This window comes from Propithecus coquereli, unplaced genomic scaffold (genome assembly GCF_000956105.1).
Source record: "Propithecus coquereli isolate 6110/MARCELLA unplaced genomic scaffold, Pcoq_1.0 Scaffold261, whole genome shotgun sequence".
In the NCBI taxonomy this organism is placed as follows: domain Eukaryota; kingdom Metazoa; phylum Chordata; class Mammalia; order Primates; family Indriidae; genus Propithecus; species Propithecus coquereli.
Genome location: NW_012148186.1, coordinates 2,820,285 through 2,954,621, shown reverse-complemented (window position 1 = coordinate 2,954,621; position 134,337 = coordinate 2,820,285). Strand labels below are relative to the sequence as shown.

The 134,337-nt window shown below is 51.3% G+C and overlaps 12 protein-coding genes across 20 annotated transcripts in view; 5 read left to right on the top strand and 7 right to left on the bottom strand.

Moving 5' to 3' along the window:
- GMPR2 (guanosine monophosphate reductase 2) overlaps positions 1-2,309 on the top strand; it is a 7,424-nt gene extending 5,115 nt beyond the window's left edge. Inside the window, exons 6-10 of the mRNA XM_012647268.1 lie at positions 114-195; positions 286-392; positions 581-623; positions 1,309-1,468; positions 1,671-2,309. Coding sequence (XP_012502722.1) covers positions 114-195; positions 286-392; positions 581-623; positions 1,309-1,468; positions 1,671-1,860 — 582 coding nt within the window. The 3' untranslated portion in view covers positions 1,861-2,309. The remainder of the gene's footprint in view (positions 1-113; positions 196-285; positions 393-580; positions 624-1,308; positions 1,469-1,670) is intronic.
- A 397-nt stretch (positions 2,310-2,706) lies between these two features.
- TINF2 (TERF1 (TRF1)-interacting nuclear factor 2) lies at positions 2,707-5,353 on the bottom strand. 2 transcript variants are annotated; one of them, XM_012647267.1, is made up of 9 exons: positions 4,910-5,353; positions 4,668-4,772; positions 4,473-4,574; positions 4,286-4,393; positions 4,102-4,198; positions 3,497-3,953; positions 3,337-3,404; positions 3,133-3,224; positions 2,707-3,000 (listed from the first exon to the last, which is right to left on the bottom strand). In XM_012647267.1, the coding sequence occupies exons 1-9, from the start codon at positions 5,099-5,101 to the stop codon at positions 2,872-2,874; spliced, it is 1,350 nt and encodes a 449-aa protein (XP_012502721.1). In that variant the 5' UTR covers positions 5,102-5,353; the 3' UTR covers positions 2,707-2,871. The 2 variants fall into 2 exon arrangements, with proteins under 2 accessions (XP_012502721.1, XP_012502720.1); XM_012647266.1 differs by having other exon boundaries at positions 2,707-3,224.
- A 12,351-nt stretch (positions 5,354-17,704) lies between these two features.
- Positions 17,705-29,511, bottom strand: TGM1 (transglutaminase 1). Its single transcript, XM_012647265.1, has 15 exons — positions 29,465-29,511; positions 28,431-28,742; positions 28,092-28,280; positions 26,859-27,107; positions 26,389-26,507; positions 26,140-26,247; positions 25,510-25,684; positions 24,972-25,110; positions 24,732-24,835; positions 22,454-22,542; positions 21,832-21,985; positions 21,437-21,718; positions 21,134-21,294; positions 20,647-20,783; positions 17,705-18,109 (listed from the first exon to the last, which is right to left on the bottom strand). Exons 2-15 carry the CDS (start codon positions 28,738-28,740, stop codon positions 17,881-17,883), a joined length of 2,445 nt encoding a protein of 814 aa, XP_012502719.1. The 5' UTR covers positions 28,741-28,742; positions 29,465-29,511; the 3' UTR covers positions 17,705-17,880.
- A 2,478-nt stretch (positions 29,512-31,989) lies between these two features.
- RABGGTA (Rab geranylgeranyltransferase, alpha subunit) lies at positions 31,990-38,298 on the bottom strand. Of its 2 annotated transcripts, none has more exons than XR_001137626.1 (17): positions 38,172-38,298; positions 37,797-37,853; positions 37,521-37,631; positions 37,024-37,148; positions 36,655-36,842; positions 36,191-36,394; positions 35,809-35,892; positions 35,638-35,720; positions 35,449-35,550; positions 35,239-35,344; positions 35,094-35,145; positions 34,837-34,925; positions 34,599-34,687; positions 34,391-34,507; positions 33,501-33,614; positions 33,179-33,295; positions 31,990-32,215 (listed from the first exon to the last, which is right to left on the bottom strand). XR_001137626.1 is itself a non-coding variant. In XM_012647264.1 (17 exons), the coding sequence occupies exons 2-17, from the start codon at positions 37,797-37,799 to the stop codon at positions 32,067-32,069; spliced, it is 1,704 nt and encodes a 567-aa protein (XP_012502718.1). In that variant the 5' UTR covers positions 37,800-37,853; positions 38,172-38,298; the 3' UTR covers positions 31,990-32,066. The 2 variants fall into 2 exon arrangements, 1 of the variants encoding a protein (XP_012502718.1); XM_012647264.1 differs by having other exon boundaries at positions 33,179-33,266.
- Positions 38,299-54,172: 15,874 nt separating this feature from the next.
- DHRS1 (dehydrogenase/reductase (SDR family) member 1) lies at positions 54,173-60,811 on the bottom strand. The gene is made up of 9 exons (XM_012647263.1): positions 60,663-60,811; positions 60,020-60,193; positions 58,654-58,797; positions 58,426-58,505; positions 56,237-56,369; positions 55,793-55,939; positions 55,152-55,221; positions 54,718-54,798; positions 54,173-54,572 (listed from the first exon to the last, which is right to left on the bottom strand). The coding sequence occupies exons 2-9, from the start codon at positions 60,167-60,169 to the stop codon at positions 54,436-54,438; spliced, it is 942 nt and encodes a 313-aa protein (XP_012502717.1). The 5' UTR covers positions 60,170-60,193; positions 60,663-60,811; the 3' UTR covers positions 54,173-54,435.
- A 136-nt stretch (positions 60,812-60,947) lies between these two features.
- Positions 60,948-72,228, top strand: NOP9 (NOP9 nucleolar protein). Of its 2 annotated transcripts, XM_012647328.1 has the most exons (12): positions 60,948-61,283; positions 61,484-61,927; positions 62,712-62,822; positions 63,063-63,204; positions 63,330-63,522; positions 64,502-64,642; positions 65,048-65,173; positions 65,363-65,599; positions 65,817-65,922; positions 70,409-70,453; positions 71,751-71,798; positions 72,169-72,228. In XM_012647328.1, exons 1-12 carry the CDS (start codon positions 61,046-61,048, stop codon positions 72,219-72,221), a joined length of 1,884 nt encoding a protein of 627 aa, XP_012502782.1. In that variant the 5' UTR covers positions 60,948-61,045; the 3' UTR covers positions 72,222-72,228. The 2 variants fall into 2 exon arrangements, with proteins under 2 accessions (XP_012502782.1, XP_012502781.1); XM_012647327.1 differs by lacking the exons at positions 70,409-70,453; positions 71,751-71,798; positions 72,169-72,228 and adding an exon at positions 66,260-66,534.
- Positions 66,512-69,616, bottom strand: CIDEB (cell death-inducing DFFA-like effector b). Its single transcript, XM_012647330.1, has 5 exons — positions 69,170-69,616; positions 68,711-68,855; positions 67,698-67,847; positions 67,271-67,461; positions 66,512-67,089 (listed from the first exon to the last, which is right to left on the bottom strand). The coding sequence occupies exons 1-5, from the start codon at positions 69,208-69,210 to the stop codon at positions 66,957-66,959; spliced, it is 660 nt and encodes a 219-aa protein (XP_012502784.1). The 5' UTR covers positions 69,211-69,616; the 3' UTR covers positions 66,512-66,956.
- On the top strand, positions 71,566-73,520 carry LTB4R2 (leukotriene B4 receptor 2). Its single transcript, XM_012647329.1, has 2 exons — positions 71,566-71,796; positions 72,108-73,520. The coding sequence occupies exon 2, from the start codon at positions 72,179-72,181 to the stop codon at positions 73,253-73,255; it is 1,077 nt and encodes a 358-aa protein (XP_012502783.1). The 5' UTR covers positions 71,566-71,796; positions 72,108-72,178; the 3' UTR covers positions 73,256-73,520.
- Positions 73,521-76,429: 2,909 nt separating this feature from the next.
- Positions 76,430-78,403, top strand: LTB4R (leukotriene B4 receptor). 2 transcript variants are annotated; one of them, XM_012647326.1, is made up of 2 exons: positions 76,430-76,539; positions 77,157-78,403. In XM_012647326.1, the coding sequence occupies exon 2, from the start codon at positions 77,166-77,168 to the stop codon at positions 78,204-78,206; it is 1,041 nt and encodes a 346-aa protein (XP_012502780.1). In that variant the 5' UTR covers positions 76,430-76,539; positions 77,157-77,165; the 3' UTR covers positions 78,207-78,403. The 2 variants fall into 2 exon arrangements, with proteins under 2 accessions (XP_012502780.1, XP_012502779.1); XM_012647325.1 differs by having other exon boundaries at positions 76,430-76,543.
- Positions 78,404-79,732: 1,329 nt separating this feature from the next.
- On the bottom strand, positions 79,733-94,082 carry ADCY4 (adenylate cyclase 4). The gene is made up of 25 exons (XM_012647321.1): positions 93,924-94,082; positions 92,429-92,626; positions 92,157-92,318; positions 91,394-91,543; positions 90,811-90,959; positions 90,621-90,732; positions 89,782-89,909; positions 89,470-89,628; positions 89,078-89,210; positions 88,715-88,888; positions 86,802-86,845; positions 86,581-86,667; positions 86,360-86,429; positions 85,928-86,025; positions 84,906-84,990; positions 84,661-84,798; positions 83,947-84,057; positions 83,542-83,726; positions 83,256-83,340; positions 82,665-82,823; positions 81,122-81,268; positions 80,713-80,820; positions 80,480-80,594; positions 80,033-80,157; positions 79,733-79,947 (listed from the first exon to the last, which is right to left on the bottom strand). The coding sequence occupies exons 1-25, from the start codon at positions 94,080-94,082 to the stop codon at positions 79,795-79,797; spliced, it is 3,234 nt and encodes a 1,077-aa protein (XP_012502775.1). The 3' UTR covers positions 79,733-79,794.
- Positions 94,083-95,609: 1,527 nt separating this feature from the next.
- On the bottom strand, positions 95,610-104,337 carry RIPK3 (receptor-interacting serine-threonine kinase 3). Of its 3 annotated transcripts, XM_012647322.1 has the most exons (11): positions 104,279-104,337; positions 100,624-100,666; positions 99,008-99,435; positions 98,572-98,875; positions 97,968-98,113; positions 97,795-97,841; positions 97,418-97,585; positions 97,242-97,309; positions 96,634-97,008; positions 96,431-96,491; positions 95,610-95,957 (listed from the first exon to the last, which is right to left on the bottom strand). In XM_012647322.1, exons 3-11 carry the CDS (start codon positions 99,277-99,279, stop codon positions 95,737-95,739), a joined length of 1,662 nt encoding a protein of 553 aa, XP_012502776.1. In that variant the 5' UTR covers positions 99,280-99,435; positions 100,624-100,666; positions 104,279-104,337; the 3' UTR covers positions 95,610-95,736. The 3 variants fall into 3 exon arrangements, with proteins under 3 accessions (XP_012502776.1, XP_012502778.1, XP_012502777.1); XM_012647324.1 differs by lacking the exons at positions 100,624-100,666; positions 104,279-104,337 and having other exon boundaries at positions 99,008-99,148; positions 99,363-99,495; XM_012647323.1 differs by lacking the exons at positions 100,624-100,666; positions 104,279-104,337 and having other exon boundaries at positions 95,610-95,936; positions 99,008-99,495.
- Positions 104,338-121,725: 17,388 nt separating this feature from the next.
- Positions 121,726-131,489, top strand: NFATC4 (nuclear factor of activated T-cells, cytoplasmic, calcineurin-dependent 4). Of its 3 annotated transcripts, none has more exons than XM_012647319.1 (11): positions 121,726-121,863; positions 122,516-122,644; positions 123,707-124,790; positions 126,192-126,354; positions 126,950-127,149; positions 127,474-127,646; positions 128,131-128,271; positions 129,197-129,252; positions 129,528-129,654; positions 129,842-130,102; positions 131,153-131,489. In XM_012647319.1, exons 1-11 carry the CDS (start codon positions 121,797-121,799, stop codon positions 131,218-131,220), a joined length of 2,469 nt encoding a protein of 822 aa, XP_012502773.1. In that variant the 5' UTR covers positions 121,726-121,796; the 3' UTR covers positions 131,221-131,489. The 3 variants fall into 3 exon arrangements, with proteins under 3 accessions (XP_012502773.1, XP_012502771.1, XP_012502772.1); XM_012647317.1 differs by having other exon boundaries at positions 129,842-130,423; XM_012647318.1 differs by lacking the exons at positions 121,726-121,863; positions 122,516-122,644 and adding an exon at positions 123,297-123,357 and having other exon boundaries at positions 129,842-130,423.
- The last annotated feature ends 2,848 nt before the right edge of the window (positions 131,490-134,337 follow it).

The following is a 134,337-nucleotide window of genomic DNA, read 5'->3' as shown; positions in this document are numbered from 1 at the left end:
TCTTTGTAATAAAGTTGGAAAGTCATTGGTCCAGGCATACTCTACATGGGAGCCCGCTATCTCCTCTCTGTTTCTGACCCTGAGAATGCTCTATTTCTATTGCTCTGTCTCAGGCAGGGAATGTGGTAACAGGAGAGATGGTGGAAGAGCTAATCCTCTCTGGGGCTGACATCATCAAGGTGGGAATTGGGCCAGGTAAGTTGATTCATTGAGGCCACTGGCTAGTCCTTTGGTAGCAAACACCTGTGGAACACTTCACTTTCACCCTTGTCATGTTCTTCCTAGGCTCTGTGTGTACCACTCGGAAGAAAACTGGAGTGGGGTATCCACAGCTCAGTGCAGTGATGGAGTGTGCTGATGCTGCTCATGGCCTCAAAGGCCACATCATTTCAGTAAGGCCCAAGGGCAGGGTAGGGTCTGAGGCTGCCAAATAGCTGGGTTTTCTGCAGGGTATGGAGGCTCTGGTAGGTATGGACCAGGACTCCTAGGTTCTTGTCAGCTTTGAGGTGGGCTATTGGGACATCACTGAGAGGGCTTGGAAAATCCATGCTGTTTGTTTGAAATGCTCCTTACTTTGCAGGATGGAGGCTGCAGCTGTCCTGGGGATGTGGCCAAGGCTTTTGGTAAGGAGTTAGGGCATGGAAGGAAGGTCCTGTAAAAAAGATGAATCACCTCTGAGGGTCTTGGGTCAGGCTAGGAGAGGCTCAGAAGCCATTCAGATTCTTTTGTAATATGAACTCGTGACCCTGAAGCCTATGGTATCACCCAAGGCAAGCCAGCAGGGGACATCCTGAGACTCTGATTTGGACTCTCTAAATGTGGCCAGAACCATCTGACTGTCCCCAGGATTGCTGCACAATGTAGATTCCTGAGCTCAACCCCAGACCTACAAAATCAGGCTCTAAGGCATGGGGCTGCAGGTCTGCATTTTGCACAGCTTCCCAGGTGATCCTTACTCATATCAAAGTTGGAGACCTTTGCTCTTGGGACACATGAAATGAGTCTTGTTAAGCTGGATACAGCAAAATGAAATGACCAGAAGATGGTGAAAACAGCAAAAGGAGGGAGCAAAAGCCAGGCAAGGAATCTCCAGAGGCTTTTTTTTAAATCTTGGGGAAATCATACCCCCTGAGGAGTAGAAGCCAAGCAGAGCAAGCCTGTGTGGATGTGAGTCAGCTAGGGAAACAGAAGCAGGAAGGTGGTGGATTCATTGACAGGACTGGGAATTCAGTGTGAGTTGCTTTTGAGGGTGGCCACATAGGCTTCTTGGCCAGATTCATCTCTTTCCCCCCTCCTTGATGCTGGCAGGGGCAGGGGCTGACTTCGTGATGCTGGGTGGCATGCTGGCTGGGCACAGTGAGTCAGGTGGTGAGCTCATCGAGAGGGATGGCAAGAAGTACAAGCTCTTCTACGGAATGAGTTCTGAAATGGCCATGAAGAAGTATGCTGGGGGCGTGGCTGAGTACAGGTATGTGTGGAGTCCCAGGAACTGAGGGTTCTTGGAGAGCATGACTAAGTAGTGTGGAGGCAGAACTCAGGCCTGCTGGGATACGATGGTGCAGTTCTTGGGAGAAGAGTGATGAACCAGGGCTCAATGCTAGGGACTGGGGAAAGTCCTTGGGCTTAAAAAATCCAGAAGGAGAAAGTAATAAAGTGTTTCCTACTCTAAGGGCCTCAGAGGGAAAGACAGTGGAAGTTCCCTTTAAAGGGGATGTGGAGCATACCATCCGAGACATCCTAGGAGGGATTCGCTCTACATGTACCTATGTGGGAGCAGCTAAGCTGAAGGAGTTGAGCCGGAGAACTACCTTTATCCGAGTCACGCAGCAGGTGAATCCAATCTTCAGTGATGAGCGCTAGACCTGAGCAGTACTGCCTTCCCAAGGCTCCAGCACTCTACTACGGGGCCCCTCAAGTGGGCTCCTCACCCATCACAGCTACTGCGGCTATGTATTACTTCTCATTTCCTATCGACTCGCTCCTGAGGGCTCATGCAGTAACTCTATATTTCTCTATCTGCACACACAAAACGCCCAGGGCACTCACTGGGGAGGAAGTAAGGAAGAAGACAGTCTGAGAAAATGACATAAAATAATCAAATGGGAATCTGGGGACCCAACATCCTGGAGAGTATTAAAAGGAAAAGATGCGGATTGACATTATACATAAATGTTTTATATAGCCTTGATCTGGAAGAGGCAGGCTTTTAGAATCATGTCTTATAAATGGGACCTTTGAATATCTAAAAATCTCAGAAGTGTTTACATATTTGAAATACCTCAATAAAGAGAGATCCCACTGACTGTAAAGAGATGCTGGGGCTTTCTGCATAGGCATCTGGGTGCTGCTCCAAGGTGGGTGGGGTTAGGGTTAGCACTGACCCAGTGGGGTCAAGGGCAATGACTATTATTCCCATGAAGTATCTCCATTCTAGTCCCACCACCCCCAGATACTCTGGCAGCATGAGAATTCACAAAGTATATTCTGGCATTAGGACTCATATGTATTTTCAGAATAGCAAAAGGAGATTTCCCTTCCAGGCTCTCAACCCTGGTAACCATCTGGGCACAGCTAAACAATACTTTCCAGGGAAGAAAAAAAGGCAAAGGGATTCACTTCTGAAGAGGCCAGTTCTGTTTCTGAGGAATGACTTTTGCTGACCTTATGGAAGCCTTAATTACCCTCTCTCACATCAAGACAGTGTTCTAACAAATCCAAAGTTTAATTATCAAGCATTACAAAGTATTTTAAGCAATGTAGTCAGGCAACCCAAGCCTGGGTTTCCACTTCATTCCCATTAAACTGCTTGCAGAGCTGAGGAGGCAGGAGACAGGCAGAGTGCAAAGGGCATTTTAGTCCTGTCATAGGAGTCTAGAGCTGTCTGTCTATATGGTCATGGGAAGGGCCAGGCATGGCACTGGGGCCAGAAGGGGGAAGGTATTCACAGAAGGTGGGGATCAGGGTGTCAAACTTTGTCTTCTGATAGTTTTCCAGAGTCTCCTGTAAGGAAGGGAGCAGGGAGATCCTATCATCCCAAACCATTCCCCGAGCCCTCTGTATCCTGAAGCATGTGGATTTCTTAGTCTTGCTCTGCCCATCCCCTTCCCCAGCTTTCTGCTCCTTCCTACTCACCTTTCCATCCCTCTGGCCATTTTCTTCCTCATCAGAGTCTAAAACCAAGTCCCCTATGGTAATGACGGAGCTGCACAGAGATGGAGAATACACTGCAGGAAGGAAAACAGAATCAAACTATTCCTTCTAGGTGAACAGAGGCTCTTAAGAGTCCCCAAGAGAAGAGGCTGTCTGATCCAATCCTGACTCAGACTTCCTACCTACCTGGCTTCCTGGCCCTAGGAGGTGATAATAATAGTCTCAGGGGGTCCGTGGAGCAATCCAAGCAATTCCTGAGGTGGGAGCAAGCAAAGAGGAATAGGGTGAAGGGAAAGCAGGCAAAGAATGTGCTCCTAGTGGGGAGAAGGAATTCTGTTCCACTCACTCCTGCTCTGAGGCAGACAAGTCAACTGGGTTCTCCTTCAGAGCCTTTCCCCCCGGAGTCTGGCATGGATTCTTAGACTTCCCAGCAGAGGCTGCTCGTGTGCACACGGCATCTGCTGGATCTGCTGTGTGCATCCCATGTTCTCTGTTTTCAGGCTTAGATATGACCTGGGTTGGTGAGCCCAGATTCCTGAAGGGGAACAGCATGACTGTGGGGCGCTCCTTATGGCCTCCCCGAGCAGGTGCCCACTGCGACTGGACTCTTCGCTGGCCTAGAGGGGCCAGGTTGAAGTGGTGGCCAGCTAAAGGTTCTGGGTGCTTCCTTGAAGCTAGTCCCTGAGGAAGGTATGGGCCAGGCTTGGCTTTTGGCAGAGGACTGTGGAGTGCTGGTCTTGGTTGCGGAGGAGGAGCCTGTTCCATGGGTTCTGTGAAGTTCACTGAATCGGTAACAGAACACTCTGAAAAAGAAAATGAGGCTCCTTATAAAGGGAAGAGATAGTAGAATAACTCAGTCTGGTTTCTTGTGCCTCAGGCCCATGTAACTATTCCAGTGGGCTCCCTGAAAAGTTCTCATGTTAAACACTATAGCACTAAATTTCCTAGTACCTGGAAGTGGCCACCCCATGTCCACACCATACTGGCTCGTGGCAAGAGAAGAGGTGATAGACACTCCAGGCTGCATCCAACTCAGCACGTCCTGAAGCTGTGGGCATGGAGAGACATATGAAGACAACAGTCCTTGATGCAATCACCCCACACTCTGCCCTTACGTGCTTTGCCCCAACAAAACCTGCTCAGTCTGCGGTGTAGGCAGTGCTTTTTCCAGCTGACACAAATATTCAAAAAACAGCTTTTCCATGGCAGCCAGAAAGTGTTCTCCATATTCTTGTTCAAGTTCCTACAGGGATGAATGAAGCGGGTCAGAAGAGGATCAGAGAAAATGGGAGCCACATAGCCTCCAAACCAGTCAGTCTCACCTGTAGCTTTGAGGCCAAATCCACAGGAGCCTCTGACAGCTCCTTCACCTGCTGACAAAAAGTTTCCTGTGCCTCCAAAATCTTCCTCAGATCTTGCTTTGTCTGTTGAGGATATGGAGGACAAGTTAGGGGCCCCAGGATCCAGTAGCCAGCAGGAGGGACAACAGGTTAAGGCTTGTTCTGGGGATTACTCACAGCTTTGGGGTCCCGTACCACATGTCCAGATTCTGGGAAGTGGTGATTCAGAGCATTCAGGACCTGAGCCCAAGGCTGGCCCTGCAGGATCATCTCCACCACCACCTGTACGGTACTAAACTCAGAATCCCCGCTTCGGGACAAGCTGCCTTTTTCCAACCGGTCTCACCCCCAAGGTGTAGGCCTTGTTAGGTCCGCATCCCACCCCTTTCTCCCGTTCCCGTTCCGACTTGCTCCAATACCTTGGCCTTTAGCCCCATGCACAGGCGTTCATGGTGCCGGTAGCGAACCAAACCAGGAGCGGCAGCGCGCAAGGATTGCAGAAACTCCAGTACTCTCGGGAAATGCTCCACGCAGCGTCCGCGCACGACTTCCCAACTGGCTGCGGCTGCGAAGCGCAGAGCTGCAGGACCGGCCCCCGGGGGGGCGGCCATGGCCAGCGGGCTCCACCTCGGGGAGGTCCCTTCGGGTGCTTTGACTTAGACGAGGCTTCCGGACTCCTGGGGGCGGGGTTCCGGCGGGCTTCGGTGGCTCTGATCGTTAGATCTGCGCGGAATACTTGGTGATCCGACTCAGTTCCCTTCCATAGGCCACCAGAATTCTGGGCGGGGGTCTTCTAGCTCGGGCTGGAGCCTGAATGGATTAGCTGGCCGTCTCCAATGGCAGCCAACGCTCAGCTTCAAACGCCGCCGCTGTCTCGAATCACTTCCGGCTCTGCGACTGGTTTCACTTGCCCCGGAAAAGGGCGGTAAGGGAGAACCAATGGGCGGCCAGACAGGAAAATGTGACGTCGCGCCACAAAGCCTCGCCCTGGCGGGGGCTAGCCTGCGCGGGCCCTGAGCCCGCTTCCCCGCGCCTAGGTTGGCTTCTGAGGGTGCTGTAGCCGCTCTTCTGGATCCTCCCGGCCGCTGCCTTTCTTCGCGGAGCCTACAGAGAAGTCTCGTCGCTCCTCGAAGGCTCGACTTCCTAGTCTGTAAAGCGGCGATCATGTCATCGCCCCTTCCTATTGTCTTCACCCCTTAAAGTACAAGTCCTTAAATGCCAGACCCCGAACCAGCGTCTGTAAAGCCCTCCTCCCCTGGCGGCTCGTCGCTTCTAGTACGAATTCCGTTGTTCCTTTTACAAAACAGGAGAGGGCGCCCACCTTTAGAAAATAAAGTACGAAGTTAGAAAAGCTACATCGAATTGTTAGCCTGGTTTTCTCTGAATAGTGGGATTGTAGGTAATTTTTTGTACTTTTCTGTTACGTGTTTACCGTATCGTGTAGTTTTAAAGTTAAAAAAATAGTTAATTCAAATTTTTGTTGCGCACTGAACCCGACTCAGCCCCCGCAATGTAATTGTCTACTTGGCTGTCTCCTTGTCATCCTTTCTGATGCCTCTCCTTATTTCCGTTACTAAGCGCGGAACCTGACACACAATGTACACTCTTTAATTGTTGGCTGAATTACCGTCTTGACCACCTTACAAGGATTTAGTGAAACTACTTTTTCTTTGGTCCATCTCTTCCATTCCGGAGCTAATGGCTCGCACTTCCTTGTCTCCACCGCAGATCAGTCTTCTGAGCCGATCCACACATTTAATTGCCCCTGAAACACCCAGTCCCGAAGTACCCCAATTGGACATGTGGGAAATTCTAGTTATCTTCCTTTTTACCTTCGTTTATTCCTTCTCTAACATTCTTTTTTCCTTTATGTAGATCTGAGTTTCTGACTTATATTTTCTTTCTTTCTAAAGAATTTCTTTTAGTATGTCTTGCAAGGCAGATCTACAAATTGCCTCACTTTTGATTGTTTGACAAATTATTTCTCCTTCTCTTTTGAAGGATAATTTCACTGGACACAGAATTCTGGGTTGATGGGCTTTTTTTTTTTTCCTTAAATACTTTAAATACTCTGCTCTTTTTAGGTAGGCATCAAATCTGCAGGTGGTGGGTGTAGGCCAGGAGGGTGGTTCCTAGGGCCAGAGAAGCTGTGGGGATTAGTCAGGGGAAGAGACTGCAGGGAAACTCAGAACACCTTATAATCATTTGGTACTATCCCACGCCTCCTGTCATCCCTCCCCAGGACCAGGCCAATAAAAGGAAACTACCTGGGAGTCCTCAATGTCTTTCTCCACTTGTGGAGACTGACCTGTTCCTCTGTCAGGAACGTATTTTTGCTTTGAGTAGCTTCCTTTACTTTCACTTTGTATAGTTTCTTTCTTTTCTGTAATAAACTGTTTGTGTGGGATTGCTTTGTATTTGTGATCACTCCGTCATCGGCTCAACTTGGTACCAGTACTCACTCTTGACACTGGGAATCGGGGACAAGGGAACATCAAGATAGACCTAATATTCTCTTCTTCCTTGCATAGCTTCTGAAGAGAAGTCTGAGGCAATTCTTATACTCGTTCATCTATAGATAAGATTGCGTGCCATATCCCCACTCCCACCTTCTTTCAAGATTTTCTGTCTTTTTTTTTTTTTTGAGAGAGAGAGTCTCACTCCGTTGCCCTGGGTAGAGTGCCATGGCGTCATCCTAGCTCACAGCAACCTCAAACTCCTGGGCTCAAGCGATCCTCCTGCCTCAGCCTCCCAAGTAGCTGGGACTACAGGTGTGCCCCACCATGCCTGGCTAATTTTTTTTTTTTCTATTTTTAGTTGTCCAGCTAGTTTTTTAATGTTTTTAGTAGAGACAGGGTCTCCCTCTTGCTTGGGCTGGTCTTGAGCTCCTGAGCTCAAGCAATCCTCCTGCCTCAGCCTCCCAGAGTGCTAGGATTACAGGCATGAGCCACCACACCCAACCTTCTCAGTCTTTTACTGATTTTTAGTTTACATACCAAAAGCAAAAATAAAATTAAGAAATCTACATCTAGGCATATTGTATTCACTCTGCAGAAAATTAAAAAACTGAGTTCCCAGACATGGCAGGATGGGAGGTCAAACGTACCTTGTTATACTGCCTCCTTTTTGTGGTTTAGACACAACAACTGACCAGAATGATTGTTAAAATAGAAATCAGAAATCGCAGGACTGACAGAATGGACCCTTTGTGGCAATATGACACTAAATTATAAACAGGACCTAAGGCCATGCCAGACAGGAGTTAAGTCTCAAGTCTTGCATCCCTACACTTAAAGAATTAACTGTGTTCTAATTGCCGCAAAGTTTTTCTCTAGAAGCTAAACAAGCTCTGGTCTTTTTTCTTTCTTTTTTTCTTATTTTTTATTTTCATTTGTTTTAAGAATAAGCTTATAACAAGCACTGGTCTTGAGATAAGCAATAATAAGACCATTGTAGCTCATTCACCCCCAGACCCTGACTGACCCCCCTGTTCCAGGAGCCATAATTACAGATTTGATTGGATGAGAGGCTAATTTAAGTAACTTTCTCCTAAGAAGAAGACCACAGACTGGTTGTGGCTGGTTTACAGAGGCTGCATATTTGAGTGCATTCATGTCCCTGCTTCACCTTTTGATGTATAGGGCCTAGTTGTAATAAACTTAAATGTTAAGTCTCCACCCCTAAGTGAAGATGGGTCATATGTGACATGAATGTTTGCTTGTCATGTATTCATGTGACTCCCTTTCATGGATATTCATAGCTCCTCCTATAACCTGTTGAATACTTGGCCAACCCATTCCGCATAAATCCCTGTTCCACCCTCCCCTTCCCGGAAGTGCCTGCCTTTCTGTCTCTGCCAGAGGCTACCCTTCCCAGCTTGTCAGGATGGCCACCTTGCAGCCTGTAACCCTTTATAAGAAGTAATCTCCTTTCTAAATTTATAAATTGTGTGATTTTTAAGTTGACGTGTATTTATCCTGCTTGGTGTTCTCTGAGCTTCCTGGATCTGTGTTTTTTGTCTATTGTTAATTTGGGGAAATTCTGTCATTATTGCTTCATTTTTTTCCATTCCTTTATTTTCTTCTCTATCTGCTATTCTTATTACGTACATGCTACACCTTTTGTACGTGGCCCACAGTTCTTGGATATTCTGTTCTATTTTTTTCATTCTTTTTTCTTTTTGCAATTCAATTTTGGAAATTTCTATTGCAATTTCATCAAGCTCATCAATTATTTATTCAGCCATGTCCAGTCTATTCATGAGCCCATCGAAGGCATTCTTCATTTCTGTTACAGTGTTTTTTAAAAATTATTATTTCTAGCCTTTCTTTTTGGTCTGTTCTTAGAATTTCTGTCTCTCTGTTTACATCATCCACTTGTTCTTTCATATTGTCCACGTTTTCCATGAGAGCCCTTATCACATTGACCATAGTTGTTTTAAATTCCTGGTTGATAATTCCAATATCTCTGACATATCTGGGTTTGGTTCTGATGCTTGCTCTGCCTCTTCAAATTGTGTTTTTTTGTGTTTTAGTGTGCCATGTAATTTTTTGTTGAAAGTCAAATGTATGAATAGAAGGAACTGAGGCAAATAAATGTGAGGTTTTGTGTTTATCTGGCCAGGGATTAGGCTGTTTTTGTTGTTTGCTGTAGCTGTAGGTATCAGAGGCTAAAATTTCCCTGGTGTCCTTGTTATTGTCTCTCCCGTTGGTGTTGGTGTTCCCTAGAGACTTCTTAAATAAGGTCTGAGGTGTGCAGTTCTCTCAATTGTATTCCCGTGTTATTATACAAGAGCTCTATTAGTAAGGTGTGGGGGGAGGGAGGAAGAGTCCTATAGTCCTGCATTTGGCTGGGTATTTCCCTTTTCCAGGTCAGTTAGTCTCTCTCAGTGACCTGAGTTAGTAAGAGCTAGTTTCTCTTGAGGGCAGGCCTCCTTAAGAACTGACTGCTCTGAATGTATTTCAAAGTGGCTACTTTTCCCGTCCCCGTGCCAGAAGCACAAGTTGCAGGGCGGGGGGCAGGGGGGGCTGTTCTCCAGCTTTCACTGTGAGAACCTGGTAAAGCTTCTGGCAGTAAAACTAACAAAAGTGTGGGAACCCCCAAAGAATGGGACCCCTGGAGTATTTAATGCTCAAGTTTGTCCACACCGAGCCTCCAGCTATTTCTCAGTTACAGTTTAAGTTTTCCTACCCTGGTACTGCGTCCCACAGAAGGTTCTACTCCTGGGCTTCTGCTAGTAAGTTGTGATTCTCCGTATCCACCTTTTCGTCTCTCCAATTTTAGGGGCAGTGGTTTGCCTTGTACCCTTAATCCTCTGAGAGATCCAAGAACAGTTGTTGAGTTTCAGTTTGTACAGCTTTTTTCTTGTTGTGAGGACAGGAGTGAGGACTCCCAAACTTCTTACATGCTGGACTAAAAACAGGAAGTCATTATCTTTCCTTTTATAATCTTCTCTTCTTGCTGGGCTCCGTATTTCTGTGCATGGCACTCTTCTTCATCGCACCCACAAGTCAGAAACCCAGGCCACCACCCTTAAATCCCTTCTCTCCAGATCTAGTCCATCACCAAGTCTAATCAGTGCTATTTCCCATATAACCTTCAAATTCACCCCCTTTTTTTCATTCTTACTGCCTCTACCCTATTGCAGTTTCTCCCATCTCTCACCTTGAGAGGATTCTGGTCTCCCCACCTCTAGGCTAACCCTTCTAATTTCTTTTCCACGTTGCTTTTATCATGAATCTTGTGAAATGCAAAACTAATATCATTCCTAACTGAAAGCTGCCCCTTACTTTCAGAAGAAAGTCCAAACTCCTAAATATGGCGTAAGGATTTTTAATGACCTGGCCCAAGCTTACTTCTTCAGGCACATCCCTTGTCACTTGGTACTTATCACGTACCTATGTGCCAGTCCTCATCTAACTGTTTGCATTTTCCAAATATACTGTGTTGTCTCACAGTTCTGTGCTTTGCACGTGCTGGGTGATTCCTCTGTACTTCTGTGCCTCTTCACCTTGATTTTTTTTCTCATCTTTCATGTGTCATCTGGTAATCACCTCCATGAAGCCCTTCTAAATCAGCCCAGGCAGAGTCACAGGTCTCTGGGCTTCTCAGCATCCTCAACATCCCTCTGTCACCATGCGGAACCCATCTCATAAGGTTGTAAGGAACCTATCTCCTTGTTGTAAGGATTAAATGAATTAATAAATATAAAGTGCTTGGAACAGAGTCTGGCTCCTGGTAAGTGGCACATACGCATTTACTATATTTAGAATGTTTCCATGTCTTTCACCTCCCCTGAGCAGGAACACCTTGAGGGAAGGAGTTGTTTCTTTCTTTCTTTTTTTTACCTACCTGCACACATGTGCATGGAAAGATTTGTTTTTTTCTTGTACACGTTACATCGCTGGTGCCTCATGCTGCACCTTGTTTGTGTGTTTATAGCTAGCAGGAACAGTTCCATTTTTGCCCTCTTTTTCCTGCCCTGGGAGCCCTTTGTCTTGCAAGCCACTTTTTTTCTTAAAAGATTATTTTATTTTATTTTATTTTTATTTTTTTTGAGACAGAGTCTGGCTCTGTTGCCCTGACTAGAGTGCCGTGGTGTCAGCCTAGCTCACAGCAACCTCAGACTCCTGGGCTCAAGCGATCCTCCTGCCTCAGCCTCCCGAGTAGCTGGGACTACAGGCATGCGCCACCATGCCCGGCTAATTTTTTCTATATATTTTTAGTTGTCCAATTAATTTCTTTTTAATTTTAGTAGAGATGGGTTCTCGCTCTTGCTCAGGCTGGTTTCGAACTCCTGAGCTCAAGCGATCCGCCCGCCTCGGCCTCCCAGAGTGCTAGGATTACAGGCGTGAGCCACCACGCCTGGCTGTATTTTATATTTTTAATCAAAGATTCATGATAGCAAAAATTTAAATGTCTTGGTTAAAGCTGTATTTCATATACTCTACATCCAAACATCCTAATCACAAGACTCTCATTTTATGTTAATGACACTCTAATGAGAAAACTACATGCAAATGTGTTAAATAGTAATTGGGAACTAATATGCAACCTGTATCTGTTCCCAGAGGACATTTCTGTGTGCTGAAACTGTTTTTATACAGTTTAAGCTTCACCTGAGCAGGTTTCCTTATGGTGGAGGATGAAGCCGGAGACTGGTATGTTTCACAAATGTAATGTTATAAAGGGTAAAATCTATGGTGTGTATAAAAGCTGGCATGCTGGAAAATGAGCTCCCAGGTGCAGATGAACTATTGCTTCTCCTTTTGGCTTGAGTTGTAGGTAATAAATCTATTAGCAAATATTCATGTTGTCTTGGCTATTTTACTCCAACATAAGTCCACACATCTTTTGTTAATAAGATAGCAGAAGGCTTCACGGTTCTGCAGGCTGAACATGAAATACGGCACCAGCATCTGCTCCTGGTGAGGGCTTCAGAGAGCTTCCAGTCATGGCAGAAGGCAAAGTGAAAGCAGGCATGTCACATGGTAAGAGAAGGAGCAAGAGAGGGCTTGCAAGCCTTCTTGAACTCAAAGGTTCTAGAAGACATGTGGTCAGGACTCAGAATATCAGGCACACAATCTCATGGCCACTGCTGGCCCGAGAAGGGGGTAGGCAGGGAGAACACAGAACAAAAGTGCAGCTGAGAAGGAAAATGGAAGGTTGTTGTTCTCAATCCTTGTGTACTTAGGAGGCAGACCCTTAGTTAGCTCACTCTGGGTTTCTGCTGTGGGGATTCTGATACATGAAGTCTACGCTGGGGCCCAGATATTTGGATTATTAAAAAAAAATCACAGATGATTGTAATGGAATTGGTCTAGAGATTACACTTGAAGGAAATAGTTTTATTCAAACCAAAGCCAAAATCCTCCAAAATTCACCCAAAGGAATATTTCCAGATAGAAGAAAGTTATACAAAGAGTGCTGACTCAGTCTCTCTGAGCCTCAACTTCCCCTGTGGTTTTCTCTCTCTGGTGAGGGACACCTGTCCCTATACCAGTGGATGACACCACCAATCAGTCCTGTTCCACAAGCCAGAAGCCTGCTCCTCCCTACCTCCCTGGCCACATGCCATCCTTTCCCGAGCCCTGCCAGTCTGACCTCTTGGGTATTTCTTCGAAGCTGTCTACTTCTGTCCTCAGCACCACCACTCTAGTCCAAACCACCATCTCTAGCATAAACTTCTACAAGTGCCTCCCAGTCTGTCTCTGTATGCAGTCCAGCCTGCTCCAATCCATCCTTGACACTAAGACAGAGTATAGTCTGTTCAACACACACAATCCGGGCAAGTCACCTCCAGTCCTTCAAACCTTTTAAAGGCTTTCCACTGCTCCAGGGCAGACCAAGATCCTAAATGTGGCCAATGAGGCCCCACAAGGCTTGGCCCTGTGTCCCTCAGCTTTACTTCCTTCACTCTGTCCTTTGCTCTCCTTGCCACACTGTTCTTCATTTAGTCTTGTTGAATCTTCCAGGCCCTCTTCCACCCAAGGGTCTTTGCGCAGGCTATTCTGTTTGCCTAGAGTGATCTCCCTTCCCTCTCTGCCTAGAATGCCTTCTTGTCCTCAAGGGTCACCTCTTTAGGTAATGATTTCCTAACCACCACCACCATCCTAGGTCATTTGCCTTCACTGCAAACTTCAGAGTCAAGTATTCTCTTTTGTGTTGTGCAGTTATTCAATTAATCTCTGTCTCTTTCTCAGACTGTAAGCTTCACAGGGCAGGAACCAGGTTTGTCCTGTGTTCCAGCAGTTAGCCCATCGCTTGGCACATGTCACCAAATATTTGTTAAATGGCTGAAGGATGGGATCCCTTAGCTACCTCCATGTCTGGGCCCTGGCCTTCAGGATCTTCTGTAAAACTCTGGTCCAACTGTGGACAAAAATTTCCAGGATGGGCCTTAGAACAACTAAAACTAGCCATTATTTTAAAAGATAACGTTATAAAATCAAATTGCAACCACTGTACTCTAAATTCGAGGAACATTTATAAGTCACATTTTGTAAATTTTTGCTTTTAAATCTGTAATTAGCTCCACCTGGATTACTATCAGGAAGATTAAATCTCTCTCTCTCTCCTTTTTCTTTTTTGTTTTTGGTGTTTCTAACCTTCCCAGAATTTTCCAAGGACTCCAACCAAAAGGGCAGGCCTTTTAGCTTCCATGCTGGCTGGGGAGAGCCCTGCTGTCTATCAGGCTTCTTTCTACTCAATGTCCTCTTAGAAAACTAACCACAGGGGCTGGTGCTGAAGCTCTGAGGGTTCAACACCCAGGTCTAGACATTACTCCCCGGCCCAAGGGGTTTCAGGAGCTTCCAGCATTAACCACAGACTTTGTGAAATCAAACTCACCACCACATAGGGTTCAAGGACCTTTGTACCCAGCCTGTTCCCCAAGCCTAGGCTGGGACCCTTCCCTGATGTTGGGGCTCAGGTGAAGCTACCATAGTCCACACTGATCTTCCCAACTTTAAATCTTGAGGCAGAAGCAATTAAGGAGAATACTGGTTCTTCGCAGTCAGGAAACTCTGGGCATCTGATGCAAGGAATCTATCTCATCTCTAGTGATCAGCTTTGTATACCAGGGTTCTGGGGAGAACAAAAGTAGCTCACCAAGACTCAGAGACAATCAATGCCTAGTCACTGCCTAGTGGCACCAACTAAGTGGGCAACTTAAGTGGATTTCTTAAAACTAAGACTAAGAACACCTTCTCTTGATTGAAAAAAAAATTGCACTGTTATAAAAGGAAAATGATTACATAAATAAATGTAAATTGCATAAAGTAGATTTCCCTAGCACAGGTTTCTGAGGTGCAGTCCCAGTAAGAGTTCTGCTCCGATGGTCACTATTCAGCTCCCTAAGTGCCCATCTCTCTCTTTCCTACAGCTAGTCTAGTCGTCCTTCTCACATTCTTCCCACAAATGCTGCAAAACACACTCCTCCACTGCTTCCCCAAACTGCCAGACTCCCCAGCATTTTCCAGTTTAGTTCATCTTCCACTCAACAAATGTTTCTTGAGCACCTACAATGTGCCATGGACTGTGAGTCAGCCATGAGTAAGAGAGAGAAGGTCCCTGCCCTCACGGGCTTACCTTCTAGTCAGAGGCAAATTCCAGGCCTGAAGTCCTAATAGATTAACCCTGGAAAAATGAGGATTCTAATACCCACCCCCAGAGAATTAAGGGAGATCATCTCCAAATAGTACCTAGTTTGAATTTAACTCAAAGTAGGAGATCAACATATTTTTCTTTCCTTCCAGATGTTTGGAGAATAGCATTGCCTTCAATTTTTTTCTTTTTGAGTGTTGCAAGCAATTTTGAGCTCTAATAAATATGGGGAACCAGAATAAAATGAACAAATGTGAGGCAAGTTACAAAGCTGTTAGAAATTTCAAACTCTCACTAGTTTTCCTCCCAGGTGTTCAATGAAAAGAGATACTGTTGTGTTGCTGTTCAACCTTTCTGGAAACTAATTTAACAAAATGTATCAATGACCTTAAATGTCCTCATTTCCCTTTATCTAATCATTCTAACTTTAGGAGGTTTATCTTAAGAAAATAATGACAAACTAGCACAAAGATATGCTTGTACAAAGACATTTATCACAGCTCTATTTGTAATAGCAAAACATAGAGACCATTGTTATTTTTAACAGCAAAACAGTAAATCTCCAGGAATGAGGGAATAATCAAATCATGTTACATATATGAGATAGAATTTGTTCATTTGTTATTAAAAGTGAAGTGTAACCACTGGAATTTTTCCTATAAATTCAAGGAACAATTATAAGTCACATATTATAAATAGTTGCTTTTAAGTTTGTAAGTAACAAACAAGTATTGTGCACCTAATATGCCAGGCCTTGTTCTAGGTGCTAGGACATGGGTGTGAACAAGACAGATAACGTCTCAGCTCTTTGAAGCTCATGTTTTAGAAAGAGGAGACAGAATCTAATAAATAAACACACTAATGTTAAACAATAAGTGCTATGTAGGACACAAAATAAAATAGGGTGATTTGCTAAAGAGATGGGAGGCAGGAAAACTAATCAGTTTGGATGGTCAGGGGAGACCTCCCCAAGGAGGTGACATTTGAACTGAGACCTGAATAACAGGAGAGGACTGGCCACACACCTTCCTCTAGAAGGAAGAGCAGGGGCCAAGCCTTAGGTCAAAGGTTGGAGAGTTTGAGAAGTAGAAGGACCACCTGGCTGGAGGGGAAGGAGCCAGGAACATGTGGGGCAGATGAGGTTGGAGAGGTCTGTGGGAGCCCAGTAGGACTTTGGATTATTCCAAGGATGATGGGAAGGCATTGGAAGGTTTTAAGCAGGAGCGTACCAGGGTGTAATGTGCAGGTTAGGAAAATCACTGGCTGTGGAGAAATTTGATAATATTCAGGAGCAAGAGTGGAAACCCACCAGGGGCTTTGGCAGTTCTGTAGGTAGAGAGTGTGATGACAGTGTCACTGCAGAGGATGAAGATTGAGATGTATTTTGGAGATAGAGCTTGCTAATAGATTGAATAGTAGAGGGGAGAAAGGGGAGGAATGGAGGGTGACTTGTGGATTTTTGTCTTGAGCAATTGGGTCATTATAGTAATACCAAGATGAGAAAAATGAGGAAAGAAGAGTTTGGGGGTGGAATTAAGAGCTCCTTGGGCCACTTTCAGAAGACAGGCTGTGAAGGCAGACTACCAGAGTTCCAATCATATTCTGGACTGTTAAATGATTTTGGACAAATTATCTAACTCCTTTGCCTCAGTTTCATCTATAGAGGGGGCATAATATACGGCCTACATTACAAGGTTACTGTGAAGATTACAAGAGTTATTATATATAGATTAGCGCCTACTTATTTACCCAGTCAGTATTTAGCAAGCATTTATATACACTGACTTCCAAAGGACTTTGCCTTTGTTTGTGTGAAGCCAGTAGAAGGTTTTGAGCAGAATATTGACATGATGACATTCCTGCTCATTCTGGCTGCTGTGGGATGAACAGAGTCTGAAAGGACAAGAGTGGAAGTGGGAGAATGATTAGGATGGGCTGTGATAATCCAGGTGAGAGATGAAGGCAACTCTAGCGGGTGGTAGCAGTAGAGGCGACGGGAGCAGTCAGATTCTGGACACGTGGGTGGAGAGTAGAACCATCAAGACTTGCCGACAGATTGGATGTGGGATGTGAGAGAAAGAAAGGAATCAAGGATGACTTCAAGGTTTTGAGTCTAAGACACTCGGAAAGATGGAATTACCCTTCACTGAGATGGGGGTGGCAGCAGGAGGATATGCTAGAGGGAGCCAGGAGTTAGATTTTGGGTGTATCGCACTTGGAGTGTCTATTAGATATTTAGTAGAGATGTTGAGAAGGCAGCAGATATACAAGTTTGAGGTTCCAGGAAAGCAGCAGGGATGGAGATACAATTTTGGGAGCCAGTGGTCCTCGAAACCATGAGCCTGGCTGAGGTCACGTAGGCAGAGTGTAGCTGGATAAGAGAGAGCACCCGGGGTGGAGCCCTGAGTCACTCTGCACCCTGAGGCTGAGCAGAGGAGGAGGTGCCACTGAGGAGACCACGAATGGCAGCCACTGAGACTCAGGAGGGTGTTGGCCTGGAAGCCAAGACTGGTGTTCCAGTCTTTAAAAATGGTGTTTTCATAGAATATTTAATACTGTGGGGAAATGCTCAGCACAGGCTATGTGGGGAAGCGGCCTGTGAAACATAACATTAACAGTTATTTTCCTGTGCTTCCGGATTATTATTTCTTTACTGTTTTTGTATTTTCTCAATTTTCGACACTGGACATATATTATTTTTGTACAAATTCTTAGATAAGAATATTCTCAGACAAAATAAATATTGGAAGGTGGGTTTTGCTGCTCAGAGAGTACTCCAGCCTATTTCCAGATTAAACACGTACCTGCAAAAGGGACTTTAAGTTCTTCTCTCCTATAGCGGGTGCTGTGGAGAGGGGACAGTCCTACCCCACCCCAGGGGCTTCAAAAGGCTTTGGTCAGCAGCAGCACCCTGCGCTGGGATGGGGGACTGATTAGGTAAAAACTGGAGGGTGCCCTGACACTACTGCTGAGCAGGCACCGTCACTGACACGCCAGCCGCGCTTCTCAGCACCAGGGCACCGGAAATGCCACGTGCATCCCCCAGACAGACTGTGGCCCCACACTGCTTGGCCTGGCATGCACCGACAGATGGACAAAACAGCAGCTTACATTAAAAAACAGTTTATTACCATCTGCGCCACCCCGCACAAGTGAAGACTGGCTCCCTCTCGAGGAGCCTTGGCCTTCCCACCTGAACTCCTGGGGAGCCACTCTGCAGTGGGCCCCCATCTTGGGGCATTGTCCTTGCTCATATGATTCCAGTTCCAGTGCTCCTGGCCTGGGGCTAAGCTCCACCTCGAGATGCCATAGGGATGGCCTCTCCCGAGTGACTGTCACCTCTAGCGTCTGAGAAGAAGCTCCCGCCCCCGGTGGCTGGGGCCACGTCCACCTGGATGACACCATGCACCTGGGAGAGCTGTGGGCTGTCCAAGCTGGCGATGAGCTGGCGGGGGCCTGGTCGCACAGGCACAAACGTCTGTCGTAGTGTCACTGTCTCATTGCCCCCGATGTCCCTGTGGGCAGAGACAAGGTCATGGGCCTCGAGTAACTGGCGGTGCAGTGGGGAGTAAGGACTGATCCAGGGCAGCCAGGAAGGCAGGAGCAGGAAGTGGAGCCATTCGGGCATTTCTGGACTCAGCTGAACTCTCCACACCCAAGGCCAGGACGAAGCCCAAGCCCCACAGCCACCTCTGCACAGCCATGTCAGCAGCAACCTGCCCAGCCGCCTGAGCTGGAAACCTCCCCGTCCTGCCCTCCCACAGCCACCTGCACATCCCAACTCTAGTACTCAGCTCCAACTTACAAAGGAGTGTGGGGGCAAAGGCCCCGCCTGACACCGAGACCAGAGCAGGGAGAGATCTTGACATTCCCAGCCGGAACATGGAAAGCAGTTTCTCTTGACAATAATGTTAGTTATTGCAATATAAAGGTTACTTTCTGAAATATTACGGTTCAATTATAATGTGCCTGTAACCGAGTATAGGTAATGAAGCCAACTCCCTGACAAGGACACCAGAACTTAGACACCGAGGTGAGCATTGTCCTTCCTTTGTTCAACTATGTTGCCGGGCTTGAAACATTTTACAAAATGTTCAGATCCGTTTAAACCATGCACACACGCACACTCAGGCACACACACACAGAGGGGTCCCCCTGTGCCTCGTTTCTGACTGATGGGGCATTACTACCCACCTTGTTCACTTACCTTTGTAATTAGTCTCAGCTCTAAATGACTTCAGGCTTTTTCCCAAAGTCAAATCCACCCCCTAAGAAGGGAGACTGGCCACGCTAAGGACATTCTAAAGGATATGATTCAGGCTCTGGGGGAAATTCCCAGGAAGGGTTTGGAACAGACTTGCAGCCTCCCTGGTGACTGCTTTGGCGGTGACAACAGTCATCTGGAGGAGTAAGTTCTGGAATGTTTATGAAGTGGCCAGGCACCATGCTGGGGTGGCACACCTTACGGTATAATGGGGTTTCATACCACTGCCTTTGATGTGCAAATGAGAGGCCAAGTACACCCATCTTGGAATCTAATAAATCTGAGCCAACAGCTCAGGGACATCCCCCTCAGGCCCCCCGATTGTCCTGGTGGCCCTGGCCTGGGCTCGCAGGAGCCAAGGATCCACAGAATGTCCAAGAAGGACCTGCCTTGAGAAACCGATCATCCAGCCCTCTCATTTACTGTGGGGAGACTCACACAGCCCACGCCTGAAGAGAGGGGCCAGGTCTCCCGGCACTCAGGGCAGTGGTCCTTCCCTTACTTTTGGGTGGGCCAAGAAGCAAAGATGTGGTGGGGCTGCTGAGGGGTGTCTAGCTCTGGGGGTCCTTCAGGATAGCAGGGACCTCCCTCCATCTTCACATGGGTGGGGGTAAGAGATGCCTGCAGGGCCAGACTGGCAAGGTAGGCTATCCAGGCATCTCAGCTCTACTCCCTGAGCCACCAGAGACCCTTTCAGCATGACATGACAAAAGTGCTCCTTTGTAAGGTAACACAGCATTCCCAGGGGCCCAGGATGGGGCAAAGGCCACCACCAGGAGAGCCGCTGTGCGTGAGGGGGAGGGGTCGGCAGGGCGGGCAGGGTTTCTCTCCCTCAAGAGCCCTGTGTCTAAAGAGAAAAACATCTGCCCCACAGAGCTGGTCTAAAAGGTCAGCCCGAGCCTTCTCTGCTGTCCCTCCATGCTTTTCCTGCAGAGGGATAGGGTAGCACATGGGAGTCTGTGTCAGAGATGACAGCCACAGGCCCAGGAACATGAACACTGTGTGTGCCCTCATGGGGTTCAGAGCCTCACCTGGCCCGGGATCAAGTCCAGGCAGGCTGGGTGAGGGCCTGAAGCATGGGGCTTTCTCCTCTGGAACTGCTACTGGCCCTCATGGCACAAGCCAAGCAGCAAGCTCAAGAGCCTCTGTGTGGAGTGCACCACGGTGGGAAGAGCAGAGTCTGCCCCTTACAAGCTGTGGGACCACCAGCTTCCCCATGTGTAAACGGAGGTGATGATGGCAATAATAAAAATAACAACTATCCACGGAGCACTAACTTTGTTCCAAGCACTGCACTAAACTACCCTCGGTCCAGGTGCTATTGCTATCCTTACTTTATAGGTGAGAACACTGAGGCTTAGAGGAGATAAGTCACTTGCCCAAGAGCACACAGCCAGAGAGTGGTGGAGCTGGGACTTGAACCCAGGTCTTTAGGGTTCCAAAGCTTTGTTCTTAGTCATATGATGATCTCTAATATACTTTAAAGGGTTTTCGTGATCTCCAAAGGAGATGATATACCTGCAAGTGCCTGTGCTGAGCAAATGTTAGCAATGAGTTACTAATGATTCCTGGGTGGCACTCTAGCTCAGGGACACAGAGTGTAGCACTGGGCACCCAGCAGATCCTTAAATACTGGATGGACTGAACTGAGTCAGGAGGTACTGCTGCTTTGTTGGGTCCTGGCAGAACACACCTGTCCAGACTGAGCGAGGAAGCAAAGCTGGGACCCAGGGTGGCCATGGGGAAGGCCAGGGCAGCAGCAGGGGCAGGAGAAGAGGCCAGACTCACCCAACATTGAGGATCTTGGGTCTCTGTAACCCGGAGCCCTCTAGCCGGAAGATGACGTTGGTGAGGGTGACAGGCAGGGGGTTCTTGAAGACGATCTGTACTTCACACTCCTGGCCAACCACTGCTGCTCCCAATAACTGAGAGAAAAAGAGGCCCACCCCCCACATCAGAGACCCTGGAAAATCTATGGGGACCGTACCCTGCACCAGAGAGGGAAAACTCCCCAAGTCCCACATAGGCCCCTGAGAGCACGCTCCCCAAAAGTCAGAGAGGAAACTCGAACCTACTCCCCAATGACAGCTACCACAGAATCAGGGATATGAGATCCCATTCTACAGACAAGGAAACTGAGGCCCCAGAACCCAGAGCCAGTCCTTGACCTTTTTCTCCTAGAAAGACTAATCAGGCCAGCCTGCTCTTGGCTTAGCACCCTCCTCTGCTGGCCACTGCTCCCTGGCCACCCCTCTGCCCAGCAAGCTGCACTTACCGTAAGGGAGAGGTCTGGGGTGCGCAAACGGAAGGTGTGCTGCTTGGCCAGCACCTGCCCATTCTCCTTGACGTGGCCTGAGACATTGAGCAGCATGGCCCCCTGGTCCACCAGGTGGGGCTGGTATTCCTTGTAGGCCACAGGCATGGCCACGTGGTCCGCTGGGGAGAAAAGGCATGGCATCACCAAGGCCTGCTTTCCCACATGCGCCCCCCAGGGTGCTCCTCATTGCTCTGGGGGTCTCCATGTCCACAGCCCTGGGGTGCCTGGCCATCTAGGCAGGGCTGGATGAGGAGCACTTACAGGCCCCTGGTGCCAGCACCACTTCCTTCTTGGTCTCCTTGAAGATGGTCCCAGTGACGCCAGTGTAGAAGGTGACCGAGAGGTAGAGGTGCAGCTTCACAGTGCGGCGGCTGCTGCTGCGATTGGTCAGCAGCACAGAGACCGTCAGATCCTGCCCCATCACTGCGTCCTGCGCCTCCACCTGCATCGCCACATCCTCTGCTGAGTCCCGGGTGGCATACACGTTGGGTTTGCTGCCATGGGCAGCTGCCGTCTCCACTGCCTTCCGCTCTGCTTCTGAGCCTGGGGGTTGAGGGTCAAGGGTGAGGTTCTAGCTCCCGCCGGGGGTCGGGGGTAACTGCTCAGCAGGAATACTTGGTGTGGGGCCCAGAGCTGGCTGGGGTAGGGGATAGTACCTTCTGGGTGCTTATAGGTGTGGGTGACATCCTCCCGCATGTTGGAGCCGATGGCCTTTGTGACGATGAGGGAACCGATGGCCTTCTCCTCCACATATACAATCTTGAAGCTGCCATCGTCCTGCCGCTGCCAGTACACCTTGTCACTATTCACCTGTTAGGGGTGTGGGGGGTGAGCAGGAATGAGTGGGCCAGAGGGCTGCCTTCCCTGACCCCAGGAGCTGTGGGGCAGGGCTAGGTCCCAAGTGTGGGAACTTCCTGGCAGAGCCCAACCTGGAGACGTTCCTGAGCTGAACCAGATGAGGCCAGAGAGCAGGGAAGAAGCTGATCTGGGAGGCTCCTTGCATTTGGGCATTAATAACAGTAATCCCTTATACTTGTTTGCTGGCTTTATGACTTGTGAAGCAGTTTCATACCCATTATCTCTTTTGATCCTGAGTACAGGAAGCAAGGCAGCCATTATTATCCTCTTTTTACAGTTGCGGAAACGAAGACTTGTAGAATGGAATGAGCGACTTGCCCAGGGTCACACAGCTAGTCAGTCAGCAGGGAAGTCAGGACCTGAGCCAGCGCTCTGGTCACTCCAGACAGCCTGAGGAGGCACCTGGAGGCCAGCCCTCACCTCGGCAAAAATGAAGGGCGTGTCGTACTTCATGTAGACCAGGCCATTCTTGACGGACTCCACGGAGCAGGGGCCACAGCAGAAGATGCCTAGGGAGTGAGGCAGGACATAGGTAACAGAATGAGAGATCTGGGCAGGCCGAGAGTGACCCTCAGGCCCTGGGGAGAGGCCCACACAGGGGCCATCCGGGCCCAGTGCCCATTTGGAGTCTCCAACCCCGGGAGGGAAAACAAAGAGGAGAGCAGCTGCATTTGGCTATGTCAGCTGTGCTCAGCCCAGGCTGCTCTGCTGGAGGACAGGGCAGGGAGCAGGGGTGTGGACAAGCCTGACTTGGTGACCAAGTCCTTGGGACACTTATTCTTGGCTGGCTGAAGTTGGATGACCACTGTCTGTGACCCCTAGAGGACAGGCCCCCCACCCTTAATCGGGTCCAAACCGGAGCCCACAGTGGTGGCTGGGATCACAATGACACCACCACCACTATTCCAGAAAGGTACAGAACAACCCCTCAGCTCTGCAGACTGTTGTGTCCTGTCTATTGGGGAGTTGGGGCAGGGGAACTGGTGGGAAATAGATTCTGTCCTTGTCATACTCAGGAGGGTTTCCTAGAGGAGATGAGCTGACGGGAGGGGGACTGGCAGAAGAGGACAGAGCCAGAAGTGAGGGCCATCCAACAGGAAAGAATGTTAGACAACACCTAACACTGTGCACTCCTTCACAGACGGGGAAATGGGCCCAGCGAGGCCAAGCGTATGCCAGGATCTCACAGGACAGTAGGCAGAGACAACCTAGAAGGAGCTAATGTTTACTGAGTACCTATGATGTTCCAGGCATGCTGCTAGTCCTCTCTGATGTATGATTTCTCATTTCATCCTCCCAACCACCCTATATGGTATCTGTTATTCCTGTATTACATATAAAAACACCAAAGCTTAAAGGTTGCAGGTGCTTGCCCAAGATCACACATCTGAGAAGAGATCAAGTTAGAATAGAGCCCTAATCTGGCGCCTCCAGAGCCCCCTGCCTGCCATCCACCCCACCACTTCCCAGAGTAGGGGCCAGAACTCAGATCTCCCAGCATCTGGGCCACACTACTCCAGGATCGCAAGCATGGAGGGTTGCACAACTCAGGGGACACTGTTCACATAGATGAATGGGAGGGAGCGGTGTGAGAAGAGACCAGGAGAGGAATGTAAGCTAGGCAAGGGCTCTGTGACCTGGGACAGGGCTCTCTGACCTGGGGCAAGGAAGAGAGAGGCTGGACAGAGGGCAGCTGCTGGGGCAGGCTGGCAGCCTGGGGCTAGAGTTTCAAGGGGGGAGGGGGGTGCTGTGTGAGAACAGAGTGTATTTTTTCAGAAACACATGCGTGGACACAAAAAAGAGACTGGTAGATTATGTCAACAGTGATTATATCTTAGGGCTGGGTCAGAGGGGCCATTTTCTTCTTTGAACGTATGTGAGCCCTGATTTTTTTCTATACCATACGCATAACTCACAGTGAGCAATGGAACATACAGGAAGGAATGGGTGAAGTGAGAGTGCATGTTAAAAGGGAGGGAGTCAGGCACCAGATTCGCTCAGTTGCTGACCTATTACTGCTCTGTGCCCCAGAGAAAGTCACTCCACCTCTCTGGCCACCGTTTCCCACATCCCATAGGGCTTGGAGCGGGTCCCAAGCCTGGCTGGTCTTCAGAATCACCAGGGAAACCTTCCAAAATATACGTTACTGGAATATATTCTCAGAAAGTCTAATGTATCAGGTTTGGGGTGGGACTTAGGAATTTACTTAAAATCTTTTTTTTGGAAAAAAACCAAAAACCTCCTGAGAGAATGGGGAACATTTACACTTTGTGTTACTCAATTCTATGGTTCTTTTTCCTTCTGTGCATGCATTACTCATAATAATGACTTTTTTAACTTTAAAAATATATAAATAAAAGATAAAAGGGTACTTCAATTAATTATCTCCAGGATATATTAGTGAAAAAAGCAAGTAAGAATAGTGGATTTGGGATGGAGGGAACCTCTCACTGAATACTCTTAAGTCTTTTTACTTTTGAACCTCCTGAGTATATTAACCATTATAAATAAATAAATAAAATTTAGGCAAATAAATAGTTACATAGAAAGGCGAAACTAAACTAACAGCTGCATGGTGGTTCAGTTAATTAATAAGTCTGTTTAAGAAGCTGAGGGGTTATACTGTGGATTTTGTCACCCAGGTGGGGGAGATGGGCAGGGGCCCGGGGGCCCAAGGGCCAGGCAGGGCCCTCCTCACCACTGCTGGTCTCCTGGGGTGTGGCGTCCACAACCTGCCACCCATCGAAGCCTGAGGGCAGGTCCGGCCTCTTCATCCAGCAGTCATTCCACACATGGAAGTTCCTGGATGGGCACCAAGGGAGGGCTGGGTCTGAGCCTCCTGTCCAGGGCCTCCCTAGTCCCCCGCCTGCCTGCCCTCCACACCCAAGCCTTCGGACACTGTTCCTCTGCAGGGATGGGCAGTCCGGCCCCAGCTCACCAAACAGAATCGTGGTTCAGGTGCTCAAGTGGCTTCATGTTCTCATCAAAGTAGATGTCCATGGTGAGGGACGTGTCTGTGTCATGTGCGGAGTTGAAGTTGGTGACCGTGCGGGCGGCCAAACCCAGGCATCGCAGCACTGTGGAGGAGCGGGGGTGGGTTTGAGGGCAAGGCAAGGGGCAGGTGAGGCATCAGATCAGGAATGTCAGGGGGAAGGGCAACTGGGACTGCCCCGCTAGGCATGGGCTACCATGGTCAGGGTCGCCAGGTTCAGGAGGCCTTTGGGCCACAGAGCACTTGGGATTAGGGGAAGCTACGCCACCTGGCTATGTCCCTGCCTGTCCCTTCTCCCTCCTCTCGCTTAGGCCTCTCTCTGTTGTTAACACTAATTAATGATAATTAAGGCCAACCTGTGTCCACCCCCACCTGTACCCTGCACTGTAGCGACAGCTGGGCCTGGCTGGATGAGGGTGGAGCCTGGCTTCCCTCCCTCCTCCTCATAGGGCCCAGACCACTCCTGTCCCAGGTCCTCCTCTACCTGTGGTGGTCACGCCAGCAAAGACCCAGCACTGGCCATAGGGCACAGAATAGCCCGTGCGTAGGTAGCTGAGCAGGATCTCCACGCTGCCCACCCACGCTGATGGGTTGGTGCCTTGGGAGTAATCACCAGACCAGTTCCCAATCAGGACTCCATTGTCATCCAGGGAGTTCACCTGCCCAGGACAGGATGGCGTGAGGACGAGCTGGGGGTCGGGCTCAGGACCTGCCATGTTGTCCCCAGCCCAGCCCCTGACCCTGTAACCACCCCTCACCCCTAAATGCCTCAGGATCTAGACATCAGCCTGAGCCCCACCCACCTCTCCCCTGAGCCATATGCCCTCCCACCCCTGGTCTGACACAGGAATGCGAATCCTGGGTGTGCCAAGTTTTGGGGCTGGCCCTACATTCCACAGGAGCTGGGATAGGAGCCAGGAAGGGTGGGGTGGGGTGGGGTGGGGGGCAGGTGAGGGAGAGAAGAGGAGGAGTGAGACCCCTTCCTGCAATACCCTTTGCAAGGGCAGGGCCAGGGCTGGGGATCCTGGAATCCAGAAAGGGCAGGGCCAGGGGCTGGGGCAGGGAAGGCAGCAGGTGGACACACAGCAGGGCTCAGAGACACGAAGATGCTCACCATGGCAGAGATGACCCGGGAGACATTGACTGGGTCCCCGCGGCCTCCATATGGCATCCCCCGCCGGTCCAGAATGTACAGGCAGGCATCCAGCACTCCGTGGTCAAACTGGAAGGAGGGAGGGGGCGCAGAGGTGACAGTGGGCCACAGTCACCTCTGCCCTCTATGGCTGAGCACTAACCCTAAGCCAGCACCCTGCCCCATCCCTACCCCCTGCTCCCAAATTCATGTGACCCTGGCCAGCCATACCTGGCCATAGTTCCAGGTCCGCTCGCCAATCTGCGCCTCGGTCCCGTAGTAAATTCTCCCCGACTCGTTAAGCACGTACTCCTGCCGCCAATCCTCATGGTCCACATACACGATGTCCTCTGTGTCCCCAGAACACATATCTGGTTCCCTCCAGCCCTCTCCCTGGGCCCCACACGCTCCTCGCCAGTTCTGCAGGACTTGTGTCCGCAGAGGAAAATCAGCGGATGCCTCTAGCCTGATGGGCCTGCTCTTGGGGGAAGGTTGGCCATAGCCAGGGCCCTTCACCAGGAGGGGTGAGACTGGCTGTGTGACCTTGAGCAGGTCACCATTCTGCACTGGGCCTGCACTGCACCTGAACAACGGGAGGCTGGCTTCTCCTAGGCCAACACCTGGGCACCCATTCGGGTCCTAGGGAAGGAAGCCCTGCCCTGCCCTCCTACCCACCCTCTGCTCCTGAGCCCACTGCTCACCTGGGCACCAGGGGTTGAAGAGGATGTAGATCTCATTGCGGGGGTCAAAGGGCAACTGGAACTCCCCAGCGTCTGTGTGTGTGCGGACTGTGAACTGGAACTTGCCGATGATGGCGTTAGGGGAGGTGTGGACCCGCAGATTCAGGTCTTTCCCACTGGCCTTGGTCACCTGGGCCTTCCAGCCCCCGCTGCCTCCCTTGCCCACGGGGATGATCACGTGAGTGCCCTTGCCCACCTCAGGGTTGTTTCCTAGAGATGGGAAGTGGGCAATTAGCTGGTGAGGCCTCCCTGAGGAGAGGGGATGGAGCTTTGCTTTCTCCCAGCCCCACCCAAGGTGTGTGTGAGCCACTGTGTCTGTGTCCCTGAGTTGGACTAACACCTTATTCTGTGACAGTCTCCCTCAGAGCAGGTCTGTCCCCACCCAGTGCTTGCCCACATGCCAGGGCAGGGCCCCAGTCCAACATCCCAAACCTGTTCCCCTGATGCTGAACTCAGAGGTAGGGAGGAGAGACCAGGGCCGTTGTCACACTCTGCCTGCCTGCCTGTCTCAGTGCCTGGTGGGAGGGGCAGAGCTACCCAGGCCAGCTGCAGAGCCCCCAGCCACATACACAAGGGCAGTCCAGATCCTGAAGGCCAACCCTGCCTGCTCCCTATGGCTGCAGCTTCCAGAGCCCAGGGCGTCCCTGGTGGAGGTGGTGGGGATACCTGGGAAATTAGAGGCTGAGGTGGGCAAGGTTAGGTCCTAATCAAAGGGTAAGAAGAGTTGCCTGCCCCCGGCAGTGGCATAATCACCAGCCTGGGAAGTCAACGGCCACTAGGCAACACGGTGAGGGAGCCACCTGCCCTGGGTCATGGGGACAGAGATACAGAGACTGAGAGAGACAGAGTTGGGGGTGGAGGTGGAGGGAGAGAGAGAGAGAGGAGAAATCCAGCTACGACCTGGGGAAGAGCAGACCTGGAAAGGACACAGCTTGAGGAAACAATGCTCAAGGAAACACGGTGGCAGACCCTGAAGAAGGACTCTGAGACAGATGCCCCTGGAGGCTTGAGGAGGGTGAGCTTGGGACTGTCCTGAGACACACCCCTAGGGGCACACACACACCTGCACCTGCCTTATCTGGCAGAGGTGAGGAGTAGGACAGGGAAGGAGCCTAAAGACCTCTCTGACCCTAATGCCAGCTCCTTCCCCCCAAATCTAGGGCCTTTGCCCTTCGCGATCCAGGCCCCACTGACCGATGAGCAGCTCAAGGGTGATACGATCGGAGGACTCGTAGGGCCGGGACAGGAGGATGACTATGTGGAAAGGCTGCCCGCGGCGCACAATCAGCTCGTCGTACTCGAACTCGTCCGTGTGGTGCTCCCGGCGGTTCTGGTCTGAGCGTGAGCTCAGCAAATCCACACCGGTCACCACCAGCATGCCCTCTGCAAGGCCACAGCTCTGGGTCAGTGGAGCCCCCAAGGGGAGCCCAGGCCTCATCATCAGCCTCCCAGCCCCCCAGAGAGGCCAGGATGAGTCTCAGGTCCCCATTAAGGCCTTTCCGCTCTCAGTCGAGGTGGACAGGTTGGCCTCACCTCGAATGGTGCCATCTCCTGCTGCGTTTACACCGCTGCCCCGGGAGACAGGCCGGCGGGAGTCTGAGCCCCCAGAGTCAGTTCTTCGACCCCCAGAGCGGGACCCTCGACCCCTGGAGCCAGAGGGTTCGGGCCCCCAGTCATCATCCGCCACATTTCGGCATGAGCAGCAGCCACAGCAGCGAGCCCAGAAGCCTCTTCTGTGAGAACGTCTGTCTGGCTCTGGCTCCGGCTCTGGAGAAGGCGTGGTAGGGGGCTGCAAGGGGTTCCCGCCCCAGCGGCCCACATCTGAACGAGGCCCGTCCATCATCCCTGTGAGGAAGAGGCAGGGAGGCTCTTTACCCAGAAGGCCCCAGCCAGCCCACTCAGAAACCCTGACCCAGACAATCTGACCTTGACTGGGAGGTTCCGCACCCCCACCCCCTGCATCTAGAGACCCTTTCCAAAGACTCCATTCGGACTCACCCAGAGAAGCTTTCCATACTGGGAGAGGAGCCTTCCCCCCACTCCCATGTAGACATCTCCCAAATCACATCCAAAAAACAGATGCCCAATGGAGAAACCCACTCAAGGATCCATCCCAGGAAATGCACATAGTTCCTTTCATGGACACTTGTCAAAGCCTCAAGATCCAGCTGCACGGACAGACGAAGGGTGCCCCAGCATCTTTCCACCTGCCAGCTCCTCAGTCTAGAGGTCCACGACACTGACCGCCTCTAGGACCCACTTCTTAGCAGAGATCCCCCACTCATGGCTCCCCACAACACAGGCAGGTGGCTGAGGTCTGGGGTCCTTGGCATCCCCATATGGGGGCAAACTCCCTGCAGGGCTGCCGGCAGGGGCGGGGTGCGGCAGGTGCGCGGAGCCCGCGCTCGACTGGGGGAAAGCGGAGTCTCAGCGTGCCTGGGCAGCCCTGCGTGGCTGACAGGTTGGCCGCCCGCACCCCACCTTGCTGGGGTTGGACCTTGGCGCGCGGCCCCCAGACAGCGACGGCCCCAGGGCTCAGCACTGCTGTGCCGGTTGGAGCCCCTCACCTGGCAGCGGTATTGGCGACGGCAGAGCTGAGTGCTGGCGGGACAGATGGGACGGGATGGGGCTGGACGCCGCCGCCTGAGTAGAAGGTGTGGGGCCAGCCGGGTGAGTGATTTATGAGGGGGGAGGGCGGGGCGAGCTGCACGGGTGAAGGGGAAGCCTGGTTGCACCAACCCCTGGAGGAAGAGGCCCGGCCTCCGGGGGCTGTCTCTGGAGGTAGGGGCGGGAAACTGTGGCCGGCCCCACCCGCTTTCCCCTTTCTAGGAACTGAGCTGATGCTGGGCAAGAGGTGGGGTCTGTCAGGGCTGAGGCTGGGGAGAAAATGGAAGGCTTTGGTGGGGTCCACGGCGCTCTCGGCGGATGGACCCCACACCAGGCCGATTCCTGCCAGACCTGGTGTGTGAGGAGCCCCTTTTCCCAGATGAAGAAACTCAAGGACAATGGGGCAGGGGGCCCCGTCCACCCACACCCCCGTCTGGCCCACCCTGTGGCCCCAAGCTCGCTGCATACCTCTGCTCTCACAGGCACCTGCTGCCACCACCCTGCAGCCCAGGCCAGGCTCTCCTGTGAAACTGGCCCACGGGCCTGGGCCTGGAACTTATCCTGCCAGGGAGGTCCCAGGATCCTAGACTGCAGACTGGTGACATCAGCAGCCAGGCCCTCAGACTGGCTCCACCAGCCAGCCCCTGACCTGCCGGCTCTTCCAGATCTGACCCCCACCCCCTTCTATCTCTGCTTCCTCCTGCTGCTCCACAGCCCCCGGCATGAGTGAGCTGCCCCCAGCCCCTCAGTTTGGAATTAGGGGGATCAGAGTGGAGCAATCTCGTTTTCTCCCCCCAGCCTGGACGCATGCGGGAGGCGTAAGTGGGACCCGAGGCTCCCTCCCAAGGCTGCAGAGCATCCCCTTCTCTCAGTGAGAGGAGTGTCTGGTCAGCTGGAGTCGAGGATTCCCCTCTTCTCCAACCTAGAATTTTTCCTGGGAATCCAGACCAACCGGCTACAGGCACCTCCCTAGTGTTCATCCTAACTCCACCCCTGACACTGGGAGAAATGCCAGGGATGCCACTAAGACAACCCCAAGCAGAGAGGCGGTTAGGCATCCTCCAGCAGACGCTCTGTGGCTCCTGCTCTTAGGTCCATCACCAAGGGGCCTCTCCCTTCCATCCCACTGGTGTCCCTGCTCTGCCCATGTGCCACCAAACAGAAGACAGTGAAAACAGGGTTGGCAAGAAGGCACAAGGAAGCAGACTCCAGGAGAGGCTGTTTGGTGACGCAGGCAGGGAAGTGCCTCCCAGAATAGGGACAGAGAGACTCCAGGACCTGGCAGGGAGCCCTCCACACCCACACACTACACTTTTCTGTCCAGCTCCAACCCCCAGAATCTTGGGGCAGTGGGGGGGTCCTGCCCCACCTCCAACACTCTCAACGGACACATCAGCAGGAATCAAATTCCAGCAGGTATGAAGCAGGTCAGCCAAAGGGCTTCATTGAAGGGCTGGGTATGCATCACTTTGGATACGGGAAGGGGCAGGGCCCTGACTGTCCGGATGTGTGTGAGCACACGTGGGCCCAGGCAGATCCCACAGAAGCAGGAAAATGCCTTTGTCACACTCTCTCCCTCTCGTTTTAATCAATCTTTCTCTCTCCCCACCCAGCCAGGTTTGACTCAGTGTCCTAACCCCTGAGCCGCTCCCCTTTCCTCCCTCCAGGAGGCCCGGTGCCTCAGGACTTTCAAAGTCAGGACAAGGTGTTTGTGGTGGGGTGGGGGTGGGGGCACCATGGGAGCAGATACCCAGCTGGTACCTCTGCGAGGAGGCCAGGCTGCTGCCCAACCTTTCCCTGTCAGTACAGAAGCAAGAACATGAGTCTAGAGTCCCTGACCAAGGGGCAGAGATGACTTCCGTTCCAGCACTCAGGAGCTCAGTAACCTTGGGCAAGCCCTAGCAGCAGTTTCCTCGTCAGTACAATGGGCTCTCATCCCTGACAGCTTGCGAGGCCAAATGGGATCAAGTGATTTCAAGGGCTCTTCAACCGCAGAATGCTATTCATGGGCACTGACACTGCTGTTATAACAGGGCGGGGCAGGGGCGCCCTGGCCCATTCTCCCTAGGAACACGGAGCACCTGAGCCTTCTCAGCTGTGGTGGCTGAGGGCCAGGGCAGAAAGGACATCGGAAGGGGCAGAGGTCATGGGAAAAACTTTTATGAGCCTTCCAGCTGGAGAGACTTACAGTGGCTTTGTAGCTCAGCCTGAACCAGAACCTGAGCCCAAACCCTATCCCAACTTGGAACCTGAACCTAGCCCCAAACTAGAAGATGAACTCAACTTCAGCCCTTACCCTGAATTCTGCCCCAAACACTGAGGCTCTGGCTCTCCATGACAGGGAACAGCAGGAAGGAGAGCATTAAACGAAAGCAGAGAGGGTAAGCTGGCACACCCCAAGTCTCTTCCCTTTCTTTTCCCAAAACACGCGGCAGTAATGATGGGGTTAGTGGGACAGTGAAGTAGTGGTGGCGGCGACAACAGCTTGGTGGCCTGAGAGGGCCTCTCCATCCTTTATTCAGTCCCAATAAGTTAAAGGGCAAGGGTGGGAGGCAGGGCCTCTTAGGTGAGGATGCTGCTAACTGAGGGCAGCAGTTCGGCCAGATGCTCCGAGATGCCCACTGCTTGGCACAGTGGGTTGCCCTGCAGGTCAAGGAGGATTAGTCTGGGGCAGGAGGCAAGAGGCTGGAGTGCTGCAGGCTGCTGAAGGCCTTGGGCAAAAGAGTCAAGGAAAGTTTTAAGTTTCCCTCCATCTGTCTCCTCCTGTGCATGCTCAAGATCTAGGGACTGCTGCCTGGAAGTCTGTTTGATGGGCATCTCGTAGGCTTCCCTGGAGGGAGTAGGGCTCCAGGTGGGTACTGCAGACACCTGTCCATGGGGCCAGGCCCGAAGCACATGAAGCAGGCCGTGTGTGCTACAAGAGGAGTGGTGGAGACTGTGGCAAAGCGGAAACCTAGCTTGGTCCAAGGAGGCATTCGCTGTTCAGCGATGATCAAGGGCTGCCGAGTGGAAATACAGGTGAAAGATTGCTCTAACTTCCAATTTTTAAAAGAGGAATCAGAATTCTAGATTTTTTACAAATATGAAACTTCCTGATTTTTAAACTACTACATGGTCACCAAGAACATCTACCATTTGTGAACTCTGGCTTAAAGAAGTCATTTACACTCTGCAAATCTTCACCAGTGCGAGTCAGTGACAGCCCCACACAGCTCCAGGCTATTATTATTATTATTTTTTAGACAGGATCTTGCTCTGTTGCCCCAGGTAGACTGCAGTAGTGTCATCATAGCTCACAGCAACCTCAAACTCCTGGGCTCAAGAGATCCTCCTGCCTCAACCTCCTGAGTAGCTGGGACTATAGACACGTGTCACCATACCTGGATAATTTTTTCTATTTTTAGTAAAGACATAGTCTCACTCTTGCAGAGGCTGGTCTTGAACTCCTGAGCTCGAGTGATCCTCCCGCCTCGGCCTCCCAGAGTGCGAGGATTATAGGTGTGAGCCACCTCGCCTGGCCAGCTCCAGGCTATTGTCTCTCTTCAGCTCACACTGCCAGAGTCCCTCTCTCCGGCCCCGCCTCAGGGTGGTGGGTACCACCCTATTTGCTGTCTCTCCCCAGGGCGAACCCACACCCCACCTGCTGTCTGAAAGGCACCCCAAAGGAAGGATACGGTTGTTGCACAGTAGCAGCTCCTGCAGCCGGGGCAGGTTGGTGACGCCGTCCAGGGACTCTATGGCATTATCGTTGGCCTGCAGCACCTGGGAGGCAGGTGGCTATCAGCCTGGGACTGGGACAGCAACCGAGGAACGCAGCCTGATCAGCTTACAGTGCACAGAAGGGCTGATGAGGTCAGGCTGGGTGACGTTGGGGGGAAGGCAAGCGGTCTGCAGGGGCTGGGAAGTCTTGGGCATCTCTATGTAGGTGGCAGACTTCTCAGGTGGAGGAAGGGAAAAGGACCTCCCAGGACAGCGATGGAGGAATGAGTGCTTTACCTCAAGGCAGCGCAGGGCGGACAAGGCAGGTGGCAGGGCTCGAAGACGATTGTATGACAGGTCAAGATGAGTGACCAAGAGCAGCTGTTCCAGGTGGCAAAGCACTGTCAGATCCTGGAAGGGGGGAAGGGAGGGGACAGGCCACCCAGTGAGACCTGGGAGAAGGTCTCAGCTACCATTTATTAGGTACTTGCCTACTGTGCCTCACACAGGCCCTTGGGACCCGAGCTGAGGAGAGAACAGGAGCAGGCGGGAAGCTTACCTTACAGCTCACAGCAGTAGCTGCTGCACGTCATGGGAAAGACAGTGAGGGCTGGGGGTGGGGTAGCGGGGAGGAGGCGGCCTGGAGTGCGGCAGGTGCAGAGGACAGTGGAGGGTGCTGGGTAAACAAAGACAGTGGGAGCGGACAAACTGAGTCTGGGGATGGGTTTGGTGGGGGCAGAGGTGGGCTGCGGTGATGTCATAAAACTGATGTCTTGGGAAGGACTAGAGACAGAGGAAAAAATGGAGCCTGGACAGCTTATTAGAAATCTCTGGAAACCATTTGGCCTTTAAGTGTTGGTGCCCACTCCAGGGTGAGAAGCACAGGAATGCGTGGGGGGACGTGGGCCAGGGGTCACTCTATAGGAAAAATGCAGCTGTGACTGGCCCAGGGGAAGGGGCAGCATGAGAGGCCCTAGTGACTCAGGATTTGAAACTGAGGGACAAGACAAATGATAGGCTGAGTGACAGAAGCAAGGCCTGGAAGAAGAGCAGGCTGCAAGGAGGGATGGATTCCATCTTGATTGGGAGAGGTCCAGGAAGGCCCGAGACTGAAGGCAACGCCAGAGACGTGGGGAGGCCGGCCAGCGGGGCGAGGGCCTGGGGAAGGCGCGTGCCGCAGCCCGTACCTTGTGAGCCAGGTGCAGCACGCGCACCTCGGCATACTCCATCTTGAGCACACTGTTCTCCAGCAGGAACTTGCTGCGCAGGTCGTCCAGGTAGGCTGCCCGCATGGGGTCTACAGCCTGGAGGGGATGAGGTGGGCCGGGCATGCACGTCAGCTGCCTTCCTCCTGCCCTCTGGCCTCCCCTGCCTGTTCCCGCAGGCCCAGCTTGCCTTGAGGGTCTGGAAGTATTGCAGCGTCTCCTTCTCATACAGCAGGGGGTCCAGCGCCCGCATCAGCAGGATGATGGTGAGCAGGCACCCTGAGGAGAGGGCGGGCAGGAGGCTTTCTCCTGCATCCTCCTCTGCCCTCATCCTCTAGACACCCTTCCTGCTCTCTCCAAGGGGCCACCCTGGAAAGGGGCCTGCTTAGCAGGGCTGTGGGAACAGGCTCTCAGGGAATGGGTCTCACATTTATTTTCAGGCTCCAGTTCCTGCAGCTCCTTACAGGACTCAAGCTCAGACTGTAGCACTGTGGACTTCTCCACCGACAGCTCACACCTGGGGGTGGGCAGGGTGGGGACGCAGTGATGCCCACAGCCCTGGGGGACTGGTTGTCCCCAGGATCTAGACTGGGACCATGCCCCAAAGCCCAGTCTTCCTGCCCCAGTTGATTGATGCCCAGAGTCTAGAGCCCCCGTCCTTGTCTGTGTGCCTCCCCGTCATCACCTGAACAGCTGTTCATCCGTGGTGGAGTCACGGCACCAGCCTTCCTGGCGGCCTGAGGGAAAGAGTCGGTGGTTGGAGGGGACATCGCCAGAGGAAGAGAGGGATGGGGGCTGCTGCAAGGGGTGGAGGCTGCAGGTTACGTCACCTTTAAAAAGAACACACTCTTTCTGGGCATCGCCTGCTGTCCAAATGACACGAAATGTATGTTGGGGCAACTGGTCATTGAGGGAGGCGGCAGGCAGGTCACAGAGCTGGGAGCACTGGGTCAAGGAAATGCCCCAGCCACACCACTTTTCTGACTGTCTCACCCAGCCCTGCCCACGCCCCCACTTCTGTTCCACCAATGCTGGGATACCCAGACATGGCTGGGCCGGCTCCTGCCACCTGGGGTCCTCCACTCCACGATCAGAGGTGACTCATCAACCAAGAGTAGCAAGGTCTCCGTCCTGGAGCCCACCTGGCACAGGGACAAAGAGAGAAGACCTGTCAGCCCCAACAACCCCAAAATCCCACGATGCTCTCCAGCAAAAGCTGCAGCACTCACTAGAAGGGGCCGAGAGAAGGAGACAGTCAGACAGGCCTCGTCCCGGCTCACATGCAGGCAGTGCAGCGCATCCTGGGGGTCAGCTGCAGGGAGACACAGCCTCAGGTCTCCTTAAATCCTCTTCCATTCCTCCTAAGCCCCAAACACTCAGCCTCTTTCCTCTCTGCTTACCTCGGCCCAGAAGCCAGCGGTGATAGAACCAGGCACTCTGATCATTGGGGTCAGTGAAGAAGGCATTCTGCACCAGCTCCAGCTCTGCGGGAGGCATGGGCTGTGGCCATGATGCTGGTGGGCTTCTGGCCGCCCCAACACCGCACCCTCTCCTTTGAGTATCTCCAGCCCTCAGTTTCACTTATATGCTGGCCTTGCACAGGGGCTGCATATGTCAGTTTTATCTTTCCCATCAGACACTTGAGCTCCCTGTAGCCAGGGACTCTGTCTCATGCAAAGTAGGTGCTCAGTAAACCCAAGTGACAGGCTCAGAGCTAGGCCAGGCATCAGGGTAGGAAGGGTGGTGCTGCAGAGTCCTCCCCAACACCCGCGCCGTGCTTACCTTTGAGGAGCACATCCTCAGGGAGGCGCCCCTGTGGTCCAGAGTCTGGCTGAGGGTGTAGCTGGGGCAAGAGGCAGGAGCGGTAATGCCAGGAGGAGTAGTTGGAGAAGTTTCGGGTGATGAGGCTGTCAGTGAATGCTAGCTCTTCTGCAGGGGGCACGGCTGCCTGTGCGGCCACAAATCGCCGATAGTCCCAGCAGTGAACTGAAGGGGAGAGGTGACAGCATGTCTTAGAAGCAGAGCAAGAAGAGCTACCTGGCTGGTATCCCCAGAGTTCCCTTGGGGACCCCCTAGAAACACCTCGATGCACTCAACAGGGGGCGCATTTGGCTCCATAATCCCTTTTGGCACCAGCTCAGTGAGCCCATCCTGGATATCCCTCCCCACTCTGAGCCTTACTGAGGTCCCAGTATCAGGATGTGGGGCAGGTGAGGGCTGTGGGGACAGAATCCACAGGCACATACAGTTCCGCTCATCGACCTCCAGGAAGCGGGCACACAGCTCCAGCTCCCGGGCCCAGTTGGGCTCAGGCAGGCGGCCCAGCAGCCAGCAGCGGTGGTGCCAGGTACCATAGGACTTAGGGTTCACCCGCAGGCAGCTCTCCAGGAAGCTCAGTTCAGCTTTCACCAGAGCGTCCAATTCCTCGGGGGACCTGTACCCACAGGGGAAGGTGAGTCAGGGCCCTCCTACACCCAACCTCAGCTCACCCTTAACTTTCTGCACCCAGCCCTCCACTGCCCCCAGTCTATGCTCCTGGCTGCCCCATTTCTCTTCCACCCCTGGACCCAGGCAGGACAGGGGCAGTCTTCCTGGGACCCCAAACCCCTACACACTTCTGGGCCTCCAGCTCTTGGAGCACCTCTCGTCGGCAGTTCCAGAGGGTGGCAAAATCAGGGTTGGCTCCCAGAATCTGGCTTGTCAGTTCAAGCACTGACTCATCTAGCTCACCAGCCTGGCGCTGAGAAGATAGATACAAAGGTCAGAGATCGTATCATTCTCCCACTGTAAGGCTAAGTAACATAAATTTAGAACCATCCAATATTCTGTCACTCGCATACTACACAGCCCATACTATGAACCGTGCTTTACAGTTTTACAGGTATTCTCTCATTTAATCTTCACAACAGTCTTATGAGGTAGCTGCAATCATTAGCTCCATTTTACAGGTGAGCAAACTGAGGCCCAAAGAGATTCAGTAATTTGCCCAAGGTTACACAGCTAGTAAAAATTAGAATCCAAACTTGGATCCAGGCAGTCTAACTCTAGGGCCCCACTCTTGGCCTCTGTGCTACGGGCCACCTGGGGTGGAGGCTACCTCTGAGGGCCCCACCTTCTGGAAGACGGCCTGGGTGGCTGACTGGTATAGCTTCAGCTTTTGCTCCCGCTCTAGCCTTTTGGCCTCCGCCTGCTCTTCTGATGTCTTCACCTTCAGGCGCCCGTGCTACAAGGATGAGGAGGTTGGAAGGGTGCAGGTTGCCTTGCAGGGGCAGATCTGCAAAGCCTCCCCACTGCGGAGCCCCAGGTTCATATGGGGCAACCAAGGTAGGGCCACTCGGGGTGAGGGCGTTTGCATGCAGAGATGAGGGGCTGGGCTCAGGGTTCTCACCATCGTGCCGGCTCAGGGTTCAGGGCAGGGGAACGGTCCAGTGGCAGCCTGTGAAGTCTGGGGAGAGAGGTGTCAATCACGGAGCCCCGCCCCTACTAGCTCCGCCCAAAGCTGTGCCCAGGAAGCCGCACGTGTTCCCTGGGCAGACACCCCCGCGGGTGTAAAGGGGTCCGGGGACAGGTATTGCAAGTCCAGGAGGAGGCGACCTCCCAGACTGGGACTTCCACCTGCGTGGCCCATCCATAGCCCGATCCGTCGGGGCCGGAGCCCGATCCGGGGACCTAGGCGATGGGGACCCCTCCGCGCCCATGAGGCTGCCGCTACCCGCCCGCCCCACGGCTCCCAGGCACCCCCGCCCCGCTCGGGCGGACCCACCTGCACGGGGAGGAGGCGCGGGGGACGCGGAGCTGCGGCGTCCGCCACCGAGCCCGGGCGCTGGCTAGAGCGGCGCCACGCCCCGGCTCACGGAAGCGCAGCGCCCTCTGCAGGCCTGGGGAGGGGCCCCACGGCCGGGGGGCGGGAGGGGGGGCCGGCTCGGGAGGCGCGTGCGCTGGGCGGAGCTCTGTGCTCGCGGTCCGGAAACGCCAAGAAGCTGTCAGCTCCCTGGCATGTACGAGTGCGCACGCGCAACTATGACTGGTGTGTGAAATGAGTAGGGGTCGTTCTCGTTGGCGACTCAAACTGCAACCTAGTTGAAGAGGTTCCTCCGACGGCTGGAAACCCACACCCTCTCTACTCCACTGACTTCATTCTGGCCTCACCGGGCCCACCACTAGTTGTCCAATCTAACAGAGTTTCCTGTCCTTATCTCCTCTGACTTTTGCAGCATTTGATGCTACTGGCATCCTTATACTTGACATCTCCATCCAGGCTTCTCCTGCACCTCGGCATCTCTCTTCTCATGATATCTCCCCCTCTAAAAGTTGGTGGTCTCCAGGACCCTTTTCTCACCGCCTTTTACTTCACACACTCTTCCTGGGAGAACGTTTAAAAATCTAAGCCTTCGGCCGTGCGCGGTGGCTCACGCCTGTAATCTTAGCACTCTGGGAGGCCGAGGCGGGAGGATCGTTTGAGCTCAGGATTTCGAGACCAGCCTGAGCAAGAGTGAGACCCCGTCTCTACTAAAAATAGAAAGAAATCAGCTGAACAACTAAAAATGTATATAGAAAAATTAGCCGGGCATGGTGGCGCATGCCTGTTGTCCTAACTACTCCGAAGGCTGAGGCAGTAGGATCGCTTGAGCTCAGGAGTTTGAGGTTGCTGTGAGCTAGGCTGACGCCACGGCACTCTAGCTGGGGCAACAGAGTGAGACTCTGTCTCAAAAAAAAAAAAAAAAAAAAAAAAAAAAATCTAAGCCTTCGACTACTTAGAGTTGGAGCTCTTGAGAGCTCTTTGTTTGGGCCCACAAGTCTTCTGGCACCACACTTTCTCTGGGTGACTTCATCTACACTCACGGTTTTAATTACTACCTATAAATTGATGACACCCAAATTTATATCTCCAGCCAAGGTATCTTGTGAGTGTAAATAATGATAAATAATGTACAAGCACACACATATTCAGAAGCCTGTTGGATATCACATGGGTGTCCCAGAGACACCTCAAACTCCAAAAGTCAAAAGGTATCGTTGTCTCCCATCCATCCTGTCTAAATACTGATCTTTATGTTTCCTATTGTAGTGAATGGCATTATTTCCTTCCCACTTCTTAATCTCTCTTAACTGCCATTCCCACTGCCATTAAGAGTTCAAGCTCCTTATTTCTTCCCTGGATTGTTGAAAGTCTTTTCAATGTTCTCCATCTCCAACCTCTCCCCTCTGTTATCAGTTCATCCTCTGTGCTGCTGAATCGATCTTAATAAAATGCAGATTTGATGTCATATCTCTGTGTAAAAGCTCTCAGTGGCTCCTTTTCAAGACAGAATTTGAATTTCTCGGCTTAGCATATTAGGCCTTTTGGCACTTGGGTCCTGCCCACTATCAGGCCATATGCCCTGCCTGACCCTGTTCAAAATTTTTTATCACAGCCTACAGAACTTCTAGCAGTTTCCTAAACATATTAGCCTATTTCTTCTTCTTGACTCTCCTTCCTTCACACTCCTCCTTGCGACAGTAACTCCTGTTCATCTTTAAGATTTAACTCAAGTGTCACCTCCAGGAAGTTCTCCAAAATGCCCCAGTCTGATTGATAGACCTTCACATGTGCTGTCAAAGATAGCTTCTTTCCCTGTACCTACTATAACTCTTGGTTTGTGTGACAGCATCTCTTATCAGATTGAAAGTTCCTGGAGGACAGGAACCATACTTTTCTATCTTGCCTCTCTGATAACTGGTCCTGGCTCTCAGTAGTTATTCGGCAGTAATTTGAATGAATGAATAAAATACCACATAGTGAAGGCTGGCCCGAATGGGCCTAACAGTGAATGATGTTGGCATTCAGGGATGGGAGAGATCCATATGGCCTGGACCAGCTCAGGAAAGTTTCCTGGTGGAGACTTCATGGGGTTCAAGGTGGCCAGTGAAAGTGTGCGTGTGTGTGTGTGTGTGTGTGTGTGTGTGTGTGTGTGAGAGAGAGAGAGAGAGGAGAGAGAGAGAGGTCTTTTTGAATAGTGTGTGTTCCTGTGGCATGTGTGTGTTCATAACTCACACCTGGGTAAGAAGGTAGTGCTTTAAATATTTATATATCTTTTACACCTCTCTTAGCCCCTGGAAATGTGTGTAAAGTACTCAGTATATGCTCTGTCTTTTCCTAGGTTCTATAACAAGTTAAAGTGGAAAAGAGACACTTTTCCTGGTCTTGTGTACCGGTAGTCTCAGTGAGGAAAGAGTTACATTCCTTATTGGCTATGGCTGTATCAGGCACTGTGATGGGAGCTTTGCATATATGAGGTATGTGCACATGTGCAGGATCACATATGGGAGGCAGTAAGTGTAGTTAAAAACATGGACTCTGAGTCTCAGCTGTCTGGATACAAATCCTGGCTTTGCCACTTACTAGCTGTGTGACCTGGGGCAAGTTATTCAATTTCTGTGTTGAGTTTCCTCTGTGTCTCAATTTCATTTCTTTTCTTTCTTTTTTTCTTCCTTTCTTCCTTCCTCCCTCCCCCCTTCCTTCCTCCCTCCCTTTCCTTCCTTCCCCCTTTCCTTTCCTTTCCTTTCCTTTCCTTTCTTTTCTTTTCTTTTCTCTCCTTTTATTTTATTTTATTTTATTTTCTCTGTTGCCAGGGCTACAGTGCCATGGCGTCAGCCTAGCTCACAGCAACCTCAAACTCCTGGGCTCAAGCGATCCTTCTGCCTCAGCCTCCCGAGTAGCTGGGACTACAGGCATGCAACACCAAGTCTGGCTAATTTTTTCTGTTTTTAGTAGAGACAGGGTCTCACTCTTGCTAAAGCTGGTCTCGAACTCCTGACATCAAGTGATCCTCCTGCCTCGGCCTCCCAAAGTGCTAGGATTATAGGCGTGAGCTACCGCACCCAGCCTGTGTCTCAATTTCTTCAACAGTAACATAGGAAAAATAATATTATCTAGCTGCTAAAGTTGAAGTTAAGATTAAGTAAAAGAATCTATGTAAAGTGCTTAGAACGGTGCCTGTACTAAGGGCTCAGTAAATAGTAATCATAGCAATAATAATAATTGTTATTATTTCTAATCTTCATGACAAATATGCAAGGAAACTGAGGCTCAGCAAGATTATGTAACTTGCTGAGGGCCACCCATGTAGTAAGTGACCAAATAGGTCCTGTATCTGATCTGGTCCAGCCCTCCCACCTCACCACAAGCTTGTGTTTTTCTTGGTCACCATCTGCTCTTGTTTCCTGCTCAGTACACACTCATGTGTACAACTGGGTACCTGGGAACACAGATGCCCACAGGTGCAGACTTGCCAGGTACAATCTTACATCATAGTCACTAAGGGAGGAGGAAAGGGGGCGGATGAAGGATAAAACAAGCATGAAACATTTTTTAGTGTTTGGCAATCTTGAAACTGAGAAGGTTGAGTCAAGCAGGCTTAAGAGAGGAAGTGAGTCTCATGAAAAAATCTGCATCTGAAAAGGCAGGGCCTGAGATTTGGAAAGAAGGGGCAGGAAGGGCATTTCAGGCATGTGACTGATGTGAAGGTGGGGGAGAGGAAGCCAACAACCTTAGATGGCTGGCAGAGGGAAGCTGAGCCAGGTGCCTTTGGAGATAAGAGCAGTGGAATTGATGACAAGGCTCTGGCCTGAAGGCAAAAGGAGCTGGCCTCCTATGTGGGATAAGTGGGGACCATGCAGGTGTCTGAGAGCTGCAATTTGAATAATGTTTGAAGAAGGGATTTTACTCTCCGCTATGTAGAGAAAGGAATAAGCAATAATTGAGTATTGGCACAGCCCCAGACATCTTATTTAATGCACTCACTACTTGTGAGAAGTAGGTATTATTGTCCATAGCAATGAAGAAACAACACATGTAGTGGGTTCACAGAGGTTAAGTATCTTGCCGAAAGTCACTGAGCTGGGAGGACACACAGCCCAGAATTCAAATCAAAGCCATGGTGTCTGTCTGCTGCATAGGTGGGAGCAGCCATTGCCAGAGGCCTGAACTTGAGCTTCTTGAGACCTGGAACCCTGGTCTCTTCCCTCTGCCAGTCCATTCTCTACTCCTGCTCCCAACACACACACTCTCACACTCACACTCACACTCACAATGTCTCCAGGACTCTGAGCCAGTCGTAGCCCAGAGGTGGTTTGGAAGGAGGAAAGTGACCAGGAGCCTGGGATCAGGGCTGCAGTCAGAGCCTGGCTGGAAGCCATGTTCTAGAGGCAGGGGCAGAAGTAGGGGGTAGGCACTGGAGCTATCACTGGGTCGTTTGTAGCGTGTGGCAGTGGGTGCATTCATTCAATCACTTGATATTTATTAACAGCATCAGAGCTGGGCCTAAAGTGTGCTGGGAGCCAGGGATCCAAGGCTGGACCAGAAAGACAGGTCTTTGCTTTCCAGACCTTAACCATCTAGCACAGCACTGTTCGATAGCACTTTCTGTGACGATGGGAATATATAGTTGCCGCTAGCCCCATGTGGCTACTGAGCACGTGAAATGTGGCTAGTGTGAAAGGAACTGAAAGTTTAATTTTGTGTTTAATTTTAATTAATTGAAATTTAACAGGCCGGGCGTGGTGGCTCACGTCTGTAATCCTAGCACTCTGGGAGGCCGAGGTGGGAGGATCGCTTGAGGTCAGGAGTTTGAGACCAGCCTCAGCAAGAGTGAGACCCCGTCTCTACTAAAAATAGAAATAAATTAGCTGGACAACTAAAAATATATATAGAAAAAAATTAGCTGGGCATGGTGGCGCATGCCTATAGTCCCAGCTACTTGGGAGGCTGAGGCAGGAGGATCTCTTGAGCCCAGGAGTTTGAGGTTGCTGTGAGCTAGGCTGACGCCATAGCACTCTAGCCCGGACAACAGAGCCAGACTCTGTCTCAAAAAAAAAATAAATAAATTAAATAAATAAATAAGTAAATTGAATAGCCACATGCAGCTAGAGGCTGGTATTGGACAGAACGGGTCTCATGGGTGAGACAGGTAAGCTGGAGTAGGACAGGGGCCCACGGTGGCCCACAGTGGGAGCACCTCACTGAGATGCAAGTTGAGTTAATAGGAAGTTGTTCTAGATCCGGTGATGTGTAATGGCTTACATTTTTTTTTTCCCTTAAACTCATTTTTTTTTTTTTTTTGAGACACAGTCTCGCTCTGTCACCCAGGCTAGAGTGCCGTGCCGTCAGCCTAGCCTACAGCAACCTCAAACTCCTGGGCTCAAGTGATCTTCCTGCCTCAGCCTTCCAAGTAGTTGGGACTACAGGCATGTGCCACCACGCCTGGCTAATTTTTTGTTTCTATTTTTGGTTGCCCAGCTAACTTTTTCTATTTTTAGTAGAGATGGGGTCTGGCTCTTTCTCAGGCTGGTCTTGAACTCCTGACCTCAAGCGATCCTCCCATCTCAGCCTCCCAGAGTGCTAGAATTACAGGTGTGAGCCACTATACCCAGCCTTCCCTTAAACGCTTGATGCTTCTTGTATTCTTCCTGGAAAACTTGTCAATGAAGCATAACATATATGCTAAAAGTGCATAAATCCTAAGCACAGGGTCCCGATCCTTCTATTTCAAAACTCCCCCAGGCACAGCGATGGAGGGAGGTATAGTCAGGGAACTGGAAACGCGATGAGTGAAGGTCAGCGTGGGAAGGGCTGGAGACCCCTCCTCAGGGATGTTTCGGCAGAACCTGGAATCTAGATGCATGTCCCTGTGGCCTGGTGTGGGGTGCGATGAGGGTGGGAATGAGAAGGGCTATTTCTAAGACACATTAGGCAGGATTTGGTAGCAGGTGGGACTGCGATGCTAGGACAGAGGTGACTCTGAGGTAGACTCGCAGGTTGTAAAGCCAAGAGACTTGAGTGTTCGTGGTACCCACAGAGGTCTTGGGACATGGTGGGGGAGGGAGGGTTGCGTGAGAAGAGAAAGGGCTACTTCTAGCATGTTCAGTTTGATGTGGAGATGTCCTGAGGCAGCAAGAAATATTTGCCTGGAGAGAGGCTGAGAGATCACAGCAGAAGAGGTCAGTGTGGGCGTGAGGTATGCACAGGCAGTTGTTACCATACGGCAGAGAGTGGGTGCTCCAGGGAAGTCCGGGCAGAGGGGAGGTGAGGGAATCCACAAACGAGCTTTGGCAGAGCATGGCGAGGGTAGGGCTGAGGGTGCAGGGCAGAGAAACCAGGGCAAAGGAAGAAATGGAAACAGAGAGGAAGAGAACTTCTGTGCTCTTGAAGCCATTATTAACGAGAAATAATAATGACTAAATGCTTTATAGCCATGAGACAAGAAACTGAGACTGCCTAAGCCCACACAGCTCAGAAGTGACAGAGCCTGGCCCCGTGCTCAGGCTGATTCCAGACGACACAGTCTTGCTCACTCTCCCTCCAGCCTCGCCTTGCCCAGCGTGCTCTGCTGGGGCCGGGCAAGGCAGGGAGTGGGGAGCCCTCTAGGAAGCTGGGGTAGGGTGCTGGATGGCTGGCCTCACAGGGAAGGAGCCAGCAAGCACAGGTGACTCAGGCTTGACGGTCTGGGTCTTCTTGGGGCCACAGCTCAGCAGGCTACCAAGTGATCAGTGTGACATCTGGATGGGGAGCACCCCAGGGACACACGGGGAAGTTGAGGCTCAGCATGAGTGTGGTCAAGGAAAGGAAAGGGGAAGAGCAGAGCAGAGTGCCTGCTATGCAGCAATGAGGGCAGAGTTGGAGCTTCCCTGCAGCACAGGGAATTGGAAGTGTCCAATTCTTACCTCTTGCAACAGGGACCCGTCTCTGTCCCCAGCTTCCTGATTCTTTCTAATCTTGACCACTACAGAACAGGACGTCAGAGCAGGAGAGGGCTTGACGGATTCCCAGCAGCCCAGAGTTCCTCAGTGGAGCCAGGGTTGGGATCAGGTTTCCGAATGATTATCTCAGTGCTTTTGCACCCGTCAACCCTATTTCAGGATATTGAGTAACCAAATGGTGAACTGTGAATGGGATGATAGGATAGTAGATACAGTTACAACTGGCAGGACACCCATCCCCAAATAGTAATAATTAATGGGTCTTTGTCAACCTGGTTGGAAGTCCCTAGTGGTGACATTTTTTTCAGTGACATGTCAGATGAGCACATCGGTGCCACTCTCCTAATGAAGCTCGATAACATGTAGTTGGGGGGAATACCGAGTGACGGAATCTGGCCTGATTTTTGGGCCACATCTGACCAGATGGCACTGAATAGGAATAGAGTTAGGGTCTGGTTTTCGGGTCCTCAGATAATCAGCTGCACAAGAGTAAGATGTATGGCAGGTGGAATAACAACGACGTGTGAAGACGGGGAAGCTAGTTGGCACAGGGTTGGTAAGAGTTGATCCTGTGATTTGCTTGCTAAAAGCACTAGCATGACTTTGAGCTGCCCTAAGAGACTTTCGTACTCAGAACAATAGGGCTCATAGGCCCCAGACTCTGTGGTCATCAGCCCCTATTGGGAGTGTGTGGTCCATTTTGAGAGGGACAGAGGCAAAATGTAGAGTCCTGAGGAGAAATCAGGATGGTGAGGAGATCACATGATCAGGGGAGGACAGGTAGATGATGGAATGGGAGAGAAGACTCAGGGGCAGATGATAATGGTCCTCAAACTTCTGAAACAGCGACTGCACTGATTCTTTGTATCTTGAGAGCAAAGAACAAAGACCAGTGAGTTGGCGGTGTGTGGTGGCAAGTGCCTGTAGTCCCAGCTACTCAGGAGGCTGAGACAGGAGAATTGCTTTTTTTTTTTTGAGACAGAGTCTCACTTTGCTGTCCAGGCTAGAGTGTCGTGGCATCGGCCTACCTTACAGCAACCTCAAATTCCTGGGCTCAAGCGATCCTCCTGCCTCAGAATCCTGAGTAGGTGGGACTACAGGCAGGCACCACCACGCCTGGCTAATTTTTTCTGTTTTTAGTAGAGACGGGGGACTCACTCTTGCTTAGGCTGGTCTGGAACTCCTGACCTCAAGCAATCCTCCCTCCTTGGCCTGCCAGAGTGCTAGGATTACAGGTGTGAGCCACCGAGTCTGGCCTGTATTTTGTTTTGAAGGCAATCCTGACTTCATGCCAACAATTGTTAAGAAGATATTTTGGAACCACCGATAGACGTGAAATGTTGTGGCATGATGTAAGAATCATATTTGGTCTCTGGAGAATTGCTTGAGCCCAGGAGTACAAGGTTGCAGTGAGCTATGACGATGCCACTGCATTGTAGCCTGGGTGACAGAGCAAGACTGTCTCAAACTGCCCCCCTCACAAAAAAATTTCAGGAAGTGAGTGAGTGGATGTAGATTCATTTGAAGAAGGACTTTCTTTTTCTTTCTTTCTTTTATATTTTTTACTGACTATACTAGAACAAAAGTGACTTTCTAATAATTAAAGCTGCCCAAAGGTGGAATGGGCCTCAGTGAGAGGTGGTAAGCTTGCCATCATGACAGGCAATCAAGTATGTGTTGGTCAAACACTTTGTGAGAATGTAGTAGAGGACATTCAAGGAACAGAGTCTCTCCACCCTGAAGTTCTGAAAGATTTTGATCCCTGGGATGGACCAAGAAACTAGAGTGACTCAGAGCCCAAGGAGTTCCTCCACCACTGCCTGTTCTTCCAGGGGCTTGGGGGGCCTTGGACACTTGGTCTGCATGCTTGGATTCTTTCTTCCTGGCTCCCCACTTCCTTCTGAATCTGGCTGGGGAAATTCCTCGATGGCTGGTGGGCTACCATGTACCCATAGCACACTTCTAGGCTGGAGAAGAGGAGGAGACAGGCTGGGGCTGGTGAGAGGGGAGGGCAGGGCCCCAGAGGGAAAATCCCCATGATAGAGAATCCAATTTCACCCAGGGTGTGGTAGATGCTGACTCAGGTTGTCATCCCTGGGGGAAGAGTTGAAGGAAAAGCAACCAGGAAATGGGGCTGAAAAGCTGGAAAAACTTCTTGGGCCAGCCAGAACTGGAGCCTCTGTTACAGGAGCCAGGCACTGCATGGTGGTTGGTGATGATGACATGTTGGCTTAAAATTGCCCAGAGCACTGGTGGGGCTGGGAATTTAGCCAAGAAGCTCCTTGCCTGACAGGGCCACTGCACAACTCCAGGGGGCACCATCACATTGCATTTTGGGGATATATAATGTGAGTGGTGCCAGGAGGCAGCAGCCCTGAAGTTCTGCGTCAAGTGGGAAACAGAAGCCATGGAACAAAGTGAGACTGTGGGGTCCTGGGGAAGGATGGGATGCTCTGGCTGGTAGATGAGCACAGCAGACAAAGAACCTGTCCCAGGAAAGAGGCGCTGCTCTTTGGGGGAGGACTCAGCCCTCACCCTTCCCCTGTCCCATGGATGCATTCAACAATAGTGACTGACAGCCTTCTGTGCTGGACACCATGCTAGGAAGGGAGCTGTGGCAGTGAGCCAAAACACAGACACAGTCCCTGTCCTCGTGGAGCTTACAGCCTAGAGCAGGGCTGTCCTACAGAACTTTCTGGATAATAGAGATAATCACATAAGCAAATGCAAAATTACAACTCTGCCAAGTGCTCTGCCCTTATGGAGAGGCGTGTGTGCTGGGTGAGCACCTAACAAGGGAGCTGTCCTGTCTGGGGCTGGGGGCAGGCTTCCTGGAGGACATGAGCCCAGAGCTGGGGCTATAGGTGAGCAGGAGCCCTGGCTTGGGGCTCGGTCACATACCTCCCCTGTGCCTCTCAGCACCAGGTCCTGTGGTGCCTGCATTAGAGGTGATTGTGGGATGCAGCACCCCCACTTCCACTCTTGCTATGCACTACTCAAGGAGACTCATTTGACTGCACTTCCCCTCACCTAGCAAGGTGCCTGCGCCATGGTGGTTGCTCAACAAACACGCAATTCAGCCAGTCAATCATCAACCAACAATTATTGAGCACCAGTACAGCTTAATATACAGCAGTGACCAGGACAGACAAGTCTCCGCTGTCACGGAGCTTACATTCTAGTGTGGGAGACAGACCCTGCAGGAGTATATACACATGAAAGATGACTTCAGGGAATCCTAAGTGCCCTGGGGAATTTAAGCAGGGGAGGGGGCCTGGGAAAGAATGAATGAAAGAATGAAGAAATGGTGAGTGGCAGAGGCCAGAGCAAGACAGGCTGCATCCTGCTGGGCTGGCTGGGAGATTAGGAGAGGAGCTGTGGATCTTAGATCCTAGGGTGGGGAGCATGGGCAGGGCGGGGAGGTAGGTCAGGGGTGGCTGCACTCCAGGCCTCATGGCCAGGCCTCAGGGCACTGGGAGGGAGTGGACAGGGAGTGGATGGGGAGTGGTGCTGAAGCTCAGAATTCAGTGTAAAGAAGGAGAAATCCTGGAATTGCTGATGGGAGCAATGCTATGTCCCCATGTCCTGATCGTGATTCAGGCTTGAGCCTGCGCCTGGCAAAGGACACTGAAGGGAAGCGGGGGAGGGGAGGACCTGGAGTAGCCCCACAGAGGCACCAGGGCTCCCATGGCTGGCAGCCCTGTCGAGAGGTCCTCTCCTACACCCTGGCCCCTGAGCAGGAGGCACTGAGGCTGAGGTGTGCTGAAGGGGCGCTGAGGTGTGCCATGGGGGGCCAAGGCCAAGGACAGATGAATACCAGAGAGCAGCAAATCCTCCAAGGGTCAGTCCTGGGACACATAGGCTGCCACAGCCTGGCCCAGCTCACCTGCCCAGGGAGGGACTCTCACCAATGGGTCCCACTGGGCCTGTGAGCTCAGCCACACTCTGGGTGACTCGGATGCCTCAGGCACTGTTCAGTTCTGTGCTGAAGGTTTAAAAGGTTCTGTGTGTGGGAAAGTGGGGGGTAGGGGATGAAAGGTCCAAGACCCAGCTCCCCGCTTTGCGGGGGATGGGGGGGTGTGTCACCCTCATCCAGTAAGTAGATGATGTCATCTATGAGTCTAATACTAGTTAAGAGCCAAGTGAACGTCATAGGAGGAGGTTCCCTGGAACAGGGCAAGAGCAAGGGCAGAAGAAACCAGGAGAAGCTTCTAGGAGGTTGAGATGGGCCTGGCAAGGAGAAATGGGGTCAGGAGCTGGGTGGGAGAGGAGCACGTGGTAGTCCAAAGATCAGTACAGCTCAAGCAAAGGTGCAGGAAAGGAAGTGTGGTCGAGTTTGGAGAAGGGCAAGACTGAACTTGGCCAGGAGGTCCTTAAGGCTGAGTGAACTTGGAAATGCTTTCGTCATTCTGCCCAGTCCCCAGCCCTCCCTCTGCCAGAAATAAAAGAACTTCAAAGCCAGAAACGAACAAACAAACAAAAAAAGGCAGGAGATGCAGCGTGATGCAGGAGAAAGAACTTGCACTCCAGAGTTGTACAGATTTGGTTGAATCCAGACTTTTTTGCTGTAAAGCCCTGTAATCCTGGACAAGTTACTCGATTTTTCTGAGCCTCAGTTTCCTCAGCTGTAAGAGTGCATTTACCTCATATGGCTATGGAAAGAGTAAGGAAGTCCTAGGCAGTGTTCAGGGCATTGCAGGCGCCCAAGAAACCCAAATTCTCTCAGCCCCTACAGTAACAGGGGAGTCTGGCTGCTAAGCTGCATTAAAGTGGCAGGGAAGGGCCAGAGCCAAGTCACCTTTGCTACTTCTTGCACGAGCTGCTCTAGGGATGCTCAGGTTGTATCTGTTCTGGATTTGCTTGTTGCTTCTGGAGCCGGCTCTCCAACAAGGGGATAGCCAGGACCTCCTCTCCAGTAGGCGCATATGTGTTGGTACTTGCTTATAGAAATTGCACAAAACTGTCCGCACTTCTTCCCTCTTTCTCTTTCCCAGCATTCCTTGTGGGCTCCCGCATTTCCAAGGGCCAAGGATGGATCCCCATCGCCTCCAGATTCCTTGTTGTCAAGTTAAGCACAGGCAGCTTCCACGTCCTCTCCACTCCTGGCATTCAAGTCCAGGCATGCCAGTGATCCCTTCATGAGCCTGTGCCTATGCCCTGGCCGGGAGACTGTTCATCTCCACGGCTGGCCCACTGCTTGGTTTCCCGGCGCCCTGGAGTGGAGGGCCACGGCTAGTGGCATCGCACTGAGCAGTTTAGAACTTTTGGCACGTGACAACTCTGTCCCAACCTCAAAGCTTTGACCAAACTCTAGCACGGCTTCTAGCCGCATAAGGCTATGTCTCTAGGATGACCCCAGCCCCTCTTAAAGTGCCTGCTTGAGAAAGCTCAATGCTGCTAGGAAAACTTATTATTTGTTCTAGCTAACACCCGAAGACAGGCCCCTGACCTCCTTTTTCTAAAGCACTTACTGAAAGGGGCTGACAGTTGTACATATGTTTCTCTTGCAACTCAGTAGTATCTCTCTTGGGACCCGAGAGTTCTCCTTTGAAATGTAGTTATCTATCTCCCAGTCTCTGCGGGAGGGCAGAAACCTAACTTAGACACCTGCCGGAGCACACAGCTGCCTCATCCCGTCTGCTCCGACTCTACTCAGCCCCAGCTCAACTCCCTCCTTCTCTCTTTAAAAGGCCTAATCCCCTCTGCATGAATCAGATGGAGCCCAGCTTTCCCCCTACTGTCAGTAGTAACTGAATAAACTCTGTCCTCACTGCTTTAGCTAACATTTGGCTGTGCATCTTTGACACCAGCCCTGCTCTGACCTGGGCAAATCCTGGCCCTCTGCCGCTCAACATGGGGCTGGGCGGGGCAGCCTTGTCAACCCAGAGGCCACGAAACTCTGGGGATGACCCCTGGCAGGAGCACCTTAGCATGTACGTGTCAGGGGGCTGGCCGAGGGGGTGTCAGGCAGCGAGTCAGTACAGACAGACACGGGCGAGGATGCCCTTGGTTGCCTGAGGCAGGAGCAGAGACAGAGGTGAGATTCGACAGAGAACGGCAGGGATAAGAATGTTGCAACACCCCCAGGAGGGTGAGACCCGAAAGGAACAAGGGTTGTGTCTGGGCTGGGGAGGAGCCTGGCTGTGGTGACCCCTCCCGCTCCTTTGAGTCCCCACCCTGGGTCTCGCCATGGTTGGCTAATTGTTTCAGGATAATAACTAGAAGCACTTGGAGAGCTGGGCCTTTGTCTTCTTAGGCTTGCCTGTGCCCATCTGCCCGCCCTGCCCAGGGCTGGGCACAGAGGAGGCGGCAGCAAACGCCAGCTGGCTGGGAGGTGGAGGCTTAGAAAGAGGATTCGAGTGAAGGGGCCAGTGGGGAAGGGCAGACAAGTGGGCCAAGGGGATGGAGGAGGAGTGGAAGGTTGGGAAGCCCAAGAAGGCGTGGCGCAAGGGCCAGGAGGGAGAGCTTGATGGGAGGATGGACCAACTGAGGAGGCCAGGACTGGGGGCCAGGGCCGCTGCCTAGCTTAGAAACATGGGACACAGGGCCAGAACAGGCCTCAGACATAGAAATTATAAGCCCTCAGCTGGAGAAAAAGAGGCCTAGATTTGCACGCAGTCAAATCTCTTCTCTCTGAACATGCTTACGTGTTTGCTTGTACAGGCATGGGCTCTCTGTGGCTACCCAGCAATATGGTAGCATTGGCTGTCTCTGGGTTGGGGATGGGGCATTAGTGGGCAGTGATGGGAGGGACACTTGTCACTGTACATCCTTCTATACCTTTTGGATTCTGAGCCATATGAATGTGTTACCTCCTAAAGATACAAATTAAAAATGCAAATCAAAAATCTCTTTCCCATCTCTCCCTGAGCTCCTTTGGGGGATTAACCATCTTCCAGGGACCGGCCAAGCACCTTGATTTTTTTCCAGTGGGGGTGGGCTGCATCTCAGCTGGGCTGTCAGTGTCCCACCAGGGCTAACCTTGGGCAAGCTGGCTTCTCTTCCGCTGCTCAGCCACATTTTTTCTTCCCCTGCACCTGCTGCTGGTTTCAGGGTGCCCTGTGCCAGGAGTAACACCGCAGCAGTCCTGCGCTAGCCCCGGGTCCCTAGTCTGTTGACTCTGCCTTTCTCCCTGGCCCATAGCTCCACTGCCATCACATCCCCAGGGACACTAAAGCTGAGCCAGCCTCCTGGCTGCTCCTCTGGTGTCTCCCTCTGGTCCATCCTTCCCACACCTCAGCCCCAGCGAGCTTCCTAAAATACACATCTGATCATTCTACGCCTCTGCTTAATCCTCTGGCAGCTGACAGCAATAGTGCTCTGCCCAGATCCCCCTCAGACCTCCTTTTTCCATTTTTGTGCATGGCACCCTCCTTTGTGCTTTCAAGGCTGACACCTGCAGCACTTTGGGAGGCCTGCCCTTGGCCTCCTGGAGCTGCTTTGCCCTGGGTGGCAGTAACCACTGACAGCTCCATGGTCACTGAGCACCATGCCGTGGTGGTAGCAGTGGTGGCAATGAAAGCCTGGCTCCCTTGCCCCAGGCTGGGACTCTCTGAGGCCTCACACTCCATAGCTGAGAGGGTGCTCTTGCTTGGCTTCACCCCCCTCTCTTACTGGTCTTTCCTGGGAGCACTTAATAAATCACTCAGCGTCTAAGATGAATCCTCCAGGGGAAACCTATTGCCCACAATTTCAATCTCAATCATAAATCTTTACTCCTTTCTCTCTGGAAACCTATCCCATATCAAATGTACATTTAAGTCACACCAAACTTCTACCTATTCTGCCACTTTTGTGTCTTAGTACCTGTTTTTTCTTTTTTTGCCCCAAATTAAACCTCCCCCAGCCCCCCACCCCCTCCTTTAAATCTCTGGTCAATATCCTTTCCTCAGTTCTCCAATGGTGCTACTTCCCTCCTCCTGTATTCTCAGGACACTCATCTCACCAAGTTTAACTGGTTTCCCCTGGTGCCCAGCATGGTGCTGGGCAGATAGTAGGTGTAAAATAAAAATGCTTTTTGAATAATTGATTCCTCAAAGTCTTATGAATCTAGTATTAGCCTTCTCAGATCCTGAATCTCTTCTATATTCAATCAAAAGTGTCCATGTTTCCTTCCCTCGGAGCTCTGTGTTCTGCTGCTTATGTTTCTCAGATTACTGAGACCTTGTCAGAGGGAAGCAGGGTGGTGTGTTGTAAAGGACACTGTTTCTTCTGAACAGCAAGGCAGCCCTAAAGGGCTTGTGCAATGAGTCCCGCAGAAAGCAATTCAGATGGTACCATCGTGAGAGGCAGGATGACAGTGTGTTGGTGCCATAGCTATTCCTCTGTCACTCACTTGGATTCAGGCAGTAGCTTCTCCCCAAATTCCAAAAAATCATAAACAAGGAATCTGCCCTTGCTGGATTGGTCCTCATTCAGAGATGAGGCCCGGCTGGAAGGCAGTAGGCAACCCTGAAGAGATGGTGGAATGAGGGGGTGGGGAAGCAGTGTGAGACTGGGCGTGCCTGCTCCTGGTGGAGAAGCAACACTGCTCCCCAGCTGTGGCCAGAGAAACAGGCCTTGCAGGGAAGAGCAGGAACAGGTCTGGAGGAAAGGGGCCTTATCCTGGGGCAGAGCCCCTTGAGAACCTATACATTTGTACATCTTTGAGTCTTTCTCCAAGTATTTAACACTTTGCTAAGCACAAAATCAGCTCTCAAAAACACTGAAGGCTGGGTGCGGTGGCTCATGCCTGTAATCCTAGCACTTTGGGAGGCCGAGGTGGGAGGATCGCTTGAGGTCAGGAGTTCAAGAGCAGCCTGAGCAAGAGAGAAACCCCATCTCTACAAAAAAAAAAAAAAATTAGTCGGGCATGGCGGCCCATGCCTGTTATCCCAGCTACTGAGGGTGCTGAGGCAGGAGGATTGCTTGAGTCCAGGAGCTGAGGTTGCAGAGAGCTATGATGATGCCACTGCACTCCAGCCTGGGTGACAGAGCAAGACTCTGTCTCAGAAACAAAACAAAACCAAACCCACAAAAAAAACACACTGAAGTAGAAATGAGACCTTTATTAGCTCCCAAAGCATTTTTCAATAGTGAGACAAAAAGTAAAATGTAGGGATGAGGAGAACCAAGGCACAAAGAAGGACATATGAGGGCCCCCAGAACTCACCACGGACACAAGGCAGAGGTCTGCTCTTCATGTCAAGGGTATGGATAGGCGAGAAAGGCTGCTGTATTCCACAGAGATAGGCCCAACCACCACAGCCCAAATGAGGAGAGAAGCATAATTGTGACACCTGCCAGGAAGGTTAGAACTTGCTAGTGTAGAGGGCGATAATCCACTTGGGCACACGGAGGAAGCTGGGTAAGTAGGAGGACAGCCAGCCCAGGCCGGAGACATTCGAGACGATGGAGCTCAAAGACAAATAGTCTTGGACAGGGCGGCCTGGGGACAATAGGAAGAGGAGGATTAGACCCTCATTTTCCATTCCTCGGACACCCCAACATTGGCTAAGAGATGGAGGGAGAAGGAGTGCACAGGGAACAGAAGGAAGAGCAGTCAAGGCTGGCTGTAGGGACAGAACTGTTACCGTCCACATCCCGAAGGCCGTAGCGTCGAGCAAGGTCACAGGATGGCAGCACCTTACCACTCAGGCTCAGGATGTCAGGGTCTGTGGGCACACAGAGCGCTGGAGCTGGCAGGCACGGGAGTGTGTAGTGACACAGTTTGGGCCTAACTGGACAGGGCACCACTGTGACAGACTCAGGAGCCCTGGAGAACTGTTTCTTTCCATTGCTAGGAAGGTTCTTGGCTCTCTGGCTCTTGGCCACACCTCCCAGGAGCCAGTTCCTAAGGCTCCCAAACCTCAAACTGGGAATCCTGACCCTTTGGGCCCCTGAAAGCCAGTGGAAATTAAGGGTGTATTCCTCAACTGCCTCCCGAACCAGACCCCGGCACTGGGGGCCACTGCCCTGTAGGTCCTCTATGCCCTTTCTTGTTACCAGCTGCCCCCACCCTTTTCACCTGTTGCCAAGGCCACCACACATTTGCCACTCATTTCTGTGGTTTCTGCAGATGAGAAGTATGGCTTGAACTGAAACACAGGGCAGAGAAGTGGAGGGTTAATTTCCAAATCCCAAATCCCTGTGCAAATCCCTTCTCCCCCTTTCAACTTCCGTTCCAGGAGAAAGAGAAGCCAAAGACCTCGTGCCAGGCTTGCAGGACCCAATGTTCTGGAAGGCACCAGGGCTGCTCCTCCTCACATCCTGGCAAGCCCTGTACCCTGGCACCAGGACCCGCTGCCTTTCCCGTGGAAGGATCTGGTAGTGCCATGCCAGCTACTGCCTGGACCTTCCAGGCTAGTGCAGTGCAGGGGTCAAGTGTGTGGGATCTGGCGTGTGTGCATGTCCTTTCCACTTATGACATATGTGACCTTGAACAAGTTTCTTAACCTCTCTGGGCTTCAGTTTTGCCATCTGTAAAATGGAGACATTATCTCCCTTGCAGGATTAAAGAAAATAATGTGTGTACCATGCTCAGCCTTGCGTCTGCCACAATGAGCACCTGGTGAGTGGGAGTATTTACTCTTGTTATTGTGTTGTCCTTGAGGACGGAGAGGCAGATTCCCCTGCATTCTCTGCTTTCCTCGCCCTCCCCTTGCCAACCTGCTTAACCAGCGGGTCCTGTGAGGCCTCCTCCTTTGCCATATGCTCCTTCAGCAGTTCTGTCTGCACCAACCCTGGCCACAGAGACACGTAGCTGACCCCATGGCGCCGCAGCTCGTGGGCACAGTCAGCAGCCAGCCTGTCGCACTGTGGAGAGATGGAAGGTAGGGTGAGAGCCAGGGCATGTGGCCCTGTCACCTTCCCTCCCGGCTTCCACCAGGGTTGCCCCATCCCCCTGCCCTTCCCAGGAGCCCTGAGGTCTCAATTGTCCACCTTCCCCAGTGCAATGCCTGTTCTACTGACCAAAGGAGCCTGAGCAAAGGAACTGTCTCTTGATGAGGCAGAGGGGGAGGTGAGAGCAGCCAGGCTTCCCATCCTGACTGCTGGGGAATGGTACCGTCACTGCTTTATACCGCCCCAGCTCCTATGCCACTGGGTCCTTACCGCAGCTTTGCCCACGCCATAGGGGACGTTGAACATATACTGCAGGCCCCCAGGGGAGGAGATGACCACAATGAGCCCCCGGCCAGCTGGTACCATCAGCCGTGCCCCGTACACTGAGCACAAGTAGTGGCCTCTAGAAGGTGGGGCAGAGAAGAAGGAATGAGCTGTGTTAACACTGGCCTGGCAGCCTCTGGCAGCCTCCTCTGCCCTCCTGTGGCTGTGGTCAGCTGGGGCAAGGCTGCCTGGGGCTGACGCAGACCTGGGTAGTCCGAGGGCCTGAGGCCACATTCTGAGAGGAAAACCAGTCCCATTAACACCAACAGATGAGAAACAGTCAACTTCAGAAGACATAATGGAAGAAAATAACTCTGTTAAAATAACAATTACAAACAAAATAATTCAGGGGGAAAAAACTTAAGAAATGTACAGGGTCTACATGGAAAAACTATAAAAGAACAAGTACAGACAAAATTGTTTAAAGAAAAATTGACATATAAAATATCATTTCTGGCCAGGCGCGGTGGCTCACGCTTGTAATCCTAGCACTCTGGGAGGCTGAGGTGGGTGGATCGCTCAAGGTCAGGAGTTCAGGACCAGCCTGAGCAAGAGCGAGACCCCGTCTCTACTAAAAAATAGAAAGAAATGATCTGGACAACAAAAAAAAATAAGGCCGGGCGCGGTGGCTCACACCTGTAATCCTAGCTCTCTGGGAGGCTGAGGTGGGTGGATCGCTCAAGGTCAGGAGTTCAGGACCAGCCTGAGCAAGAGCGAGACCCTGTTTCTACTAAAAAAATAGAAAGAAATTAATTGGACAACTAAAAATATATAGAAAAAATTAGCCAGGCATGGTGGCGCATGCCTGTAGTCCCAGCTACTCAGGAGGCTGAGGCAGAAGGATCACTTGAGACCAGGAGTCTGAGGTTGCTGTGAGCTAGGCTGATGCCATGGCACTCTAGCCCGGGCAACAGAGCTAGACTCTGTCTCAAAAAAAAAAAAAATATATCATTTCTAGGTAAATTTTATTTCATTGACTTATCATCTATCTTTATACCTGTACTGCTTTCTTTTAACTATTATATAATCATACATTTTAATATGGGCAATGTCACATATTGGGGAAGCAAATTCCCCTCACCCACAAGACATTAATCTTCTGTTTTCAGAATTTTCCCAGCTGTTCTCACACATTTATTCTCATTGAGCTTTAGGTTGTCAATTCCTCGAAAGAGTCTTATTGAGCTATAATTCAAATTGACTGAATGTATGGATTAGTTTACATAGAAATAATGTTTTACACGTCAATTTTTCCATTCCCTCTGGAGGGCAATGGCCAATTTCAGCTCTTAGGGTTTTCCTTTCTTGCCATTGGGCTGACCACGCCCCTGTGTCCTCACAATCTTTCTTCCACTTTGGAAATCACAGTTGCAGTCTAATCCTGCTTCCTTGGGATTGCCCCCAGAGTACCAAAATCAGAGTGGTGGGTGTTCTTATGAGCTCTTGTCACAGATTTGCAAATACTCTCTTGGTAGCTTCCACAGGTGACGACTGATCACATCTGTCAAGTGTAGTTTAATTACTTGAGAGGATAATAACATCATTCCAGTGATAATAGAGACATAACTGGTACACATTATGCTGGGCAAATTCTAAGTGCTGTGTTTCATCTCACTCCTGTGCCAGATATGTGTGTGACCCCAAGACATCCCTCCCCTCCAAACTCTGACCTGGCAGTGCCCTTGCCTATGGGTCTGGAGTGAGGATGTGGAGGCCAAGGAAGGCTGGTGCTCACTCTTTCTTATTAAACTTCTCTTGATCCAAAACAGAACAATTTCTCCCTCTAACCATTTCTGAAAATGTAGATGATAGGTCGTGTATATTACTGAGAGGAGGAAGTTCCTTTCTGGGTCTTGCCTTTGGATGGGCAGAGAGTAAGGCAGGAGAGAGGCCAAGGCCTTGTTCAGATAAAAATTACTGACAGAAACAAGGCAGAAGTTGACATTCCCAGGTACAGACTCACCTGGATGGAACTTCTCCAGAGATAAGTGGGACAAATGGAACAGAAGGGAGAAGAAAGAGATGAGGGGGCAGAGGGAGAAAGAGAGGGAACATGGGGAAAGGTCTGGCTGTTGAGCTGGCTAAGTGAGTGATGGGAGTCCTGGCTCTGAGGGTGGGGCAAGAGGAGCACCCACCTGAGTCCAACATTGTTGATATCATCCCACATGGAGGCAGGGGTTTCCCAGAATGCCTTATTCTTGGTGTTCAGGATTGTCTGGAAGCACAGGGAGGGTGATCAATAGGGTGATTTGAAGGCAGGAAGGTGTGAGTGGCTGGTTGATGGAAGGGACGACTGGGGACATGGACTCGGGTCAGAGTGAGAGGTCAGTAGTGTGGAGCTGGGATCAAAGTTCAAAGGGTACCTGGACTCCAGCATAAGCGTTGTTGACCAGCACATCCAGACGACCCTGCTGTTCCCGATCCACTTGCTCAAACAGGCTTCGCACTTCACTCTCCTGGCTTGAATCGCACACCACGGGCACACATCGGCCCCCGAGGGATTGCGCCTGGAGAGGGATAGGGGACAAGAGCTCACACACAATCAATCGTGAGTCATAACACTACTCCCCCAACCAAACTGGATTTGACAACTGAGAAGGCAATCACAGAAAGCTAGCACTGAGGCAACATGGCAGGCAATACTGCCCTCTGGTGTCTGAAGAGTTTCAGGAATGAAAGGCCCTCCTGCCACAGAACAAGGTGGATTGGGATCTCAGGTTTAATAATCTAAAGCATGCCGGGCATGGTGGCTCATGCCTGTAATCCTAGCATCCTGGGAGGCTAAGGTGGGAGGATTGTTTGAGGTCAGGAGTTCGAGACCAGCCTGAGCAAGAGTGAGACCCCCGTCTCCACTAAAAATAGAAATTAGCTGGACAACTAAAAACAGAAAAAATTAGCTGGGTGTGGTGGCACACACTTGTAGTCCCAGCTACTTGGGAGGCTGAGGCAGGAGGACTGCTTGAGCCCAGGAGTTTGAGGTTGCTGTGAGCTACGCTGATCCCACAGCACTCTAGCCAGGGCAACAGAGCAAAACTCTGTCTCAAAAAAAAAGATAAAAATTTGGTTAATATTTAATAATTTAAATATTTACTGAGGCCTATCATGTGGAAGGCATTGCACTCTGAAAGTAGAGGGTAATTTCCTTTACCTAATTCTTACCTTTCAAGACTCAGTTCAATAACTACCTCCTCCAGAATGCTTTCCCAAACCACTCTCCCATTTCATCTCCATGCTCCTAAAGCATTCTGTGCATATCTCCCTCTTATAACTTACCATATTCACATTACATTGAAATGATTGGTTTCTGCACCTGACTTCTTGATGAACTCTATCTTTTCAGAGCAGAAATTATCAGTCTTGGTAACCCCAGTGCTCTACCCAATGCCTAGCAAATCATGGGCAATTATTTAACTGAAATCCAGTAGAGAAGTCAACTGTACAGTTGAATAAAGTCTTACTTAAAATAGAGAAAAGCACAGGTCTACAACTCTTCAGTTGCAATTCCAAAATCCCTGAAGCTCTCAAACACAAAGTCTTTCCATTTGGTGGCAAAATTCAACCTTACCTGAAGTTTGTTATTTATGGGGTTTATTTATCCCACTTTGAGTAAATATTCATGCCTTGTTGAGTATGTTAAAGTTTCAGGTAAAGGATTAGGAGAGGGAGTGGTTAAACCAAAGGGCTCCCTCAGGTGGTGTCTACAGTTGTGGTCCTGGTGGAAGCACTCACCTCCTGAGCAGTGGCCTGAAGGGTGTCCAGATGGCGGCCGGTAATGTAAACTGTGGCACCTGCTTTGCAGAGCTGCAAGGCGATGCCACAGCCAATACCCCTGGAGGCACCAGTCACCACACACACTTGGCCCTTCATGGGAGTTGCCATGACTCATAGACAAAGGCAGAAAGTCTGTGGAAGCAAAGACTTGCTCTGAGGGAATCCTGCAGAGTGTGTGTGGAGGGGGGACCCCACTAGGGCTAAGAGGGGAAGACAGGTCGGAATCCTTTGAAGGGAGAGAAGTTTCAGGGAAGGACAACTGAGTGCGACCCCCAGGGCAAGGCTAACTGTCCCTTCTGCAAGGCCCCAGGGAATGTTAAAGGGGCCGGTGGGGCTGTCCAGTGCTGGAACCTACTGCGACCCTCTGAGTGGGGCTGGGTGGGCAATCTGCCGTTGTAGCCTCAGGGCGCGTCCACACAAAGTCCTGAGTTACCTGGAGCTCTGGCCCCGGCCTGGCCTAGTCCGGCCGAGCCAGGGGCGCGGCTTTCGGTCCCGCAGGAGCGCGAAGCCCGAGACCCTGAGACCTAAGTAGGAGGAGCTCGCCCCCTTACCTGCCACCTGTGCTGCCTCTGGGGTTCTCGTGCTATCTAGCTCGCCATACCTGTAGTTGGAGAACTTTAATTCTGGCCGCAGGGACGGGACGAGGTGATTACGGCTGGGGTGGAAGTCCGGGTTCTGGCGCGGGTTGAACTGAGGATGTGGAAGCAAAGCTCAAGGATCGCATCATAACACCTGGGTCGATTATCTGGGGCGGAGGGGCGGGAGTCCTGGGCCGGGCTTAGGGCCCGCAAATAGGGGCGGAGCGATATGGAGACACACCCACCTCGGCTCAGTAAGGGCCGTCGCGGAACTATGACGTATAGGCTGCGCCAGGAGAGCGCCAGGGTTTCTGAATTTGGTCGGGACCAGGCTCACGCCTGACGGCGTAGAGAGTTGGTCTTTGGCTAAGGAAGGTTTTGCAGCCGGAAAGGTCCCGAAGCACACATGGGGCTGGGTCTGCGCTCTCCCCACAAGGTGCGGCGCCGGTTCCCAGCTGGTGGCAAACGGGGGCGCGGGGCCAAGGGGTCGGGGCGCCCCTCACCAGGCCGCGAGCGACAACCTCCGGATGGGCGCTCGGAGCCGTCTTTAGATTCGCACCCTCACCTGAGTTCCGAAGCTCTGGGGTATTTCCGCCGGGCGCTATCCGCGCTGAAAGAGTCTCCCACGACTGGGGAAGAACGAGGTATGGAGGAACTTCGGGGTTTAGACCAAGAGCATAAAATCCAGGACAGGCAAGGAAACTTTTGGGGTTCGCCAGGGCGTGGGGACTTAGTTTAATTTCCCGGGTCCTCTTCCTCGGCCCCCGCTCCTTAGTTAAATGATGGAATATAACTATATTCTCTACTCAGTCTCTTTAAAATATTTCTTTCCTCACCTTTCCAGAACTGATGGTGCACAATATTTTGAAGGAAGTGGAGGCTCAGGCCTTAGCCTTGTCCACGAATAGAACTGGCAGTGAGATGCTGCAGGAAATGTTGGGGTTCAGTCCCTTGAAACCGTTCTGTCGAGTATGGGCTGCTTTGCGCTCCAACTTGCGCTTTGTGGCCTGTCACCGGTGTGGGGTCCATGTATTACAAAGTGCTTTGCTGCAGCTGCCTCGATTGCTGGGGAGTCCTGCAGAAGAGGAGGAAGTGGAGGATGGGAAGGATGGTCCCATGGAGACCCTGCAGGAGCTTGTCCTGGGACTAGCTGCTGAGGTGTGTGATGATTTTCTTTTCTACTGTGGAGACACACATGGCAGCTTCGTGGTCAGAACTCTGCTGCAGGTGTTAGGAGGGACTATCCTGGAGTCTGAGAGAGCCAGGCCCCATGGCTCCCAATTATCTGGTAAGTATTACAAGAGAGAGAAGTGGACCTAGTGTGAACAAGAGTTTAGGAAGTTTAGGAGACATAAGCTCATGGGGGAGCTTGACCTTGAAGAATTAGCAGAAAGATAAGGACCGGGCTTAGCAGGCCAAAGATTAGTGTGTGCAGAGGCCCAGAGGTAAGGATCTACAGTTGAGGGGACAGCTATTAGGATAGGGGCAGGAAGAGGAGGTGAGTCATAGAGAACAATGGATTTTAAGCTGCTTTTTTTTTTTTTTTTTACCAAAACCCATGGTAAGAAGTTTTTTTTAAAATATGACTCAACCTACACATGTGTAAATGCACATACTGGACTCAAGCAAAAGTTTGGGAAACAATACCTTTACTACATGCAACCCACTCTGATTTTTTTTTTTCCTTTATTCTGCTCTATTTCATTAAAAAAAATGCTGGCTGAGACCACTAATTTGATTTCATGATACAGTCATAGGCTGTGATCTACATTTTGAAAAACTCTGGGAAATAAGTTTAGAGAATTTAAATGAGGCCTGATTTTGGAATGCCTTGAATACCTGGCTGAGGAGTTTGAGCCATCTCCTATGAGCAATGGGGGAGCTGGTTGAAGTTTCTCAGAGAAATTACAACAGAAATATAGTCCAAGTTGAATCATCCAGAAGAGACATTCCGTTGTGTCACATTTGTTCTGCATCTCCAAGCTGAATCCTTGTTCATCTGTGGAATTCTTTTCCCTGATGGGTGGCCGTTTGTGATCTTACCACTGCACATGTTCTTGATCTTTCTTCAGAAGCACAAAGGGCCCCAGCTCGGGAATGTAAACCAACTGATTTTGAGGTCCCTGAAACCTTCTTGAATTGCCTTCAGGACCTGAGCTCCTGCTTTCTGAAGGACATTGCTGGTAAGGAGGGAGGTAGGAGGAGGGTCTAGAGTCTACTTTTCTGGTGGTGATTACCACCAAGCAAGGCCCTTAGGTCAGGTTATTCTTGTTCTTTTCAAACCTGTTGGGTTTGATGTTGCAAAGCGCTATGTATAGACCCTTTGTGTCCATGGTCTCCTATATCTTGTTGCTTCAGGTTTGAGGTTGTGCAGTTTGTCTGGATTTGGGAAAAGCCACTTTATTTTGGCCCTTTCCCCACAGTGTTTATCACCGACAAGATCTCCAGCTTCTGCCTTCAAGTGGCCTTACAGATTTTACACCGCAGATGGCCCCAGTTTTGTGCCCATCTCTGCAATGCTGTGATTGACTATCTGAGTACTCGTAATTCCTCAGCAGATGGCAGGTATGGTCAGGGCCTCAGGATTGACCAAGGTTGGTGGGGTTGTGTGAAATGAATGAGGTGATGTGGTGCAACTGTATTTTGGATGAAGAGACATTAAGACTGCCTGATTCCCTTCTTGTCCTCAGTCCCCTACTGCTATTTCTGCGGGATCAGACGAGCTCCAGACTCCTAGAGCAGGTGCTGCTGGTGTTGGAGCCCCCAAGGCTCCAGAGCCTCTTTGAGGATCACTTCCAGGGCCAGCTGCAGACCCTGGCTGCACATCCCATTGCCAACTTCCCTTTGCAGCGCTTACTAGATGCGATCACTACCCCTGAGCTGGTGAGTTGGAAACCTGGGCTGGGTGTCTTTCTGCTAATTCTTAATCATTGGGCCTTATTTCATTGTATGCGTGTCTCTATGTATCTTTGACAACGTGCTGACCATCGCCCTTGAAAAGTTATTCCTCGAGGTTTTCCAGAGCTTAGGATGAAGGTGCCCTCCTCTCAGAGAGGATTTGTTTTGGCTTCTCTCAGGTATGAGTACAAGTAGGAGACCGGCTTAATTCAAGTTTGCAGCTTGAGGTTCCGTGGCCCACTCAGACTCTGGGTACTTGGCTACAAGTCCACATGACTGCTGGTGCTGTTGCCATAGCTTCTCTTTTCTTTTGCTGCTTAGCACCAAGACAGGCTTCCCTGTAGTCTCGTGGGTTGTGAATTAGAGTGGAAGGGTAGGTTTAATTCTAGTCTGCCCTTACGCTCTAGTTTTCCCTTACAGATAGAGAGGGGCCATTTAAGGTCCCTTTTCCTATGTGAGGCGGTACCTCTAGGACTGCCCCCTTGTCCTCTGCTTTGTCCAGCCAAACAAAAGTCCTGATATTGGTAATGCTTTTTATGATTTTTAAAAAATTTTTATTTATTTTTTATTTTTTTGGAGACAGAGTCTTGCTCTGTTGCCCGGGCTAGAGTGCTGTGGCCTCATCCTAGTTTATTGCAACCTCTAATTCCTGGGCTCAAGTGATCTTCCTGCCTCAGCCTCCTGAGTAGCTGGGACTACAGGCTCTCACCACCATGCCTGGCTAAGTTTTTCTATTTTTAGTAGAGATGGGGTCTCGCTTTTGCCGAGGCTGGTCTCGAACTCCTGACCTCAAGTGATCCTCTCACCTTGGCCTCCCAGAGTGCTAGGATTACAGGCGTGAGCCACTGCGCTTTTTATGTTTTATTTAGCATTTTTAGTTGTTTTCAGTGGGAAGATTTCTCTGAATAACTTAGCCCACCAGTACCAGAATGCCAAAGATTCTTTATCCCATGTTTCCCCTCAGCTGTCCCCTGTGTTTGAGGAGTTGAGCCCCGCCCTGGAAGCTGTCTTGGCGCAGGGCCACCCAGGGGTAGTTGTTGCCCTGGTGGGGGCCTGCCGCAGAGTTGGGGCCCACCAAGCCCAGGTCCTGCAGCTGCTGTTGGAGGTGAGTGGATGTTACCTGTGATCCATGTATGTTGTTGGTCCAAATTCTATCTGTTAGGACTTATCTAATCTTAAGTCATTGTACCTCTGGACCCAAGAGATCTAGTGCCTAGGGAGTTTACAGATACAGGGAAAAATGAGGCCAAACCCATTTCACAGCCCTGGAATGAAAATTATCTCCCAGAACTAAGAGAGAAGTTTGTTTAAGGGATATATGTTTATTCAACCCCTGTTATGTGTATAGAGGCTAGGTATACAATAAGGCAGATGAGATACTGCCCTCATAGAGCTTACATTCCTGTGGAGTTAGGCCTTCTCACCTTTTCTGAATGTTTTCCCTGTCTAGAAAGTTGAGGTTAGGGGTAGGGAAGTTCTCAGGATCATCATGTTTTGTCTTCCCCTCTAGGCATTCCACTGTGCAGAGCCTTCATCCCGGCAAGTGGCCTGTGTACCTCTCTTTGCCACTTTGATGGCTTATGAGGTGTACTATGGACTGATGGAGGAGGAGGGGGCAGTGCCTGCGGAGCACCAGGTGAGGTAGGGGAGAGGCCAAGCCAGTGACTAATAGGGGGCCAGGCCTTGCAGGGCTTAGGAAGCCTCTCCTGAGGTGAGGGTGGTGAGATCTCTGACTTCATCTACGTGGAGGTAGCTTTATCCTGGGGATGGGCTGATCCACCTGGCATGGCGGCTGCCTCCTAATTTCCTATCTCTGTGCTTCTAGGTGGAAGTGGCCACAGCTAGGGCCCTGGAGGAAGTGACAGTCCTCGGGTCTCTACTGCTCCAGCATCTGCTGCACTTCTCCACTCCTGGTCTTGTACTTCGAAGCCTGGGTGCCTTGACAGGACCACAACTTCTGGCTCTGGCCCAAAGCCCTGCTGGCTCCCATGTGCTGGATGCCATCTTGACCAGTCCCTCTGTGACACGAAAACAGCGCCGCCGTGTGCTGCAGACCCTAAAGGTTAGACTTCTGGCTTCTGCCTTGATTTCCCGCCATCATCCATTTGGAGCATATGAGCTTCCCCCAGGACTATACCTTAAAAGAGAAGATACGTAGTTCCTAGATTATTTTGACTTAGCCTCTGAATTCTTCAGAAACTTCACTCCCCCTTCCCCCTTCCCCCCAAACACACTTTCATGGACTCCTAGAGGGACCTACCTTGCTTGTTTCAATGCAGGGACAGTATGTGGCTCTGGCCTGTAGTCGCCATGGCAGCCGAGTGCTAGATGCCATCTGGAATGCAGCAGCCTTGGGGGCCCGGAAGGAAATTGCTACTGAGCTGGGTGAGTACCAGTACCTCTCTTTGATGTTTCCAGAGTTTCTTTTTTCTTACTCCAGGTAGCTGAGTGGCTGGGGAGTGGACTTAAATTTAGCAGAGACTTCAGTTCCAAAAAGTATTCTTGCTTACGGATTCTTAGCAATCTGCTTTCCCTTTCCCCTCTACTGACTGATTATGCAGTACTCTGCTTCCACCCCTCCTCTTGGCTTCTCTTCTTTGGGGAGTGTTCAGTCTATCTGAGTGTCAGGTCCAGGGTCTGAGGAAGATGGAGGGACCTTCACTCCAAGTAGAGTCTGTCTTCAAGCATGGGTGGTACTAAACGTGAGTGGTTTCCTTTGCAGGGGAGCAGAACCAGGAGCTGATAAGAGACCCTTTTGGCCACCATGTGGCTCGAAATGTGGCACTGACTACTTTCCTGAAGCGACGAGAGGCTTGGGAACAGCAGCAGGGTGTGGTGGCTAAGCGGAGGCGGGCATTGAACTCCATACTTGAAGGCTGAGGCCTTTGGATCTGGAATTGGTAGTTGATGGGAGAGGGTGAAAAGAGGAGCATCCCATTTCTTTCCCGGTTTAAATTGGATTCAAAAGTCTTATTGGTAAACATTTTTATATTTTTATTGAAATGTTTTTATTTTGAGGGGGAAGGATATGGAGACAGAGATATAATGGTAAGGTTAGAGAAGATCTGTTCATCAGTGTGCTGGGGCTTAGGGACAGGAGGAATTCGTAAGGGATCTAGATGTAGCAGCAGTCAGGCTGAGATTAAGATGCATGGGGACAGGCTTGTGGCCTTTCCCCAGGTTAAGTGGGAGGCTGGAAATGTGGGTAGGAAGGGACAGCATTCTTCAGGTAAGGGTATAGGTTTGGGGTATAAGGCATTATGGTGACGAATTCTGTCACAATGGGGTCAGAGGACAGTGGGGAAATAGGGTAAGTTATATAGCCTGCACTGTCTGCAGGGCCTGAAACCTGATGCTGTCAAAGTCCTCAGAGTGTGTCTCTTGGAATGAGTCTGGGGGCAGAAGCTCAGAGCCCTTTCTCAGTAGGAATGGAGGCGACCCTGCTGGTGCCACTGCTCAGCTCCCTCCACTACATGGCGAAGGGTGGAGGAAACTCCCAGCAGCATATGGCCCACGCCTTGTAGCAGCATGGAAATCCAACGAAGGAGCTCCCTGAAGGGCAGAGACAAGAGGATATCAGATGATTAGGGAAACCTGGGAGGAGGCCATCGGGCTGAGGGCTGAAGGTTTTCCATAAGCAAGAGCTAACCGAGGGTAGGTGGGTATCAGAGCAGGAATTATGGGGACTGTCCAGCTGTTGGGAATGGGGAAGTATGACATTTTGATTTCTGACCTGAGTACTTTCTTTGGGCCGAGCCCTTGAAAATCACAACTCATGGAGTATAGTCCGTAGAATGTGGCTTTGACGTTCAGGCTGCCAAAGAGGTCTCGAGGGTTTTGCTTGTACACATCAAAGGTGATGCGGGCGATGTCCTTGCTGTGCTTGGGCTTCTCCCGACCCAGGCCATAGGACAGCATTCCACTCTGTAGGGCACCCCCATCAGTGCAATGAACCCTCACGCCCTGCCACCCACCACTAATCCCCATCAGCACTGGATCAGACCCACCCTTCCCTGGACTGTCTGTGCACTATGTGATGTCCTTGACAACTCCACAGCTCTCCCAGCACCTCGGCCCCCAAGATCAGGGTTAGGTTAGAGAAGAAGCTTGGGAGAGCTATAAAGAATTGGTGGTCTAAGCAGCCCTAGCCTGGGCCTCACCCTGGTGGGGCTCCAGCTCTGCCCGTACTCCAGCACCATCAGGCATGTGTCATCCTCCAACAGCTGGAAGAAGTCCTCACTCTCCACTGCAGTCCCATCCTCCTCCAGCACCAGGGTTAGCACTCCACTCAGCAGCAGGGTCTCCAGTGCCTGCACAGTGGCCAGAAGCAGGAAGGAAGGGGCAGATCTTATCCCATGCCCTTCTCCTGTTTAGCTGCCCAGCATCCATTGGTTGGCCCTAGACACTGGTTGACACCCCCAGTCTACTTCCTGGCACTTTGCCATCCCTTCTAAAGGCTGCAGCTCTCATTGTTCTTTAGTTGTTGGGGGACCCTCACTAGGGACTGACTTTTTTCCTCTTTGCTCCTACCATGTCATTGTCATCTCCCCCTGCTCTCCTCCAAGCCACTTGCCACTCCTACTGGTTTGGAATCCAAAAGCTAGCCAGATTCTCTTCCAGTCCATCCTTCTATCTTACTTACAACATCCCACCTCTTTCCCCATCCTCAGAGTTCTGCAGAACTGTTTGGAGTAATAGTGTTTAGCCTTTTTGAGTCGCTATGTGCATGAACACTTATTACATTATCCCTTTTTACTCCTTTCAACAACCCTAGGAGGTGACGTATTATTATTATTTTTTTGTAGATGAAGAAACTGAAGTTTTGATAGGTTGAATAACTTCTCAAGGTATAACAGCTAGGAAGTGGCAGAAACAGGATTTGAACTTGATTTGTCATACAAATCGCCCTTCCATATTGACTTCTGAATTTTATCCCTCCAACCCTTGCTACCACCTACTGCTTCCCCTTTTCCCAAAGAAACGCTCACTATGTGGAAAATAAACCAGTTGACCCAAATTCAGCAGAGGTCATTGGGCTTACCCGCCCTGCTTTTAGCCCTCAGGGGCAGGGGCAACTGTGAGGCCTCAGAGCTTTCTGCTCCTTCATCCCAAGCTGTCACTATTCTCAGCCCCTTGGCTGCTCCTGCTGTAAGAACCCAGGCACTTGGCCCACCTTGTCTAGCAGCTCCTGGCGGGTGGCAGCTGTCAGACCTTTCCGGATGGTCCGCTTGTGATCACAGACACGGAAAGGTCGCTGGGGTGGTGGAGCTGAGGTCCAGACCCTACGTCCAAACTTGGAGCTTATATTAGACACGGACCTGGTAGTTGGGAAGAAAGGTCAAGAAGGGGCGCAGAGGGGCTTGGTGAATACTGTGGGGATAATGGGGGTGGGGTGGCTGGAGGGCTAGGGAGGGAGGGATCTAGGTTTGCAGGTTAGGGTAGCAGATTAGAGGAGGGAGAGAGGGAGAGACCATGGAGTGGGGGTGTACTTCAGCAGCTGGACCAACCCCCTGTGGAGTGGGGGCAGGACAGGATGGGGCACAAGCGAGTGAGTCTCCTAGGGCTGAATGCAATTTTGCTGCCCTGCCCATATCCCTAGAGTTGGAAGGCAGAGAGAAGGGTTAGAAGTCACCTGACGAGGTCGCCTGGGTTGAGGGCTGAGAGGTACTCCATGGTGGAGAGGAGGAGAGTTGCCTCTCCAGTGGCTTCTGGGCTGGGTGGCTCTCTGTTGTCCTGGGGCTGAAGTGGTGTTTTCTGTTACAAAGCTGGGATCTCAGCCCTGGATGAGGTAGAGAATGAGTCAAGCCTGGACTCTGGCCCCCCTGCCTGGCCAGTAAGAAGGCAAAGTCCAAGGGGAGGGAGGGAGGAGGGGCTAGATGGGGTCATGGAGGAAGAACTGCCCAGCAAATGCTACAGGAGCTTGTGCGTGTGTCTCTGGTGAGGGCATGTGTTGTGAGGGTAAATGGATGGATAAATGTAAAAGGATGGAATGTGATGTCTCGTGTTTTTATTTCTGTGGAAGGAATTTCTAGGGACAGTTTCTGGCTCCCAGCCTCTGAGAAGGGGCATTTTATGTGTGCTGCACTGTATGTGCTGCCACCTACTGGAAGAGCCATACACTGCAGCTTTAGGGAAAGGGAGGCAAGGCTGAGGTTGGGGAAATGGATGGGAGCATGGGCGGGGCTTGGGGAAAATGAGAGGTAAGTCAGTGTGTCACACCCTGGAGAGGTGTGAGGAGAGAATGGATCCTGATCTAGGATTACCAGGGTTCTGTCTGGGACCCTGGCCTTCCTGCTTACCTGATCCTACCTCCTTGGTCCAGGGGAGGGGCTGGCACAACATTGCTCTGGCTTCGTTCTCCGGAACTATCTGCTTCAGCCACACTGAAGTCGTGACCTCTGTCACCTTCTTCCTTTGCCAATGGGCATGAAGAAGATGTGAGTGGGGCAGGAGATGTCCTTTGGTGGCATCAGGACTTTAGCTTTGGGTACCCTGTGTCCCATCTCTGATTTCAGTTGCAGCTGTGGTGGACAGTTGCATGGAAGCTCAGACATTGAACCCCTCAAATGAACACAATTTCTGCCTTCCTGCCCAGGACCCTTTCAGGGTCCCCCAGTTTCCTCACTCTCTCTGTGTGTCCTGACTGAGAAACAGAGTGCCTTGATTGCTCTGTGACCCGGCCAGCTGCATTTCTCCTGCAGGCTTGAGCTCAAGCCAAGGCCTTAACCATTCCTTGGCACTGATAAAGGTGTTCAGGGTTTAGGTTGTTGCCCAAAACACAGAAAGAAACTGGCCCTAACGTGAAGCCAAATTCCTTAAACCCTCATATATAAACTCCTTACCTTGACTCCCTTTTTGTGGACATACCTAGGTAGAACATCGCTCACTGTCATGAGGATTTGCTGCAGCCCACTCTGTAAGTTCCCCTAATAAATGCTTTGGACTGATCACATTGTATGTGAGCTTCTTTCTTTGGAATCCCAACCAGCCCCATCTCTGGACAGTTTGGGACACTCCTTGTGGGAATTCCCCTGCCACCACTTTTGGGGCAACTCCAGCTGGGACAGAATAAGCATCCTCAGAGACTCTGGCAGCTCACTCAACTCCCTGACAAGTACAGGCTACAAGTTTAGGGGCATTAATCATTAATGCCCCGGGATAATCCTCAAATAATCTGGCAAGCCCCAGTCTTCTGTCTTGGGCAGAGGTTCCCAATGCCTGCTGAAGGGACTCAATAACATGCTCTTGTTGGCTTTCCTGTTCCCTATCTTACCCTGCTCCCTCACTCTGGCTTCCTGAGCTCACCTTCCAAATACAGCATAACCTGTGCCCATGTCCTTAACTCAGGCTCTGCTGTGGAGGAGCCCAAACTAAGATAATACTCCTGGTGTCCTGGTTCCCAAGGAACCCCAGTTCCGGCTATTGACTGGGCAGAGTTCTTTTCCTTTCTCCAACTCTCGATTTCCTGGCCCCCCTCAATTCTCTTCATCTCCAAGCTTTGCCTGATCTCTCTAAGAAGAGAGGGCTGCTTCTCAGTATGTCTTTACCATTGTACCCTTTCTTGTATCTTAGTGCAGCCTGGTAGTGTGGCCTCTTCAAGGTTGTGTATTATAACTCCCCAACCAGGTTATAAGCCCCTTATACCTCTGTGCATCCCCTACCTCCCCAGCCCCCGAACCTTAGCACCATGCCTCACATGGAAAAGCTGACATTTGAGAGCCCAGTGAGAGCCCTGGGGGTGGAGTGACTGGGACAGGGCCCAAAGCAAGAGATGGGAGGAGGCAGGCCAGGAGCTGAGGAAGCAGGATGGCTCAGCAGGACAAGGAGGCTGGAAACAGGCAGAGATAGAGCAGCTGGGGGAATGAGTTCAGATCACCTCCTCTGCTGCGTCCAGGCCAACAAGGCCAGGGAACATCAGTGCTGCACAAGGTGGGCTGGGAAGATTGGGGCCAGAGCTGGGGAGGGATGAGAACAGAAGGAGGACCAGGGTCAGGATTCAGCAGAGTGCTCCTACTCCCCTCCTGTTTCCTGGGGAGGCAGGCTCTCACACGCCTGGACGTGTTAGTGATGGGAAGGAGGAGGGTGAGGGAGGGGCCCCAGGAAGGCCCAGGATGAGCCCATCTTGTCCCTCCCCATTCACGCCTCACCTTCTGTAAATGTGACAGGCGCAGGACAGGAGTAGACACCTCACCCACTGTTGCTTCGCCTTTCAGCTTTCCTAGGCGCCTTGGAGAACCCTAACCCAGCGTGCTCCCAGCTGTGTAAGTAGATCTGCTCATGCCACTTTACTCCCCACCACCCACTTTTGCCCTGAGGTATAAGGAATGGGGCTGGACAAAGAAGGAGGAGCCAGGCTAGAAGGGTGGAGGTGGAGATAGTGACAGCCTGGAGTGTGGTCCTGGGGTTCTGGGAAGGAGCCTAGAGTGGGGGAGGTCAGCTGACTGGGAGCAGGGGATCTGAGTTCCAAGGAGTACTGTTTGAGTTTAGGAAGTCAAGGCTCCCAGACAGAAGAGAGGCAGGCTGCAGGAAGGGGGTAGGGGGAGGCACAGTTCCTTCCCACCTGGCGTCAGAGGTAACGTGGGCTTCTGCCCAGCCCTGAACGCCTTCTGTGGCCCCTCCACCCCACTGTAGGCCAAGAAGGATGTCGGTCTGCTACCGTCCCCCGGGGAACGAGACGCTGCTGAGCTGGAAGGCCTCGCGGGCCACAGGCACGGCCTTCCTGCTGCTGGCGGCGCTGCTGGGGCTCCCTGGCAACGGCTTCGTAGTGTGGAGCTTGGCGGGCTGGCGGCCTGCACGGGGGCGGCCACTGGCGGCCACGCTCGTGCTGCACTTGGCGCTGGCCGACGGCGCGGTGCTGCTGCTCACGCCGGTCTTCGTGGCCTTCCTGACGGCGCAGGCCTGGCCGCTGGGCCAGGCGGGCTGCAAGGCGGTGTACTACGTGTGCGCGCTCAGCATGTACGCCAGCGTGCTGCTCACCGGCCTGCTCAGCCTGCAGCGCTGCCTCGCCGTCACCCGCCCCTTCCTGGCGCCCCGGCTGCGCAGCCCGGCCCTGGCGCGCCGCCTGCTGCTCGCCGTCTGGCTGGCCGCCCTGTTGCTCGCTGTCCCGGCCGCCGTCTACCGCCACCTGTGGAGGGACCGCGTGTGCCAGCTGTGCCACCCGTCGCCGGCCCACGCCGCCGCCCACCTGAGCCTGGAGACTCTGACCGCCTTCGTGCTTCCTTTTGGGCTGATGCTCGGCTGCTACAGCGTGACGCTGGCGCGGCTGCGGGGCGCCCGCTGGGGCTCCGGGCGGCAAGGGACGCGGGTGGGCCGGCTGGTGAGCGCCATTGTGCTCGCCTTCGGCTTGCTTTGGGCCCCCTACCACGCGGTCAACCTTCTGCAGGCGGCCGCCGCGCTTGCTCCGCCGGAAGGGGCCTTGGCGAGGCTTGGCGGGGCGGGCCAGGCGGCGCGGGCGGGAACTACGGCCTTGGCCTTCTTTAGCTCCAGCGTCAATCCGGTGCTCTATGTCTTCACCGCCGGGGATCTACTGCCCCGAGCAGGTCCCCGTTTCCTCACACGGCTCTTCGAGGGCTCTGGAGAGGCCCGAGGGGGAGGCCGTTCTAGGGAGGGGACCATGGAACTCCGCACTACTCCCCAGCTAAAAGTGGTGGGCCTGGGCAGGGGAAATGGGGACCCTGGTGGAGGGATGGAGAGGGACAGTCAGGAATGGGACCCTTGACAGTAAACCCTACAACCAGGCCTGTTCCTCTCTACGCTTTTTCATTGCCCCTGAGCATTCCGGGACCCTCCTCTGACTACAGTTTGGGTCTGGCTGGCAGGCCAGGTTGCTCCAGGCTGAGGGATTATGAGGGCGGTGATGGTCCATGTTAACTGACTATTGTGTGCTTGCAGGTTGGCATGTACCCATGTGCCAGGGCTGCTTACTTGTTGCCAATAGCTATTATTGTGAAATACACTAGGAAGCCATTAGATGATGGTTAAGTGTGCTCCCTCTGGTGGTTCATCATGCCTGAGTTGTACTGAAGCCATCTAGTTCTCTGCTGGGTCAGACCAGGGCTGGGTGGTGCCAGCCTTCAGTGGCATCTTGCCCTGACCTCCCCAGGCCAGGTGCCCTGATTCTTCCAGGCCAACCCATACAACCACTCTAGAAATGAAGAGAGAAAAAGGAAGGAAAGGTATGGGAGCTTGGATGAGGAGTAGGAATGGGATCCATTCTTAGGTCTACAATAGCCTCCTGGGCGAAGAAACTGTCTCTGGAAGGAGAAAGTAAATCTGTGGGGTTTGAAAGGAAAGTTTTCCTGTCTGTTTTGTGGTTGGTACAGTGGGAGAGAGGCACACAAGGAGTGGACAATGGTGTAGGGGCTCTGGAAGTCTGAGACTTACCTTCCTCTCTGACCATCTGACCCTTCCTCCAAAGGCTACCTGACTTGAAAAGGAACCCAGGAGCAGGTACTCACTAAACCAGGGGAAGTTTGGGGGTTGAGGATGAGGCGGTATGGGGAATGGCAGGAATATGTGGGGGACAGGAAGAATTTTTCAGAAGGTGCCACCTCTCCATTCTCTCTTTTTTCTCTTTGCCAAGTATTGACTCCTCCCAAGACTCTGCTAGCTGTTCTTAATCCCTTCCCCAATACTTCTCAGCCCCCACCTTTTGGATCTACCTCTAAGTCTAAAAACTGTTCCAGATCCTGACATGTTTTATTAAGGGGAGGCAGAATGGAATTCTTTTCAGGAGAGATCCATGTGCACACACATGTGATCACTAAGGTGACCAACTCATTCCACTTAGCCCAGGATTTTCCCAGTTTTTGCACTGAAAATCCATTGTCCCCGCCCCATATAGTCCCCCGGCAAACTGAGATGGTTGGTCACTGGTTACCCTGACCGCATCACCCCGGACTCTGCTTTAGTGACTGTTCACACTCCTCCTAGAAGAGGCCAAGAGAGAGCAAAGGAAATCCGGTCCCCAGGGTCATGCCAAGGCCACCACAACTGGGATTGGAGTATAGCTCTGAGCTAGGACAGCAGGGTATATGCTTAGAGTACCTAGTCCTGGGTGGGGGGAAGAAAGGTCATCAAGGGAGATGGGGGTGGGGAGCAGCTTGAGATAGGAGGCAAAGACAACCCAGTATTTTTTTTTTTTTTTTGAAACAGAGTCTCGCTCTGTCACCCAGGCTACAGTGCCATGGCGTCAGCCTAGCTCACAGCCACCTCAAACTCCTGGGCTAAAGCAATCCTCCTGTCTAAGCCTCCCTAGTAGCTGGGACTACAGGTGTGCGCCACCACACCCGGCTGATTTTTCTATGTTTAGTAGAGATGGGGTCTCGCTCTGGCTCAGGCTGGTCTCGAACTCCTGATCTCAAGTGATCCTCATGCCTCAGCCTCCCAGAGTGTTAGGATTACAGGCGTGAGCCACCGCACCCGGCAGACAACCCAGTCTTTATCTGAAGTGGCCTTTGGTTGACCCCTGGAGCTCTGAGCTGGAAGCTTCTATCTTTAAACACAGACTTTGGGGACTTCTTTCTGACCTTGTGTGCTGGGGCAGAAGTTCCCTAACTTCCTCTGTTACATATTCCTCATCTCACACACCCAATGTGATCAGAAAGCCCTTCCTCAACTCTGCCTTCAGTTCTTGCTGCGGTTTCAGCCCATTTCTTTTCATCATATCCTCTGCTTGACAGCTGCTGGGTTAATGTTGCTCTGGCTTTTCTCAAAAAAGGGGGCTCTGGAAAGGGTGAGGGACCTCAGCAAATGCCATTACACCATTACACCCTGCATCTTTCCCGAGAAGTGACAGAGTTGAAAGGGAAGCAGGAAGGCTCATCATCAGATTGAAAGAAGGAATCTTTAGTTCTTAGCTTCTGCAGGAGACTTCAAGGAAAAGAGATGTCTCTCCATACTGGGAAGGGAAGGGTGACCCTTTTGGGGCTTTTTACCTTTCCACATTCCTGGCTTTCCCTCTTGGCAGGGCAGGCATGAGGCATCACAGCTCCTGACCCCTCACTCCCACTCCTATCATGCTCAGCCCAGCCTATCTCAGCCTTGACCTTCTCTGTGTGTCCAAAGGAGAACTGGACAGTAGGCGTGGGAAGGTAGGAGAGAAGTGGTTCCAATCTCCTTGCCCAGCACCCAGATCTTAAATCCAGACCTGGCAAGGTAACCATATGGACAAGTGCAAGGCAAGTGGCTGGGGGAAAGGGAAGAAATTGGTACTCTGTGTGATACCAAGGAGACCATCTGGATTTTGACTTCTACCAAAGAGACTGGATAATTTTTTGACCTGAATGGAACCAATCCCTTGAAGTAAGGAGTGGGATGGAGGGTGCTGGAAGATGGCCCTCTTCCCGCAACCTACGTCATGGCTTGAACTGAAGCCAAGGGCAGGGTGCTGCCCTCTTCGGCATTCACCAACATGCCGTCTTTAAACCATGATGTTACCAAACCCAGACCCAGACCCAGAACCTACAGCTCTAACCTACACTTCCTATTAACCTAAAAAAAATCTACATTATTCACACAAGATATAAAGATACCAGTATTCTAGCCTCTCAATCTGAACCCATTTCTCCTTTCTGGTTTCCTGCCCTCCTTCTCTTACAGGATACGATTCATTACTTTGTTCAATTCTCCAGTCTAGACCTGCATCTTGAGGCCACACCCCAGCCTACTCACTTCCCCCACCCCTTTTTCCCCTCTCACTGCCCCTTCTCTTCTCATCTTGCCTCACTCCTCAAGAGTCCTCCTCCCCAATGAACTGCCCTGGAACACAAAGACTTTCCCCCCTCCTAGTGAAGGGAGGGGTGGGGGTTTCAGCCCCACCCTCAGGAAGATGCATCTTCTGCCTCCCCTGCTCTGTAGCACTTCCTCTCTGGCTGCCTTGGCTGACAGCACCCAGACCCAGGGCCAGGACCCTGGTATTGGGACAGATCCAGGGATAGGCCACACCACTTTGCCCCGACCCTGGGATTGGCACCAGCTTCCAACCAGTCCCTGGCAAAGCTTGTAAGTAAGTATCCTGGGAGTAGGGGTGGGGGTGGGACAGGTGCAGCCATGAGAGAAAGTGCAAAGGAATCTCCAAAGAAAGCTTGGCCAGTGTAAGAAGAGTTGGGAGGATTTGTCCTTGTCGCCTGTCCTTGAACTCCTCCCTATCACTGTGACTCCTGGTGAACCCTGGGCATCTCTGGGGAGAGTGCGTAGGTGATTGGAGGAAGTCAGTGGGACTGAGGGGCTAAGGGCCTGGGAGGGGACAGAGGAGCTAGCCTTTCAAGGGTGCAGAATTGGCGAGGAAAGCCTCCCAGACTGGTTATGGGCTTCAGGTCTCCTAAGGGAAAAGAGGCTGAAAAGGTCCGGAAATGCTGCTGCTGCTGCCACTGTGCATTTTGCAATTGGGTCTGTGGCCAGGAAGGGGCCCCATGGCCCAGTTAGGAAACTAGTGTTTCTACTCAACTAGATCCCCTTAAGACAGGGGATCAGGCAGGGATGGGGGCAGTATATTTCCGAGGTGCCTCTGATGCCGCTGACCTTGGAGACAGACCAGAGTACTCAGATTAGGCGTGTGCAGGGTGTCAGGAAACCCTTGGTCCCCTACCCTCATACTCGTGTCCGCCCTTGCTCTCCAGGTCCTTCCAATGGCAACAAACAATACCTCTCCTGTAGCGTCCTCCTCACTAAGTGTCATGTTCATCTCTGTGCTGGCTATCATCCTACTGTCGGTGGCGCTGGCTGTGGGGATCCCTGGCAACAGCTTTGTGGTGTGGAGCATCCTGAAAAGGATGCGGAAGCGCTCGGTCACTGCCCTGCTGGTGCTGAACCTGGCCCTGGCCGACTTGGCTGTATTGCTCACTGCTCCCTTTTTCCTCCACTTCCTGGCCCGAGGCACCTGGAGGTTTGGACTGGCTGGCTGCCGCCTGTGCCACTATATCTGCGGAGTCAGCATGTACGCCAGCGTGCTGCTGATCACCGCCATGAGTCTGGACCGCTCGCTGGCGGTGGCCCGTCCCTTCCTATCCCAGAAGCTGCGCACCAAGACGATTGCCAGGCGGGTGCTGGCAGGGATCTGGGTGGTGTCCTTTCTGCTGGCCACGCCCGTCCTCGTGTACCGCACGGTGATCTTGGTACCGAACAACAGGAGCCTGCACTGCTCTTCGAGGTACACCAACGAAGGCCACAGGGCCTTCCATCTGCTCTTCGAGGCCATCACGGGCTTCCTGCTGCCCTTCATGGCCGTGGTGGCTAGCTACTCCGACATCGGGCGGCGGCTGCAGGCCCGGCGCTTCCGCCGCAGCCGCCGCACCGGCCGCCTGGTGGCACTCATCATCCTGGCCTTCGCGGCCTTCTGGCTGCCCTACCATGCGGTGAACTTGGCCCAGGCGGGCCGCGCGCTGGCCGGCCAGCCCGCGGGGTCAGGGCCCGTGGGGCAGCGGCTGAGCCTGGCCCGCAGAGTGCTCATCGCGCTCGCCTTCCTGAGCAGCAGCGTGAACCCCGTGCTGTACGCGTGCGCCGGCGGCGGCCTGCTGCGCTCGGCCGGCGTGGGCTTCCTCGCCAAGCTGCTGGAGGGCACGGGCTCCGAGGGGTCCAGCGCCCGCCGTGGGGGCACCCTGGGCCAGATCGCGAGGGGCGCCCCCGCCTCTCCGGAGCCCGACGCTGCCGAGGGAAGCGAACTGAACTAGGCCTGGCGGAAGGATGCTCGTTTTCCTCCCAACGGAGTACCTCACTCTGGGCTGACCCATGTCTGTACCCGGAGGAGGAGCAGGGGCTAGGGGTGGAGCAGAGGAAGAGGGAGGGATGGGGCGAGCGAGGACAGAGTGAGCGCATGCTCCAGCCTGGCTCCTGTCGGCAGCTTTACCATTAAAACTGAAGTCTGAAATCGGGTCAGCCCTGCAAGTGGGGCATGTGTTACCGGCCATTGGGGTGCTTGCAGGCGTCCTGATGGGGTTCCTCTCAGTAGCTGTGAGTCACATCCTTTAGTTCCCCATGATTTACAATTTTGGAAGGGACGCAAAGACAGACATAGAAACTCCCTCCCTTGATTCTGAAGTAGGTGGTCTGCAGATCATATTTAGAAAAACACAGTTTATGGACTCCTAAAGGAGCTTGTCTAGGAAGACCATGCATGTAGGCTTGTCATTCCAGAACCTGTGACTCAGGGGCCTTCTGAGAAAACACCGCTGTGAACAGTCTTCCCTGAAGCCTGTGATAAGTATCCTTGTTACCATGACTTCAACTTCCTGCCAGCAATCTTCCTCTTTCACTTGGGGACCAAGTCTCCAGATCTTATGCCCTAGAATCCTGCACATCAGCATCTGCCAGTCCCTACAACATGTGGCCATGGGCAGCCCTGGGAAACAAAGATTCCCATAGGAGAGGGATGCATTATTATTTCCTAGGAGTAACTGTTACCTTAGAGAACCTTGGCCCTGCTCTGGTCTGACAAATTTTAGGAAGATGGCAGTAGCAGTGGCAGCAGTGTACTTTTTGTATCTTTCCCATAAAAAAATGAAAGAGCAACTAGGAGAGCAAAACCAAAAATCCATGTGCAACATCTGCAACAAAACCTAGGATGTCAAGATACTTCCCATGGACCCAAAAATATGAGCCCATGAGAGTGAAACATCGATGCTATAAGACCCACTTACTATATCAGCATCTGTGTGGAAGGATGCAAAAGGAAGCGGGGGTGCCTCTGATGGGCTTGAGAACAGGAGAACCCCAAACTATCTACAGGTCCTCGCTGGAAAGCAGGGTGGGCCAATCTGAGAACAGCAGCTGCAACTGGGAGAGACCTGACAGATTATTTTCAGGCTTCTTGCCCATTCTGCACAGTAAGCACATAATATGTGCTTGTTTAGTGTTTGTTGAATGAATAAAGGTCAAATGACATTTCCCTGGATATTCCCTTCCAATATTTGTGGGTGGCGGACAAGAAAGGACAAATCCTTGTTTGAGTCATGTGGCTAAATTCTTTATGCTTCCAAGGTGTACAAAATACTGGAATCAGGTTGGCAGGAAGGCAGGAAAGCTGAGACAGCCCTCTTTTTGAGCATGTGAGAAGAATCACTCCCTTCTAGCGTGCGCGCTTGCGTGCACACACACACACACACACACACACACACTTTCTCTCAGTCTGGCCTGGGAAGAAGCCATCCTGCTGAGGGGCAAGGAGAAGGCGATCCACAGCTGTATCAGTAACTTCTGACAACAGTTGGCTCCAGACATCCCAGAGTCTCTTTATTGAGGATCTTGGAGGGGTTGGGGGTCTCAGCCTAGGGTGGCTGAGGGAGGTCCAGTTCGTGTCAAGTCTGTGTTCAGGAAGTAGGTGCAGAGCTGCCCTTTGCCTTTGACCTTGATGACACCCCGCCTGTAGCAGGTGTAGCCCAGGGACTGCAGGGCCCTTGCTGTCTCCTCAGTCACCTACAATTGGAGGGGTGTGAGGGAGTATGGGGGTGGCCCTATTCTTCTCCCCCCTCCCCCCATGCCTCCAATGTGGCTCCCTCACTTGGATCTTGCCAAGGACTCCTGTACTCTCCATGCGGCTGGCCACGTTCACTGTGTTGCCCCAAATATCATATTGTGGCTTCTGGGCCCCAATCACTCCGGCCACTACTGGTCCGTGGTTCAACCCTGATAAGGGATTTGGTAATGAGGGACCCTGATGAGGGGAACTTTGAGGAGGAAGAGGAAAAGAGGAGGCTCAAGGAATTGGGGAGAAGAGAGAAGGGCCTGGGGGCCTTAGAGGACAGGAGAGGTCTCTAAGGCTGGAGGAGTGTGGCTTAGGGAAGGGGGACCTCACAGCTCCTGGCTCAGCGGCTTCCCCCATCCCAGGGAATGAGTCAGGAAAGGGAGTCCAGGGGTGAGCTGGGAGCAGCTAACAAAGGACTTGGAGTGGGGAGAGCTTGGGAAAGTGAGGAGATGCCAGATCACTTGGGCAGGGCAGGGTCCTCACCCACACGCAGGCGGAAGTTGTTGAATGAGTGCTTGTTGATGATGTCCAGCTTAGACCCCAGGGCCACCGCAAATTCCACCATCGTGCCAAGGTGACTGCAGCTTCGCTCAGCATCCTGGCAATGGGCCTGCCCCCCCAGGATGGGCCAATGAGGGCATAGGAATAAGTCCCACTTGGGGGCCCATCAGTGAGAGCCCAGAGAAGGGTTGGTAGGTAAGGAAGGGTTGCTGTACCTGTTGTGCATCCTGTCCTGAGGTGGCATTTAAGCCTGTGGCTGCCATGTAGGTGCTGCAGATGGTTTTGATCTTCTCCACTCCGCTGAACTTGGGCTTGGAGAGCAGCTGCATAGAGAGGGGGCCTGTCCTAGTTTCTCTTGCGCTCTCCCTCCCCTCTCCTAGCAGCCCAGCCCCAGGCCTTTGGAGGCTACAGGACCAGGCTGTGGGAGTGGGGAAGGGGGCAGGATGGAGGGAGTTGGCAGTGGGCAATGTTGCTGGAGAGGGGAGAGCTGGGGGATGAGGAGGAGACGCGGTGCTAGGGAGGGGAGTATTGGCCTCATGGCCAGGAAAGCAAAGTGGATGGAGGAACTGGTGAGAAATTCCAGAATCCAGGATATAGGGTCTGGGAGACCCTTGGAGTTGTCACCTCATCAAAATCGGCAATTATTTCATTGAGCAGCCGCAAACACTCTAGCCCCTCATGGTTGATGTCGGATTCAGAGTAAAACTCCTTAAAGTCCGGGACTGAGGCGAAGAGGACACAAACACACTCGTAGGACTGGTGGTAGAGGTCCTGGGAGGGCAGGAGACTGGGGTGAGGGGTGCACGTCACATTCCTCCCCTCTGGGGCTGCACAAGCTTCTCCTCCTGTGTCCACACTCCCAGTCCCCCTGTTTAGGAAGGCTGGGGAGGGAGGGAGAGAAATAGGGCCAGAGAACCCCAGGGATGCAACTCAGGAGTCAAGATTGAATCTCATTGTGATTCCGGGAGAGACAGAGACTTGGGGTCAGGATCACCTGACAGCAATGAGAAGGGAGTCACTCCTAGAACTGGGATCATGTCAGTGGGAATTATTTTTATATCCTATCTTATTGCTGAAAGATGTTACGTCACCTTACAAAGATAGCTGCAATATGGAAGATAAACTAAAGCAACAATAGGGAATTTAGGGCAAGGAGAAAATATGGGTAAGAAAATAAAGATAGACTCAGATCAATCAGATCTAAGGCTGGTTCACAGCCCCAGCTCCTCAGTGTTTATTTCCCCCGCTCCACCATGCCTGAAACCACCCCCACCTCCACCTCCAATTTAGAGATAGGCTGAAGGTGCAGCTATCCTCGGAGAGAGACTACCCTTGAAACTAGACTCAGACCAGTTCACAAAATGGGTGCCACGAAATCTTGGTTAGTCCTAGATTATTCTGGCTCTCAGATTTTTAGCAACCAATGCAAAGAGAGAAACAGGATTGGCTACAGATTCCCTGTGTCTATAAGGGGAGAAACCAGAAGTAAGAACAGAGCAGGTGGTGGGGAATAGGCTGTGAAATAGCCCCTGAGCTGTTTCTTTTAATATCTCTCAATATAGGCCAAGAACACTTCCATAGAAGGCCAGGTGCGGTGCCACAAAAAGATGGTGACTTTCTGATGGTCTGACTAGAGCAAGATTTTTGAGGATCAGAGCAGCAGCATCCAATAGAAATTTCTGCCATGATGGCAATGTTCTCTATCCACGCTGTCTAATGTGGTGGCCACTGGCCACCTGTAGCTATTGAGTACTTGAAATGTGGCTAGTCCAACTGAGGAACTGAATTTTTATTTTAACTAATTAAAATTTAAACTTAAATGGTCACATACTGTTAATGGCTACCATATTAAATAGTGCAGGTCTAGAGAGATGGGTGGACTGTATCTTCCAGACAACTCCCCACAACACTTGACTAAGCTTCTGGGAGGTATGGCGTGCTGGTGAGTTAGAGAAGACACTCCTTCCAGGTAAGAATTGGAAACGCAGAAATTCTGTGCTCACCAAAGACAGAGCCTGAGATCTTGTGAAAACGAAGGCACCTGACAGGAACAAGGGCTTGGGCGACCCACTATGGGGGAGTCCAGGGAGGATGGGCCACGGGCCGAGACTTTCATCAATCAGTCCCTATGGCATCGGGAGCTCAGGAGTCAAGGGTCGGGAGTCACCTCGTTGCGCCGGTTCTGGCCAATGAACTGGGGGGCCACGTGTGCAGGGAGCACGTTCTCCAAGAGCAGCCGAGTCAGGTTCTCCATTGTCTCTGTCTCCTCCCGCTCCTGCCTCAGCTTCTTCTTCCACAGGAAGTCCAGGCGGCAATAATACTCATTCTGGGGAGGGTCACCAGGGAGGCATGTGGGGGACACAGTGCAGGGGAAGCCCCAGCTCCTGAATGTTCACTCCCCCTGCTCCACCAGGCCCCCAACAACCCCCACCCCCACCTCCAGTTTAGAGATAGGCTTAAGGTGCAGCTATCCTCCGAGAGAGACTACCCTTGAAACCAGACGCAGACCAGGGGCACGGAATTGGCGGCGGACATTTTCTAAGCACGGGCTTTCCCAGATTGGGGTGGGAGAACTTGAGGGCACTCCCCATGGGGAGTGAAGGAGAAAGAAAGGGAGCAGGAAGCCTCGCTTGGAAGCTCCCAGTGGGCACACCACTTGGGCTCAACCCTGGGGATGAGAGAGACCAAATCACAGATATGGGGACCCCAGCCTCACCACTCATAGGGAGGCCCTAGAGGGCTGAGCTGAGTGACTTACCTGCCGAGCCAGGACAAGGAGGGTGAAGAAGAAGATGAAGAAGGACATAGCTCCCGTCAGTTTGGGCTCCTTCAGCACTCCCGGCCTGAGGGGGCCATGGATCAGGGTTGCCCATCGCTCTGCCCCTTCCTGATGGCCTCCTCCCTGCCCCTAGTACCCATGAAGGCCTCAGCCTCCCTCCCACTTTGTGCTGGTTCAGGTCAGTGAGGTGAGGACAACTCTGCTGTGTCCCATCTCGCCCCCGTCCCAGAGGGCCCGGGCACCTCTGTCCAGCGGCCGTGCACACCTGGAGTCCAAGGGGCCCGGATAGAGGCGGGCGATGAGGCAGTCGGACAGCCAGGCGTGGGAGTGCAGGAAGATGGAGCAGGAGGCCACCAGCCAGAGCAGGAGCAGCAGCAGCTTCAGTTCGAAGCTCATGTGCAGGAAGAGGGAGCAGGAGAGGAAGCCCAGCACGCAGCAATGCATGGAGTACTGCAGGCCAGGCAAGGGGGTCAGGACACCGAGGGTCCTGTCCCTCCCTGGCCCAGGTCCTGTCTAGGGGACAGGGGGGTGTCACACACAAACACACACTGGGCGTGACTTATGTTGTCTGACCTAATCCACAGGATGGAGTGTTCTTCAACCAAGGAGGTAGGTGGGGAGCTGAGGAAGGATCTGGAGAAGGGGTTCGGGGCTGTGTAGGAGCACTCACTGGGACACTGATGAGAGGCAGGGACCCTGGGAGCTCCCAGGAGAGGTTGAAAGTCATGGAGGACACATTGGGAGTCTGGAAAGGGCAGTCCGACGATGCTGGGAAGAAGAACTGCAAGGAGATGTGGAGCTGAGGGGACAGGCAGCTCCTTGGGCACAGTGTGGCTTGTTCTGGGTTTGACTGACCCAGGGATGAGTCAAGGCCAGACTCATCCAAAGGGGTGGATTCCGATATTTCTGGTTGGTGAGGGGCCTCAGCACTGGGGGCCTCGCTGGGGGGAGGGGTTGAGGGAGGCATGTCAAGAGAACTAGTCTGCCAGGGATCCACTGTGTGAGTTCTCACCAGCCACTTAACCTCTCTGGGCCTTAGCTTCCTCTTCTGCAACTTGGCTGAGGGATGATTCCTAGGTGCCTTCTAGGGATGGAATTTTAGAAATGATTCTAAGTTCTGAAAAATCAGCCAAGTGAGCTAAGTAATAAATACCTGCAGCGGGTAGAAAAAAGATGGGAAGGACATCCACAAAAATGTTATTAGATACAATTATGTTTAGACGGTAGATTGTGGATGACTAATTTTTTTTCTTTCTACTTGTACAACATTTCTAGCATCCCCTGGCTTTAGTCCAGCTGCCCTCCCAAATACGGGGGTTTCCTTTCAGTCCCTGGCAGGTCCAGCATGCCCTGATGGCGGTGGATAGGGTCCCCCTGCCCTCACCAGGCTGGTAATGGCCATGGCAAAGACAAGGAGGATGGTGGCAGTGCCCAGGGCTACTCGCAATCCTGGTCGTGTGGCCACCAGGCCAGACAGTGCAGGCAGCCAGTGCAGCATCTTGGGGCCTTTCAGGACACACCTCTGTGGAGGAAGCGTGGGCTTCTTAGCTGTGGGACCGGGGCACCTTCTTCAGGTCAGGTCATAGCCAGGGCTCCAACTTGCCACTCTCACCCCCCAGCCAATCTCACCGTCAGGTGCTCTGAGAAGCAGACGAAGAGGAGGAGGAGGAAGAGGAGGAAGGTGATGCTATAGGTGGTGGCCAGAGCTGGGGGCCTAAAGGGAGACAAGAGTGAGGCCTTGAAGTGCCACATGGTCCCTGTGTACCGTGAAGGTGCTATGTGGTCTTGAGGAGAAGTAGGGAGTGATCCTGGGGGGCAGCCCAGTTGCCCCTGGGGGCTGGGCTGATAAAAGACATATCCTGATATTTGGGCTAGCCGAAGTGTCTAGGGCAGTGCTGGGGTGGCACAGGGCCAAGTAGGTACAGGGTGGGGGCTCACAAAAGGTGGGGGCTCTGACGCGGAGACTGCGTCAGACCACTCTCTGGGACTTCAGGCCCAAGCTCTTTTTTTTTTTTTGACGCAGAATCTTACTCTGTTGCCCAGGCCAGAGTGCCGTGGCATCAGCCTAGCTCACAGCAACCTCAGACTCCTGGGCTCAAGCGATCCTCCTGCCTCAGCCTCCCAAGTAGCTGGGACTACAGGCATTGCACCATCGTGCCGGATAATTTGTCTATTTTTAGTAGAGACAGGGTCTCACTCTTGCTCAGGCTGGTCTTGAACTCCTGACCTCAAGCGATCCTCCCACCTTGGCCTCCCAGAGTGCTAGAATTACAGGTGTGAGCCACCACATCCAGCCTAGGCCCAAGCTCTTTAATCTGGCTGAGTTGTGGACTCCTAGCTGTGGACTAGGAATGAAGACCTACTTTCTAAGCTCACTCGTTTGCTGTGATTTTTGGGTTTCTCAACAGGAACAAAACCTCCTTCATGGGGATGTTGTTAGCACCAAAAGAGACAGGCACGTGAAAATGTTCAGGTTGTGTAGAAATTCCACTATTAAGATGAGGTCTGTGATTATCACTGGCTCCCCAGAACAGCGTCCCCTCTATGCGAAAGTGCCTGAAGCTAAGGGGAAGGAGGTAAAGGAAGAGAGTGTGGGTCCAGGGTCAGGAGGGGCGAGGGGATCAGTGTGTGAGAGCCAGAGCCTCCCTCACCTGTTTGTCACCAGCATCTGGATGATGAAGTTGGAGAGAAAAACCAGGAAGGTGCAGGCTGCATAGTATTTGAAGGCAGGAAGTGCAGACAGTCGATACTGAATGGGAGGAGGTTGGGGTATAGAAAGGCCGCAGCCCTGCCCATCATCTCAAAGGTGGTACTCCCAGGGAAGGGGCAGTGCCACAGCCTCACCACCCCACCCTCCAGGTCGGTTCCATGTAGCCCCTACCAGCTCCCTCCTCTCACCACCACCCAGTAACTCAAGCTATAGGGGGACTTTCCTTTAGGAGAGAGGTACAAACTCCTCACCCCAGGATCACAAACTGAGCAGATCCGGGGAGCAGAGGTGGGGACTGCAAGGGCTGACCCCTCCTCAGGGTCAAGGACTATAGTTGGGAAATCCTTTTGTGCCCCCCACTCCCACCAGCCACCTCTTTCTCCATCTCCTTCTCTCTGAAGTACAGTGTCAGCGGGTTGAAGTCCTTTGACTGCTTCCACTGTCTGGTGGGAAGTGGGGGACGTGAGCACAGAGAGGAGAGGGCAGTGCAGGGCAGGGCAGGAGGGGTGGCCAGGCCCTCAGGGAGCACCCGCCCTCCTCTATTGTGAGCCCAAGGCCCCTCCCGGCCCTCCCCGACCTCTTTGCTCTCCGTACTTCTGAGAATTGAGCTGTTCGATGACCTGGAAGAACTTGGCATCCCCAGTGTCCAGCTCATCGTCCAGTCCCCGGGGACTGCGGCCGCTGCACAGTGAGAGCAAAGCCTGTCACCACAGAGACCCTCAAAGGGGTCTGGGCCGAGCAGGAGCAGCCCCCAGGGCGGATGGAGGTGGGTTATCCAGACAGCCCCACTGTCAAAGACACTCAGGTCTCCTCACCGGTCCAGGCTCCACTGGGGGCTGAAGGAAGCCAGGGCCTTCTCCTGTTGGGAGAGCACAGGGTGGGGGTGGGGTGAGCGCTGCGCCAGGGGGAGGCAGGCTGTGACCTGCACTGTGGGTCCCTGACATGGGCATTCCACAGCTCGGATTCCTCTCTCTCTGTCTCTCTCTCTTCCTCCCTCCCAAATCTCAATTGCCCTTGAAGGGGAAGTTCAAACCCCATTTCCTGCTTCAAGGGTCCTCCTGACTCTTTAGACCTCAAGGTCTTTTTGCCCCTTATTTCCTCATAGTTCGTGTCACTTACTGGGCAACTCTGTCTTCTATAGTGGCCTGCGCATTCTTTGCCCCACCTTCCCTTACGGCTGCACACAGTCCAAAGGCAGGGACTTTCCCATCACCCTTGGACGCCAAAAAAATCCTTGTTAGTTTAAACTGAAGTGACAATGCAGAACATTCTGACTCCTCTCTCATCTCTCCTGAGGTCAACCATGCTGGGCTGGGAGGTAGTGCGGGTGGATGACGAAGAATGGAGAAGAAAGGGGAAGAGGAAGGGAAATAAACTGACTACAGTCATTCTCTTCACCAAAATGAACACGGCGTACGTAGAGAAAGGAAAGGAGCAGGCAGGTAGAGCAACCACTGAGAGAATGAAGCTTTGCGGGCCACTGTCCAGTACAAGAAGCACAGTGACCGTTCCTCCCTGCTCCCCTCGGCTCGTATGAAGGAGGCAGAGTCACAGGTTCACCTCATCCCCCAAACCGAAACCTGGTGCATGGGAGAGGGAGAGAGACATACTGAGAGGGAATGGTATACTCTAGATTTGGACTCATCTACGCCTCTATGTCTGGGACTAATTTTTTCAAACTACCTACCTGCCCCACAACATCTGTAAGTTATTTGAAGACAGGGAAACATCTTATTCATTTCTATAGCCTATTGCCTGCCACAGAGTAGGTATTCAAAAAATGTGGAAGGAAGGAAAGGACGAATGGTACACACCAGCACAAACACTGCCCCACCACTCAAAGTTCCACATTATCTAAGAGTAAGCTGCTGGTGATTCTCAGGATTTCTAGCATTTGACTGAGCCCCTGGAACTTCAGGGGCTGAGAAGTGACTTTCTGGGCTGGTAAGGTCCTGCCTCAGGATATACTCTTGGACAAGGGGTCCCGCTCCTCCATCCTGATACTTCCTAGCCTGCACACCACTGGAGAGTGGCAGGAAGTCTAGCACGGGCCCTGGTGGGCATTCCTACCACGGGAGCTGCACCTGAGGTCATCTCACAGTCCCTGTATACATAGCAAACCCCACATGCCACTCCACCCCTACCCTGGAGGCCTCATCCTGCAACAATCTTCTGGGCCTTGGATCTTTCCTTCTTCTCCTTCCTGCCAGTTGAACCCTTCTGACCTCTTCCCCATCCCATGGTAAGGCTTGGGATTAAGTACTGTCTGGAACCATTGCTGCCAACGTCCCCCCACTCCCCAATGTTGGGGGGATTGAAGAAGAGAACATGTAGTTGTAGGAACTGAGTTGAACAGAGACATTTCCTAGTGGCATGGGAATGCAGCGCTGGAATCAGAGTCAGGAAGACGTGAGGTCTACTGCCTTTGTGGTGTCAGGGGAAGGGGCTCTCCTGAGTGGAGGCTGCAAGCAATGGACATGGTGTCTATGGGGATCCCGCATCTTCTCTGAGGTGAGCTTGGACAGCAGTGATCTCTGCTCTTTCTCTAGAAGGAAGGGCAAGGAAGGGCCTGAACCAGTGACTGGGGTGACCAGACAGTTCGGGACCTTAGGATGTTGCAAATTATTAAGTGACTCACTAATGGTGGGGGTAGAGGAGGCTGGGAGTGTGCCTGAGGATAAGGGCGGGGTTACCTAAGCTCTGGAGCTCACAATGAATGTGCACATACCGGGAGAGGGGTGGAGGTGCACACAGGGCTGTCTACATGGCTCAGGTGGGCAAAAGGCTTGGCGGCACCCCAGGACTCCAGGTAGCGGGTCATCAGTAGTGAAGGGCGCAGCTTGGGGCCCTCAAGAGAGGACAGCAACCCTCCTGCAGTGCCCTTCTCGTCCTCCTCCTCGGCCTGGGGCACATGAAGGCTGAAAGTCAATATCACAGACAATTCCCCATTCTCCTCAAACCCCTTCGAGGCTTGTGTCCTCAACCCCCACTAGGACTCAGGAACTCAATCTCTGGCACAGAAGAGATCAAGCCTGTTGGCTGTGGGGTGGTTTGCATGGGCCAGTCCCTGGGGGCCAGGCTGAGCTTTTACCCGGGGATCGATGACCAGGTAGGTTGGCTCCCCTAGTTCCCGAAGGTATGGGTCCCGGTGTTCCATGCCTGCATCCTCCACAGCATAAGCCCCTGCCAGCAGGGCCAGGGTGGCCCCTGTGATGTGCACTCGTCTGCAAGGAATGGGCAGTGGGAATCAGCAGGGAAGGCCTCCAAACCTCTCATTTCTCTCTAAGATCATTCCTGGAGGTCTGACTTCAAGAAAGGCCTTGTGTTACAGGAGGTGCCTCCCAGCTCCTCTCTCCCTGCATCCCAGAATCTCCCTGAGCCCCACATGGGATCGTGTCCATCTTAAGGAGCTAAGAAAAGGGTGGCGGCATGTGGGCGGCCTGGCTGGCTTCCTACTGTAACCACTTGGGGCCCAGGTCTCACCCTGGTACACCGCCTGCCTCCATGTGATTGGCCAGTGTGACGTCATGGGACCATACATCATATTGCCACTTCTGCAGCCCAATGACTCCGCAGAGCACACTGCCAGAGTGCACGCCCACACGCATGTTGATGTCCACACCGGTGGCTGCTCGCAGTTTCCTGAGCAGGGTAGGCGTGGGACGATCTGAGTCCTGTCTTCAGCCCTTCCCGTGCCACACCCCTCCTTCTTTCAAGAAGGTCTTCCACCAGCCTGCCCCCACCGCATGCCACATCCATCCTCTGCATTCCTCCTGCCCGCACCCCTGAGCTGACCTGATGGCTCGGCACATGTCCAGCCCCATGCGCACGCAGTTGATGGCGTGGTCTGGCAGCGAGAGCGGCAGCCCGGAGACACAGTAGTAACAGTCCCCCAGGATCTTGATCCGCATGCATTCATGCTCCTGGGAGTGTGTGTGTGGGTGTGTAGAGGAACCTGGTTAGAGGCCAGAGGGGTAGGAGGGAGTTGGGGAAAGTGGGGGGCGAGTGTGGTATTCCTGAAGAACTTTCAAGGTTGCAAGTGTCTAGGTCAGATCTAGGGACTCCCTTCACTTGACACGGGGCTGACAGGTTCCCCACGCAGATGTCTCTCAGGAGCGTTTCCCGAGGGCTGGGATGTTTGTCACTCTTCCCAGTTTTGGCATGTGTAGGGTGTGCCCAGATGTGGGCATATGGAAGCAGCCTTAGCATTGAGGGGTTTGGGGGGATCCAAGAATTTTTTGCTTCGGGGCATCCCTGGGACGTGAGCAGGGTGCTGGGCTGAGGTTGCATAGGGTGTAAATTTCTCTTGGAAGGGCCTCCCAAGGATAGAGCATCAAAACATCCCTCTAGATCTGGTTGTAGTGTCCAGAGACACATATGTGGGGGCTCTGAGCATATTTGGGAGCATTTTGATTGGGACATCTGTAGAGGTGTTGAGAGGTCTCTCCAGGTTTTGGGTATGTGATGAACAGCTTCATGACTGGGAATGTTTGAGAGGGCTTCTTACGTCCGCTGGAGTATCTGGGAGCCTGCATAGACTATGGAGTAGGTAGGATTGGGATCTTAGAAGGCAGGAAAGGCACCCCAGGATGGGATGTTTGAGGGTGAGGGTGGGGAGGGAGATACCCTCTGACCTTGGCGATCTGGTCGAACTTGCCAAAGAGCTCATTGAGCATGAGTACCAGTTCCTTAGGGGAGCACCCACTGGCCAGGCGTGTGAAGCCGACGATGTCAGCATACAACACACTGCACAGAGCAGGCTGTGTTAGTGCGGCCAGTGTCTCAGCCCACAGGCCCCTCCCCTCCAGCCATCCTTCCTCATACCTGACTCCCTGGTGCCTCTTGACGTAGAGGCTGTGGAAATTGTTGGTGCTCTCTGGCCGTGACCCCTGTCCAGCCTGCAGCCGTGCCATGATCTCTGCCTTCATCTCTCGGGCCAGGTAGGCAGGGAGGATGGACAGGAGCAGGTGTTCCTGGAGGAGGTCACTATGAGCACCAACCCTCCTGCACCCTAAAGCTAGGATCCCCAGCCCCCAGACCACTCAGGAGCCCACACTGCCCCACGCTGGAGTGCTCTTCAGGATGTCCCCTAGGTCCTGTGTTTGCACAGCAGGGTTCCATCACCTCATCCTGCACTGATCACCTTTCGGGACTGAACTCCAGTACCGACTCCTGAATGAGAGCTCTTCACTTGATACCATAATGTTCTAAAGTGCCTTCATAAGCCTCAGTTTGTTGGAACCTCACAACCTCCCAAGGTGGGCAAGGGCCACATTTTATACAAAAGAGGCAAGAGAAGGTCAAAGGACCTGCCCAAAGTCACTCAGCTTGTGAAGAAGCCCCATTATGTAATCTAAACAACTCTCTTCGAGCACTCGTCCCGACTGGCCTCCTAGGCAGGGCTGACCTGGTGCTTCTTCTCGGTGTCCAGGCGCCTGCGCGAGTGCAGGGAGCTGAGTGCCTCCCGGAACGTGGCGCGCAGCGCGCGCTCCATCAACGCCTTGTGGTACGCTCCCACCACGTTCCCGCACAGGAACAGCACCGCGTTTGCTGCCAGCTGCGGGTGAGGGCCAGCCTCAGAGGGTGCCGGACCCAGATGGGGTTGGGGATGGCTGTGTGGGTAGCTGGAGTTGGTCTCAAAGACCAGCTGGAAAGGACTGGGCTTTACAGTTAGAGACCTAAGTGTCGCAGGACAAGCAGTGCCACACTGCGGGACCCATAGGGGCGTTTCCCCTTCCTCACGCTTGCTGCCCCAGACTGGGCCGTGGTGCCAACACCGCTTCTTAGTTCTAGAAACCTTGAAACCTGAGCTTAGGTTTCTCTTTTTTCCTCTGGAATACCACTCTACTATCCCTACCCTCCAACCCCGCGTCGGCACCCAAAACTATTCAAGCGCAAATTCTACATTCTCATGAAGGTTCCATCCACCACATCTGTTGCTACCCCCCTAATCCCCGGGCAAACCATGACTCTCCTCCCTGTGGGCCCAGAACCCTCTTCTGGTATCAGCAGCGCACTGACAGCTCCACAAGGGCACTGTGGGTCTGTGTCTGTATCCCACGTCCAGCGTTTCCTGGAGTCACAGCTCGGCAACCCCTCGCCCCCCAGAGGAACCTATTAGCGCGCAGCAGAGCCCGCCCTGGGCGCAGCCTGCGCTACTTTGTGTTCACCTGCGGTAGCAGTGCAGGCCGCGAGTCCGGCTGAAGCCCAAGGTACAGCCCGAGGACCAGCAGGTGCGAGAGCGAAGAGGCGAGGCCCGCGACGACAGCGTCCCGCATGCCCAAGGGCAGCATGGCATACACGGTGAAGATGACGAAGAGGAAAAAGGACACCTGGGCGGGGCGCGGGAAGCTGAAGGCCTACATCGGGCTGCTCACAGCCTGTGTAGGGTCGAGGCCAGGCCGGGGGCATCCCGCCCCCACTTGGCCTGCTGGCCCCTCACCTGGTCCCAGGCGCTCACCACACCCCCGGTGAACAGGAAGCCGTGGCCCAGCGCGAGCAGCGCGGCCCACACGAGGCCGGACAGGGCACGTGTCCAGCGCTGCAGTCGCTGCTCACGGGAAGCCAGGCCCAGCAGCAGCAAGAAGCCGCCCAGCGCACAGAGCACGGTGGTCAGGAAGCTGGGGTCTGAGGCCAGCTCCTGTGGGGAAGGGATGCGTGAGCCAGGACTGTGATGGGGAGCTCGAGGAGCTCGCCCACGGCGAGGAGGAACGAGCTAGATAGAGGAAGAGCGGGCGGCCCCCTCAGCCCAGGTCTGAAAAGTCTCAAACTCAAGTACAAAAATGAGGCAGTGCACTTCCGCTTGCCATTCCTATTAGGTTGAACCTTTCGAAATTGCCTGTGTCCTCCTGTTTTTATCTAGAGTTGGCGATCTCATATGGCTCAACCTAGTTTCTTACTTGCATGTGGCCACGAAGGCTGAGCCTGCCGGGGACTCCTACTCAGAAGACCTGGCTCCCACCCAGTATGGGCTATTTGTGAATCCATGACGGTTCTGAGCCTCAGTTTTCTCATCTGTCAAGCGGGAATCATAGCACCCGCCTGGGGTCCTGAAGCAAGCGAAAGATCCTGTCTCACAGAAGGCACTTTGGGATGAATGTCTCCAAATCTGGCCAGTTTGCTCGGGATATTCCTGGTCCCCGGGGCCTAGGTCGAAGCTTCGAGAGCGGCGCAAAGCAGCACTCCGGCAGCAGGGGGCGCCCGGCTCCGCAGCGCCTCGCACCTCCCTCGCCCGCAAGGGTTGCGATCTCGCCACCTGCCTCAGCTCCTCAGTGTCACCGCTGTCCCCGCCCTTTGTCCCCACCTCTTCCCGGACTTCGGGGTGGACCAACAAGGGTAGGCCGCGCCCGGTGATTTTCCCACCTTGCCGCCAAGGAGTGAAAGGAAAATCTGGAGCAAGCGATTTCCAGAAATGAAGGCCCCCTTCCTCCCCAAACAGAAACTGGAAATGGGTTTATTTTGGGACTAAACGAGACAGAGAGATGGAGGGCGCCTTCTGGGATTCTGTGGGGTACATGTGCCCCACATCCCCTAAAAGGGAGAGAAAACCAGGAAATGAATTCCCTCAGGGCCTTAGTAGAATTTCCCCTCTGGAAAATTGGAAAATCCGGTGATGGATTTATTGTAGAACCAGTAGACCACAGAAGCTCCCAGAGTCTGTCAGAACCCAGAGAGAAATGAGAAGGATCCAGGACTCAGCTACCCCTCTAGGCAGACCCCGTGACTAAGGCCCAGAAGGGTGGAGTGACTTGCCCTGGGTCACTACAGTTCGTAGTAAAGCTCAACGCCTGTTTCTCGGCTCCCAGCAAAGAAAACACAAGGAAAAGAAGACTCCACAAATCCCAATCCGGAAAATGCGCCCCAGGCACTGACCCTCCCGCAACCCCGCAGCAGAGACGAGGCCCAGGAAGAGGCCCGGCACCAGAGGTGCGGCTCACCCTGCCGGTGGCCCAGGCGACGGCGAACAGCGCCAGGAGCGCGCAGAGCACGATCACCAGCAGCAGTAGCAGCAGCGGGTACTGCTGGCTCAGGCTGTAGTAGGTCTCGTAGAAGAGATCTTCGCTGGGGGGCGGCCGGGGGCTGAAGAGGCGGGCCATGGTCTCTGCTGTCCCGATCCCCACGGCTGGGGAGGGCCGGGTGCCAGATTACCTCCTGCGACCCAGGAGGCCCCATTGGGCCTTTATCAGTTGCTCCAAGCCACTTCCACCCCGCGCCCCCAACCTCTTGGCAATCCAGTCTCCTTCCAGGCATTCCCTGCCGCCTCCCAGCCTGCTCCTAGCTGGTGTGTGTGGGGGGGGACTCCTCAATCCTTCCCTCCTCTTCCCTCCAACCCAGACTGTGGAGGTGCCCTAGCAAAAGCCTCATCGTCAGGGGAACAGGACTTGGGGTTGATGCATAGGAGCCCCGGGTTCCCCCATCCCCCAAACTCACTGCCTGCGATGCTCCCGATGCTGCCGCAGCAGAGTGGGCCGGGCCGGGACGGAGCCCAGTGGGGGACTGGTTGCAGAGTGACGCTCGCCGCTAAGCTAGTGGCTCAGAGCCCCAGGAGATGGGAGACGGACTCTTCCCTCCCGGCGCCGCTGGCCCCCTCCCACTTCCTCGACGGGACTGCCGGCCCGGCCCCTTCCCGTGCGGAGCCAGACTCCCCTGGCCTCCTCTCCCACTCAGATTGTCTCTCCTAATACCATCGCCTCCCACTTTGGCGTTCCCAAAGAAGGGGCTGTGGGCCGTGGGAGAGACACGAAGGGGTGGGGTGGGGTGGACCAAATGGGAAGTGTCAGCATGGAGGCAGAATGTTTGGATGTGGGGAGTCTGAGGGAGGGCTGAAGCCCTGCGGGAAAGTAGGGAAGACTGTGGGTCCCAGTGCCAATGCCAGATGGGCGCTGGGATCTAAGTCAGAGTTGGGGGCACTCATTCCCCTCACCTCTCCGCCCAGCTGGCAGCGGTGTGGCAGCATCTTAACTGTCCATGCTCTCTTGTCCCTAGCTCCGTGGGAGGGGGCACATCTGTGTGTAGCTCTGTAGAGCCATAACTTTCCACTCCGGAACACCAGCTGAGAATCAAGAGGGCTCCAGTCTGTGAACACCCCGCCCTGACCGCGCCGGATCCCGTCTGCCCTCAAAAGGGCTCCTACACCTGGGAAGCACTGTGCATGTGAGTTTGTGGTGGAGGGGGGTGATAGCATGAGGGCTGGCCTCTAAGAGCCTGGGGCACTGTGCAGGGGAGGAGAAGGGCCAGAGTCTGCAAATTGCTGAATTCCCAAGAAGACTCACCCCCTTTCCCAGGGCCTGGCAGCAGCCCAGAAGAAAAGGGACCACAGCCTCTATCCCCAAGAGTTTAAGCTTAGGGTGAGGTCCCTGGCTCTGGAGGAAGCTCCCGCCCTGAGATGAGAGTGGCCTAGGGAGCCTGGCCTCCAGCATTCCTTCCTGCCCCCCTGACCTTGTGTGCCAGGCCGTTGCCCACTCCCAGCCCCTAGCATCATCCATTTCCTGCCTTGGCGGAGGTACAGTGCCTCCCCCTCCCTCACTGCCAGCACCCTGTTCCCCATTCTTGTCCCTCCCTGCCCTGGCTGAGCCACAGACTCCTGCATCAGGCTTTGGCTAACATTCCGTCACATTTATTGACTCACATTTATGGATCTGGGGGGCAGATGACAGTCAGTTTGGGCGCAGGCTTCTTTCCTTGAAGGAAGTTGGGGGCCACAAGGCGTGGTGCTCTTCCTCAACCTCTAGAGGCAGCTTCGAAGGTGCTTTAATTCCCACTATGATTATACTGGCCCTGTGGCCCACTCCAGGCTTCAGGTTCTTTGGGGTCTTCTTTTGAAGCCATGGGTTGGGGGTGCTGCCAACCCCTACCCACACCTGAAGGTGCCAGGCCCTGACTGGACAAGGTAGTTCTCTGTGGCATAGTCAAGCGGTTGTAGTTTCCAATCTGCACCGCAGAGCAGTGGTCTAAGTTAAAAGACGGTGGCCCTTTGAGAGAAATAGTGGTGATGGTGGTGGTGGGACAGTTTAGCAGTCAGAAAGGCAAAGCTGGGGGACAGAATATGGGGTCTCTGCCCACCAGTAGTTGCTCCCTGCACCTTCCCCTTCAGGCTGCCTCTTCAGAATTGGGTTTGCAGAGGCTTAAGAGGAGTGGCCACTGATGTCTGAAACCCTGGTCTTTTTTTGCTGAGAGGCCCTCTGGACTACCTAGGGGCTCACAGAGCCAGTGCTGGGGAAAGTTAGAACACCCAGGGACAAATCCAGGCTTTGTTGTGTGGCCTCAGGGGGATCCTCTCCTAGTGGGTGTCAATTTCTTCATTTATGAAATGAGAAGTTTGGGTTAGATCTCCTCTAGCCCTTTCTCCCCTCCCCCCAGCAAGCTACTCTGGATCTATATATAGGTCTTGAGGAAGCTGGTGGAAGGATTGATCAGGGGGAAAATAGGGGTGGAGAGTGGGTACCTGCTATTGGATATGGCCCCGGGGCCCTGGAGAACCAGTTCATATCATGTCTCTCAGTTCCCTGTAAACAACACAGAGCTCTCAGGCTTGTCCTAGAGCCTGGTTCTCCCAATGCGCATCCTCTCAGCCCCAAGTTTCCCCCTGGCAAGGCGACAGGATTCACAGGAGTCCTAGTGTAACTCCTAGGCCTGCCAGTGTCTCACCTGATTCCCTTGGGGTCCAGGACCTAAGGTTCCAGTCGAGGTGGGGTTGGGCATCTGGTTTCTGAAAGGTGAGGTCTGTGGAGTTCGGGCGGGTTGGGCCATTGAATCTGCAGATGTCCCTGCCATTCTAGTATGCTGAATCTGCTCTCCCTGTGCCCTGCTTCTCTCAGTAAGGCTTGCGCATTTTTCAGGAACAGAGCTGGAGTACTCCTCCAGATTCAGGTTGTTTAGCATCTCAGAAACCGCAAAATCATTGTAAGAGTACTGGCTTCCTGTGGTTCCCTCAAGGCCATCCATTTCTGTTCCTCTTTGGCCTGATACTGGGGCAGATAATCTCCTGCTGCTGCTCCTGTGCTCAGACAGAAACTTCTTTACCTGCAGGGATAGGAGGAGCTTGCTGGGCATGAGTTGGGAGAGCCAGAGTAAACCCAGGGGAGTAGTCTTTTGGTTCATAATCTGTTGCCTGGGAACTCGGGGATGGTGTGGGGAGGGTGGGGATGAGGGTAAAGGCATAAAAAGCAGTGGTCAGTGGGTAGTCACTGCATGGCCTGGCAGCCATATTGTGCCATCCCTGACTAGCTCCTGGGGCTGGGTTATTGTGTGCTCACCGTGGTGACAGAGGCATCTATCTTGTCCTTCACTAGACAGAAGACTTTTTTGGTTTTCAGTTGGCATTCTGGAGGGACAGCAGAGTGGGTCGCAGGTGAGCAGAACTTCTTTCCCTGGGAAAAGCCTGCTGCCAGACCCAAGCCTACCCCAGCTGCCAGGGAAAAGGCCAGCTCACCCTGGAAGGAGGGCCTGTCCTTGGGCTTACAGCTCAAGCAGTGCTGCGTTAATTCCTTCAGTTCTTCTAAGCCAGGAGTTTCAGGCCCGGATTCGGGCAGCTGAGGCAATAGAAACTGGCTCTGCCCCTCACAGAGTCCTTGATGCACCAGTGATGTCTGGGACACCACTGGGGTGAGGGTAGGGGCGAGACAAGAAGGTAGTCAGGGTACAAGGGGATCCCTGCTCCATCATGGAAAGAGGCAGGGAGCATATTCCAAGGGGTAGGTGAGGAGGGAGCAGGCAGCCTAAGCAGATAAGCAGGAAGGGGAAGTCTTGGGGGCTTTTGGGAGGAGAGCACCTGGGGCTAATAGTCCCAGAGTCTGCCTGGAGTCTTACCCTCAGCTTCTCTTCCTGCTAGCACTGCCCACATTAGCATACCGAAGCTGCAAGAGACACAAAACTGAGGTCTGGCTCAACCACTTATAAGATTCGTCTCTCATATACCAACCCCTAGAAGGGCCCAGAGAGGTGTAGGAATCTGGGATGTGTGTTTGCAGTGAGTACCTTACCTGTAGACATCACTGGCTGTGGAGGCCTTACGGTTTACATTAGCTAACAGTTCTGGGGCCAAGTAGGCCAGGGTGCCCCCTGGCTTCGTGGACCCCGCCCCTGACCATGAGCCTCCCTGAAATGTGGACAGGCCAAAATCTGCCAGCTGCAAAGGAAGGGAAGAAGGGGAGATAGGGGAGACAAGGAGGGATCAGGCAGTCTCCAGAGCTCCCTTCCCCCAAGAAGGTGCAGGTCCAGTTTTGTAAAGGGGGTCTGAAAGGTCAGAGGAAGGGTAGAGTCAGTGGGGCCCTTGGGTGGGAGATTTAGGTTTCCTGTGGGTGTCAGGGTCTGAGTCTCCTGGGCTAGGTCAGCCATGGCTCTTCTGAGCGCCTGATGGGGTGGGCCTGTGGAACTGACTCGGGTGGGTCAGGGCCTCTGTCAGCTGGTATGGCAGGGGCTAAAACTCCTGGCTGGGCCTTGACCCCTGGGCAGCCTGTGTCCAGCGGGAGAGGCTGAGGGTTTCAATAGACAGGGCTGCGGTCCTGTGTCTGCGGGCGGTGGGGACTGCAGCAGCTCTTGGGCTGGCCTCGTCCCCCAGCTGGGCTGGCGCACGGATGAACTGACCTTGACGTGCAGCTCGTCGTCCAGGAGAACGTTGGAGGGCTTGAGGTCCCGGTGTAGGAGATTTTCATGGTGCAGGTAACACATCCCGCACACCACCTCCTGCAGCACTCGGCAGCGCAGCGGCCAGGGCTGGGGGCACTGGGGCTGTAGCAGCCCCGCCAGGGAGCCATTCTCCATGAATTCAGTCACCAAACCCGGCCAGGACTCGCCGTCCCACTCCAGGTTCTCGGTGACCCCCAGAAGGAGCAGCACGTATCTGGAACGCAGGCCTGCCATGGCCTTCACCTCCCGGTTTATATCCTTCCTGCACTCCAGGAGAGAGCTGCAGTCACGCCCCGGCCCTGGGAAGATCCCTCCCCTCCCCATTCAGGCCCCATAGCACAGCGGCTCCACCTCCTTGGCCAGACCCCGGCAGATGGCAGCTCGGGTCACTCACGAGTTCACGATCTTGACAGCCACATCGGACCCCCACGACCTATGGTGCGCCCGGAACACCGCGCCGAACCCGCCTCGGCCGACCAACTTCGGATTCTCCAGTTCCTCGTGGGACACCAGGGGGACGGAGTCGCCACCGGACCTGTGGGAGGGGTCTCGCCTACTAGCTGGCGGCCGTGCCCCACATTCGCCGCTCCCCCAATCCCAGAGACTCGGCACCGTCAGTACAACCCCCAGCCTCCCTCCGCCAGCCCCTCCGTTCGGGGGGCGCATAGGCGTCCTCGGACCGACGTGTCCACTAGGCGCCGTGTATGTGAATGCGGAGGCTGCAGATTGACATTCCCCTCCCCACTCACCGTAACTTGACGGAAGACATTAGGTTGGAAGGTACGAGGGATTTCTAGAAGTTACAAGCCTCACAGATGGAGGCTGGGGTTTTTGGCAGAGAAGGGGAAAGGGTCTCGGTCAATGTCTAGACCCAGGCAGGGATTCCGCTTCCCGGGTCGGGTCAACACCCCTACACCGAGTGACTGAGCAACTTCCTTCCCCTAGAAGCGCCTCTGCAGTCCCGCCCCCGGGGTGGGGCAGAGGGAGAGCTAGTGCTTTTCTCTCTGCCTAGTGTTTCCTGTGCACTTGCGGGGGGGGCCCTGCCAGGTTAGGTGTAGCTGGGCATTGAGGGTGCCAAGGAAGGAGTCCTCACCTTCTAGGAATCCCACATCAAAGCAGCCCTCCAGCCTGTGTCCCTCCCTTTTCCCACAGATTCCCAGCTCCACCACCACCAGGCCTTGGGTGGGGAGGAGAGTTTTACGATTGTAGGGCTCAGCTCTCCCACAGCTGCCCTAAGACCATAGTCAACAATCTATAAAGCTTGCCATAGACCAGGCACACATATTAGCTTATTTAATTCTCACATTAACCCTAAGGGCATAGGTGCTACTTTTATTACCTTTTTATAGATAAAGAAACTGAGGCACTGATAGCTTAAGTACCTTGCCCAAACCCATATGGAAATGACTTAGAGCCTGGCTCTGCACCATCACATTAGTCCATTTTCACATAGGCTTCAGACTGTACCACTCAGCTGGTTGTGCAGGTGGCTGGGGAAGGTGTGAAGCAGCATCCAGGGCAGTGAAAGATCCCTATCTGTATTGCTGACCTGTCCCTGGTAGCTGCTCTTGCTGAGGTAAGCCCTGACATTGACAGGGACTTATCTGCCCTATAAACAGGAGCTCCCAGAGCTAGCAAGCCCAAGACCCACTCCCAGGGCATTGTGCTCAGGCTGGATGTATTAGGCCAGCCAGAGGGTTGCTGACATTGTGTACACTGCAGTGGAAACACCTCAGCACTTTCCTGCCTTCTCCCTCACGTGGCAACTCCTTCATGCAAATATCCTGATTAATTCATGTTTCCAAAAAGCATTTGCTCTGGACTCTTTGAGAACTCAGGAGCATGGACAGCCTTAAGGATTTAGAGTAGACAGGAGGTGTCTGTATTTTGCCTCCCCAAGGCCTGACCATGGCTGGAGGTTGTGGGAAGTAGACAGGGCCAGCCCTAGGCACTCGTTCCTTCATGGGGAGATCCAACCCCGTGGATCAGCACTCACTAAAAGGTGCTCACCAATGGAAAGGTGCTTTTCATTCTGTCCAGTGGTCCATGGGCTCTGCAGGGTTGGAACAGAAGTGACCAGCAGTTAACTGTGATTTCTAGAACAACCGGCAACTCCAGGATCCACACCATGGCTTCTCATGGGGTCAGCTAATGCTATTTTGGAGCTACTTAAGGAATTCTTAGACTGTAGTCTCCTTAAAAGTCAGTACATGGTATGTGTCCAATAAATATTTGTTGGATTGAATGAACAAATAAACAACCCCAAATTCTGAGCCTTCCTTAAGACACTGATCACCCCAGATGGATCTCCATACTCATTGGGAGGAAAGAGGAGATTGGGCTCCTTTATGGTATAGGGGCTCTCACCCCCCAGTTGACAGAATCTACCTGAACTAGGCATTAGTATAGAGATATGTTGTCTTACAGAATCTAAGAGAGCAAGAAGGGTAGCAGATCCTCAAAAAAACCTAGTCAGGAAAGCTGAGAGCCATCAGAAAGGGCAGCCACTCCCTTCATGATTCTCTCCATGGAGAAGACCCTGGGCTCAATACCTCCACTTGAGGTGAACAGGCAGAAAGGAGTTATGGAAAGGTGTTTAGAGACCTTTTCATGGCTGGGTGTCTTCAGATTGGGACAGGACCCTAACAATCAGGGATAGACACTATGAAACATAGGCTTGGGTATAGGGTCAAGGCTTATAATACTTTTAGACTTAAAATAAACTAGGCCTCTTTAAAAGGAGGAGGAGCAGGGAGAAGAGCCTAGAGAGAGTGCCTAACAAGATTTTTGGCTTCCAGAGAGGGGAGGGGGATGCACCCAGGCAGAGCTGATTACTGGATTTCGGAGCTCTGGCCTTTGCTGAGGCATGGTGCCTCTGATCACAGCTGTCCCAGGCTTTTGGAGTCTGCTTCGGTGTCTCTCATTCCTTCAGTTCTCTGCTTCTAATTGTCTCTAATTACCTTCAGTTCATCCCTAGTATGAACTCTGGTTCCCTATCCCTGGTTGTTGTAGGGGTAGGGGGATGGGGTGGGTATGGTCTCTCTTCTTGCATATTCTAGTCTTAATTCCCATCTGTTGTTTGATTAAGAGATTCTAATTATAGATCAAATCATATTAACTGAGGTGACAGTAAAAAGAAGTATGGAGAATTTTCATTTTCCTTACTGTTTGAATTTTTTTTACATTGAGCATGTATTAATTTTATAAACAGTTAAACAGTAAAGAAGATGATGGTACATGTAAAGATTTAGTTATAAGGATATTCACTGAAGTATATTGTTTATAATAGTGAAAACACAGAGTGCTAAATATCCAATAATAGAAAAAAGATTGAATAAATTATGCAACAGAAAACTATGCTGCCATTAAGATGATGATGTTGTAGACATCATTTATTGATATGAAGATGTTTATCATATACCAAATGGGGAAAAAAGCAGATTATGAAACAATATGTATGATATAATCACATTTTTTTTTTTGTTTTAAAAATCCTCTTCCAGTAGTAGGACAGATTTGATATTTTCAAAACCTCCCATAGCAGAACACCTAAATGCTTATAGAAAGCACAAAAAACATATGTTTTAAAATTCATTAGTGAGTTTCCAAGAAAATAAAGATGATCCCCCAAGGGCATCCCCCTGAAACCAGTAAAATAAAACAATACAAAACAAAAGTAAACAGTAAGTAAACAGAGAGGTTAACTAACTAGAAACCTAGAGCTTTGGGGACTGGGTAGGCATATGAGAGTTGGAGGAGAACCCCAGAATAAGCCCTGGGGCCTAGGGAGATGGGAGAGTGAATCTGAGACAGCCCTATTCTTTATAAAACTGGGACTGTCAAAGTAGCAGCATTCTTAATGGAAATGAAAACATTTTAAAATTTCTTGATACTGTATTTTTTTTCCTAAATCTATCTGGGTGTTTTTGATCATCTTTTATTCCTTGTTCACTTTTTTCTATTCCATCTTTTATTTCTTTAAACATTGTACAATAACTTCTTTAGATTCTTTATCTGATTATTCCAAACTCTGAAGTTCTTAAAAATTTAAACTTTTCAATTATTGTTTCTGCTATTCTCTTTCTGCTGAAAAATTTAAGTGGCCTCAGATTATTAATGTCTCCTACTGTACATCAGAAGCAAATTAAATCCTCCTTGGCAGAAATCATCCTCAATCCAGTCTGCTGGATTAAATTCAGCCAAGTATAACCTCATAAAAATATTACTAAATATATAAGTATTAAAACTACCATGAAGGAGAATCAGCAGAAACAATAATCAACAGATTTAAATTTTTAAATGTATGTAACCATTATAATTAAAATTGCAATGGTTGGTTAAACAGAAGATATAGCTGAAGAGAGAATTAGTATACTGAAAGATAGATCTGAAGGAATTCTTCAGAATGCAGCAGAGACAAGCAGATAGAAAAGTTAAGAGACAAAGAATGAGGAGTTCTAACATATGTCAAATTGCCATCCCATAAGAAGAGAAGAGAAAACAATGGGGGCAAGGCAATATTCAAAGAGAAAGGCTGACAATTTTCAAGAATTGATAAAAGACAAGAATTCACAAATATAGGAACCATAACTTATGCCAAGGATAAATATATAGAAATCCACATCTAGATACATTTCAATGAAACTGCAGAACAATGAAGACAAAGAAACAATCTCAAACATTAGAGAGAAAGCACAGATCATTTACAAAGGAGTAGCAACTAAACTGGTTGCACACTTCTCAATAGCCACAGTAGAAACCAGAAGACATTGGAATGATTCAAAGTGCTCAAAGACAGGAAAACTATCTGTAAACATAGAATTACATACCCAGCAAGATTATTTTTTCAAGAAAACAGGTGAAAAAAAGGCATTTTCAAATAAATAAAAACAGAATTTACCACCAACAAACTCTCTCCTGAACAAATGTCTAATGGATGTGTACCAAGAAGATAAAAATAAATTATCCCAGAGGGAACATGTGAGATGCAAAAAGAAACAGCAGTTTTCCAATAAGATTAACCACAAAACCAATTAGCATCATATCAGACCCTTAGAGATGAGAAGGGTGGCTCACTACTTTAAAGATGGGTTTAGACAGGTATGGCGGCACATACCTATAGACCCAGCTACTCAGAAGGCTGAGGTGGGAGGATCACATGAGCCCAAGAGTTTGAGGCTTCAGCGAGCTATTATTGTGACATTGTACTCCAGCCTGGGTGACAGAGCAAGACCCTATCTCAAAAGTAAATAAATAAAAATTAAAAAATTTAGAAAAAAAGGATCTGCTACCAGCAATTCCACTTCTGGATATATACCTAAAATAATTGAAAGCAGGGATTCGAAAAAGAGAATTATTCAGAATAGCCAAAGGGTAAAAACAACCCAGATGTCCATCAATGGATGAATGGATATATAAAATGTGGTATATACCGTACATGTAATGGAATAGTATTCAGCCTTAAAAATGTTATTCGGCTTTAATAAAATTTGAACACATGCTATAATATGGATGAACCTTGAAGATATTATGCTAAATAATATGCTAAAATAAGCAGTCGCAAAAGAACAAATCTTCCATGATTCCACTTATATGAGCTACCTAAAATAGGTAAATTCACAGAGATAGAAATAATCTCAAAGGTTAGAGAGAAAGTGTAGCTTACCTACAAAAGAGTGGCAATGAACTGGTCGCACACTTCTCAACAATCACAGTGGAAACCAGGAGACATTGGAATGATTCAAAGTGCTCAAAAACAGGAAAACGATCTGTGAATACAGAGTTGTATTCCTAGCAAAATAGTAAAATAGTGGTTTCCTGGGGCTGGAGGAGGAGGGAGTGGAGAGTTACTGTCCAATAGGCACAGAGTTTTAGTTTAGGAAGATTAAAAGTTCTAGAGTTATGCAACAATGGTTATACAACAATGAGAATGCACTTAATGGCAATAAACTGTATACTTAAAAAGAGTTAATATGGTAAATTTTATGTTATAGGCATTTTACCACAAAAAAGGATCTCCTAAAAATACAACTCCATGTATTAGGAAAGGAGATGTGAAAATTTATATTAATAAACATTTAGCTATTTGAAAACATTAAATTTTACCATGAAAAAAGAAGCATATATATATATATGTTTAGAAAAATATCTGAATGGACAAATAAAAAAATGTTTAAAGTAGTTATTACTGGCTGGTGGGCTTACAGGTGATTTTCATTTTCATATATTTTATATTCTTATTTTTTAGTGTAAGTGCTACCAAAGCAAACACTTATATTCTTATTTTTATCGGTATTTTCTAATTTTCATAAAATTAATTCATGAAATGAGTATAGTGGTACTGTAATTCAGCTTCCTCTTTGCCCCCAGGACATTATCCAGAGATGCAGCAGCTTCCCTCCTCCACCTGCCCCTGCCCTAACCCATAAATCTACTCTTTGCTGCTCCTTCCTGGTATCTTGAAACTGAAAGTAGGCCTGCTGACATCACCTTTGATACTTGATTGATGTTATTAGCTCTCAGAGTTCCAATATGATGAGCAAGATTTGACAGATGTAAGCATAGGGAGGTGATTCCAGGCAGTGAGGCTGTCATGAGCCGAGGGTAACGCTCACAGCGTGAACTTCGTGCCAGTCTGGACTGGCTGAGTGGCTCCCTCGCCCAGGGCGTTATGATCATTGTGGACAGTGATAAAAGCTGGTCTTTTCCACACTTGATTGTTTGCAAAGCACTTTCACAGTAAATCATCACAATCCTGTGAGGCTCGATTTATTGTGCAAAATTTGCAGTTGAAGAAATAGAAAGCCTTTATTTTTTTTTTTTGTTTGCATGTGAACAACAAACTTAGAGTGATACGAACCACTTTTTTACTGTGGCAGTGCAACAAGGCTGCTGCAGCTCATAGGGAACCCAGAGGGGGAAAGGGTGTAACTGTGGGCAAACGAACTGTCACTTTTGGGGACTGGGCTATACTCAACTTGGAAAAATCACAAAACAAGCCCCAGCATTTGAACAGAGAAGAGTTATGGGGAACACTTTCCACTTGGCAAGGAATACCACCCACTACGGCCCCTGCTTCTCCCTACCGTTGGGGAACTTTCCTTTTGGGAGCCTGCTCCAGTGACCAGGGTGTGCTCTTTTCCTTTAGGATTCCAAGCAAGTCAAAAGCCTCTTTTTACTTGTTTTTCCTTAGCAGAGCTGAGAGACTGATGCTTTCACAAAGAACCACACTGCCTCTAGCTCACTTATCTCCCCTGTGCTCACCTGTCCCAGCAAAACGGATCCCTGTGCCTCATCTGTTTCACTGCAAGTGCATTTTGGAGCTGTGTCCTGCAGGGTCCCATTAGCAGAATCTAAGTTGCCTGTCTGCACCCTCAAAGAAAGAGAGGCTGGGAAGGGTGACTTCTTTTGATTCTACATTAGCACCAGAGTTCTAAAAAGATTTTGAGCAGCTGTAAATGAAAAGCATCATTTATAAGAGAATATAATGTCAGCAGGCCTACTTATAGTTGCAAGACATGAGGAAGGAGCAGCAAAGAGTAGATTTATAGGTTAGGGTAGGGGCAGGTGGGAGAAGAAAGGTGCTATATCTCTGGACAATGTCCTGGGGGCAAAGAGAAAGCTGAACTGTGGTATCACTATACTCATTTCATGAATTCATTTTATGAAAATTAAAAAATACAGATGGCCGGGCGCGGTGGCTCACGCCTGTAATCCTAGCACTCTGGGAGGCCGAGGCGGGCAGATTGTTTTAGCTCAGGAGTTCGAAACCAGCCTGAGCAAGAGCGAGACCCCGTCTCTACTAAACAAATAGAAAAATTATCTGAACAACTAAAAATATATAGAAAAAAAATTAGCCAGGCATGGTGGCACATGCCAGTAGTCCCAGCTACTCGGGAGGCTGAGGCAGTAGGATCGCTTGAGCCCAGGAGTTTGAGGTTGCTGTGAGCCAGGCTGATGCCATGGCACTCACTCTAGCCAGGGCAACAGAGTGAGACTCTGTCTCAAAAAAAAAAACAAACAAAAAAAAAACAGATAAAAATAAGAATGTAAGTGTTTGCTTCAGCAGTGCAAACAACCATAATGCACCTTCTGTCAGTGTGGAGCCCTTCTCTCTTTCTTACTGTGTCTAGTTAATGTAAAAAAAAAATCGAATTTCCCTGCTCCTTCAGCCCCTCTCATCCCATGGAGCAGGGCACAGCTTCCAACTACTTTCCCAGCTGGGTGTCCTGCTTTTTCTGTTCAGGGAGTTGAGTGTGGCCTAATGTTCAATGGTATAAGCTCTAATCGGGTTTCCTGGAATTGAATTCTGCTCTGTCAATTACTAGCTGTTGGACCTTTAGCAAGTTTCTCAACCTCTCTGAGTTTGGGTTAATTATAGTACCTACTGGATTGGCTTGTTGTGAGGATGAAATGTAACAGGCATGAAAGAGCACAGCGCATTTCCAGATCCATAGTACTTGCTCAATAAGTGACAGGCATTATCACAATAGGCATTATCGGATTTCCAGTCTGAGCAACATTTCTAGTTCACAATTTATTTGTAGAGCAAAGAAAACTGATTTAACTACTGCTCCGTGAAGTGGCTGGCTCTTCCTACTGATAAACTCCCAGCTCCACCCTTTCCTCCAAGGGTCCCTTTAATGACTCACCCCTCGGGTATTCTCTCCTCTCTCCCAGCCAGCTGTCCTGAAGGAGCCATTGAGGGAGTCAGTGTGTCCCTGCCTGTGGTCTGGAGGAGAGAGAGCTTCAATCTGGGGTCTCTGGCTTCTCTGCTGAAAGGCTTTTTCTTTTTTTTCTGCTGTTAAGGTCAACTTTAATTTATACTGGCTTATGGAGTTCATGTATGTGGTTGCAGTCAGATCATGCGGCATTTCCTGCAAGTGAACCAGTGCACACAAACACATATCCATACAACACACATACCCCTGTAGCAAATTTCCTCCGGCTCAGTTTTGGACTGGTAAATTCCAAGTTAGTCTCCTCTCAGCAAACTCTCCCATGAAATAATATTCCTTAAAGATGGCATTATACTGGAAAAAGAAACACTTAACATGACAGTTTCATGACATAGCCTGTGAAACTGAAGACAGCCTCTGGCTAGTGATGATAACCACATCGTCAGACCCATGTTTTACAGTCAAACACTGGCTGATCTAACGAGGGAACCATGTGGAGGTTCTCTCTGCTTTAATAATGACTCACTGTCCTGGGAAACTTCACTTTCCACGAGAATAATCCCTGGGGTGGCTCATAATTTGCCGGTCACTATGACAACTCTGACGCTTTCAGAGATGCTCTGGATCTGCAGGAGGTTATGTGCTGGAGCTGGTTTTGAGGGAGTGTTGAGGTAGAGAGGTAATGCCACTATCACTTGTTGAAATCTGAAATTATTGCCATCCGATAAAGTATTATTCTGTTCACCATTAATCGAATCTATTACTACAACATGAGCCTAATAAATGCTTAGTCGTGGCACAATAGCGCGCAATGCTGAAAGGCTCTTGACGTTCGTTGCCTGTTTCAGAGATCCTCAACAAGCTTAAGAGGGTCATAGTGTTGACCCAAGGATAGGCTTTGGGCCTGAGGCAGCCACTTGGGGTGCCCTGGGCCGTGTGTCCTCAGGCTGCCTCTAATTTTGAGCTGCAGCTGTGGCCAGCTGTGCTATGACCCTCCCAGTGCCCCATGCAAGGGTCCTTGTCTCTGCCTTTCTCCTTCAGCCGACAGAGTGTGGGGAGAGGAGAGGAGAGAGAACACTCCGGGGGCAACCCTTAGCCAATGGAGGACATGGGTCAGTGCCCGTGTCCTTTCTGATGTGTGTTCTACAGTTCTTCAGAGTCTCTCTGGCTTGTCTGAACTCCATGTCAGTAGCTAGCTCAGCACGTAACATTTTATTGGCATTTTCTCCTTCCCTGACTCACATTTTTTTGCTCCCTCCCTCCTGATCCCTGGGACCACCCCCAGGAAGTCTCAAGTCCAGGTCTCAGGCACTGTTTTCAGGGAACACAATTCCAGACACACCCTCTGCCCTGTTTCCTCCTCATTGTTTCTCCTCTGAATGTCTCTGTGACAAGGATCCCTGTTGGGAAGGAAAGAGGAAAGGACAGAAAAGAAGGGAACAGAAAGGGAACTAACCACCTCAGAGATGGGGCCTGATGTGTACTGGTGCCTAGGATGTGCTAGGGACGCTCTCCCACCTTCATATCATTCTAATTCTAGCAACAAACCTGTGAGGCAGAATATTGGCAGCCCCATTTCATGGATGAAGAGACTTAGGAAGCCCAGGAAAAGTCAGGAGACCAGTCCAAGGTCACACAATGACTTTGTGGCAGAGCAGCGTTTTAAACCCCGATCTATGCTCTTTTGCCTACCTCCCTTTTGGGGTGAGGTCCTTTGATAGAATCTGGAAGAGATACTTTGCATCGAGTACATTTATTAATTTTTTAAATTAAATATTTTTACAGCTTTATTGAAGTAGAGTTGACATTCAATAAACTGTACATATGTAAAGTATACAATTTGGTAAATTTTGACATATTAATGTATATATACCCAAGAGATCATCACCACAATTAAGACAGTGAACATATTCATCACCCCCAGAAGCTTCCTGTGCCCCTTTTCAATCCTTCCCTTCCGCCCTCTATGTCATTCCCACTTTCCTGGTGACCACCAATCTGTTTGTTGTGACTTTAGATTGGTTTGCATTTTCTATTTTATATAAACGGAATCACATAACATGTATTCTTTTTGTTTTGATCTCTTTCACTCACGTGATTAGAGATTCATCCATGTTGTGTATATCAATAGTCCATTCCTTGTTATTGCTGAGTAGTATTCCATTAGTACACATCTATCACCATTTCTTCATTCACCTGTTCATGGGCAATATTTTTTGGCAACAAATAAATCTCCTATGAATATTTATGCACAAGTCTTTCTATGACATACGCTTTTAATCTTGGGTAAATATTTAGGAGAGGAATGGCTCAATTATATGGTAGATATATATTTAACTTAAGAAATTGCCAAATGGTTTTCCAGAGTGGTTGCTCTATTTTACATTCTCATGTATATATGAGAGTTCCAGTTCTTCCATATCCTTGCCAACATTTGTTATGTTCAAGTCTTTTTAATATTAGCTATTCTGATAGGTATCTCATTGTGGTTTTAATTTGCATTTCCTCAATGACTAGATACATGAGCATGTTTTCATGTGCTTAGTTGCTATCCATTTATCTTCTTAGGTGAAATGTCTGTTCAAATTTTTTGCCTATATTTTATTAGATTGTTTTCTTATTACTGAGTTTTGAAAGTTCTTTATGTATTCTGGATTCAAGCCCTTTTTCAGACACATCACTTAAAAATACTTTCTATGCCTTGTCTTTTCGTTTTCTTAGCAGTGTCTTTCAAAGAGCAAAAGTTTTACTTTTGACAAAATTCAACTTGTTAAGTTTTTCTTTTATGGATTTTGCTTTTGGTGTTGTCTATAAGAAATGTTTGTCTCATCCGAAGTCAAAATGATTTTCTCTTATACTTTTTTGTAAGTTTTAGAGTTTACGTTTTATGCTTATATCTGTTAGTTCTTGTTTTTAAATAGTAGATCTATTCATTTTTAAAGGTTTGGGCATTCCTGTTTATGTGTGTGTGTGTGTGTGTGTGTGTGTGTGCGTGTGTGTTTGTATTTCTTGGATTTTCTTTGAACTTTGCCCTTAGTTTTTAAGAAAGTTGATTTTGAAAGTGTAAGATTGACTTACCTTTGATAAGGAAACTACCAACAGAGAATTTGAATAACTTAGGTCAGGTTTTACACGGAAGAGAATGCCCTCCATACGTGCAGCTTTAGTGTGGCAGTGGAGAGATACCCCAAACAAGCATTGAGGATGCTTAAATGACTACTGTTCCCATCTGAAGATGTGCCTTCTGGTGTTCTCTGTCAAAGGCTTAAAGAGTTTTGCTTTGTTTTAATATCAGAAGCTGTGGGACACGCATGGTGGCTCATGTCTGTAATCCTAGAACTCTGGGAGGCCAAGGCGGGAAGATCGCTTGAGGTCGGGAGTTCAAGACCAGCCTGAGCAAGAGCAAGACTCCGTCTCTACTAAAAACAGAAAAAATTAGCCGGGCAACTAAAAACAGAAACAAACAAAAAAAATTAGCTGGGTGTGGTGCGAGCGCCCGTAGTCCCAGCTACTCAGGAGGCTGAGGCAGGAGGATCACTTGAGCCCAGGAGTTTTAGGTTGCTGTGAGCTATGCTGATCCCACAGCACTCTAGCCAGGGCAACAGAGCAAAACTCTGTCTCAAAATATATATATATATATCAGAAGCTGTGGAAAGGTTTTGAGCTATGTTGCAACATGATCAGACCTGTGACTTAGAAGGACCAAGCCAGTGGCTGCCTGGAGCATGGATTGAGATGGGGAGAACTGGAAGCTACAGTCTGGGCAAATCATGTGAGAGATGACGAGGAGCTGAACTGAGTTAATGCCAGTGGGGATGGAAATATCTCTGAGGTATTAACAGAAGAATCCAGGGATGAGAGAGGAGCACTATTTGAATTTTTTATTCTGGGAAGTTGAGAGAATGGTAATGCCATGAACTGAGATGTGGAACACGGAAGGGACACAGATTATGTGGGAATTGGCTTATGTTTGGATGTGGATATATTTGTGTGGAGCCATGTACTGTAGCCTTCCTCAAGGCTGCACCTTGATCTTCACATTCTTCTTTAGGTCTATATTAGTCAGGGTTCTCAGAGAAGCAGAAACAATAGGATGTGTGTATAGAAAGAGATTTGTTATAAGGAATAGGCTCATGTGAACTTTGAGTAAAGCAGATTGTCCTCCACAATGTAGGTGGGCCTCCTCCAATCAGCTTAAGGTCTGAACAGAACAAAAAGATCAGTGTCCCCAAACAGGAGGGAATTCTCCAGAAGACTGTCTTTGGACTTCATCTGCACCATTGGCTCTCTTGGGTTTTGAGCCTGCAGGCCCACACTGCAGATTCTGCACTTGTCAGCCTTCATAATCACCATCCACCACAGCTGTGGCTGAACTCAGATGTGTGACAGGTGGACCAGGGCAGGTTGTCTGCTAGAGATGATAAACAGGGTGAGAACTCACACAACCTGTGGAGTTTTTCAGTAATGAGGATTTGGTGACCTTTGAGGAAGAAGTTTTATGTTTCATTTTGAGTGAGTTAATGAATGGGTAGGATCCGAGGAAGTAGAAGCAGAGAGTGTAGATTACTGTTAAGAAGTTTGATTGTGAAGGGAGGGATAGAGATGTACGTTAGATTAGCATAAAGAAGGATCAAGGGAATTTTTTCTTTTCTTTCTTTCTTTTTTTTTGGAGGGATAACTTGAGGCCCTGGAGAAGAGGGAGTGGACGTAGAGAGAAGAATCACAGGCCTAAGAGAGGGAATGAGGACCCAGAGTAGTGGGTAAAGATGGGTTTCAAAGGCACAGGTGGAAGGATTAGCTTTGTGTAGAGGTCAGAACATGTTGTTTTTTTTTTTTTTTTGAGACAGAGTCTCATTCTGTTGTCTGGGCTAGAGTGCCGTGGCATCAGCCTAGCTCACAGCAACCTTAAACTCCTGGAATCAAGCAATCATCCTGCCTCAGCCTCCCGAGTAGCTGGGATGACAGGCATGCGCCACCATGCCCGGTTAATTTTTTCTATATATATTTTTAGTTGTCCATATAATTTCTTTCTATTTGTAGTAGAGATGGGATCTCACTCTTGCTCAGGCTGGTCTTGAATTCCTGAGCTCAAACGATCCACCCTCCTCAGCCTCCCAAAGTGCTAGGATTACTGGCATGAGCAACCACGCCCGGCCAGAACATCTTTTTATAAAGAGAACAAATAGGAAGTAGGTGAAGATATTGAGTTATGTTGGGAAGATAGGAAGGAAAGTAGTCAATATCTGCTCAGACAAGCAGAGAGGGGAGAGTGTGTAGTGTAGTAGGAACTCAGATTTGGAGTCAGAGTGACAAACCTGGTCTGGGATTTCAGGCTCACAATTTCAGAGTTGTCCTTGGGAAAATGTATTAATCTCTGTGAGTGTCAATTTCCTTATATATAAAATGGGGGAACTACTTAACATGGTCAATGGGTGGACAGAAGTATATTATACATATATTACAGTGCCTGGCACATAGTAGACACTCAAAAGATAATAATTGCTATTAAGTAATTTCCTGAGTGAGAAAAATTAAGTGAGACTTGGGCATGGGACAACTTCTATGAGAAGTGGGAAACAGAGATATCATTTATTGGAGGTTTTTTCAGTTCTAGACTTTACATTTGGTTATTTTTATAGCTTTCTTTTCTCTGCTGAAATTCTCCATCTTATCACCAATTTTCTTAAACTTATTACCGTTATTTCAAAATCCATGTCTTAGAACTCCGATATCTGGATCAGCTATGGATCTGTTTCTACTATTTTTTTTCTCTCAGTTTTCAGTCATTTTGTGATATTTCCTGGTATGCCTGGTAATTTTTGATTGAATGGCATATTTTTTATGAAAAAATTATAGAGATAGTTTGAGTCTCCGGATAATATTACATTTCTCCAGAGATAATTTACTTTTATTCTGGCAAGCAATTAGAATAGGGCCAAATCACTTTAATTTGATATAGGATTGAGTTGATTTAAAGCTGATTCAGACTTTGTGAGGGCTGATTTATTTCCAGATTGCCCTTTGTGCCAATTTATTACATTTCAGCTCTAAATCCACCATTCACTTCCTGCTTTACAATTCTAGAGCTGAATTCTGTAAATACAACAGTCCCCCCTTTTTCCATGGTTTTGCTTTCTGCAGTTTCATGATCTGTAGTTTACAATCTTTGCGCACACCAGCTTCCCTTCACCATTAGCCATGAATGGAAGCAGCTTGAAGCCCTCACCAGAAGCGGATGCTGGTGTCTTGCTTCTTGTACAGCCTGCAGAACCGTACGCCAAATAAACCTTTCTTTATAAATTATTCAGCCTCAGGTTTTCCTTTCTAGTAACAGAAGAATATACTAAGACAATAAGATAACATATTCACAGGTTTCTGGGAATTAGAACATGATTATCTAATAATTGAGGGGGTGGGCATTATTCTGGCTACCAAATCTTTTCTCAGAGCCATGTATTCTGTTATTGGATAAACAATATTTCATATTAGTCGCTAGGTCTAAGTACAATGAGCACTTAAGTTCAATATGATATCTCCCTTACGGTGAATTAAATAATTGTTTAATTTCTCTAATCTATAGGTAGGAATTTTTTTTTTTTTTTTACTAGAGATGGGGTCTCACTATGTTGCCTAGGAATTTGGACTCAAACTCCTGGGCTCAAGGGATCCCTCCACCTCAGTCTCCTGAGTAGCTAGGACTATGGGCACACGCCACCATGCCTGGTTTATAGGTAGGATTGTATGCACAAAACCTTCAGGCATTTGGAATTGGATATGGGGTAAATATTAGGCAAAAGGAAATGATACTCCTTCCACATTCCAGCAAGACGAACTAGATGGGTTCTGTGGGACCAGGTAGCAGTTCCTATAGAACAATTTGAAGGTGATGAGGAATGTGGTATTTTAGGGTTGAATTTTTGCTTCCAATGTCATTGAGAATAAAAATCTTAGAACATAGTATATTTACGTCAAAGCCCGGAAGAAAATACAGCACTGCTGCATGCATCCTTCTCTCTGCAGATGTCAGATACAAACTGCATTGGAAACTAATCTTGCAACTTGTTGAATTGCAGATAAGTTTACAACCTCACCGGGTTTCTTCAGCGAAAGGAAGAATAATGATCTGGAAAAAGATCAGGATCTTGACAATCCAAATATGTCTGTAAGAAAAGAAATATAAGTTTTGGGAAAACCCAAACCCATAGTCCCCTTTGAAACATTTTTCACTGTGTTCTTGCAGAAAAGAGAGTGAGACTCTACTTTGCTATGCCCCACCTCCTATACCTCATCTCCTTAGGCTCATCCTCTGACTAGATGAACTGGAGGGTGAGAAGCAAAAATGTCAGAGTAAAGAGGAGTGATGCCCAGAGAGAGCTGCAGGAATTTTCCAAGGTAGAATCTGGGAAATTTTATGTTACCATGATATTTAATGCATGTGATCCTCAATTTAATTGGATTATAAATATTATCCAAAAAGGCAGAACATAATTTTATAGTGGCCCAAATTAATTACAATAATGGTCTATAATGTATATTACAAATGTTTAGCCCACAAAAAAAGCTCAAAATCTGCCCCTTTAAATGTCTCGATGGTCTTGCCATTTGCCTGATGACTCAGGAGCAGCATAGTTATTGTTGATACTGAGGCCTTAGAGACAGGTGTCCTTGGTCACAGAGTGAGAACTCTGAATAGTTGCCATCAGGGACAGCACCTCTAAAATAGCATAACAATGAATCTCACAGAGTTGTTTCTTTTTAACTATGAAAAGATCTTGTTTTGTTCTGTGTAATATATAATGAGAATAATTATGCAGTAAGTCAAGAATATCCTATATTAGAGGAAAGAGACAACATGTGTAATTGGAATCTATGGATAATCCCAAACCCATTTCTCTAATTTGCAGAGGATGCTAATTGACTCCAACAGCTTTTCTCCCCATCTTCCTTAGTAATAGAACCTGACATTTTTAGCTAGACATATGTCCACTTGGAATAAATACATTTCCTAGTCTCCTTTGCAGCTATATGTGGCCATGTGACTAAATTCTGGCCAATTGATGGCAGATAGAAATGGTGCAGGGAGGAAGAGGGTGTGCCATTCTTCTGCCCTCTTCTTCTTGTTGGTTTAAATTTGGATGTGATGGCCACACCTTAAGTGGCTACCTTCCATGCAGTGGAGTGCTGAGGCTGTTGCAGCAGCAAGATAAGAGCTTGGGAGCCTGCTGGTTGTGGAGCTGCCATACTAGGACTTAAGTGCCCCCTGCAAAGCCTTTACATGAGAGAGAAATAAACTACTTCATTTAAGCCACTGATATTTCAGGTTTTTATGTCACTACACAGCCAAGCCTAATTCTAAGGGATGCACCTAGTTATTTAAACATCATCTCTTACCAAGTCTTCAATTAGTCAACAACCATCTTCTATTAGTCTTTGTATCCCAGAGCTTATCATGGTGTATAATGTGCCCATCATAGATGTTCAACAAATGTGAGAGACTGAATATACAAATGGACAATGGCCAGACTGTATATAAAAACAGAATTCTGACCCACAATCTGCAGCAATTAGTTCAGGAGGCCAACCCATTATCTACAGTGACCAGCCCAAGAAGCCAGCCTATTATCTATAAGTCAGGCTTACAGGAAGTCAGACTACTATCTCTGGCAACCAGCCCAGGAAGCCAAACAATAAGTCTTGTAAAAATCTGCTCCAAACAGCTAGGACTTGATTAATAACTGACAGCTTCTCTAATTTTTGTCCCCTCTTCCAGCTTAGGGCCAATCAGAGAAAAGCAAATATGTACACCTAACCAGTTGCATAGGAGGCTCTGCTTCTGGTTAGCCTACCCACAGCTTCCCCATGCCACAGCCTCCCATCAGGGCATACCTGAAGCCCTCCCTGTGTCCACTATGAAACTTTGTCACTCCTATGCCTGCCTTTTAGTCTCTACCAAAACACAAGTGATAGTGGCTGACTCCCTTGTAATAGCGAGCTCTTTAATAATTAGTCTTTACCTGTTCTCATTTGGTTGGTCTTCATTTATTCCCACAAATGTTTGCTAAATGGATCACACATAAAATGTAGAGGACTTTGGTAAATAAATAAGGTTCCTCTCTTAGAGAATTTACACCCAAGTGGGGTACACAGACATTAAATAAGTACTCATACAGTTATTACGATGGGATGTGTGTTATGAATGACAGGAGGATGGGCATAAGACTATAGCTGAGATCCAGAGATGAGTAGAAGTCAGGCAGGCAAAGAGGGTTATGTGGAAAGAGGGATCCAGGCAGGAAGAACAGCATCTATAAAGTACTGGAAGCAGAAGGAACTTGGTACATACCAGAAACTGAAAATGTCCAGCACCATGAAGAGACCATGCCTCAGACTAGCTCCCCAGAACCACTCTGGTTCCCATCCTTCCTGAAACCTGAATCTCCTTTTCTTTTAGTTCTGTGAGCTCTCCTTTCAATATATTCCTCTTTTGCTTAAGTTATATGAAATCAGTTTCTGCTGCTTCCAAGCAAACATTTCTTACTGATAAAATTCTTTTGTTATATCTCCTGAATTATTGGTTATTGTTAAACTGTTTTATTATTATAAAACTTTTTGTGTGTTTATATCTTATTTCCCAATTAGATAGTATGTACCTTGAATGAGCCACTAAGTTTTGGGGTGACTTGCTATACAGCATTTGTTCAGGCTTGAGGTCTAGGATCTAGGTCATGAGATCTGGGCTCTTGAACCTGAGCTTGGTACTACAATGGGACAAGGCTTGAGGGTCTTGGGGGCGAGGGGATGAGTATGAGAAGGAAGTGAATTGTTATAACCAGAGGGCAGACTGTGACAGATTGTTTCCTAAAGATGGTCACATGCATATGTTTATCCCATTCTACATACTCTTCTTTCAGTATATCCAAAACTTCTTCTGCCTAGAGGTGGGGAGGTCTACGTTCTCGACCCTTGATTCTGGCCAGGGGCTGTGACTGCCCTGACCAATGGAATACAGCTATGAGACTTTCAAGACAAGGTCATAAAAAGCATGTAGATTCTGCTTGGGGCTCTCTCTTGATGCTTGCCATGTTGAGGCAGCCCAAACCTCATGGAGTAGTCACATGTATGTAGTACAGCCAGTTCCCTTAGCTAAAGTCTCAGCCAATAGTCAGTATCAGCTGCTAGACATGTGATGATTCTAGTTCCTGGCCTTTGAGTTGTCCACCAGACACTGCTGAACAGGTAGAAGCCTTCCTCACTACACCCTGTCTGAATTTCTCACCCACGGAAACCATGAGAGATAATGAATGATCATTGTGGTTTAAAGCCACAAGGTTTTGGAAGTGATTTGTTTTGCAGTAATAGATAACTAATACATTATGTGACAATTTGGAATGTTTGTTTGTGTTTAAAATTTTTCAAGTGAGACACTTGAAAGCTATGAGATTTAATCCTGGAAAAACAAAAGCACATTACAATTCCTGAATTTATTGTGAAATAGGATTTTTATGAATCATGCCAATCTTATCCTTAGGTTTAAGATTTTTTTCTAGAAATTCATATATCTGTTACTTCATGTGAAGAAAATTTTCAAAATTAAAATTAATATTTGAGCATAAAAAGGAATAAAGTACTTACATATACTACAACATGGATGAACCTTGGAAACACTATGCTAAGTGAAAGAAGCCAGACCCAAAAGGCTACATATTGTATAATTTCATTTATATGAAATGTCCAGAATAGGCAAATCCATAGAGACAGAAAGTAATTAGTAGTTTCCAGGGGTTGGAGGAAAGGGAGAACAGGGAGAGACTATTAACTAATAGACATGAGGTTTTTTCAACGTCCCAGAATTAGGTATAGTGATGGTTGTACAACTTCATGAATATACTAAAATCCACTGAACTGTACAATTAAGAATGAATTTTATGGTATGTGATATCTCAATAAAAATTAAAATTATTAAAAAGTTTTCTTTTATCAACTAGGAGTGAGATAGGTCAACAAATCTGTCTATACTGTCTATTGAAGATAAACGTGAAAATCAATTTTGACAAAGTCATTGACAAATTTGCAAAACTTAAAACTCAAAGCAGAAAAAACAGTAGTGTTATTTTTCATTCTTGTGATGTACCAATATGAGATATGTTTTCCTTTTTAAAAACAAAAAAATATTAATATAATTATTAATCCATTGTGTTTTCACTTTCTTTATTGTAAGTTTATATAGATACTTATATATATGCTTTATACTTTTATATATACAAAACCGGCATTATTATACATATGTGGGCAGTGAAAGAAAGTTTTTGCTCTCTGCATTTCTTTTCTGGCCATTATTTTGTATCATGTTTAATACTGAAAATATATATTTTTTCCTTATAGAAGGGCTTAAAAATGATATGCTCCAGTTGTTAAATATGTAAGGTATGTCCCTGGTGTTACATATTGTAATTGAGAGTCTATATCAGAAACAGTTAGGCTCTGAACTGGGATGACAATGAAGGGAATGAAAAGGAAGGCTGTATACTGCAGGAGTAAAAACTGACAGGTCTCTACAGTTATGGAGACAAGGAAGAAGAAGATGTCAAGGAGGAAATATATTACCAACCTGATAAAAACTGGTAATTATTGGGGGTTTGGCTTATAAAATATATGCACCCAATGCTTAGAACTGCCTCTGAATATAGATGAATACCTTTTTTTTTGTTTGAATGAATTATCTTGTATAGGACACTTGCCTCACATACTCTCCATTCATCTTTTACTCCAGCTATTGCTATGGCAACCATTTGCAGCTGTCACTTGACAGTACGTGGTCCCCACTACAGATTCTATCTTTTGCCTTTGCCAGGGGCTTCTTTGCTGCAGCCTTGTGGGACAGTATGTTGCTGATACTGGTGTAAACCTGGAAGAGTAAGGGAATTAATACTCATAGGCAACTTTTGACATGAGGGGTGGAGGCCAGAGTATAAATATTCCCCTCTTCTGTCTCTTTGGTCACATTCTATATGGCTCCACGGAAGTTCCCCAGTAGGATAATGTTCCAGTTGCTCAGAGTGGTGACCAGTTAGTTCAATACCACACCCTTGGATGGGCTTTCCGTCTTTCCCAGGTTCACTTTTTCCAGTCCTCCACCTCTGTTCCTTGTGATTGCTTTCCACTATAAACTGCTTGCATTTTGTTCTTGTCCCAGGCTCTACTTTCCGGGGAGCCAAGCCCAAGATAGCTTCGTGTGTAAAATGTGGTGTGGTGAATTAGTATGGGACAAGGACCCAGGAGACCTGAGTTCCAGATCTGTTATTAACCTAATTTGTGGAAGTCACTCTATCAACTAAAAGGTGGGCACTTTCATCACCAATTTATAGATGCACAGGTAAGTACATCTGAAAATTACAGAGATCTCCAAGCCATTTGTCAACTGAAGGGAAAAAAGCAGGTCAAGAAAAAAATGCTTGTAGCATGATTTCACGTCCATAAAAAGAGCATGTGTGTGTGCATACATGTTAGTAAATGCATACAAAATGGTGGACTATCACAGTTTACTACATATTTTTGCGTGGCTTGAATCGTTTACAAGAAAAATGCATCTTGTGTAATTACTGAATCCTGCTTGTTAAAGTGCATAGAAGAAGGCCAAGCGCGCCACCAACCAAGGTTAAGAAAGCCGAGCTGTGCCCAGGTGTGCGCGCTAGGGGGCAGCGGAGCAAGAACCCAGGCTAGGCGGCGCGAGAAACCTCGAACTGGGGAGGAGGGGCGGCTGGGTCTTTGTCGTCGCCAGGGGGCAGAAGTGTAGGGCACCAAACCCCCAACTACCCGCTCTTCCCAGGCTCCAGCCAGGCAGGACATTTCAGAAATCATATGTTCCATCCCTCTGCCGCAGCCCAGACAGATTGGAGGGTTTTCAGAGCCGAGGGGATGCCCACACCGCCCCCCTCTCCCGCCCGGCCCAGAGAAGCTTGGCACCCTGAGCAGTCTCTGGGCTCTTTCGTACCACTTTTGAGCTCAACAACTCTCCCCTCTGCTCCTCCCATCCTCACCCTCCAACTCCCGTAGAGGGGAAATTGAGTCACTGGGAGGAGAAGCCAGAGTCATCAGGGGAGTGAAGGCCGATGCCAGCCCTCAGGGCCTTCCAGATGCTAGGAGGAGGGAGAGGGTTCTCCGGGAAAACAAAGCGGGGTGAGAGGGGGAGGCGGTTGGTTGGGCAGGAGCTGAGCCAGACACATGGAGAAACGCTGCCCAGGATCAAAGGAAATATGACATTTGTAAAGAATGTGCGCGTCTGCTTGTGCGGCGCGGGGGGGGGGGAAGGGGGGGGGGGGGGGGGGATGGGGGAGGGGAGGGGCAGGGTGTGGGGTGGCCGGGGCTGGTTTCGGGGTCTCTACCCCTGTCCTTCTCGCTTCCGCTTCCCACCTCCTCTGCCCCCCTCTTAGGTGCAGGCTGGTTAATGGTCTCGAGGTGTTCCTCGCTCTCCTGCCCATGTGTCTCTCCTTCCTTTATTTCTGAGATGAAGCTGGAAGGGAAATGTAACCTGAGGAGACCAACCAAAGGGAAAAAAAAGAAAAAAGAAAAATCAAACCAGGCCGCCTCTCGGAACATTCTTCTCTCCCCGCCGGCCTGGCCTCTTCGTCCCGCCCCTCCTGCGTCGCGGCCCTGGGCTTGGAGCCGGGTCAGCTTCCGCACGTCACTGGGGTCCCCGGGGGCTGGGGAGGGGGTCCCCTGGGCGGGCCCGAGGGAGGACTGAGGGGAGGGAGGGGAGCCGCCTCGGCCGCTGCGAAGCTCTGGCCCGTCGGGCCGGCCCTCCCCTCTTCCTCCAGCCCCGCAGAGCCTGTTTCTCATTAGAGTAACGGGCGCGGTCCCCGCCCGGCTCCTGAGTGTTTGTAAACGTCTGACCCGGGGGCCGTCGCTTAACACTTCAGGTGCCGGGCTGGGGCGCCATTGGGGGCGCCGCCCTGAGCCGGAGGGATTTAGAGATTGGAGATCGCTGCGGCATTTTAGAGGGGTTTGAAACATACGGTATGAGTCGGAGAAAATGGTAACCGCACCCCCCCACCCCAGCACCTCCTGTCGGAGTCACGAATCACCCGTCTAACTCCCTCTCACACAACCCAGGCTCCTCAATGCCTGCCCTTCCTGGAAAGTCCAGTACGGGTCTTCTTTCCTCCCCCCGCCCAGGTGACAGGTGTCCAGCCTTGGGGCCCACCAGGTCGTAAGGCTCTGGGTCTCCAATAAACCTGGCCAGGATTTTTAGGAGAGCCGGACCAAGGTGCCATCTGATCAGAGATTCATTCCAGACTACAGTTCTGGGGAGGAGAGAGCTGACGTCCCGCGGAGGCTAATTAATGGCCCCTCTGGGTGTCTGGGACAAGGGCCACCGCAAAGCCTGGTCTGGATTTACGCCCATCAGGGACTATGGGCCTTTGAACAGTTCCCTACCAGGCTCTTTGGTTCCTACTGCTCTGAGAAGCATCCAGGCTGGTTAAATGTTTTTCACCTTTGCGAGGAGGGATGACGGACGGAGGCGCTGATTCGGCCCGACAAAGACTTCCAGAAGGCCCAGGCAGAACAGCCTCGGGCGAGGGACTTGGAAGGAATGGCCTTTTCTTCTTCAGAGCAGCCTGGAGCCACTCTGCACCCCAGACCCTGCCTGGCCTAAGGCTTGGAGGGAAAGGGGAGGAGAGATGCTGGCTATACAAGTCTTTAGAACTTAAGGAAGGGTCTTCCGTGGGCCCTCTACACTGGGGGCCCAGGATGTGGCCCCTTTAAGGCGCTCGGACCCTGGGCCCTGAACTGAGACTAAGAGGAGGTAGGGGCGGGGGTTGGGTTCCCTGCGGGAGATGATTGTCACAACTGCGGGCCAATAGGCATCACTAGGGTCGTAACGTGCTTGAGGGACCGTTTTCCAATTCAGTTTTTTTTTTTGAGGGGGAGGGACTGGAGAGAGGATAGAGGGAGGGAGGGTGGGGGAGGACGAGGGGCGCGTGGTTTTCCCATCTCATCCCTGGAGGAGGGGCTGGAGCATCCCGGGCAGCCAATCAGGGACAGGCTGGGGGGGGCCCCGCTTTGAAGAAGTTTGGGGGAAAAAAGTTTGGAAAAGTTTCTATAATAACGAGGGGGCGTCCGGAGGGAGGCGGCAGCGGCGGAGGAGGGGGCGTCTCAGAGAAAGGGAGGGAGGGAGCCACCCGGGTGAAGATACAGCAGCCTCCAGAGCTCCCCCTCCCACGCAGGCCGGGACCAGGGGGCTCTGGCCGGATCCATGGGGGCAGCAAGCTGCGAGGATGAGGAGCTGGAATTTAAGCTGGTGTTCGGGGAGGAAAAGGAAGCCCCCCCGCTGGGCGCGGGGGGGTCGGGGGAAGGTTAGTGCGGGGCTGGGAAGGGGTCTTGGGGTCACTGAGTGAAGTGCCTGGGGATCCTGAATCTGGGGAATTTAGGGTATCGAGCCTGGGGTGGGGGATAAGGGGGTCAGACGTTGAGGGGGGTCCGGGGGCTCGCTGGTCTGCGGAAGTGAGGCTGGGGGCCCGGGCACCACTTTCTCCTTTTTAGGTCGTGACTGGGGTGGGGGTGGGGGTGCCGTTGGCTGCGCGCCGCCTCCCGGCTGGGCCGACTGTCACTGAAACGGGGGGCGGGCAGGAAAGGCGGCCCCAAGAGTACAGGGCACCGCCAGGGGAAGGGGAGGTTCGACTCTGGAGCTTGCCCCTTGCGGACCGAGCCCTGGTCCAGCTAACTGGACGCCCGGAGCTGGGGGCGCTCTCAGGCCGCGCCAGGGCGCCCCTCCCCCTCCCCCGTCTGGCCGCAATGAGAGGCAGATGGCGGGGACCGAGCCGGGGGCGGCGGCCGCGGCTCTCACGAATCCGCGCTGCCCGCCGCCCCCCCTCCCCCGGCTGGGCTCGGCACGCTTCGCCCTCTCGGCTGCACCCCCGCCCCAAGTTGGGGGGAGCAAGGGAGGAGCCACCTCCCCTCGTCACCAAAGGCCTGGAGCCCCCCCTCCTTGGCCACAGTTGCGATGGCAACTGGGGCTCCTGCCAGCGCCGTTTGGGGGTTTGGGAACCGCTGCTAATTGGGTTCATGTGTGAGTCGCCCCCAGCCCAGCCCAGCATCTAGCTAAGCACGCCTCCAGGCCCAGCTCCAGCCGGTCTCAACCCACCTCCCTCACCTTAAGGCCCGCCCTGTCGGGTGCCCTAGGTCCCAGGATCCAGGGAAGAGTGGGAAAAGGCCTGGCACCCCTGCCTCTATCTCCTCCGTCTTTTGAGGTCCAACTTTGTTTTTGTCATGTGACTCAGAAGGTCTCCTCAGAGGCCCGTTTTTGCTGAGGAGGGGACTATAGCAGGACTTGGGATTTGGCTACTCAAGGAACTTAGACATCTCACCTGCTTCTCTCTCTTCCCATCTCCCTCTGCCCTCCTTTCCCATTTTGACAGAACTGGACTCAGAGGATGCCCCACCATGCTGCCGACTGGCCCTGGGGGAGCCCCCTGCCCCTATTGGTATTCCCCGACCTCCACCCTCTCGTCCTGGCATGCACTCCCCACCCCCGCGCCCAGCCCCCTCACCTGGCACCTGGGAGAGCCAGCCTGCCCGGTCTGTGAGGCTAGGGGGGCCAGGAGGGGGTGCTGGGGGCACTGGGGGCGGTCGTGTTCTTGAGTGTCCCAGCATCCGCATCACTTCCATCTCTCCAACACCTGACCCACCTGCTGCGCTGGAGGACAACCCTGATGCCTGGGGGGATGGTTCACCCAGAGATTATCCCCCACCAGAAGGCTTTGGGGGCTACCGAGAGGCAGGGGGCCAGAGCAGGGGGGCCTTCTTCAGCCCTAGTCCTGGCAGCAGCAGCCTGTCCTCGTGGAGCTTCTTCTCTGATGCCTCGGATGAGGCAGCTCTGTATGCAGCCTGTGACGAGGTGGAGTCTGAGCTAAATGAGGCAGCTTCCCGCTTTGGCCTGGGCTCCCCACTGCCCTCACCCCGGGCCTCCCCTAGACCATGGACCCCCGAGGATCCTTGGAGCCTGTATGGTCCAAGCCCTGGAGGCCGAGGACCGGAGGATAGCTGGCTACTCCTCAGTGCTCCTGGGCCCACCCCAGCCTCCCCCCGGCCTGCCTCTCCATGTGGCAAGCGGCGCTATTCCAGCTCTGGAACCCCATCTTCGGCCTCCCCAGCTCTGTCCCGTCGTGGCAGCCTGGGGGAAGAGGGGCCTGAGCCACCTCCCCCACCCCCATTGCCTTTGGCCCGAGACCCTGGCTCTCCTGGTCCCTTTGACTATGGGGGGGCCCCACCAGCTGAGAGCATCCCCCAGAAGACACGGCGGACTTCCAGTGAGCAGGCGGTGGCCCTGCCTCGATCTGAGGATCCTGCCCCATGCAATGGGAAGCTGCCCTCGGGAGCAGAAGAGTCTGTGGCTCCTTCTGGGGGTCCCCAGAAGGAGGTGGCTGGCATGGACTACCTGGTGGTGCCATCCCCACTTGCTTGGTCCAAGGCCCGGATTGGGGGACACAGCCCCATCTTCAGGTGAGGGTTACGCCCGGCACCACTGCTCTCTCCAGCCATCTCACTAGGGGAGCAGGAGGATCAAGGGATGGGTTGGAAGAAAGGTCTTAATTTCATGCCCTCCGCGTTTCAAAAGAGAATCTGCAACCTGCATGGTAGCTGCCACCTACCTGGTTTTAAGGAATTAGAATTAGAAAAAAAAAAAATGCCCCCTCTGGACCAATGATTTAGAATGGGCAATAGCTCTCAGTGGCCAGTTAGAGAAAGGGTTCCCCCCACCCAGTTCCTATAGGATGGATGCCCCCCACCCTGAGCTCTGTGGTGGCATGTGGCTAGGTGTGAAACTTGGGATGGATTTTGACCTTCTGCTCTGGTCCTTTAGATGGTGCCAGCCTTACACTCTGTTGCATGAAGTCCCCCTTCTCTACCCCTTAATTTATAGGGCCTCACTTAGTGGCTTAAAAGTATAGCTGCTAATTTGAATAAAATAGCATATACTTTCAAGTCAAAGAATTCATATTAAAACTTGCAGTCATTCTACCCCTTCCACCCTCAAAGAGCCCTGTCTATTTAATAACCCTAAACCTGGAGATGTCCAGCTGAGCTAGCTCCATCCAGAAGAATTTCTAGGGGAAAGACACCTTAATACCCATTCCCCTGGGTTTCCCATAGGACAAGGTTTTCTCAACCTCAGCACTATTGATATTTTGAGCAGGATAATTCTTTGTTGTTGGGCCTGTGCTGGGCCTTGTAGGATGGTTTAGCAGCATCCCTGGCTTCTACCTATTGGATGCTAGTAGCACCACCTCCTCTAGTTGTGACAATAAAAACTGTGTCCAGACGTTACCAAATATCACCTGAGGGGCAGTTACTAGTTGAGATCCACTGGCCTCGGGTATCTGGGAGCACAGTGCAGGATAAGTCGCCCCACCTGAAACCCTTTAGCTTCCTGGAACTCTACCTATCAAGCCCCAACCAATGGAAAGGGAGCTGGCCTGGGAGCACAGTGTGCTCAGTCCTGAGTTCTGTCACTGGCTGCTAGCCCCAGTTTCTTTATTTTTAAAACAAATCATTCAGGTCTAAGGTCTTTTCTGGTCTGAAGTGGCATTTCTTTACTCTTCCCATCTAGGTCTGGGGCTTAGGACAGACTTGGGGGTCCTCTGTATCCAGGCAAAGCCTCCCTACCCTCAAACCCTGTGCTCAGAGCAGGGAAGAAGGGAGTTTCAGGCCTGTTGCCATCTTCCATACCCTCATCTCAAGGGGCTCTGTCCCCTATCTCCCCTTGCTTCTGGGCTTTTGGACTTTTTATTTCTGCTGTGCTTTCCTCTTTCTAGACCCACACCCCTCCCCCCTCACAGACCCAGTGTGGTCCTGACTGGGGTCTGCAGCTGCCGATGATCACTGCTCTTCTCTCCTACCCAGGACCTCTGCCCTACCCCCCCTGGACTGGCCTCTGCCCAGCCAGTATGAGCAGCTGGAGCTGAGGATCGAGGTGCAGCCCAGAGCCCACCACCGGGCCCACTATGAGACAGAGGGCAGCCGTGGAGCTGTCAAAGCTGCCCCTGGTGGTCACCCTGTAGTCAAGGTAAGGGACAAGGGGCAGGCCTGATATCCTTTCCCCTCTCCCATCGCAGATCTCTGCAGATGGGCTCCAGCTGTGCAGAACGATGGCACTGCCCTTTCCCACACTCCCTCTCAGCTCTGGTCCTGCAGGCAGCCTGGGGGAGGGGCTGGAGTTGGGGGAGGAGGAATGTACTTCAAGGACCCGGATATACTTTCTACTCTTCTGTCCTTCCACCCCCACTCAACTCATCCCATGGGACACCAGCCTCATGTCTATGCTGGAAAATGGTGGCCTGCCAGATGTGGGGGAAGGGTTAGGCAGAAGCCAAAAGTCACTGGGAGTTAGGTTTTCTCTATATTGAGTATATTGAGTTGGGCAGTCTCTCTCCGAGGCTCTTCCCCCTTTGCCCAGCCCAGTTTGGGCCTTATTCCAAGAATAACACTGAACTCCAGGCCACGTTTTCTCCACTACGGGTGCCCAGTTCCCCAGGGATTCCCTTCCAGGATATCCTTTATCTTTCACCATCCCCACCCTCTGGTGGACTGAAAATCCAGGGATGGATAAAGGATGAGACTATGGGGATTTCAATTAGGTGGCCTCTGTCTTCCTCTGCCAGCTCCTAGGCTACAGTGAGAAGCCGCTGACCCTACAGATGTTCATCGGCACTGCAGATGAAAGGAACCTGAGGCCTCATGCCTTCTACCAGGTGCACCGTATCACAGGCAAGATGGTGGCCACGGCCAGCTATGAAGCCGTAGTCAGTGGCACCAAGGTGTTGGAGATGACTCTGCTGCCTGAGAACAACATGGCGGCCAAGTAAGTTCCCATGCAGCTTCCCCTTGGTCTGCAGGCTTTAGACTAGCCTTCTCCATCGGGCCTAAGCTAGCCCACCTCTTCCTTTTCCCAGAAGAGCTAAACATCATCCTTAGGAGCCGGCTTCATGCCTTCTTACCACCTTGAAGAGGACTTTTGGGGCTGGGGGCACCCTGGATAGGCCCTCTCTGGGTTAGAAAATAGCCCCTAAGGCACCCTTAGAAGGTCATTCAGGACTTTGGATGGAGGGCAGGGGCTTCCCTCTTTAGGATGTATCACCGTTCTGGCTTCAGCTAGGAGGGCTTGCCATCCATCCTTTGCCTTCAGCATTGACTGTGCTGGAATCCTGAAGCTTCGGAACTCAGACATTGAGCTTCGGAAGGGTGAGACGGACATCGGGCGAAAAAACACACGCGTGCGGCTGGTGTTCCGGGTACACGTGCCCCAGGGAGGCGGGAAGGTCATCTCGGTGCAGACAGCATCGGTGCCCATCGAGTGCTGTGAGCAAAGAGGCCCTGGGCCATCTCTCTGTCTCTTGCCACTCTTTTGTCTGTGTGTGTCTGTCTGCCCATCTCCTCTGCAGTGTCCTGTGCCCTGTTTGTTCTGGGTAGCCCTATAGAGGACCCAGCCCTTATTCCTACCATGGATAGGGGAGTGGAGGGGGTGATGTTCTAGTTTGTCCCTGCCGTAGACTCTGTCTCTGGGCTGGACCAGAGTGACTCTGTACCCTCTCTGCCCCTGGGGTGGCCCTGTGCACTGTTTGGTAACTCCCTGGCCTACCCTGTTCACCTCTCTCTCTGCTCCGAGAGTGGCCCCTTACAAGATCTGTGTGACCCCATGGATACAATTGGTTTACTTGTGTGTCTGTCACTGAGGAGGGCTCCCCCTGGGCCCTGTGGCAGTTATTCTTAAGAGGGCGGGGCAGAGGAGGCTGCCCCCTCCATGCCCAGCCCAGCCAGGCCTCTTCCTTGCACTGCTCTGCAGCCCAGCGCTCAGCCCAGGAGCTGCCCCAGGTGGAGGCTTACAGCCCTAGTGCCTGCTCCGTGAGAGGAGGGGAGGAAGTAGTACTGACTGGCTCGAATTTCCTGCCAGACTCCAAGGTGGTGTTCATTGAGAGGGGCCCTGGTGAGTACCCACTGGGGAGGGGAGGGCAGCAGGGAGAGCTTGGAACTGGCAGGCGAAAGATCTCTGGCACTATCACTCAACTGGCCAGTTGAGCTTTAGTTATCTGTAAAATGAGACAGACAGACTACTCTTCCTATTATTCTGTCTTCTTCCTGGGGGGAGATGGGTGTAACAGCAATCTAAAATGATGAGGATGCTGAACAACTGTAAGATATACACATTCTGTTTATTAAAGAGGAGTCTGCTTTGAGATAACTTACCCCCATGTAGACAGGGCATGTGAGGTGACTTACACCCTCATAGCTCCTGCTGGGGCCCCTCTTGAGTTATGGGCCTGGAGGCACAACTGTGATTAATAGAGCCCATGCGGTGCCCCAAGATGACGCTGCAGGGGTAGAGGAAGGGAAGACTGAGGGTTCCAGGTGCAGCCACCAACCTGAGACCTTTGCCCTCTCCAAACCCTGTTCGCCAAGAGCATCAGCCCCTATATCTGAATCTAGCACTCTGTGACCATGTCAGAGCATCTCCAGAGGTTCTGGGTCATGAGACTTGGGGGTCTCATTGCCCTGCATCAAGCTAGGACCCTTTCCTACCTTTGATCTTCCCTCCTAGCATTATCATGGGAGGCGATGTTTGGAGTTGGATGGGAGAGTTCAAGAGTTGCTTTTGTCACTAACTCCCTCTGGTCCCTGGGCTGGTCCTGCCATTTCCCTGGGTCTCAGTTGGCTTCCCTGTACCTTGGAAACAGTTGTAAACCCTGACTCTTCCATCCTATCAAGTAAAAATGCAGTGGGCTCCTCTGTGTGCAGACCTTCTAAGGGCCTTCTGAATTTGGTCTTGGCTATGGCAGGAGGGGAAATGGCAGGGGACTGGGGTAGGGGTGGGGCCCTAGAGTTGGGCTGGAGCTGTCTGTTCCCCTGTACAGATGGAAAGCTGCAGTGGGAGGAGGAGGCCACAGTGAACCGACTGCAGAGCAATGAGGTACCAGTGTCACTAGGGTAGCCCCCAGGGGGCAGGGGTGGGGAAGTCAGGAGATTCTCAACTGAGTCTCCTTGCCCATGGGAGTGGACTCCAGAGCTGCCTATTCTTTTCTGGAGGAGGCAGTGTGGCCACTCTGGAATCAGGTTCGTCTCTAGGGAATGAACTTTGTTCCTTAGCAAATGGAAGAAGCTAGGAGGTTGAGTTTGGGCCCTTGGAAAGAGTGAGCTGAGCCTAGATTCCTGAGGGTGCCCTGCCTCATTTTCTCTCTTCCTCAGGTGACACTGACCCTGACTGTTCCCGAGTACAGCAACAAGCGGGTGTCCCGGCCAGTCCAGGTCTACTTTTATGTCTCCAATGGGCGGAGGAAGCGCAGTCCTACCCAGAGTTTCAAGTTCCTGCCTGGTGCGCTCTAGGACAGCCCATGTTGGGGTATAGGGATATGGGGAGGCCGGGGCAGAGGGAAGCAGTACCCCCATTGTGAGGGGCCGAGGCATGGATGGAACCTGGGAGGAGGTGGTGGTTGGAAGGTGTGCAGTGGGGAGACTGCCAGGCCTCTCACCAGCGTGTCCTCCTGCTTCCATCTTCCCAGTGATCTGCAAGGAGGAGCCCCTACCAGACTCATCTCTCCGGGGCTTCCCTTCAGCACCAGGCCCCCCCTTTGGCACTGACATGGACTTCTCACCACCCAGGCCCCCCTACCCCTCCTATCCCCATGAAGACCCTGCTTACGAAGCTCCTTACCTGTCAGAAGGCTTCGGCTATGGCACGCCCCCTCTGTACCCCCAGACGGGGCCCCCACCATCCTACAGACCAGGCCTGCGGATGTTCCCTGAGACTGGGGGTACCACAGGTTGTGCCCGCCCACCTCCAGTCTCTTTCCTTCCCCGCCCCTTCTCCAGTGACCCTTATGGAGGGCGGGGCTCCTCTTTTCCCCTGGGGCTGCCATTCCCTCCTCCAGCCCCCTTTCGGCCTCCTCTTCCTGGGTCCCCACCGCTTGAAGGCCCTTTCCCTTCCCAAAGTGGTGTGCATCCCCTACCTGCTGAGGGATACAATGAGGTAGGGCCAGGCTATGGCCCTGGGGGGGGGGCTTCGGAGCAGGAGAAATCCAGGGGTGGCTACAGCAGCGGCTTCCGAGACAGTGTCCCTATCCAGGGTATCACGCTGGAGGAAGGTGGGTGTGGGATTGGGGGCTGTGGGTGTGAGTGTGTGCGAGAGATTGCTCTGCATGTTTGCTGAGGGTGGAGTGTGGCTTCCCAGAGACTGGGCATCCTTGGTCTCTCAGGGCCAGTTGGAGGGTCCCAGGAGGCAAGTTCTTGGTGCATGTGGCCACCTGAATCCAGTTAACTTAATTCAGAAGGGTGCATGGAATACCTACTTCAGTCTTTCTCTTGCCTCTGCCCCAAGTCACAAAATCTCAGAACTAGAACTGCTTTCAAGATCATTCCATTTAGCTCCCTCAATTTGCAAATTCAGGCACTGAGTTTCAGAGAGGGGCAGTGGCGGGCTTGCTGAGGTCCCAATCAAGCATGCTTCCCCGTGCCTCACCTTTCCCTTAAACATGGTGCCTGTGGTCAGATTTGGTGATGAGAGCCTTCCTGTTTTGCCTCTCCTTTCTTCCACTGGCTACACCCATCTCCAGCCCTGCTGATACCGGTTGCCCTGACATCACAGGCAAAACCAACAGGGAAGGGCTGAGATGGGGGCCTGGGAACCCATGTGGATGGAGCTGGGCAAGATTTGATTAGGACCAGGTGTCAAGACATGTTGGGGAAACTGAGGCCCAGTGGAGGAGGAGCCTAGAGACGTCCTAGACTAAGCCCTGCCTGAAATGGATTGGGGATCTCTGGAAAAGGAGGGGATCTGCTTCTAGCCCAGTCTCTCAACTGCCCCTCCTTTACAGTGAGTGAGATCATTGGCCGAGACCTGAGTGGCTTCCCTGCACCTCCTGGAGAAGATCCTCCTGCCTGAACCATCGTCTGGCAACCACAGCCCCAGCCCACATTCCCTCCTTCCTGTGGCGGTGGCTCCAGAAGCTTGGGGCCAATTCTGATTCCTCTTTCCGCAACTCCTGCTTGCCTCCCTGTCTTCTCTCCCTGCTGAGGCGTGGCCCCTGGGCCTGGTGCTGCCTTGGAGGGCTGGGGGAGGGAGAGTGTGGAGGATGGGATGGGGTGGAGACAGGCTGGGTGCCAGAACTGGCTGGAGGGAAGACGTGTCTAGATTGTGTACAGGCTGGAGCAGTGCTGGGAAGCTGGGGACAGGTTGATGGGTAATAAACTGCTTACTAACCAGTGCTTCAGGCTCCGGAGCTCTTTGGAGAGAGGGGTGGGATGGCTTACTCCAGCCCTGGCCCAAGGAGGCGGAAAGGTTGGAAGGAGATGGAGTGTGGCTGGGAAGGTTGCATACCAAGGAGCTTCTCAGGGGAAGGGGCTGGGGAGGGCATGAAGGCTCCCTGATGGGGGCCAAGGTTGGGGGCCAAGGCTTGAGTAGGCCTCTCTAACCTCTCCTCCCTGGAGATCCAGATTCTTTTAGGAGCTTTGGGATGGGACCCAGGAATCTGTGTATTTTCAAGTTCCTTTGCCATGCCACCACAAGATGATTTTGATTCATAGCTGAGGTGAGCAAACACTGTTCTAGTTGCTCTCCCCCATTTATAGAGGAGAAATCTGAGATTCAGAGAGGGAAAGGGACTTGCCCAGGGTCACACGGCTAATCAACAGCAGGTTGAATGCTGCACTCCTGGGCTCCTGCCCCCAGCCCACACTAGACACTCTGACCTGGAGGGCCCGTGCCCCTCAAACTCATCTCCCTGGAGATGGGGTAGTGGTGAGGGGGAGGGGGGTGTGGGTCCATCCACACTCTGGATTTTCCTATCCTTGGGGATTGTGAAGACATTCTGGAAATTTTTGCGCTTCAGAGGTAGACTGTAGAAAGCCAAGCAGCCTTCTTGTAGGCTCTGAATGCCGTCTGCCCTGGGGCTCAGGGCATTATATGAATTCTGGCCTATCCTGCAAGTATACACATCCATGCTGGCCTTCTGAAAAGCTGGTACATCCATCACCACTGGCAGCCACAAGCTAGAAACCTGGTTTGTCCCCTGTCTTGATGGCCTATGAGGCCAGTGGGCTGGGAAAAGTCAGACTTTGTTCACCTGGAGCTTGGCACACAACGGGCACTGGGTACAACAGCTTGAGTTGGCCAGGCCCTGTGGCAGGGGCCGTTACCTAAAGACATTCAGGGAGTTAGCGGCGGGGAGCCTTGCTTCGCCTCAAGGCTGGTGGGGCCTCTCTATACTGGTGAGTCCAGACAGTCCTGGCAAGTACCCAGGAATGCAGGGGTGGGTGTAAGAGAAGCTGGCTCTGGATTGGAGAACAAGAGAACCAGGGTGATCCCCGGCCTGTTGCTGCTTTGCGATTAAGTTCATTTATCTTCCTGAGCACAAACTGCTTTGAACCAAACTGACATCAAGTGATCAGCTCACTGGTCCTTGGCTGATTTTCAATGACCCCCCCCTCCAGCCTCCTGCTAGAGTCATTACCCCATAATCTCCATGTCAGAAGGAACCCTTCTGGGGCACGTGTGTCATTTTCAGTATTCTTCAGCTCCTCCCCTACCCCCCAAGGTCTCTGCCAGATGGTGGGTCAGCTCTGTGTGAATGAAAATCTGCGTGGTGATAGAGACTCACTGCCTCTCAAGGAGGACCATTCCTCTGTCAGGCATTTATTGAGCAGCTACTAAGTGCCAGCCAGTGGGTCCTGGGAGAATCCTTAGCCTCATGGGGCAAAAGTAAGTAAACAGCTCATCACAATTCAATAGTTCAACTCACTAAATATTTCTTATACAGAGAGTACATCAGACCTTTGGGGGTGGTCAGTGAACAATTTTAATATGGGATGCAGGGGGGGACAGAGCAGAAGCACTCCACCCAGCAGTAGGGTTAGAGGGAACTTCAGGGGGTGACTTCTAAACTGAGACCTAAAGAATGTCTGAGAATTGACCAGGCTAATAGGGCAGGGCAGGCCAGGCAGTGACCAGCTTAGGCAAAGTCTTAGAGCGGAGGGTCGAATGAGGAAGGATAACAGACCTCCAGGGCCTGGCATACTTGGAGAACTAAGAGAGACCCTGCTTGGGGTGCAGGTTAAGTGCTGGAAGTGGGGGGCTCTATGGAGGGACTGGAGGGGGAAGCAAAGGCTGAATTCTGGAGGACCTTATAGCCTGCCAGGGCATTTAGAGTTGTCCAAGGATGATGGGAGCTCTCCCACTGGACCACAGGCCTTAAGCCAGGATTGATATGACAGATTTGACATAAGGTTCTTCCTCACTTTGAGCTCATGTCTGCTTCCTTGGGACTGTTCTACAAGGGCCTCGTTCTGCCCTCTGGGCCCACACTGTACAGGCCTGTCCCCTCTTCCCATTAGAATCCTGATGTGGGTCGGCCTCCTGGGGCCTTGGCGTGTAGTTATTCTGGGACTCCAGGGGTCATTGTCTCTTCCTAGGATTCCTGCAGACATCTAGCTCCCTGAGGCTGTAGTTGGGAGAGAGAGAAAAAAGAGGTTGGATCTCCAGCTGGTCAAAAAAGACCTTGGCCAGAGTCTGAGGATTATTTGTGTTTGAATTACTAGGGAGGTTGGGGTTTTTTTTGTTTGTTTGTTTTTGGATTTTGTTTTTAATGCAAATTCCTAGGTAACCTCTAACCTACTAAGTTATATTGGGGGAAGGGGGAGGGCCCAGGAATCTGCATTTTAAAGAGTATCCTCAGTGACTGTTTAGCACAGCAAAGTTTAAGAACTAGTGTCATCTGCTAATTAAGTGTCATTCCTTTCCACCTCTGACTTTAAAATAGCTCTCTGTCCCCTTCTGTAAATCTTGTCTGGGCTGCCCTGGGTGGAGGGTCACCTGGAAGTGTACTTAGGGAAGGGGAAGGGCACACACATTCCTCACATGGCAGCTCCTCTCTCCCCTCGGCTGGCCCTGTCCTGCTAGTTGGATAATTTGAGGATGGATGGTCTCAGGCATAGCCTGGAGCCCCAGTGCGAGAGCAACTGCCACAGAAACTTACCGAGTCTCCTTCTCTGAGCCTCCAAAATG

Coding starts and splice junctions, on each gene's coding strand:
- TGM1 (XM_012647265.1), bottom strand. CDS start 28,740: ATGATGGACGGGCCTCGTTCAGATGTGGGCCGCTGGGGCGGGAACCCC. Junction 25,685..26,139: donor CCCGGGTCATCTCTGCCATG/GTGAGCATCTTC, acceptor TGTCCTGGGCAG/GTGAACTCCCTGGATGACAA. Junction 18,110..20,646: donor CCCAAGATCCTCAATGTTGG/GTGAGTCTGGCC, acceptor CTCTGCCCACAG/GGACATCGGGGGCAATGAGA.
- LTB4R (XM_012647326.1), top strand. CDS start 77,166: ATGGCAACAAACAATACCTCTCCTGTAGCGTCCTCCTCACTAAGTGTC.
- TINF2 (XM_012647266.1), bottom strand. CDS start 5,101: ATGGCCGCCCCCCCGGGGGCCGGTCCTGCAGCTCTGCGCTTCGCAGCC. Junction 4,575..4,667: donor TGGTACGGGACCCCAAAGCT/GTGAGTAATCCC, acceptor TATCCTCAACAG/ACAAAGCAAGATCTGAGGAA. Junction 4,199..4,285: donor CTACACCGCAGACTGAGCAG/GTTTTGTTGGGG, acceptor CCATGCCCACAG/CTTCAGGACGTGCTGAGTTG.
- CIDEB (XM_012647330.1), bottom strand. CDS start 69,210: ATGGAGTACCTCTCAGCCCTCAACCCAGGCGACCTCGTCAG. Junction 67,848..68,710: donor GCCAGGAGCTGCTAGACAAG/GTGGGCCAAGTG, acceptor GCCACTGTGCAG/GCACTGGAGACCCTGCTGCT. Junction 67,462..67,697: donor AGAGCTGGAGCCCCACCAGG/GTGAGGCCCAGG, acceptor GGTGCCCTACAG/AGTGGAATGCTGTCCTATGG.
- ADCY4 (XM_012647321.1), bottom strand. CDS start 94,082: ATGGCCCGCCTCTTCAGCCCCCGGCCGCCCCCCAGCGAAGATCTCTTC. Junction 92,627..93,923: donor TCGCCTGGGCCACCGGCAGG/GTGAGCCGCACC, acceptor CCTTCCCCACAG/GAGCTGGCCTCAGACCCCAG. Junction 86,846..88,714: donor GCACCTCCACCCCTCTCCCG/GTATGTGCACAT, acceptor CTCTCCCAACAG/GAGAAGGCCCTGGCTTCCTT.
- RABGGTA (XM_012647264.1), bottom strand. Junction 34,688..34,836: donor ACTGGAGCCTGAAAATAAAT/GTGAGACCCATT, acceptor CCCTCTCCTCAG/GGTGCCTGCTCACCATCATC. Junction 34,508..34,598: donor AATACTTCCAGACCCTCAAG/GCAAGCTGGGCC, acceptor CATCCCCTCCAG/GCTGTAGACCCCATGCGGGC.
- DHRS1 (XM_012647263.1), bottom strand. CDS start 60,169: ATGGCAACTCCCATGAAGGGCCAAGTGTGTGTGGTGACTGGTGCCTCC. Junction 56,370..58,425: donor ATCAACAATGTTGGACTCAG/GTGGGTGCTCCT, acceptor CCCACCTTCTAG/AGGCCACTACTTGTGCTCAG. Junction 54,573..54,717: donor CGGCCTTCGGGATGTGGACG/GTAACAGTTCTG, acceptor TATTGTCCCCAG/GCCGCCCTGTCCAAGACTAT.
- NOP9 (XM_012647327.1), top strand. CDS start 61,046: ATGGGGCTGGGTCTGCGCTCTCCCCACAAGGTGCGGCGCCGGTTCCCA. Junction 64,643..65,047: donor TCCTGCAGCTGCTGTTGGAG/GTGAGTGGATGT, acceptor CTTCCCCTCTAG/GCATTCCACTGTGCAGAGCC. Junction 65,174..65,362: donor CAGTGCCTGCGGAGCACCAG/GTGAGGTAGGGG, acceptor CTGTGCTTCTAG/GTGGAAGTGGCCACAGCTAG.
- LTB4R2 (XM_012647329.1), top strand. CDS start 72,179: ATGTCGGTCTGCTACCGTCCCCCGGGGAACGAGACGCTGCTGAGCTGG.
- RIPK3 (XM_012647322.1), bottom strand. CDS start 99,279: ATGCGCCCCCCGAACGGAGGGGCTGGCGGAGGGAGGCTGGGGGTTGTA. Junction 97,009..97,241: donor TAGATGCCTCTGTCACCACG/GTGAGCACACAA, acceptor CTATCCCTGCAG/GTAAAGAAGTTTCTGTCTGA. Junction 95,958..96,430: donor GGGGCCATATCCAATAGCAG/GTACCCACTCTC, acceptor TTTCTCTCAAAG/GGCCACCGTCTTTTAACTTA.
- NFATC4 (XM_012647317.1), top strand. CDS start 121,797: ATGACGGACGGAGGCGCTGATTCGGCCCGACAAAGACTTCCAGAAGGC. Junction 124,791..126,191: donor GGACACAGCCCCATCTTCAG/GTGAGGGTTACG, acceptor TCTCCTACCCAG/GACCTCTGCCCTACCCCCCC. Junction 129,253..129,527: donor ACCGACTGCAGAGCAATGAG/GTACCAGTGTCA, acceptor TCTCTTCCTCAG/GTGACACTGACCCTGACTGT.